We start from the raw sequence: 133293 nt of genomic DNA on the forward strand, positions 1-133293 counted from the left end.
AATCTCCAAAAATGGAGCTGTAACATCAAGTTTTTACAGAGTGCATACCAAATTGCATATGTACATACCATTCACACTTGATGGGGCACATACTTTGTACTCAAAGCCCACTCCCTTGCATGGCATCTGCTCCAATTGCTAGCACTTGTGACAGAGTTGAAGAGTGGCTTTCAACAGAGAAACAAATTCCTGGCTGCCTCCTACATGAGAATATGAACAACGAATAATTTATAGAGTGGGGCAAAACATAACTCAACTCTTTGTGCAAGTGATACATGTATAATAAATGCTTTCTACACACATACATAAAGGGTGTCAGTTAGATATAGGTAATGGTTGAATAATCAACTTGAATCCAAGGAAGATACATGTTTATTTTGATCAGGGTTGCTTTTGATCAGATGAGGAAAGTTAAATCAGAAAGCCAGTGTTCTGCCTGCTATGGCATAGATTTATGCCAACATTCAATGCCAAAATAAAAATCCAGAAGAAAAGATACCCAATATCAACAAGTTGAGTGTAAGCGTTTTTGTGTGTGTGCAGGGAAAATATGAATGTTTCAGCTGGCAAACGGTTTGAGCCTATGTTAAGTTACTATGACTCTCCAAAATTTTGAATTCAAAAACACAAAGGGCATGCTTTTTCCTGCAATTGTGCAACTTTGTCTACACTGCCATATGATCCTGGGAAAAGCCAGTTTGGTTAAAAATGTTGCAGACAAGTATAGGTTTGTGCCCTTCCTGTTCCAAAGCACATTTTTGCCATACATTCTTTATGATTTTTTTCACATATGTGTGTATGAAATAGGATACGTTCTTGGCAACATAATTCATACTAGACATTTTGAAGTATGGCAGAACTCTCATGGGACAAATTGGATAGCCAGATGCTTTCTTTAGTTAGACAGGCTCAGGAGACATGTTTTAAAAATTACACTAGAGTAGTGTCTTTATGTATTTAAAATGAGAACCTGGAAAGTAAAAATTAAAGATGCAATCAAAATTTGATCTTTTTTTACAACCAACCTATATGGGAAATAGAGAGCATTACATGATTTTGAAAACTTATTTACTACAAACATTAAAATATTCCTTGTACGATTTTGAGTAGCTATTAAAAGCAACTAATAAATGCTGCTTTCAGGGGGTTGTTTGGGAGAATCCAGTAAAATATTTCCCACAACTACATTTTCTATGTTCAACCCCCCACCCGGGAGGTGTGCCTATCATCCAGACCTCTGGTGACTGGCCAGACAATGTCTGGGACAATCCTCTTTAGCATGGAAGGAAAATGAGATTTACTCTTCCATATTATTTGCCAGACAATCCTCTGACCTATTCTCTTGCTTTCAAGAGCAAATACAAAGCCTGGAGTGCAATATTTTCACTCTCATTAATTAAAAGCCATCTCAGAAGTCCGTAATTTGACTCAGTCCACTAAATAATGCATTCCCCACATGGTTTTTATGCCAAGGGTTTCCATATGCACGTGGTACTCTGCAGGAAGAAAAACAGGAAGGTAACAGTGAACAGGAAAATAGCTTAAAAGAGAACCAACCGTTTGCACCTTTTCAGCACTTGGGTTGGCTTTTAAAAGTGCCTGATTTAAGAGGAAACATTTGACTACACAAAACCCAGCTTGAAATTAACTTGTCTTCATACATGCACTTACTGTACATTCTCTTCATACTCATCCAGGAACAAATTAAAGGTATTCATATTTAGAGGTGTGAAAATGAAAAGAGGGCAATGGACAAATGCATTTCAATGAATCAAATTCACCTTTCAACAGGTAGAGATCTAAGGCGGATGAGAAATAGCGAAATTGAAACACCTTCAGGTACAGATATCTTTCCTTAGAGAGTGGGGGTGCAGAAAAATAGGACATGATTGACATAATCTGCTGGACAGGGAAGCAATCTAGTAGCTGAATTACTTCCATGCAATTTTGATAGGACACTGGGATAGAATGGCTAGCATGTGCAGATGCGGTGCTGATTTTGCTGAGATTTCTTTTTCCAAATCAGGGAATGACAAGGGCATTCCGTGAAAAAGTTTGGGTGGCACATTGTCCATATCTTTGGATGCCTTTGGTCATCAGGTTTCCATCAACTCTGCTAAGGTAACATGCAACTGGAATAAGTATCAAGACGTCATGGTGATTCAGACTTTATTGGCAAAAGGGATGCTAAACAAATCTTGTCTGAGGCACAGGGTTGTTACTTGTAAATGACAAAAATGTCCCAGTTTCCATTAACTCCATACTCAGAAATATTCAGAACAATTATTTACAAAATAAGACAAACTTTTAAAATTTACAAATAATTAAAAGGCATTGATAAAAACAAAAACAGACAAAACAACCCCCAAAGTAGAAGTAAAAAGGAAGGGGTTCCCAATGAAAATACTAAAAACCACCCCCAAAAGGAAGTATTTACACCACAAGTTAGCAATCATTGTAAATTCCATCCCTTGCCCATCCCAATTTACAAACTCATGCAGCAAAGAGAAAGAGACTGCCTTAGAAAACCTATCCAGGCTGGGTTGTTATTGGTTAGTTACTAGTGTCTGCTTTGTGTAACGTACTTCATGTGAAAACAGGCCCAGCCTCAATCCAAAACTGTATGTGGATAACAATATTAAGAGCTAGGTGGACAATATCTTTGTTTTCCTGGAACAATAGGCGCTTGGTGAAGATGGCGCAGCCTAAGGTGTGAAAAGGTACTAGATTCCTAGTAGCAAAAGGAACACACCTTCAACTGGGCATAGATAAAGAACAAGGCCATAGGCGTGAGATTTTCATCGAACTTGCTGACCTGCCAAAGAATTTTCCTCAGCTACCTACTGTAGATATAGGAGAACATTGTTCACTGGTATTAAAGCTAATGAGGTTGAGCTGTAAGCCTGTAGCCCTCAAGAGTTGAATACCAATATACTGAATCTCATGTGATCAGAGAAATATAGGATCATGTACTTTGATGCAGTTCCCTCAGTTTTGGCTCGCTATTCCTCAATAGCTGCCCATTATTCCGGTTTTGCTGTCTAGTACTCAGTAAAAAAAAATCATCCAAGAATATCCCAAGCTATTACTGTTATAAATTAAATACAGAAAACATCACATTATTTTGCACTTGAATGCAAGTAAGGTAAAATAGGAACTGACTCTATAAGAGTGTAAGCAACTTTATGCTGGTGGTTTCCCTTTTCCTAGGGAGCGTTACATGCTTACCAGCAATTGTTTCAGCAAGCCACAATGAAAACCTTGATGCAAATTCCACTGGGATGGTGCTTGCAACCCAACTCTGATGAAAATGTGTTAGCTTGCAATGTTTACAATTTAATCCCTTGCCCTTTCTTTGACCCCCCCCTCCCCTCTCCCAAATGATGCCCGTGAGTCTCACTACTGTTTAACTGGCAATGACTTGCGGCACCCTTTGGAAATAACACTGACTTTTATTTGGAGATACCTAAGGCATTTGGCAGTGTTACTTTTATTTGGATTCCCCTTTTCTAATCTTTTGATTAATCTTATGATTAATCTTTTCTAATCTTTTGAAAGTATTTCCCATTTTGATATTAGGAATTGGTTGCCTTCCCTGAGAAAAATATGAGTTTATGCACTGACGTGCAAGATTGTGACTAGCTGTTCTACACCTGAAAATCCATAATTAAATAGTTACATTTTAGTTATCTTCTACCTGGTTCCTCAACCCTAATAATGTAAATTTAGAGTATGCCATTATTTAAAGAAACTCTTTCAGTGTTATAAGGGATTCTTCAGTGTAGTTCTGTCCAGAACATGACTTGTTCAATTAGAAAGCATGATTGAAGAGTTACTTTTAAATACCAAATAAATGTCAGGATTAATATGTTTAAAGACAGATAATGGCTGGGGGATGTGGGATGGGGATGAAACAAACTTGGTTGGTTGTAGCTTCTTTTTTTCCTTCTTCTACTTCTGTTCAAATCTGACCAAGCCATAGGCAGAGCTCTGGAATAATGAAGATATCAGCTAGAAACAGATTAACCAAGTTAATTTCACTTTTTTTGCTTGAATTCAAGATTCAAGCTGCTTGGTGTGAATTTGTCGAATTCCCTAACTTATTTTGTTTCCATCTTTCATCTTCAGGTATAATATAGTAAATTTGCTCACAAGTAAATTCCATGACATTCACTTATTTCTGAGAAAATATACACAGCTGTAGCTGCAGGTTACGCTTTCTAAAGCACCTTTCTAATTAGGAAAGCAATCTGGACCTTTGAGTCCAAATAGGAAGGTAAACTGCAGAAAGAATAGGTGGGAGTCTTGGAGTTTTCTAACTGAGAAAACTCTTTTAGATAGCCCTAATGGAGTCCCAGAGGAACAATCCCTCCCTAAATTACTTTGTGAATTGAATCTTCCTCTCTTTCAGTTAACATTTGGTGGGGGCAAGGGATTACAGAACAGATTACTGTAGAACATTCAGGAGAACCAAAGCAACTGATGTTAATCGAGAACCTAACTCACATAGAATTCCAAGTCTCAAAAATGACTTTGTAGTAGAAAAATACACAACCATTCCACTTTAGCTATTAGGGGACTGCTTCTCAGAGAAAAATGGGAAATGGGGCAAACAGCTGATGAAACAATCTCCATCGTTCTCCATATTTGGACTGTGGTCTGGTATTCCTATTAAGGCTACAGCTAAATGGATGTTCGGTGCAATAGACTTCAAGCCTTTGGGGAAGTGAAGATACGCTTGGAAGATATGGATAATGGAATGGGTGATCCTGAAAACTCTGAGGTGACAGAAGATTGGCTGGGCAGAGTTCTCCAATGGCTAAGAAAGAGGCCCTACTTTCCAATGCATAACTCTCTTTTGGCTTCTACTTGAGAATAAATTAGGTAAAATAAATAAATATGTTCAACATCATTTATATCTTGCAAAATCCAGGTTAAATTGCAAAAGAATTTAGAGTGGGTTTTTATGTCATTTCAACTGCAAACATTCACCAGGCTTGTCCCCACTCAAAAGCAACTCATTAATAACAGGATGATAGAGGCATTTAATTCCTACAGTTCTAATTATTTTGACAGTGAACTGGACTAAAAACTCCTGGATTTTCTCATGCAAATGACAAAAGCATTTGTTCACATTAGTGAAAAATAAAAATTAAAAACATAAAGTGCAAGATATAAATGAAGCAATGTATTGAAAATCATTCAAAATTTGCACAACTTCTAAAGAAGAGCATTAGAAAGTGATTTAGGACTTTGAAAGCCAACTTAGTTTTAGATTTCCCAAACCTGTATCTCAATCAGTAATGTGAAAAGCCAGAAAAAAAATGTGTTTTTTTCCTTCTCTGTAGGCTACCAATCATGGTTTGGCTACATCTCTATTCAAGAACAGTTCTGTAAGAAATGAGCAAATGTGTCCTTTTTCATGTGAAAGCAATTGGGGATTGCAGCATGTTTAGGAAACTCTTTCAAATCAAAACAGTTCCATTATTTGCAATAGCTATCAAGTCAAGAGAGAGTTTTGTTCTAAATTTGACCTACAGCTTTCTATATGCAGGATATTTGGAATACTAGAGAGAAATTATGCAAAAGTAATCAGGATTCTGTCTACACTACTATAGGATAACTCTCTGAAAATGGAACATAGTAAGGCCAACTTGGGGTGGATGGGGAGCAGGCAGAAGGGTTTGAAAATGAACTGGTTGCGCTGGTTGATGAAATTCCCCCAAAGTGTCCTGATGGGAGAGATACTTAGGGAGCAGCTTAAGTTGCTTACTTATTTAAAATGTATTTATTTAAAAGAATTGTGCGGCTTCCCACCTTCAGCCACAATAGCTTGTGTTGTCAACCCCTCCATTCTAACGCCCTGACCTCCTCCAGCCCAACAATTTGGAGCAGAACTATTAATAAAAGGGCTAGAGAGAATCCATAAAGTATGCTGTGCAGTCTTTATCCTGCCCAGATTTCTGACACTGCAAGTTTCATCCATTCACATGTTCATGATTTGTAGCCTTCCTTCCCTGCTTCCCACAAGCAACGTCAATGGGAGAGCCAGTGGGAAGCGGGAAGCTGTGATCACATGAGATCCTTGCTTAACAATGGTAATTAGGGACTGCCAGAACTGCTGTTGCACTTTACAGCACACTGCTTAGCAATAGAGATTCCAATACCAATTACAGTTGTTAACCAAGAACTACCTGTACTTAGGTCACCAAGTGATTTCCTTTTGTTTTAGGGACCCTAAAGAAGACTTACAAGAGCCTGCATTAACAGGATTGTGCTACAAATTCAGATGGAGTACTAATATTTCCCCTCTGCAGAAAAGGAATGTAAGAATCCACTAGGCTGTAGGTTGTTTAGTGAACGGAGTATTAGGTGGGACAACTGTGAGATGTCCTGTCCTAAGGTGAACAGCTGCAAACAATCTTCCCAAGAATCTGGAATGTTTTATCAGACCTGTGCTTATTCAGCTCTGCATTTTGTCATTTCATACCTACACCTTAAAAGACAGAAGTCTGTGGACCACAAAGATACTGGCATTTTTATAAGAAAAAGATTGAAATAATTTCTCTTAAGAACTATAGCACCATCTTCTGCATTAGGGAAATAAGGCAGTGTGGAGAAACGGAGGTTTCAGCATTTCACAGTTTTAAATTTCCTAGATTTACCCATGCTCTGGCCATTCAAGTACAGAAACGGTGGCCAATACTTGCTCTAAACTAAAAAGAAGATACCTACTACCTAAAGATGAAAATCCAGCTCTGTTTTCAGTTGTCACAGGAAGTCTGATACATAGGGCCAGGAAAGCAAGGTATGCCATGTTTTCCCTGGTGCTGGTGCTTACCGCAGATTGCTAGAAATGGACAATAAAATGTACTGCACACACACACACACACACACACACACACACACACCTTTTTTTTTTTTACTGAGACCTGGTGTATTGCTGGCACCGCTACAGTAATTTAAAATTGGCCAGTATCTAGCAGGCTGGATGTGAGGCTTAATAGTATTATAGGCTAATCATGCCTGAGGAAAACTATCCATCCTGATATAATGACAAAAGAGAATTGATCTGTGTTCAGCTTGCTGATTCAACCTGATATTGTAGCAGAATTCCTAAGAAAGCCTCTCTCCACTCTACTCTCTCTCTCTCTGTGTATAAACGTCTGATTTTTGAAAGCAGCACCTCTTAATCTCTGATGCCTTCTTTCCTACACTCTAAGCAGGCAGGCCAGTCAGCACAAATACACCAGCTTACAATATTCCCCAGTGCCTTTTCACATAATGCTGTTCCCAAATGAAAAAAAAAAGGCATCTCCTTGAATTGGGAAATAGAACTCACTTGCAGGCACGCAAACATTCAGCGTCATGAACCACAGCACAGCATTAAGCTCTCACTGCTCAAATGCCTGGTGTGAGTGGGCAGGTAGGGATAGAAAGGTTTCCAGAGACAAGAGCCCGTAACTCAGAGAGACTTTCATTCTCTCCCTGGCTATGTCATGTAGGTTCTGTATTGCAGATCTCCTCGGTGAGCTACAAGAAGATAGAAGATATTGCTCCAACCGTGAAAGAGCAACATTCCTTAGCTGTAGCTGGCTCAGGAACAGCCAGTCCTAGAACTGCCAAAGAGATTGGTAGCTTCATGGCAGAGTCGTTCTTCCACCATCAGTTGTAGTCCTCTCACTCACTCGAGGGCCCTATTTTCTCCTCCACCCGGCTGCCATCAGAGGGATGCAATTTGCACTTAGAAGGAGAATGTCGGACAGTTGAACGTGATGATCGAGAAAAACAGGAAGTCAACGACTGAGAGCTGCAATCACAAGCAATATCCTATAAAGAGAGGAAAAAATACTGAATGAAAAGAACAGGTTTAAATGAAGACTTAAGATGGTGGTTAAGAGCAGGAATCTTCACGTTACCCCTAACAGTACATACCCTTATGCAGGAGTCTGCGCATAAAGGCCTGTAGGACTCAACTACTTACAGCTACTTACAGTTTCCCTTTTCTTGGCAAAAGAAAGAGACAGAACTGTTCAGTGAAAAAAATTGTCAGCTATAACTAAGTATTCATTTTTCATAAAAGAATTTTTGGACAGTAGGGTGCTGCAGGAGGCTGTCCAGGATGAAAATGGGGCACGGGGGTTTCACACAGCCACCCATGGGCTGTTTTGACTGGCAGGGTGCTGCAGGAGGCTCTCCCCCACTGCCCCAGCCCCCACCCCGGCTGGCTAGCGTAGAACTACAATGCTGGTCCAGCCCCTGAAGAAATCCAGTTTGACACCCCTGGTCTAGACTATAAATGAATCCTGATCTGGAAAAAAGTGAAGTGTCAAAGGTACATATTAATACATTCCTTGGTTTCATGCAGTTAAAATACACATCTTCCATGAGCCTCCTAGGCAGATATGATTACTAGATTCACCTGAATTTTTTTAACCACTGTGCAATCCATACCAAACTATTATGAAAATCATTGACATCTTTGTGTTCTGGCCTTCACATTTTGAGTAGATGGAAAATATCCTATGTTATACTTTAATTTGTTGGGGAGGGGCTAGAAACTCATTTGCTTTTGCTATTAAGGGATATATCTCATATCTTGTAATAAATATTACCTCGTTGGCAATAGTAGCAGAAACCGCATCGGTCTCCTTTAAGGTTCTGTCCTTGCCACCTTGGCTTAGACTGGGCAGCTTTGGTTCCTCATTGCAGCTCTGCTTTACAGGTTTTTTGGAGGTGTTTTCCAAAAGTTGGAGCACTGCTGTGGAAGGTTCCGGCTTCTTATTACTGTTGTCCCCTCCAACTGGGTCTTTCTTGTCAGGAACCAAAGTGGGACTTTGAGTTCTACCACACACATTCCGGAAAAACTCTTGCACAATACCATATTTAGGTGTTTCTGGCTTGACTTTACTTTCCTGGCATCCTGGCTTCCATATCGACTCTGTGCTCCCAGAATGCTCCACAACATTGAATAAGCTAGACAAGCCATCATTAATGTTACTTAGAACTGGACTGTCTCTCGTAGTGGTGGACCGTGCCCAGGCTGAGCCATTTTGCTTGCTCTGGTGGAGGTTCCACAAGCTTCGATCCTTGGAATTATCCAGCTTAGATGATGATCTTCTTTGGAGCTTGGGAGAACCATATTTGGGAGAACAACAGGGCCGTTCAATCCTGGAATGGACTTTGTCCAGAGACGTTGAAATCTGCTTGCTGCGCACTGACACAAGGGAAGAGCTTCGTGGAGACCAGCTCTTACTACTGTGGATGCTTCCTCTGGGCATGTCTGTCTGCAAACCAATACTGACCATCTGTATAGTCTGAGTAGCAACATTGGCCAATCCCACTGTCTGGCTAGAGGTGCTCTTAACTTTTCTTTCTAGGGAACTGGAACGAATAGCTTGACGCACACAATTGGTGATTTCCTTCATGTCATCACTCATGTTGCCAGAAATTTCAAGGCCATGCAGAGATGGTGGGAATTTGGACACTGGAGCTACAGCTTTTTCACTAACAGGGCTACCATCAAGTAATTCCCGATGCTGCTTGGAGAAGTTACACAACCACCGACTATACATGTTTTCTGAGCTGTCTGACTCCTCCTTGGGCTTAGCCATTGTGAATAGGAAACCAGGCTCAACCATGATCTTCTCCTCTCTGTTGTGCACTAGAGGAGCTTCCAGCCTGCGAACAACAGGTGGGCTATAGTATATGCGGATCCCAGTCTTGTCTGGAGCTGTATAGCTCCTCTGCATTTGTTTCTGGGTCTGTTCCAATGTAGGTAAGTCATTTGTCTGAATGCATCCACAAGGAGAAGCATCCAGCTTCTCTGAGCTCAGGCTCTCAGGTGTAGGTTGCTTACTGTTCACACAAGCAAAGTTCTCAGGAGTGATCCCAGCAGGGTCTGGTAACTTCTGCGTAGTTGGAGATTCCTTTCTGTTATGGGCATTGTCTATCATCACAGTGCTGCTTTTGCCAGGAAGATAAGGAGAGCAGTCAAGCAAACTTTCAAATTCAGACATGGAGGAAACTGACTTTGTCCTAAATAGACAAGAGAAAGCAATGAGTAACAACCTAACTTTTGGACTGAGAATTTTATGGATCCTACCTAAGTGATATCTACTTTCCCTCCACCTGTCAATTCTGTCAATTTCCCTGTCATTTTTCAATTAATCTTTTAACATGTCTAAGGATGCAGCAAAAAATAAGTAATAATGAATAGAAATAGGTGGAATTTGAAGACTTGATTCAATTTCTCATGCTTTATGCTATTTTGCCAATGAGAAAACTCAGTGTTTATATTAATAATGCTGTATTTAAAAACAGTGGTACCATCAAAATGACATTTTCAGCATGGGAGTAGAATAAAACAGTAATATGCTCTGGGTTGTTGGTCTAAAAAAACAGGTAACATGCACTTGCTTTTGATCACAAAAATGATATTCTTAAACATTTTATGCTAATATACAAATCATTGACGGTATCATGATAAGACAGAGATTCTTATGTGCACAGAAAATAATGAAAATGCTACATCTTCTTTCTAAAATATGCTTTTGAATATGAAATATAAATGTCCACTGAAAATAGACTGATCATCTGCCAACAGTTATCCTACCTTTTTAAATTACTTCCTTTGATATCGATTTCAGAAGCTGTCTCTTTGTCAGTGATTTTCTCATTGAGGGTCTGAAAAAACATATTTTAGCTTTTATCAACTGTACCTTTATGATCTTGTGTCAGGTATAGAGAAACTCAGATAAAGTAAGAGTCATATCAGTTCTCTACATGAATTTAAAATTTAAATTTACTTGTTGGCCTTTAAATAGTCAAAAAGAGTTCTAAAACACAGGATGCTTACATGAGTAAGGCAAGTATAACCCAGAAATCCAGAATTGTCAAAATGTTATCTGTTTCTTAGAAAGAATCTTAAACTTTGTGTGCATGTTGGATCACACTAAGATCTATCTGGTGCTAGAAATCTAGTCAAAAGAGATTAGAAAGTTCACATCTCTGGATGTGATTATTACCTACCCTTTATTTCCAGCCTATGATTACAACTTATATCCATACCTCCCTCCCTCTCTCTCTCTCTCTCTCTCTCTCTCTCTCTCTCTCTCTCATTGAAAACTGATTGCTCTCCCAGGTCTTGGGGTTGGTTATCGAGTCCCTATATGATCTCTGTTTATTACTCATGTATGTTCTTTTCTTCTGGATGCCTATGACCTGTACTCTTATTTTAATTTTTCCTGTTTTTAAAGGGTACATTGGGCAGTCTCTAGACCATTAGAAGCCCAAAATTGCTCCTTCTTATTGATCTTGTAATTGGAATAAAATATGTTTATTTAGCTTACCTCTTTCCAGTTACCACCATGCTTCTCCATTTCAGAGGCTTTTAAGGCCCATCGGTTGGCACCTTTCTGAAGCTGAATAGTTTACAAAACAAAGTTATCAAATGCTCAGCCAGCTCATAAGCACCTATTTGTCCTCCATACTCTTATCAGCTTCAACAGTATCTGCAGAGATCAGGAACTCCGACACACACACACACACACACACACACACACACACACAGCCTTCTCTCTCTGCTATTTCTTTCACACACAGCTCACAAGCAGAAGAATGAGATAATATCTCAAACAGATTCAGAAAGAGGAAGTAAACCACTCCCAACTTTGCCCATGGAGCTGCCAACTCCAATCAAGACAACCATAGGGTTTTTACTTTAGTCATTTGATAATGTTAAAAAAAAAATCTTTAGGAAATGACATTCACTCAGCTATTTTTGAGGTAGATGGAAGATCACTCCTGGTTTCACTGTGCATCTATCATATATACTACTGGCATCTGCTGTAAAAAGTGGATTCATGAACTAGGTTAACCATGTCTTGAAAAAACAGCCATAATAACTGAAAGTGCTCCTGGCAATCTATATAGCCAATATATGTACCATTTTGGCATTCTTTTGTGTGATCTCACAGGAATTGGATAATGTGATTTACTATATTTTTAGCACAGAGCACAGAGATGCCTGCTACGATGCCTTGCCATTGTCTATTATTATTTATACAGTATTTTCATCCTGCCTTTTTTCTAATAGGGATCATGTGGTTTGTCTCCTCACAACAATCCTAACAAGTTGGATAGTGAGACAAAAAGTGGGAATCCAAAAGTTATGAATTACTACTCCAATGATAAACAGTTGTTTTAATTCAAGAAGCCATTTTGTGATATGCATATTCTTAAAGACACACGACTCTCATCCAGTAGCAGTATTAAAATCACACTTATAAAAAAAAATTGAGCTAGGAGGACAAGATAGATTTCACACGCATTCTTGGTTCCTACCTGGTTAATTTTATTCTGCAGTTCTTTCACCTGTTGCTCGGCCTGCTGCTGTTCATCCTTAAAACGGTCCAAGAGTTCCACCTTTTCCTGGTCCCAGTTCTTCTCACTGATTTGAAGTTGCTTGGTCAGGTCCATCACAGCACTATATGATTCAGCAAGGAGATGTTGATGCTCTTCCCGTTCCCTCTTCAGAGCAGTTTTCCACTCAGAAAGAGCACGTTCTGCTGGACCTTTTCCAGTCTTAGTTTCTAACTACAAGGACAAAAAATAAAACTAATTAAAACGAAGGCATCAGTAGATACAGTTTTGGAAGAGCAAGACCATTTCAGTCTTCTGGCTTATTTTCCTCTTTAAAACATTAATTATTGACCTAGTCCCCTCCAAGCAGTCATTCTAGATTAGAATGATATTGTCTGACATATGTGATGTGGCAACAGACTGGGAAAGGCCTATTAAATCCTGCAGTTAGAGTGGGAAGAGCTAAACTAAGCCAGCAATCAAGAGGTAGAACCGCTACTCCCCAATGATATTAGTAAATTATTACGATTATGCAAGTTGCGAGTTCTGAGCATTGTAATCCCACCATACTGGGATAATTTTAATTACACACAGTACAGAGAACAGTTTGGGTGCCTGGGTGACACTAGAACCGCCACTTCCTAGAGTTAATTCATTTTTTTAGCACCAGGTCACAACATGATTAGGATTGCTTTAATCACCTTTTCTCTAGTTTCCTTCTTCCAAATTCAATTTTATGCTGCAAATTTGCTCAACCACTTTTCCCCTCTTGCCAAGATGATTTCATGTCATTTCTAAAGTTTCTAAAGTTTTTGAGCTCCTGGGAATTTATGAACAGAATAAAAATCTTGTTTGTGGCCTCAATCTTCAACAGCAATATCACAATATTTTAAGTTAATATATTTTCTGTAGATTTTGAAGGAAGACTAAGCTGGGGCTGTCCTTCATGAAGTCATAAAGTCAGGCAGGAATAAAAACAGACTGATTCCATGATTTCTTGACAAAAATGACTGATTAGGATCTAGGGAGATGAAGCATTTCATGTTCTTCCTCCAAAGCAGAAAGGAACGGTAGATTAGTCAGTCAAAATGAGGTAAAACTCAAGCCTTTCAGAGGTCTCATAATCCACTGGATTGTAAGATTTTTTTCTTATGTTTAAAGTGAATGGTAAAAGCAGTCCATTTATGCATGCCCTCTTTTTTCCTTTACAATTCCTGGTTGTTCACCAAAAAGAAAGAAAAATTATATATGTATGTGTACACACACACACACACACACCATAAATTCCTTCCTTGCCCTGCCCTGCCCTGCCCTGATAGGAAACATGTGACAAGCTTGATTTTCTTGGAAATTAAGGAGAAAAAAAATACGTGCTTTTATCTCATAATAGTCAGATAATAGACAAGATTCTGATATCACATACAAACATTATCCCTGTAACAGATGGAAATAAAGATTTTATGAGGGAGTCGGTTTCCAACTCTTAATAAACTGTGAGCAAAATCCACAAATAACAGAATCACTGCCAAATCAGGAAGAAAAGTGATGAGTAACAAATAATTAGAATAGATCCATTCGAGTCCTAAATCCATATTTCTATCAAACTATAAATCTCTGCAGCTATTAAGAAAGGCTATTAAAAAGGAAGACAAAGCAAATAGTAAATGCCAAATAGTAATCCTAAACAGTAAATAGTAAATCTAAACAAATAGTAAATCTAAACAACAGTAAATAGTAATCCTAAACAGAGCATGTGATGAAGTCTTGAGAATGATGAGCTCATTAAAGCAATCAGTTCTCTTGGTGCAGGCAAATCCCCAAACTCATGACATTCACCACAAGCCATATGCCTAATGGAATGGAGACATGGTCACCCAGAAGCCAGATAAATCCATTGATGAAAAAGAGATTTCAGCCTTTGATGAAACGGGTAAGGAGTGAAGCTTAGGAATGAAACTAATTAAATACTAATGCAAAAAAATGTGCAATGATTTGTTGCTTAGGAAGATTAGCTTAAACATAGGGAGAATCCTTGGGGGGCGGGGGAATTAACAGTCTAGTCTGACCACTGCTTTCATTGTGAGAGATTAAGCAAGCTAAGAGAAGTAGTAATAAGGAATTTCCAAATCACAAATAATCCAAAGATTCTTTTCCATACTGGTGCAGCCAGAGACTAAGATGTTAAGGACACTGGGGTTGAAACACTAGCTGCAAAGGCCACAGTTCTGCATTTCTGTAGCAGCTCCAGAGAAGAGTGAATTAATTCTAAAAGACTTTTCCCTAGGCTCCCTAGCAAACTGACAGCTCAGACAGTTGAAGAGGAAATTATTATTCTACTCAGATAATAATTGGACAAGATCGTTATATTTATGAATAATAGCAGTTTAATGCAGATGCCATTCTGGGTAAGTAACTGGTAGCAGGCATCTGGGGGAATCCATGAAAAATCTAATAATGGCATCTCCAGAGTAAATTACTAAGAAGTGGGTCATTTCTTGGGGTTTCATCATTATAACCTTCATGCAGCTGTTGAAAGGGACAGAAATAATACCAGTTTACAAGAGTCTCACTATCACCTTTTTCTTTGTATGTAATCAGAAATATAATAAGTTGCAAGCAGTTACTAAGTGTGCAACAGTGCCTACATTTATCAAATACCAGCATAGAGGAAAAGGCTATACACAATTGGACAAATAAGAGCCAACTTTCAGCAGAATTACAAACACTATACAACTAACCATAGCATTTTGAAATACTTACTGGCATTTCAGTATGTTCTAGACCAGGGGCTGCAAACTGGTGGGCAGCCCCTGGTCTAGAAATTTTTGGTGGGCCACAGAAAAAATGGCCCCCAAAAGCAATTAATCTGGGCCATGCAGTTCTTGCACCTCCCAGCTCTCTGAGGGACCCCAGGGTCAGGCCCCTGAGATGCATGCGCCAACCAGCTCCTACACCTGGCGGCGGCGGCAGCAACAGCAGTCCCCTCCCACAGTGCCTGCTGTCAGCTCTTCCCCATTAGTTCTCTAGCCTTGAATTGCTCCCGGCTCTCTCTCTTTCCTCCCCACCGCCCACGTGCAGGCAAAAAGGAAAGGGAGACGGAGCCGTGCACAGCTCTCCCCTTTTCCAGCCCTTGCTGCTTCTCCCAACATCAAAGCCTCAGAAACGCAGGCAAAGCCGACACAGCGGTAGTGTCCTGAGTTGTCTTAGCATGCTCGGTTAGTTAAGAATCGCTCTACCCAGAGAAGGAAGTGGTGCTGGAGGAGGAGGAGGCAGTAGTGGAGAAGAAAGCAACTCAGGGCGCTACCACTGTGGCAGCTTTGCCTGCGCTTCTGAGGCTTCAATGTTGGGAGAGGCAGCAAGGGCTGGAAAAGGGCCATCAAAATAAAGAAACACCCCCGTAACATGAATAAATGGGATGATACCTCCCAGCTACCAGACATCTGGAAACTAGCCTTCACCAACAAATGAGTCCCAGCCATGAAAACCAACACCAGACCCAAAATAACACGGGACACCACCACCAATCCCCCTCATCAAACCCAGACCCAAACCCATCCTATAAATGAAGGACAACCACCGTCCAGAAACCAGACCACGGCTGCTTCACCAGCTGTCGCAAAACCAAACAAGCTGACACATGTCAAGAACACAGACCCAGACCCCAAACTCGAAGCCAGACCAAAGCTCAGAATGCCACATCACAGCCCCCCGCTCAGGATATCACATCAGAAAACTTATACCACAAGAACACAAGAAGTTGCAATACAGCAAATGACCCAGGAAATCACAGCACAAGACCAAGGATACCACAGCAATAAATCTCACAAGGTCATCACACAACCCATTACCCAAGCCGTTAAAACATGAGAGGCTAATGGAAAAAAGATCGCTATAAAACAAACGACCCAGGAGATTACAGCACAAGATCCAGGATATCTCCACAACAAAACTCACAAGGCCATCACACAGCCCATTATACCAACATCAACTCCATCAACCAATCAAGAGGCAGCAGCACAGCCAACCAGCCCAGCACACCAGCCCCCACTACCAGTATTTATAGAGAGACAGCAGCTCTGATCACACACTGCTTGCACTGGCACGAAGCCGAAAGCACCAGCCTGAGGATGGCGAGTGGGACCTCACCGAAATGTTGCCAAGATACTCTTAATCTGACATGGGAAAGACCCGAACACACCTAGACCTACACACACACACACACACACACACACACACACACACACGAATATATATATATATACATATACATATACATACATACATACATATATAGATATGAATATGTGTGTGTGTGTGTGTGTGTGTGTGTGTGTGTGTGTGTGTGTGTATGAATATGAATATGAATATAAATATATATATGGATCTTTGGTTATTCGGGTTTTCTCCTGTGTAAAATTGGAAGTATCTAGGTGACGTTTTGATGAAGTTTCATTCATCATCTTCAGGCTTGTGTCTTCGGCTTTGTGCTCCTCGGAGTAATGTGAGCTTGCCGCTGCTTCTTCCTTTTAACTGCTAGTGGGGGTGTGACTTGATTGGGTGGGGGCTTGGCTGTGTTCAGATTGGGTGGGGGTGTGTTCTCATTGGTTGGGGGTTTGGCTGTGTTCTGATTGATTGGGGGGTTGGCTGTGCTCTGATTGGCTGGGGGTGTGTTCTGTTCAGGTGGGGGCTTGGTTGTGCTCAGGTTAGTCTTAGTTGCTGGGGGATTTCAGCTGGTGAGCTGTGATCCTGCTGTTTGGCTTCGAATTCGTGGTCGTGCCGCATCTTCATGGTGGGTGTCAGTTTGCTTCATGTATGGGTCGGAGGGGTTTGAAGTGGGTAGTGATGCAGCTGCGGTACGGCTTCTGGTCCGTGGTGGTGTCTCATCTTCTGTGTGGGTGTGTGTCTCTATGTGGAAGTGTGGTGGTAGCATCTTCTGTGGCCCTCGTGGGTGTGGGTCTGGTGTCATTCTTCATGTTAGGTACTCGAACAAATGAGATGATTCCACCAGACTGTCAATTATTTGGAAGCCTGCACTCACAAACAAAAAAATCTCCACACCACAAGCCAGGCAAACACCTAGGCACAAACAGATCCCCCGATACCTCCAGCTCAAACACACCCCAACCAGGCACCCAGATGAAACTCAGCTTCCTAATAAATGATAGCCGTCCATTTACTCGGAGCCAAGCCTCACTAAAAGCCTCCAATACAGGAAACACAATGTTGCCAGCCAATCAAGACAAAAAAAGCCACAAAACAGACAGAAGATATTAGAAACACCAATCAAGCAGAACACAGCAAACTCCAAGACCAATAAACACAGACCAAGACTCCCAACCAATCAGGATGAAGAAAAAGCCATTCTGGCACAGCAGTAGGCTAGCCCCAAATTTAAAACAGAAACGGCTGTGAAAGTCTGACTCGCAGATGAACACAATACAGAAGCCTGATGATGGCAGATGAGATTCTGCTGAAACGTTGCTACAACTTTAAAAGCACAACTATAATGACGTGGGAAAATACCCGAGAACACACACACACACACACACACACACACACATGATGTATGTATGTATGTATGTATACATACATACATACATCATGTGTGTGTGTGTGTGTACGTACGCTTTACGTACACACACACACACACATATATATATATATTTATATTTAACATAAAAATTATATTAAATATATTAGCTTTAAAAAAATTCAGATTAGTGGTTCTCAGGATTTAAAAGTATGAGTGTGGTGGTCCTGAGATCCAAAAGGTTGGCGACCCCTGTTCTAGACTGCTCTTACTATTGTTTCACTACATTTAGAAATTACTTGTAACTTGTTTCTTTTGTAGCTTTGTCTACTACTTTACAGTATAACTCATTAGCAACTATGGTCAACTCCCATCTGAATTACAATGCAGGTTGGGCAGCACAAGGTAAATAGTTTTGGTTTAGAAAAAGAGTCCTCACCAGACACTGCAGCCTCCAAAACTTCCCCCTAAACTATGCAATATACAGTATGGTCCATGCATGCCATCACTGAAAAGAAGAAACCTTTCAAAAACCCAAGGTGGAGTTTCCTAACCGTTTTTCTCAGGCTGTTCTTATGTTCTTGCATCTGTCTTCTGTCTTCTGTAACAGCAGGCTGATATTCATTCTTTTAGTCTGGGCACTGCAGAGACACCTTATGGGTAATTTCTCAACTGAAGTGAGTAACCTTACCTGAAGCTCATTAGTGAAAAATTTATTTGCTTGCCTTAACTGAATGGAAGGAGGAAATCTCTGCTCATGGAAGTTGCTTCTTTCTCTGATTTTGTGCTTAAAACATAAAACCTGCCTATCTTTTTACAGTCTATTAGCAACTTTGATCAATTCCTATATGAGCTACAAAGCAATTTTATCCATCACCTCACGCTGGGGTGGGAGAGTGGAAGGCAATAGGCAAGGGATGTCTGCTTTTGATATCACATAAACAATTGTTCTTCTAATTTTTATTATCTGCTGCTTTATTGATATTTTGAACCATGTTTTATAGTATTTATATGGTTCCTTACAATTTTCTTATGCAATTATTCTGTTTGTTTTATCTCTGATGCTATATCTTTAATTTTTGAAAATATTCCAGTTGCTGCAATGGATCATAGCTTTTTGAATGTTCACAAATCAGGCAAGCAGACAGGTAGGCAGGTTGGTTAGTATACTTCTAGATTCAATGGCTAAAACACTGACTACGCTAAGCATTTGCAGAGGCATTGTGCATAATAACTGTTTTTGTAGTACCATATTTCCCCGAAAATAAGACCCTGTTTTATTTTTATTTTTCTGTTACCAAAAAAAGCACCAGGTCTTATTTTCAGGGAATGTCATCCACTGACTAGCCTCACTTGTGCATGTAGTCCCTGGCCTCCTATTCACTGTTAGAGGCCTTCAGGAACTTCTTCTGTGGCTGGCAGGGCTGTGGCTGTCAGATCAATCTGGAGCTTTGTTATCAGCTACAGAGGCCTTTATGAAAGCCTTGCCAGCCTTGCCGGTTGTGGAAGAAATGGGCTGGCAAGGCAGATGTCGGGATGTGCGAGGCCTGGCTACAACTATCCAAAGCTAATCCCCATCCTAGCTTAATTTTTACCCATGCACTATGGGGTGGGCGGCATCTTAATTGGGCTTATTTGGGGGGCGGGCTTATATTGGGCACAGTAAAAATCAAGCTAGGACTTATTTTCAGGGTAGGTTGTATTTTTAGGAAAACGTGGTAACAACCAAAGTTTTTTTAAAAAAAAAAATCTTTAAAATAACCAAAGAACACAGCTTTATATATTTGCAGGCCTTGAAATATATTGTATAATTCATATGTAGCATATATTTCAATGTACAAGGTGTACACAGACAACGATGATATGCGGTTTCTTGTTCCAATGCCTAGAAAAGTAAGTCACATGCTGAGATAACCATATGACAGCCTTTCTCAGTTTGCTGTGCTTCCTGTCTAATAGATTACAACTTCTGACTTGACAGTATACCTCAAGGCAGCAGGCTTAGCTGGGGGAAACAGTTAATGTCACATCCACTATTCAAGACTACTGTGGGAAAGGGGATTTCTCTTCCATCTCCTATTATGTTAATCTAAACAGCTCCCTCAGTCAACTCTATGTACATAAACTAAATGCTCTCTCTTCAAGTTACTCTTTTTGGTCTCTGGCTTTACTTGCTTTTTTTGCCCACAATTTCGCTCACCAGTTTTCTCAACAGAAAAGAATATTTTAAAACAAGGAGCATTTAAGCCTCTTCTGTGGCTACCAAAGAATCCTGGTTGCATTCCTTTTTATAGCAGAAGATTCAGATTTGTTCCTCCTGAATAAATAAGAGCAATACAATCAGGCAGAGATTTGACAGCAGAGAACCATGGTTTATTAAAATACTTATATCCAGGACCTTCAAAATTATCCATGCTGTCTTAAGACTCAATTCATGTTCCATTTTTTAATCTTTTATTTAAACAAGATTTTTCAAAGATTTTAAAAGCTACAGAAACATAGAAGAATAGAAAAAGATTATAAAAGAGTAAATAAAAAATAATCATTAACAAAAAAGCAAGAAAAGAAAAATATCTAAAGAAGCGTCTTTCAATCTTCTTTGCAGCAATTACAGACATAGCACTTGCCATTTGCAGTATCTGTTGTTACATTACAATGGAAAAACTATTTTTTATTTGATCAACTTGACACCTGGCTCTAACCATGTTTCTCGGATTCTAACCTGAGTGATAAGACTCTTGAGTTCAGTTCTCTCCATCTCCCAGGTGGCTTTGGCTTTGGCAAATTGTTGCTGCAGTTCGTTCATGCCTCTCCTCTCTTCCTGTAGTTCTGTGCATAGCTCCTTCAAGATCACCTTCATGTCTGACAAGGTCTTGGTATATTCATTGGGCTAAATATGTATATATATATAGGGAAAAAAATAGAATGTTCATGTCATATTGTGCAATATGGTGGACTAATGAAAGCGTTGTCAGTTTCAGAAAGAAAAGAATTTTGAAGGCGCAACATGCCAAAAGCAATGTTGGAAAGCAATGTGGTATGATGTTGGACTAGGATCAAAGTGCCCCCAATTCAAATTTGTTTTGACTAAATCATTCTCTCTCAACTAACCTACCCAAAGATTTACTATTCAAGGAAAAAGACACTCTTTGCCATTATAAGTTCTTTGAAGTCAGAGTGGGCTATAAATTGCAAACAGTTTTTAAACACATTAGGGAAAGCTTGCACAACATATCTTATGCAATTTGTTCATTTTTGCTTCTGATTTTCTTTACAGCAATTATAAATACCAATAAAAATTACCTTTTACTCTATGATTATAAGAAAAAAACTTTATTTTTCCTATTATCTATTCCTTCTAATCTTCTAAATCTTCTAAAACCATAATTTTAAGTTCATTTTTGTCTGTTTTATGCAAAAAAAAATCTATAAGGTGTTCCCATCATTAATAAACATATATATTCCCTCTCTTTAATTAAGGACATCAATGTAGCCATCTTTGCATGTTCCATCATCTTCACCAACCATTCCTCCATTGTGGCTAGTGTTGAATTTTCCACTTTTCTACATATAATAATATTGATAATAAACCAGTTCCATGGTTTTGTTCCAGCTATTTGTTCATTAATCCCAAAAGAAAAGTCCCCAGTTTCAATTGTATATTAATCTTTCAGATGCTCTAAATTAGTGCATGTATTTGTATCCGACTCAAAGTGGTCAAAACCATACATTATTTTGTCTACTTTAAATCTTTATAATAATTGTATGTAAGAAACCAGTTGACTAGTATATCCATCTGCTACTAAATTTCCCCTTGATTTTATTTTACAGCTCCCTTGAAAGAATTCTAATATCTTGTAATAAGTTAACTGTGTTTACTTATAATTTTTCCTCTATAAAATGCTTCTTGTATAGAAAGCCATAAAAGGGTTTGAAGAAGAAGAACTTTATTGTCATTGTACAAGTACAACGAAACTGTTGATGCACCCCAGCAACTGTTTGCTATGTATTTATATCAATATAATATAATATAATAATATAATTAATATGATATGATATAATTAATATGATATAATTAATATAATATAAATATATAGCTTTGTATTTATATCAATATGGCAAGTCTGACATTAACATTAGCTTTGTTATACTACAAATATTGCTGCCACTCAAATCTCAGATCATGTCTATTTCTAATTCCAAAGGCCTTCTATTTCTCAGCAATGGCCTCTTTCATCCAAACTAAACAACAAGATACAAAATATAATTTAAAATCAGGTAGATCGAATCCTCCTCTTTCCTTTGCATCTTGCAGCAGCTTACATTTAACTCATGGCTTTTTCCCCTTGCCATAAAAAAACACCCACCATCAAACTGTTGTTTTCTTATAAATCTGAAAACAGTCATGAATAATATGCATTCAAATTTGCAAAAAAAATGTTGAGTTTGTACTATATAGAGGCTGAGCCAGCTTGTGTTCATTTAGAGGTTCACTAAAATATGCAATGTAACCAGAAGTGCCTAAACGTTAGCATACAACTTTATATAGACCATTATCTTTTTAGCTGGAGATGTCAAGACTGAAAACTGGACTATCAGAATGTCACAAATGTGATCAATCTCTACCATCATATTGTTACCAACATCCCATGTAATTATTTTACATTTTAATTTCAGTTGTTTGAATCATATACAGTATGTTCATTGCTTCCTATGCATTTGGGTGTGAATGGAAATGAAATACATAAGATTCACTCAAAGCATGCCATAGAAATTGTGATAATTTGCAACTTGTGGAATGAAGACTTCTAAGACAACACAACAGATATTTTTCAAAACACAAAGGGGTTCCAAAAACAATGGAACTGGACCAAGTGATGGCACTCAATTACAAAGTACAAAAAAGGTATGAGAAACTAATTACTTGGAACTTGCCAAGCCTTGTTGTAACTTATAGGAATAGATGGAAATGGCCAATTACATAAGGTAATATGCATAATGGACATAGTATCTCAGTATTTCCAAGATCTGAGAACAATTCCAAAGTAATCTGCCAAGCTAAACTTTGAGTTTGTAAATATACATGAGTATTGAATGCACATGTGAATGAAGCTTTTATTTAGTTCAGAAAGAAAACAATAAAAGATAAAAACAAGGCAGATTTATATATTCCCAAATCTCTGGACAAAATAAAAAAAGCAAGTAGCAGCAGAGGGGTGAGGCAAGCCCTCTACACTTTCACCGTGTCACTCCTCAGCTGCAACTTTTCTTTCCACAAATGCTTCTGCAGATGTTTTCACCATATCCCAGTAGAGAACATTATGGGCTAGGCAGCTTTGAACACTGATTACTTCTGAATGGGTAAACTCATCAGCGAAAGCATACAATTTGTGGTGATATGAAAGTTTTTTATAGGTGCCATGAACAAAAATATTAAATCACTTCAGATAGCATATTTTTCAATCAGCTCAGCTCATACATTCAAGTTCAACTAATTGAGAAAAGTATCAAACAATAAGTATTTAACAGGGACTGTAAACGATCACAAATTCTATACAAAATGGATTCCTCGTTCCATTGGTCTCCTATTCCATCTTACCATGTTCTGAGACCAAAGATCTCCAGTGTATGTCTTATAATCTGCTTGCTGCTGTGGGCTTAGTTCTTCTTCTTCAATCAGCAAATATAGTTCTTTCATGCTATTCACCTAAAAAAAAAAGCAAACAGTGAGTAGGAGCCTATCATAACTAAATTGCCTGCTTTGTTGTCTGAAAAGAAGCTGATGGTACAGAGCTTACCAGACCCTTCAAGCAGAGGTGACAGGTTGAGAACTGTCAACAGGCCAAACCTATAACTCAAAGCGGGATGCTACAATAAGCAGCAGCCACACAGAAACGTTTCCATGCCATGTCAGAACAACTATGTTCGGTATCACCCTCTCTCTCATGTTTCTGTACCAGGCACCTTTCTAGACATTTGTGCCTGGAAAGAATCATCCTTTGGGACTTCACAGTACATTGGCATATAAAGAAGCTGTTGTTCCCAAGCCTGAAATTTTTCAGCTGCACACAAACTATGCATTCTATTTTAATTAGCATGAATATGTTGCTCTGATAATGATGAGAAACTGTTTTGTTCATCTAATGTGGCCTTGCTTCTCCTTACATCCAGAGCCAAGACAATTCATAAAACTTTATCAGTCAGATAAAATAATTCCTTGTCCATCCAGTGTTAAAAATAAAATGGAGGCGGGCAAGAATGAGGCTAACAGGATGTAAAGGAGGTCTCCACGTGCTTTTTATGTCACTTGTGATTGTTCTTCCTGCAGCAGAGCAGGAATAAGGACCCTTCCAATTTTTGAAGTATCACATCTCTTGCTACTGGCTTTGTTGATGAGCTGTAGTTTTACAGTGTGTCAAAAACATAAATTCCCAATTTTTAAAGTAAAGAGAAGAATAAATAGAATGTATGTTCTAGCCAAAGTTGACTTGCCATATACATGAAGAATTTAAACAATGCTGATTTAAGCCTTGCATCTCAATTGCTGAACTTCACCAAGATATGCTATTGAAAACATGATGCCAAAAGCTAGATAATAACTCTTGCCTTCAAAGAATGAAGGATTTGAAAAAAGATAAGAAGGAATGGATATAAGGCCCATTCCCTGCATGTTTAACAGAACCTAAATTATGACAGCACCCAACCTTGTCCTAAAATGTTAAAAGATGTTAACAAAAAAACAGAGTACACTCAAGGTAAATGGCCCAGTTATCGTTGTTAAAGACCATTGAAGAGTTTGATTACACAGGTGTAGAAGTTCATGGTCAAACATTACTATACCTCCAAGAAATCAGTGCATTCATTTTGCAAGGTTTTCCCCTGCCTCCAATGCTTCAGAAACCACTTGAGCTTCATAAAAAGAAGTAGGAAATTCTGCTTGAATTGTTGGGATTCTTGTACCAGAAGGTTCTTCTCCTGGCTCCAGAACTTCTGCTCCAACCTCCTCTGAAGGTTCAGGCTCTGCAGCTCAAATTCTCTTCTCAGGAGGGCCTTCTGATGATCATCCTTTAGCTGAGGAAACATGGGAAGAAGCTGAGAATATTATACAAAAGGTGGTACCAGCAAAGCCGGTTCACATTTAATCCAAGGAAGCAAGAGTGTGTACAAAAAAAATCTAGCGTATGGGAGGAATAAATATTTTCTTCTCCTTCACTAATGTTTTCTTTTTAAAAAATATTTGAAATGCTTGGTGTGGAAAAAAAACAATAAAGGCATATGGGAACAAAATATAAAGAGAGGAATTTCAACTATTAAAAATATTCTGGGCAATGTTGTTCAGAATAATGCTGGTTTGGGAGAAAGAAATAACCAAAGGTTTCAGACATCAGTCCACCTGTTTGGAAGCATCAAGAGTTCATTCCACAAATTCTGCTTAACACCTGAGAGTCATCAAATACTTACTAAATAGGTAAGTATCACTATACACTTACTATATACTGATTCATGGCAATACATTTCCAACATACAGAGGTACCATTTGCTTATAAGCATTTGCTTATTCTGGAGGTGGCAGAACTGAATTATTTTGTGCTTGCATCCAACTGCAAAATGGTTGAAGCAGGACAAGGAACAAGTTTGCACCTGTGCTCTCTTATATGTTTGCTGCAAGCTCTTCTTGCATCCCAGAAGATGACTCCAAACAAATCCTACTAACCTGGCAGACTTTCTGTGTGAAGTTATCTGCTTCCTCTTTCCTCAGCTGCCTTTCTTGGGAAAGTTGTTCCTGTAGGCCCCTCAAACTCTCATTAGCTTCAGAAAGAACTAGTTGCAGTTCCTTGACCTGCAAGAATGACATAACAGCCAATAGTCAGAGGAGTTATCATGACAAACCCCCAAACTGGACCATGTTGTTATTATCTATATATTCAATTTAACCCCAATAACTCTATGCTATTTGGGAGAAGATGCCAAAAAAAAAACCCTGTATATAGTGGAAGCAACATTTGTCATTTTGTGTATCTTTGTGCACAAAGACTTGTTCTTTGCAGTGAGGTGTCTTTGTGCACATGCTTTAATTTAACAATTGCTACGTATGAGAACTCTAGAAAGTAACATAAAAGGAAGAATCCTGGAAAAAATTGTAAGCAATGGCCCCATGGGCTCAGATTATTGCATATTGTAATCCTGTAACTGAAAAGTTTCAAATTGCAATTTTGCACAAGAAGCCAGCAAATCTTCCTTCAAAACCTTTCTATTTTATACTTCATTTTTCCTCAATATGGTGCTCTCCCAGCGTGTTATGCTGGCTAAAACACCATGATCTGTAGCCAACAAAGTGACGCAACCCATCAAATAGGAGGGACACCAGCTTGAATCATTTTATTGTTATTCAACTTAACATACTGCTGATTACTGAGATCTCTGACATGTTAGTATCTATGTGTTCCAATTTGGCTCTTCCCAAAGATTTAACAGAACTGAAAATGCAAAGGTGGATGAATGAGAACACTGCCTTCAGTTCCACCCCGCTCCTTATATATAATTAACTGATATTTTCCCAGCCAAGTAACTTTTCCCAGAGTCCCCAGCCAGCCATCCTCTCTTCCTTTAGGAACATCAAGCACACACCTCAGATGCATAAGAATCCTTCTCTTCTCGTTGGTATGTCTTGTAGCTCCGGTCAAGTCCCATGTTGGCTTCTGAATTGATGGTGGCAGTGTTGCTGCTGCTGCTGCGATACAGATCGGAGGGCCTGCTCTCCCCGACATCCCAGTCTGGGGCCTCCCTAAAGTCAGACTGCTGCATGCATGGGCAAGTTAATGAGAACAAACCAAAAGAATAGAAAAGAAAAGAAAGAACAAAAACAAAACAAATGGGTCTCAGGAACAATAAAGAGAGCTACAAGACAACAAAAAGGATGAAGAGGAAGAGGAGCTTCACTACTGTGGCAGAAGATAAAGTGGAAAATAAAAGGAGACACAAAATGAGCAGACACGTGGGCTGGATTGTTTGGGGAGGGGAAAAAGAGAGAGAGGGAAAAAATGTGCAAACACCAGTTATGGTGCCATGCAGTGCTAGGGGTGAGGGTGTGGCTAGCTGGAATAACGGAGGGGGCCAGTGCATGCACAAAAATAGAACTCTGAAAATTTGGAGTGTGCTTCAGGAGGTTGCAATCCAGCCATTCTCCCAAATCATTTCCCACAAGAGCCGAGGCATTTCATAACCAGCTTGGGTCACTACATTTTCTCTCGCTATGCCAGGGTCCGGAGTGTAAGAATATACCAAGGTCTGGTGTGCAAGGAATATTCCTAAGTAGGTAATTATCTTAGCCAAGACAAACACACAGTTTGCCTGCAGAGATGAAGTTTCAAGCATACTTCCATCCCTCCATTCTAAATGGGGAAAATGCATGCATCTGACAAATACTCAAATTATATTTAACATATGACAAAGTTATCTCAGTAAATCTCTCCAAAATTACTGTGTCAGACAAAAACCTTGAAAGCTAAAGTTTCCTCTTAGTGAATTGACTTTGGAGAAATACTTTAAATGGGTACTATTCCAGGGCAAATCTATCAATATGGGGAAATGATTTGGAAAGGTCATGGCACATAATCTTGATTATCTTGTAGTGTAATCCTCTTCTGGCAGGGTTATGATTTCATTTTTCTGCCCTATATATGAACTAGATTTGGGTTGGGGTTACAATATATTATGCATTTGTCGAGGTAATCTCCTGTCCCATGCACACTCTGCTAAACCAGAGTCCTATCTTGTTAGTGGCCTCAGTTCCATGCAGTGAACTAGTTGTTAGTTTGTCATTTCACTCTGAGAAAGTAGAAAAAGGAAGTTACATTAACAGGGTCAGGTTCTGGTTGGTTAAGGCAAGAAAAACAGTACTGTACAGCAAATAAAGCAATCATAACTGCAAGGGAGTCACTGTCAACAACTCAGAGAAACTCTCACCTGGAATTCAGCACCATGACTTTTTCGTAGAGCTTCTTTGGTGGAGTCCTGGGAGCTGGAACCTGGTAGGGAATCCTGCTGATCTTTCAAGCAACCACCAATGTGGTCCACTTTTTTCATAAAGGTGTTTAGCTCCTGTTGCAGGACTCCAAGACGCATCAAAATGGCATTGATCAGCTTAGAATCTGTAGTATTCTCATTGTCCATTGCCTCACTCAGAACTAACTGTGCACAGTCATTGTCCATGCAAAGTTTGAGGCTAGAGGTAAAGCCATTGGCATCCGAAATCAGGACGTCAATAGCTTTGCTGACAAGAGCAGCCTGATCTCGGATGTCAAGGAGGGTGTCGAAGTCTTTACATTTGAAAAGCTGGTTGGGGCTGCTTTCATGAGTTTTGCTGAAGCCATTGCTAGGTACTTTCTCCTTTGCATCATTTTCTCCCCCATTAGGAATTTCTTTCCAAAGCGAGGTTGGGATGCACAAGGCAGAATCACCAGCCTCAGCATCTGTCTCCAGCATGGGTCGAGTGGTATGGCAAGAGGCAAGGTCACAACGTTGCAAGTTGGAGAGTAGCACACGGTTCTCATACTGTAGCTTCTTAACTTTGCCACTAAGCTCACTGATTTGGACCTTGGCAGTGGCCAGTTCTTCTTGAGAAGTCTCACTGATCACTGAACAGCTGTCCTCAGATAAAGTGATATCCAGATCATGATCTGACTTGTATTTATTGAGCTCATTCATGAGGAGCTTATTCTGTTCCTCCAGCTCCATCAATGAACGTCTCAACAGGTCTGCCTCTTCTTCCACAAACTGCAGGTGCCGTCTGAGTTCTGCCACACTTTCCCCAGAGTCTCCATTGTTTGTCATAGAGAAAGCCAACTGGATATCTTGTCCCAAAAGGTCTTTATCTCCCTGCCCCTTCATGTCATCCATCTCTGCCCTCAGTCCTCGATTTTCAACCTCAAGCTCCACTATTCTACGGCTCAGAATATTGGCTTCTTCTTCAACGAGTTTCAAGTGGACCTTTAGTTCGGCTTCTCTAGAGTGAGGCGAGTCAGCCAACTCTTCTATGGAGAGAGAGCTTTCCAGGTCCCCATACAAGGACTGGTATTTTGTCAGCTCATCCTTCATACTGTCATTCTCTTTGGCTAACTTGGTTAGCTTTTTACACATTAGAGCAGATTCCTCCTTAGCAAAATGCAACTGACATTTGAGATCTGCACTGTCTTCCTACAATCAAAAAAGAAATAGTGCAAGCATTACTAAAAGAAATTGGTCCTTTTAACAAATCACTGTATATTAGAAAAACTATTGCTCTTTCATGGCAGTAAGATTAAAACTGACATTACTATCAATAATTTATTATATTGATATTATACTGAGAGGCCAAAGTTGGGGTTGCTGCTTGAGAACTGGAAGTTTTCATAAAACTTAAACAGATCAGTTCCTCTTGGATAACATTTTCATTTTCCCTTGAGGAATATTATCTCATTAAAAGTGACCGTTAGACCGTTATAAAATTAGTTCATTTCCTGCCTACATAACTCATGGAATGAAAGCTCTAAGAAAACCCTCAGAAGAAAAGAATGTCTCCAATAAGCATTGAAACCTTCTTTCCAGATGTCCAGTACACTACGAGCATTCAGTTACAACTGACAGCTTAATGTTGCATCAGCCAGAATTCAAAAAAAAGCATCTATTCTTCAATTCTTAAAATGTACTGCACTGTTGCATTATCGCTACAAAAAGTCTATTGCACCAGATTCAAACACAGCATAAATTGTGGGAGGGGGAATAGAAATTCACTAAAGATTAAAAAAAAAAACTCTTCCTTTTATCCTTTGAGACAAGCCAATAGTTATGTTTCTTTGGAATTATGAGCATATCCTACAAACTGTGTTCAATAAATGCCTCCATGTCAGATCAGATCTTTGCTTCTGGGTCCCGGTTGTTCAAATGCTGAATATCTCTTTAACGAATTCAAATATCAAGAGACCTCAGCAAAAAGACACAAAGCTACTCTTCTCAGTTTGTTGCTGTTCATTTATTTGAATTTATTAGCTCCAAATTCCAATGGAGTCTTTAATGCTGAAATGAAACACTGAGCTACCTTTAGGAATCAGACTAATGTAATGGAGTTAATCAGGGGAATTAGCTCCCCCCCCCCCGGGAAAATTCATTTTGATATTTTTAATGTCTGACCTCTGGGGAACATAGTTGATACTGTAATGATGTAACATCGGGTCTGGAATTTCTGTTTCCCGTCAATTTTGGGGCTTGGGGTTGTTAAAAAAATAAAATAGATGTTAACATACTCTTTGCTAAGAAAACTATATGAATATGTCAAATTTAAATGGTGCAAACTTTGGGGGCTGAATCGTATGAAACTTTCAAATACATGCAGAGCACATTGCAGTAATCAGTCTAGAGGTGACTAGAGCACAAGTGACTATAAGCAGGGCCTATTAATCCAGGAACAGGCACAACTGGCACACAAGACAAAGCTATGCAAAGGTCCTCCTAGCCACAGCTGCCCTCTCTGCTCATAGAGCAAGAAAGAGACATCAGCCTTGGAGGACCCCAAGATTGTGCACTGGGTTTGCCTGAGACTGTGCAATCCCACCCAGTACCAAAGACTTGCTGATTTTCCATAGTCCTGGAATCAGCAAGTCTCCACACACAAAGCTAGTCAACCTTGCCAGAGTTCAGCTAAAGCTGTTTTTCCCCATCCAGACATTTACAGCCTCCAGGCACTAAGACAATATGTTCATAGCATTATTTAATTCACCAGGGTTAGAAATATATAATTGGGCATCATCAGCATACTAATGATACCTTTACCCCATGTGGTGACCTCATGAAGATGTTGAAAATAAGAGAAAGCACTGATCACTGTGGCAGCACATATTGGCTACATGTGAATCCTCTCCTCTCTTTCTCAATTATTACTGTCTAGAATTGAGCCTAAAGGAAAGAAATAAACCAGTACAATACCATGCCACCTACCCGCCAACCCTCTGAGCCAATCCAGAAGGGTGCCATGGTCAGTGGCATCAAAAGCCACCGAGAGGTCAAGTAGGGTGAGGTTGGATGCACTACCCCATCCCACCCATTCCAGAATTCATCTAAAGGAAATCAATGCTATTTCTGTCCGATATCCCAGAATCCTAACTGAAAAGGCTCCAGATAATCTGCCACAATAATTTGTGGCCACATTCATGTAGTTTGTTTGGTAGCAGCATGGAAATGGCTGAATACTACCTTCTTCCAGGACATTTTTTTCCCTACTTTTTCTAGCTGCCACACCATAACTTTACAGAGTTACCCTATTTGACTTTACAGATCAACCAGGGATGGCTGTGCGCACCAAATCATGCTGAAAATCATGCAACTGGCACTTCAATCTACGTACAGTAAATTTAGATGACAACGGATTTAGCTTGGGGAATAAATCACTAGCTGACATCAGCTGTACTCAATAAGCATACTCAGTTTCCCTATAAAAGTAACACATATTCTTCTGAATATGGATCTCAATTTGAAATATGCTGTAACAGAACATTTGGAAACTCTTACCAAGGTTATTAAAAAATCAAAGACCTAGCAGTATGCAGAATCAGGCTTCAACCTTACTTGAGCTTGAAGTAAAATGTGTTTGGTGAATATATTACTTTTGACAGCATTGCTTACTTATTCCAAGTTTATATTATACTAGATAAATGTATAAACCATGGTAACTTGCGTTTTTAAAAAATCCCAAACAATAGTAAAACTATGCCGTAGAATCCAGGGAGGTGGGGCAAAAAAAGTACAATAAATCAGTTAAGGACAGTACTTCTATAAAGCATAACTTTATATTTGTTTCAATAGGTTATAATCTCCCTGTTTATATATTCATATATCTACATAATCATTCTATAGATATTCAAATGTTCAGTCCCTTGATCACTGATTTTGACTTTAAAAATAGAGTAAACACCACTTTAGAAGTTAAAGAAATTGCACAGAACATTTTAACTGAGTTCAGTTCTGCAGATTATCCAGATTTCCATTCTATATTCAAATATCATAATCTATCCTTCTGCCCATAAGAGAGGACTGCTCAAATTTAGCTCTATTATCCATGGAGGATACCTTCTAAACCACCATGCAGATGAGAATCAAGGACTCTCACCAACAAGTCTTGTATTTTCTTAAAAGAGTCATTTTAATTTCATTTAACATTCAAGAGACCAACAATGACCGAGAACACTGGAAATGCAAAACAGAATGATTCCAGTCTCGTTAGCATAATCTTGATAACTGAAGTGCAATATAGGTTATTCTAATGCCACTGCTATTCCAGTCTATTCCAGCCTTCAAAAGACACATCTGTTTTTTTCTGATTCTCTGGTCAACACATTACATAACTGCCCTAAATCATGAAGATATCTCAGTTTCAACATAAACATCTTTGTTTTTCCAGCTATTGATCAAACAAAGGATTGCAACCAGAATAGAACATCCATTTTGGCTTTAGGGAGAGAGTATAAACACAATTTAAAAATTAGTCCAGCTCAATGATACAGATAGATACAGATACAGATAATCAGAGTTGGAAGGGACTTTGTAGGTCATCTAGTGCAACCCCCCGCCCAAGCGGGAGACCCTACACCATTTCTGACAAATGGCAGTCCAATCTCTTCTTGAAAGTCTCAACTGATAGCGTTCTCACAATTTCCGAGGGCAAGCTGTTCCATTGGTTGATTGTTCTCACTGTCAGAAAGTTTCTCCTTGTTTCCAGGCTAAATCTCTCCCTGTTCAGTTTCCATCCATTATTCCTTGTCTGGCCTACAGGTGCTTTAGAAAATAGTTTGACCCCTTCCTCCCTGTGACAGCCCCTCAAATATTGGAAGACCGCTATCATGTCTCCCCTGGCCCTTCCAATGCAATGAACTGGAATCCTACTTCCTTTGTATCACTGCATCTTTCTGGTGATACAATTGTTCATGGAGGATTTGAACAATATATTCCTGATATTACAGAGCTATTCTGGGTCAGTCAATGCCATGCAGAGCATGTAAGCATTAACACTAAGAGCATCAAACCTACATTCTATTAAAAGATGTGGTTGGGTTGCTTTTAAATAGCAATGAAACAAAAGCTAAAAGCATTATTGCTCCATAGTTTCAACATAAGCTTTGTTCCTTTGCAACCTAGTATCAGCTATATATCAACAACATATAGGTGATAGTCTTTTCCCTTGTTAGCAAGTAAAAATCATTTACAGAGCATTTTGCAGTTGATAAACAGTGCATGCCATGTTAGGGCATTAGTAAGTGTGCATCTGTGCCTATATTATACAAGGGCTCTACAACAGGGGTGTCAAACTGGATTTCTTTGAGGGCCAGATCAGCATTGTAGTTCTCCGCAAGCCAGCCCGGTGGGGGGGGGAGATGGGACGGATGCCTCCTGCAGCACCCTGCCAGCCAAAATGGGGCACAGGGAAGCATTTTTGGCCTTGATGGCCTCCTGCAGCACACTGATGGCCAAAATGGGATGTAGGGGGCCCCCACACACACCCGTTTTGGCTGTCTGAGCCACTGCGGGCCAGATTTAAGCACCCCGCAGGCCAGATCTAGCCCGCAGGCCTTGAGTTTGACACCCCTGCTCTACAACATACAGTTTTTGGTTCGGCAACAACAGCTAAGTTGGCATTTAATGAAATTTCTATTCCAAATATCTGTGCATTAAGTCAACAAAATTCCTTGACTCTGCTTATCAGAGGTCAGATTTACTTCAAATGCCAGTGATTAAAAATGGGGGCTTTCTGCATGCAAAGTATATTACTCTGTCATTGAACTGCAAGATGAAGATGAAAAAAGTACATCAGAACACCATCCTAAAATACAACCCCCACTCCCAAAAAAGCAATTTTGGTTTTTTGCAAAGATAAAGAATATAGCTTTTGAGTATTTTAAGTATTCACTGGAAATTCTATTGCAGTAGCATATCAGTTATTGGAATTGTTGTACCTGGACAGATGATTTCTTGTCTGTCTTTCCTAGAGAACGTGATCCTCTTTTCTTTAAAGAATTCTGAAATAGAAGAGAGATTTTTTAAATAAAAATGGCAGCTGTACACTGCTAACACCCACCAATCATCTAATCAGTTTTATCCTGTGACAATGTATATTAGCTCTGATCACTAAAGTCCACACCTTCCAATGAGCTTCACAGAGTTGAGTTTAATTTCCTCCAAGTTTTCAAAAAAAAAAAAAAAATCCCTGAGAATCAATGCATTAACAATACATACCGATCAGTGGTGGGGCTTCAAATTTTTTTGCTACTGGGTCTGTGGGTGTGGCTTGCTGAGTGTGGCAGGAGAAGGATACTGCAAAATCTCCAGTCAGAGGTGGTATTTGTCAGTTCTCCAAACTACTCAAAATTTCCACTACTGGTTATCCAGAACTGGTCAGAACCTGCTGAATACCATCTCTGATACCAATGAGACTGACTAAATTCAGATTTGGAAGGAACTGAAGTAAAAAAGGCAGAGGTGAAACTGATTTTTTTTCTTTGTATCTTGCTGGTTGGAGACTTCTGGGAGTTGAAGTTCACATATCTTAAAGTTGCCAAGGTAGAGAAACATTGGTTTGCCTGTTTATCAGCCAGGCTTGTACCACACCTTTCCTCAAGAGCACAAGGCAGCTTACATCAGGATCGTCGCAATAGCATATAGACTTATATATTGCCCCATTGTGCTTTACAGCACTCACGGGGCAGTTTACAATGTCAGCATTATTTGCATATTGACCCCAACAATCTGCACCCTCGTTTTACTGATCTTAGAAGAACGAAAGGTTAAGTCAATCTTGAGCCCGGTCAAGATCAAACTCTTGGCTGTGGGCAGAGTTTGTCTGCAATACTGCGTTTAACCACTGTCGTCGCCACCAGGGCTCCTAATTATTCCTACATATTATCCCAACAACTACATTTTCATGAGGTAGGTTGGCTGAGACAGAATAACTGGCCCAAACCTATCCAGGTAATTTATATAGTTGAGGATGGACTAGAACCTTTCTTCGCCAAACCCCAAAAACTTTAACCTTAGACTGTCTACTATTGACCTCACCCCTTTCCTAAGAGGTCTGTAGGGGGCGTGCATAAGCGCACCAACGTGCCTACCGTCCCTGTCCTATTGTTTCTTTTATTTTTCTTATATGTACCCATTTCATGTATTCATAACTATGTATACACTTATACTTATTACCTTGTAAACAATTGACAAATAAATAAATAAATAAAATAAAATAAACCTGAGTCTCCTTACTGTTTGTCCAAACCCTTAAGTCATACCGGTTTTATACCTCTCACTATTATCAATGATATCAGATAGGATTTAATACAAAACTTATTTTAGGAAATGTAGTTCAGCATACAAAGTAGGAAACAACCTTTGCGTGAGTGACATAATGCAGGAAAGACAGAGTTATGGTCACAAGCACTGCATATTAACTCAGGGAGAAGAAATTCACCAGTAGTAATTAAAATTCTCAAGGAAATCTCTCTGTTCTAGATTGGCTCAGTTCCTGCAAAGTAGCAAAATATAGCAATGTTTTTCACTTCCTTGACAAAGGAGAAAAATAGCAACCACCTACTATAAGAATTTACAAATCTTTGTAGTTAAGGAAAATAACTGGCATTTAATGGAGCAACGGAAAGGCAACCTACACATATATTAATGCCATAGTAAACATAAGCTTTGTGGGAATAGTATGAAATCATTAGTATACTAGAGGCTAGCATTTTGTTATAAAGAATTGGAATTTTTGTAGCTTCTTCATTGAGGGATGTGCATTCAGGTTATATGCAAAAAAAAACCCTGAACAATGCCTAAAATATACCTTTATTTTAATAGTTTTGGCTGCAAACTTACTGAAGACATACATCTCTGCTTAGCTCAATACAGAGATTCCAAGCAAATTATCACATTTCTATTTTCCAAACCACTTGTGCATTGAAGTAATGTTTTCAGTTTTAATTCAAGATGTTAAGACAAACAAGCTTCTGAATGTTACATAAACCTAAGAGTGCCCCTTCTCTTTCAGCTCCTTATTAAAAACGTTTCTTTCACACAGAAATATATTTAAAAAGAACCTGCCCTGACTGACAATTGGATAAGGCAGCTTCTATTTTTTTCTCTTTTCATATATGCAAAAAAGTTAAGACTTTTTTGTGATAATACACAGTTATGAAAGCTAGTATTATCCAAAATCAAGCAAGCAACAAAGAACTTTTTGCAAACAGACACACACGCAAACACACACAGTCACTAGCCCAAAGTCATCAATGAACTCCATGGTCAAATAGCTCTTGAACTTGAATCTCCCCAAGTCCAATATCCAGTTATATTTCATTAACTTATAAAGTAATACTAACTAAAAAACCAATATAAACTTCCTTTTAAAAAATAAATTGCCAGCACAACATACAGCTATAATTGCCAGTTACCACTAACTTGAATGAAATGTTTAATATAGCGGTTTTCACCTAATGAGATCATTATGCATTATGATCATATGTTCATATAATGGCTACTAACAAGATAAAAGATAGCTAAGGAGTATATTAATGACTATAATCCATGACACTTAAGAATGTCACCTCCAGAGCAAAATGATAACCAAGTAAATATATAATCCTGTTAAATTTATACGATTCATCACCAAGATGTCAACAAGTCAATAAGAATATATAATTTAAAATTAATTTACAAATCTCCTTTTCTTGGTACACAACTTCCTTCTCAACAGCTTCATGTATTATCTTGCTACCAACGAATGTCCCACTGAACTGATGAAAAATTCAGTCCAGGGAGATTATATTTGTCTTGGCATAAGTTGGCCCGGTTTAAAGCCCAACTCAATTAGGGATTAAGTAGACCAAAATAAATATACCGCTGTCACTAAATTTCTTCATTCCTCCTAAAATAAGAAATTCACAGTTGAGCCCAAAATTTCCTTTGCTAAGTAAAACAGTTAAGTCCGTTTTGCCCCATTTTACAATTTATCTTGCCACTTGTTAAGTAAATCACTGCAGTTGTTAAGTCAGTAACCTGGTTGTTAAGTGAATCTGGCTTCATCAGTGACATTGCTTATCAGAAGGTCATAAAAGGTGATCACTGCAACTGTCATAAATATGAGCCAGTCGCCAAGTGTCTGAATTTTGATCATGTGACCAAGGGGACGTTGCAAGTGTGATAAGTTTGAAAAATGGACATAAAAATGCAGGTCCTTTATAACTTTGAATAGTCACTGAACAATTAGTTGTAACTTGAGGTCTACCTATACTCTCTATTTATTCAGTCACTATGTAAGAAGATTATTATTGAGACATCTTTTGGAGTTCAAAAGCTTGTGGGTGCTGACTAGTCATTTCTTCTTTTTAATGTATCTGTTTTTATTCTTCCTATGCCCTGCCCCCCTGTGATTTGAAACATAGCCAATATTATAAAAGACCTTCTATAAGGAAGCAGGGAAAGCTGGTTTGCCTCTTCTATGTTCCAACACATCCAGAAAGAGATTAGTAAACTTTATATATTGATGTGTGTGTGTGTGTGTGAGTGTGTGTGTGTGTGTGTGTGTGTGTGTGTGTGTGTGTAAAAACTCTTAGCACGTCAGAATGATGTCCCTTGGACTCTGTTCTGCCTATATGTACTGTGCCAAAGATATTAATAAGATGGTGTTAAAGCTTTGCAGCCAAGAATGCAGCTGTAAAATGTGAGCTGATGCCTGTGCCAAGGCATAGAGATCCAAGCCACTCCTATTAAGGACAGACTTGTTGTTCAAAAGTCCACACATCCTTAAGAATGGCTTGGAACACCCAAGCTAGCAGCAGGAGGATGCTGCCCAAGTCCTTTCCAACCCAGTGAAGACATCCTTTGGGTAGTTTAGCATTTCTAGCCCTCACAATAATTTAGCTCATACTAGCACTTACCACAGTCTTGATGTGATTATGATTGTTGGACAAAGGTTCCAAAACAATTCCAGTTTTCTTGTGCTTGCGGTTTATTGCGTGTGTGGTGATTATTAGAAAGTGAAAGATTAAAAAGGAAAAAAAAAGAATTTCTGGAGGAGTTATTGTTTATGCCCTTGAAAGTTCACATTTGTTTCTCTATAGGACTGCCAGAAGCTTTATTTATTTGATGTAGAATTATGCAAATTAAAATTAATCTGATGAATGGCAAACACACTGCAAAATAAACTTACCGTGATATACAGATCAGAACTACATAGATCCCCTATTAATTTTCATCCCAGAATTTAATAAGTTCTGGCGGCAGTAATTTAAGAAATTAATATTAATAACATTTGTAATTTGATAAGAGTAAGCTAAGGCTGTGCAAAACAAAAATGGATATTAAATCCTACCTCTTCCCTATGTTTACTGGCTGATGAAAGGGAAATCTCTATTTATGTGTCCAGGATTACACCATATGGTCAAAATCCATCCAGTTCCGACAGATTTGATTTGGATTTTTTATACTATAGGTAGTCCTCAACTTACAACTGCAACCGAGAACCAAATTTTTCATTGCTAAGCAAGGTAGTTGTTAAATGAATCGTGCTTCATTTTACAACCATTTTGCCATGGTTATTAAGTGAATCGCTGTGGTTGTTGAGTGAATGATGCAGTTCTTAAGTGAATATGGTTCCCCCATTGTCTCTGCTTGTCAGAAGCCTGCTGGGAGTGTCTCAAAAGGCAATCACATGACCTTGCAGCCATCATTAACTATTGGCCAGTGACCAAGCACCCAAATATTGATCACATGATTGTGGGAATGGTGTGACAGTTGTAAGTGTGAGGAATGGTTGTATGATACTTTTTTCGGGGCTACTGTAACTTTGAACGGTTACTAAGGGAATGATTGTAAGTTGAGGACTATCCGTATTGCTTTGTCTGTCTAGATCAGGGGTCTCCAACCTTGGCAACTTTAAGCCTGGTGGACGTCAGCTCCCAGAATTCCCCTGCCAGCTGCCCCAGCTGCTGGCTGGGGAATTCTGGGAGTTGAAGTCCACCAAGCTTAAAGTTGCCAACGTTGGGGACTCCTGGTCTAGATCTTTTCAAAATATTTATGCTGCAATTTATTCTTATCTGATAGGAAACGCTAACAAGTGTGATTTTGACTACCGTCAAATTGTTACTACCAGACATTTATACAAGATCTCTTCTGCATTAAGCCTAAACAAGTCCTTCCAAATATTTTGCTGCAAAACAAATGAAGCCGCAGGTGCAAAAGGCCATTGGTATGAAAATTAATTGACCTTTTTACCATTTGACCAATTATAAGAGACGCTTACTCCATCTGGAGAATAATCAACACATTTAATCCCTTAGCCCTTCCCCAACTGCCTCCCTCACAACCTTCAAATAACATTTTGTGTGAGTGTGTGTGTTTTGTATGTACATACCCTCCTGAGGGATTACTACCTTGATGTAGAGGAAAACTCATAACTCCAAAGACTTGGCAAGCAACTTAGCAGGAGCTTCTGTATTATACCCTTACTGTTTAGGTCAAAACAGAAGGGGTAAAACTAAGAATAATGGGTGATGAGAGCAGGTGAAGCACTGCAAATTATGCAGGAACCAACCTACCTAGGCAATGGCGCATCACTTCTCTCTCGTTGCCCAGAAAATTGTTCGGATGCAATTGTAATGTGTAGACAAGTTTGTATGCTAGGTGATAAATCCCTCCCCCACTAGATTGGAAAGTATTGTTCTAATTATGGAAAGAGTATAAAGCTTTGAGTAGGTCTAGAGGTAATGACATGGTCAACCCAAAGAAGCACTAAGTGTGGTAACTGGTGGAGCCAGTACCAAAAATGCAGCTCCTCGCTTTATAAAAATATATACATTTAGGAGAGTGTAAGACCCATGAATCACAGAAAAACCTTGCCAATCCTGCTTTAAACAATAAATACATGTACTGTAAACAATTCGAGATACACAAATGGCATCACTTCATTGCTAAATGAATTATTGATTTCATAGGCAAAATCATGTACATTACAGCTTTAAGCACATCGTCCATTTTTCTTCCAAAAGAATACAAATCTAATCTTTAAAAATACATTCTAGAGGTAGGATAGGTGGAAGAGAGGGAAAGAAATGGCAACATAAAAATATACTAATATTTTAAAAGCCTAAATACACATCTGTATGCTACATTGCAGCCCACATTATGAAAGCACACACCATGTGACTCCAATCTGGTCATACAACAGCCAACCCCTTCCTATGACCCCTAATCTCTCCCTGGCAGTCTCTCTCCACTCTCCCTTTACTATTCAGCTCATGCCCTCAGGCTGCACAGAAGCCAATCAAATGTCCACCCATACTGCTTGTTGTATGGATAAGCAGGACAGGCTGCCTAGAAAGAGAAGCAAATAAGAAACATTGCCAGTCCTATCCAACATGGATGAAGAGACCTAAGGCTTCTAAGCTGGCCACAGTCATTTGCTCTGCTTTCTCTAACACTACTAACGTTCTCCTAATACAGCCATGCAAGGAGATATGCAACTATAGAGAGAAAAACTGGTGTAGCTGAACAAGAGAGAAGAATGGATTTTATTGTCCTGAAAGAGGACAATCCACTTTGTGCAGGCCGAGAGTGCAGCCTTTTCTGGTCTCCCAAAGGTGCTTTTTCAGGAGGCAACTGAACTTTGTTGTTGTTTTTAAGACATTTTGCTTCTCATCCAAGAAGCTTCTTCAGCTCTGACTGGATTGTGGCGAATGGAAGGATTTATACTCCTTGCAGGCAGCTGGTCATTTGCATCTTTTTAAAGAGTCATTGAGGCACTTGGAGGTTTATCTGTGTCCTCAGGGTTACCTGAGTAGTGCAAATGGTTCCCATAGTCTGTATTTTTTTTCTGGAAATCTGTTCATATTCCCACACCATTCAAAGGGTGTTCATCCCAAAGTAAATAGCTAAAAATCTATAGATTCTCAGTCATCCAGGTCATGTTTGTCATGGAATTGGATGACTAAGAATCTCCATAGACTATTCTGGTCTCATTCCCTCTGAATCTGGAGCAGCAATCAGGTAAAATGGGTCTCTAGTTCCCACCCCATTATTTAGTACTAGAAAAAATATAAATACCTTAAGAGCCTACAATTGTTTTTATTTCAACAGGAAAAGTAATCCATTAATGATGCATGTATAATACTGAAATCAGTGCCCCAGATTTCAGGTTACACAGTCTTCTGATTGTAGTAATCACTGTACTACTGTCAGTATTTGCATAATTGAGCTTTGCTATTACTCTCCACATCCTTGATCTTCCTGGTGATACTATAATATTAACACAATGAATAATAGAATACACATATACACTAAATATCATCAACCTCTGTTTGGTGCTGGATCCAACAGAATATCTCTGACAGATAACTGTTAAGCCTCAGTCTGAAGACCTCTAGTAACAAAGAATTCACTCTTTCATGTGACAACCTGTTCTCCTGGCTGACAGCTCATACACTCACGAAATTCTCTGTGACGTCTTGTCTGAAACTTCTTTCTTGTAGTTTTAATCTATCGGTTCTGGTTGTGTCCTTTGGAGCAGCAGAGAGTAAGTCCATTCTCTCTTCTATGTGACAGTTCTTCAGATATTAGAAATTGTTATTATCTCAGTTGTTTTTTCTGTAGACCAGCGGTGGGATTCAAATTTTTTTACTACCGGTTCTGTGGGCGTGGCTTGGTGGGCACGGCAGGGGAAGGATACTGTAAAATCTCCAGGTAGAGATGGTATTCTCCGGACTACTCAAATTTCCTGCTACCGATTCTCCAGAACTGGTCTGAACCTGCTGAATACCATCTCTGCTGTAGACTAATCATACTGACATCCATTATTTGTTCCAAATAAGGCTTGGTTTCTAGATTTTTTACCATCTGGGGAGCCCTGTTCTGAACTTCCTTAATCGTTATGACCTTTATGAACTATGGTGCCCACAACAGGACAAAGTACAGGTAGTCCTCTAGTTATAACCATTCATTTAATGCAGGGGTGTCAAACTGGTGGCCCATGGACCAGATGCGTCACACACAGGCCATGCCCACCACAGCTCACAAAAGGGGAAAACATCACGAAACATCACGTAACGGCAACAAGATGCCGCGAGTTTGACACCCATGATTTAATGACAGCTCAAAGTGTTCTCACGTGACCACAAGGCTTCCTTCCAAGGCTGAAGTGAAGCCATTAACAAGCCCTTTTTGGCTGCAGAGATTCAGACCACTGTGAGCCCCTCTAAGGGTAGCACCATCTAGACTTTGCTGAAGCCCAACTGTGCTATGTACTATCTCCAAGTTTGGTCAAAATGAAATGGAGGGATATCATTTAGAAGTTCAAACACAGGAAATTGACATACAGCTACATTTGTATTATTATTTTCTGCAGTAAGCAATTCATTAATTATTTGTAGGAAAAATACATTAAGGAGGAAGATAAAGTAAAAATTAGTAAAATGTTTTTAAAACATATATCACATTGTTATACTGTATTTTATAAAGAAAAGGGGAGAATGACAGAAGAGAAGAATGGAAGGATGGCTAACCAAACTAACTGCAGAAAACATAAGAAATAATTAGTTAAGGAATAATGGAAACGAGAGTGAATGGAAAAATAAATAAATTATTCATTTGCAAGAGACAATACTAAAGTGCTCAGAACTTCTCAGAAACAAAGAATGGATGACGCTGAAATATAATTGTAACTCAACAAATATATGCACTACCTTTCTAGAAAGCCTACCCAGAAGACTGGAATTAGAGCCATCACAAGTATCAGTCAGAGCCAAGGAAACACCTACTGATTTGTACATCTAATTGTTGGCCTTTTCCATCACCTCCTCCTCCTCTTGATGTTTTTTGCCTGAAAAAACCTTTAAGTGTTGTTTTCAATTACTCCTTCTTGGCAAATGATATTATCCAGCATTGGTAATATTAAATAAACCGATAATCCTCATCATAGTAAGGACCAGTTGTGTAATATCTCCAGAAAAGCATACAAAATTTGCAGGATATTTATTTGCTCAAATAATTAAAAGTAAAAACAGCAATGGGTGGCAAAGGAGTTCTGCTCCAGAAAATAATAGAAGATTTGGGGGCGGAGGGTTTCCCACAAAGGTAGCTGGTAAAAAATTCTTAACACACAAGAACACTCGCACATACATACATACCCCAAATAAAACCAAACTTGGCCCACTCCCAACCAGGGCAGTAATCCAATGTTGCAGATACTAAATGTCTGCTATGACTACAGTTATACAAACCTTTGGCCTTCTGTCCCAATCTTACACATAGTTCCATTCTACAACCTCATTTTCTGGCAATGCTTGCATGCTCAGAGTATTTCAAGCCTTGAGATTCTCTAAATATACCAGTTTAAGAACTCTGTCATCATTACTTCAGCAAGCTTAAATTAATTTTGGTTTCTCTGTTGCTTTGGGACTTTATAGTGCCTAACTGCAGTGTCAATAGATCTGGACAGCATCATGATAGCAGAAGAATGTTTTGCTGACAGCTCAGAAACACAGCATGGTGCTCAGTTATTATTAGTTTGACATCCATCTGCTCTCTTCCCCCATTATACAGGAATTCAGATGTCCTAGCAAGCTGTATTGTTTTAGTTTAGTGTATTTAATATTTTTATATTAATATTTTACTTAGACCTTAACCAAACCCTTGGCTCAAAGTTTCCATTTCATCCTAGACAGGCAATGCTAGCACATTGCAATTATTTTTGTATGTGTGCTTCTGTTCTGATTAAGTTGGGAGAAAGGATTGCTCCCTCTGTTAATTAGAATGAAGGGAATTTCCTAGAATGATGCCAGTCTCTGACAATGACTCTCTGTTTGCATCCCTTCATTTTCCCAGTAAACATTTCAACTGGTTAATCCTAAAATGAGTCCAAATGGTCATTTGCCATCTGCAGAAACTAAAAAAAAAAAAAGAAGGCAGAGCACAAGACTAACCAAAGAGAAAATATTAAAGCCCATGGACCACCCATTCATCACAGTTCTTCTCTCTAGGCAGGGGTGTCAAACTGGCAGCCCATGGGCCGGATGCATCACACGCAGGCCACGCCCAAAGGCAAAAACTGTCACAATACATCACGATAGGTCATGTGACGTGATCGAGTTTGGCACCCATGCTCTAAGGAGTAACAGGTTTAGGCTAAGCAATGTATAGCTCTGGAAACAGAGTCTGGATGAACTGACATCCTGACCAAAGGGAGTATCCTGCATTATGTTTCCCAGTTGCTTTCTTGAAATACACATTAAGGGAAAAGTTAAAAGGAAGCCATAAGTTAGCCAGACCATCATACCAAGCCACAAACTAGAAAATAATCTAATAGAATAACCACTGATAGTTGTCAATTGTGAATAAAATTCTGGATTCTCATGCCTTTTTTGCAGATGTCAGAATTACACATCTTTTGCCAGTTTGAGCAACTTCTCTACATATGTTAGGAATACAGACAGAAATGGCAGAAGACTGAAAAAAACTATATTAAATACCCAAGAAATTTGCAGAAATAGATGATTCCTTTCCTAGAAATGTAGTTACTAGCATACACATTTTGTGAGAGAGGTTTACTAAACTGTCGTCTACGAAAACAATGATCTGATATTTTTACTCATATAGAGAGCCATTTAGAAATCCATCGTGCTTTCCCAATGTATTCTTGTCTGAGTTATTTCCTGAATGGATTGGGGCTTGAATCTGAAGGATATCACAATATTGAAGCTTTGTCAGAACAAACAGCAGCTGGATGGTGGTTCAGCATCTAGTCAAACCTTTGCCAATGTAATGGCATCCATAAATGTTGCACTTGAAAATATAAAGTCCAGCCTGGCATTATCTTTCAAGTGTCAAACTCATTGGACAGCCTTGAACAACTCATTCCTTCTTAGCCTAACTACTGCATGGTCTTTCCTATGTTGCTGGATCTTAAGCCCTTGGGAGAAAAATTGTAAATAAAAATGCTTAATTTCCACACACCCCCACCAAAAGAATGAACTTACCTCTCTAAGCTTGTCCATTTCATTCTGTAACACTTGCTTAGCCAAATCACTCTCAATGAGCCGTTGGCGCAAGTCTTCATTTTCCTCCTCCAGTTTAATCCGTTTTTTCTCCACTGCTTCAAGTTCATTATGGAGACGCGCAGAGACATCTTTGGCTACCTACAGACAACAGTCAAGAACAGTGCAAACTTCAGCCCTCGGTTCTCATAAACAACATGCAGGCACAAGTTAATCAACAATGTATGCACCAACACAGACTTGGAGGTTTTAGATATTTTACATATATTAATGAAAAGCAAGCACTAAAGCAGGAAGTCCACAAGTGAGTCATGTCAGTGGATAATGTGCCAAGGCTTTGTGTGTCTTACCAAGAGGAATATATGAGCTATTCTGACACTAATTTTACAGATCATGTTTGCAATTAAGAGGAAATATGGAGGGGGCAATGGAGTTATTTGCACATCCTCTTGGTGTCTCCTTCTTCTCAATAAGCAATGTGCCTCTGTATTCAATGCATTATTTTTGTTATGCCCTTCTGCACTGCCCTGCTCAAGAAAATTACAGCTTTTGTAGAGTAGACCTACCACCACAGTGGTGAATAAACAGTGCCTCTTCTGGTTGCAGGAAAGGGAATAACTGTCATATTTAAAACATGTTTATGAGCTGCATCAGAATCTTTCAGATACACACGTCAGTAGATTTTATGAACAGCTCTGAGTATGAATGATAGGGAATCTAGATGCAAATCCTTATTTCCAGTACATTAAGGCTTTCCCCAAGTTTATTTCTTCCTATGTCTTACAGTCCTCAGGCAGAATGGGAATCAAACTGATAGTGCTATAATTTTCTGAAGTTCGACTGATTCGTATATCAGAAATCTTTTTTTAAAAAAGAATAAGGCATGAAGAACATGAACTAAAGGTTCATATGTCATAGAGAAGCTACTGATTGATTCACAGTCATGGAGATGAACAGATGGCCAGGATACAGATTTTAGCAGTTTTGGCACTGAATACTCCGACTACAAGTACAAGTACAGTTCTGTTATGAACATAGAATCCAATGACCACACGTAGTAGAATAACTAGAGTCTTAATTGTGAATGGCCTGTTGGATTATTGGCTGGTTGGGGATTTTTTTTTCAATTCAGTCACTGTCTTCTCTAATGAGACCGAGATTCAGGAGAAAAGAAGTTAGGATTTTCTTTGTTCTGACTAGAGGCCCATGAAAGGAAGCAGAGAATTTAAGAAGAGATCTCATGTTAGGGTTGGACCTAAAATTTAGAAAGCCCTGTAAGAAAGAAACCAATAAGGAAAATCAACATTTAGTCAAGTATGAGTTTGTATTTATGTGTAGTGCTGCATGCTGGATCTTGAATTATGACTTTTGTGTCTGTTCCTGTCCTCTATATCTGAATTTGCTTAGACCACTTACTGATGACTACGTACCAGCTTTAAAATGCAGATCTCAGCTTTGTATAATTTGTGGCAGCTAAACTATTCTCTCAAACCTCTACTATGCTGGGGCACTCTAACTGCTTGCCTGTAAAAACAGCTACTTCAATGCCTTAGGAGGAAGGAAGAGGGATCTGACCAAGGGCAGATTGAGGAACCAAAGGAACTGGATGAAAGCTAATGTGTATGTAATGATAGTTTCCCCACATCTACCTCTTTCCTACCCTTGTTACATTACATTAAGTGGAAAAAGTCACCCTAATGCTAATAATCCTAAAGGTGGAAGGAGGGGAGGGGCGGAATACACTAATTTGAATCTGGTGATCAACTGAACAGGACCTCTGGATAGCCAATCTTCTGGAGCCTAAAATGTTGAGAAACATAGTGTGGAAGAGTTAATTCCTTGATCTAAGGTATTATAGGTTATCTCAGTAGAGGTTACCATCCCCTTAATTCTCTAGATATATCTGCTGTAGTCAAGAAGCTGAATTAGAACTGGAGAGATCCAAGTTGAAATCCACCCTTAGCCAAATTCACTAGATAACTTTAGGCCAGTCTCTTATTTTCAACCAAGCTCATATTTCTCTCATTGTAAAAGTAAAATGAAAGGACGTTCCCCTGCTCTGAGCTCTTGGGAGAAAAGATGGGATGTAAATATAATAAATAAAAATAAATAATAGATTCCTACACTCACCAAGAAGCAGCACGGAGTGTGTCATCTCTGCTGAATCATATGTTCGCAAAGATTTTTGGCACATCTCACATATTATGTTTTGGCCACTGTGGATAGCTAGTGTTTGAATTCTTCAGCGATAACATAATCATAATGCAGACTCTCTGATAATTAAGGGCATAGGTGTTATTTTTTTCACTTGGCAGGGAAAGAAAAGACACTCCTCCCTGAGAAAGAAGAAATTAACTTTATCCTCTCCACAAAAAAATCATTTTACTGAAAACAAGAGGCAGAAGGAACAGATGGTAAATTTTCAGAGTTTACTCTCGAGATCCTTAGATCATTGAAGAACACTGCCAATAAATCAGGAAACCACTAGAGGAAGCCTAGGAAACACCACTGAGTCCATAAGTCACATTGGTCGCAGCAGCCAAGGTGCCAAACAAAACTAGCATGAATTCCCATCAGCCCATGACTGCTGCCTTCTGTCCCTCCTGGTTCCCACTCCCATCTGCCTGTACAACTTCCAAAATTATTTCTGAGTTTGGATTGTCTGTGTTTTATTTTTATCCCTTTCTATGATCCTTATAGTGTCCGTATTTATTTTTCTTTTTTGAGTACCAGATTATATCACATTAAGCATTTACGTCATTTTAATGCTACAGAAACATTGAGTACTTTTCTTCAATATTGGAATAATAATGTTCAATATGCACTTTTGTTAGGAGTGACAGTAAAACACTCTTAGTGGTAGGATTATAGCTGATCAATATTATTGCAATCTTGCCAATTTACCTGATGAACACTAATGAGGGATACTGCATCCACTGCATGGATAATGTATACAGACTGTCAGTTTTATTCCATAATTAGTTGTACTTTTTATTGTTATTTTATTTATGGGATTTTCTGGGCAGCTTATAACTAGCTTATTGAAAGGAAAAATACAACAAAGCAAAGAGCAAAGTACAAAATCCAAAAAAAAAAGGAGGAGGAGGAGGAGGAGGAAGGGTTCCATGATCAACCTGTTTCCAAGGCCTGGAAGAACAAGGTAAACTTTCACCTATGTCTTGAACAATATACAGGTGGACACTATATGGGGGGAGGGTTTCCAGAGGGCAAGAATTGCAATACTGTAGAGACAATTAATTGGTCCTATGAGATGACATTCTTTAATTGGTGGGATCCAGAGCACATCCACTCTGCTGGATCAAACCAGGTGGACAGAAACAATTAGAGACAATCAGTTCCTCATTTAGCCAGGCAATTTACCATGAAGGGCTTAAAGGTGATAACCAGCACCTTGAATTGCAACCAGAAGCCTACTGGCCACTAATGAAGCTAGCAAAACAGCAAGATTATATGTACGTAATGGAGGGCTATCTAGACCAGAGGTCCCCAACACCCAGGCCATGTCCCGCTATCAGACTGTTGCCTATTTCAAGTGGTAGGCAGGCAGGCAGGCACCCACACAGCTCGACGCACACAAGCAGTGAGCACATGTATGTACACGCAGGTCATCTCACACAAGCAATGGGCCGGCACACATGCACACGCACAACTCAACTTGCAGTTGAGCTGTGTGTGCATGTGTACAGGCTTGCTGCTGGTGTGGCCTGGTTTCATCTCCCCCACCCCAGTCAGGCTGCCAAGCCACAAAGGTTGGGGACCACTGATTAGACAGCCGGGAGCAAAAAATTGGATTTCCCAATCTCAGTCTCTCCAGAAGTCATCCACAAACACCATAATGCAGTTTCTATGCTGTATCCTAGTCTAATCCCTGATTTGCAATACTCCAAATAATCTGCTTCCTTGTAGAACCCTGTACGTTTGTTGGGCTACTATTTTCTGCATAACCTTTCCAAGAGTAGGAAAATAGCATGTTTGGAATATGCATCTAGTACAGGCTTGTCCAACCTGCAGCCCACGGGCCGCATGCGGCCCAGGTCGGCTCGTAATGCGGCCCAGTGCCCACCCCAACCTTCGTGCAAGAGGACAAGCCAGAGAGGAGGAGGAGGAGAGGCAGGCGCAAGGCGGGGCGGGGCGAGGCGAGGCGAGCGCCATGCCAAGCTGCAACAGAAAAGGCGGGCGCCGTCAGAGCACTCCTTGTGCCGAGACAGCTGCAGCCCAAGAGTCCCGCTCCGCCACCTCCTGCTGTTGCCGCTGCTGCCACCGCCGCTGCCGCCAGAGCTGTTGTAGTGGCTTCTGCCCCCGCCGCCGCCACTGCTGCTGCTGGTGCACTGAGCCTCCCAGTCCTCACCTTCCAGTCCTGCCGCATCCAGCCGGGCCATTTGCAGGAGGAGAGGTAGGCGCGAGGCAGGCGAGCTTTCTCCACCACCACCCCCGTTCCTTTCTCCCTGGTTGACTATTTTTTATATCTTATGAAAAAAAAATTTCTATGGTTTTTTTTTGGATGATCAGGTATCGTTACTGTTATTTTATTTTATGTCCGGCCCAAACCAAATTTTCATCTTCTAATGTGGCCCAGGGAAGGTGAAAGGTTGGACAAGCCTGATCTAGTACAAGCACAGAGGTTAGAGAAGGCCTCTGTATTAAAAGTGCAACATCTTGTATAAGGCCCTCAGATTAAAAGCAAATATCTTTCAGTGGAGACATTAGTGAAGGATTACTACACCATAACAGGTGGGAAGAAGAAAGGATCCTGCAGTGAAGAAGAAGAGTCACCAAGAATCCATAGCTGATGGGGAAGAGATCGGCCTGTACTTCACCCTCTGCAGTTATTTGTACAAATTCCATAGTCACATCCTGACCATGGGAACCGAAAACTGAGCTAGTAGAGGGGTAAATCAAACCATAACTATTTCCATAGAATCAGCTTAGTATGAAACTCTAGCAATACCGAAGACGGGGGCTGTTCCACTTATTTCCTGTTTCTTCAAGCAGAACATTTGATCACAGTGAAAGCTGAGACAACCAAAAGGCAGCTGTTACAAGCTGTGGGCAACGGGTAGGGGGTGGGAAATGCAGCCTGATAAACATAAGACATTATCCACCCATGTCCTGCTCCGAAAAGAACCATCCCATGGATTAGCCAATATGGGCAAACCAAAAGGTTTTATGGAGAAAGCAGCACATTTTAAATCCCAGATGTTGTTTCCAAATGCAAGATATTCCGACAATCTTTCATAAATATTAAAATTTGTAATCACTAGTTGTGACCAATAAAAAATTTGACACCTCAACATTTCTAACATTTTCAAAAAAACTCAATTAGATATAAAAGAATGAGATTATAATTTGCTTTTATATCGCATTTAATAGGCATAGAATAAACGAACATATTTATATTTCAAACATCAACTAGATTTTTCTAATGTTTCTACCTTTTAACTCTGCACTCTTAATCTTGCACATTGAAATTACATTAAACATTAAATATACATTAATACCCATTAAGTAGCATTAAACACACAAACACATTAAAATAATGCATTACTTACAGTTATTACAAATAAATGTCAGCTTTTTAAATATTACCATTGTGCATTTAAAAATCACATCAAATCTAGTACTCAGAGTTTAAAATGCATGGCAGGCTATCTGAATATAGCAATATACAACTAAATTCTAAACTATGTTAGACTTTAATTCTGATGTGGTGATACAATAAACATACACACACTGTTTACAAAGAACTAGAACTGCAGAAAAGCACATACACACAGGATGAAATGGTACACTGATCTATGAATGAATAAAGAACAATGCTGTTAGGACATGAAGTATAGTTTACAAACGAAGTGACCAAATTGACCCAACATATTAAGCCATAAGCTAGTAAACCACATTATGACAGAAATGACAAATTTTGGAGAGACTTTCAAAAACATCCTTTCAGTACAAGATACTGTAAGTTAGAAATATCATCTTACATTATAAATAGGAGGTAAAGCTGGGAGATGATGACTTGTCTAAAACTATCAACCAAGCTATTAACAAGGAAGATTAGGGTGCTGGAGTCTAAAACATATGAAGAATGGTTACAGGAATTGGGAATGTCTAGTATAGTGAAAAGAAGGACTGGGAATGACATGATAGCAGTGTTTTGCAATATTTGAAGGGCTGCCGAAGCACCAGAAGGCAAAACAAGAAACAATGGATGGAAAATAACCAAAGAGAGAAGCAACCTAGAAATAAGGAGAAATTTCCTAATGGTGAGAACAATTAACCTGTAGAACGGCTTGTGAGTGCTCCATCACTGGAGGCTTTTAAGAACAGATTGGAGAACTAGTTGTCTGAAGTTGTATAGGGGAGCTTGAGCAGGGGATTGGAGTAGAAGACGTCCAAAGTCCTTTATTCCTAGGTCTTAAATATGACAAGCATTCATATGTTAATTCATGGCAGCACAAACGTTTGAACACCTGTAATATTTTTCTCTCTTTAGAGACTTAGTTTATGTTCCACATTATTCAAGCTTTGAGAAGCAATAGTCTGTTTACTGGTTTGCACATTCAATCTAGGCTTCCACATGCCGTACAAATCAGCACAAACGGGTGCAAGTTTCATTTCTAGGATCATCATTTTTGGTGCCTGGGGTACTTGGCAGCAGAGTTACTCCTCTGTGCAAAAGACAACTATGTGGTTTGGGAAGAAGGCATAACTTGGAACAGGGGTGTCAATCTCGTGTCATCACAGCGTCATCAAGTGACCTATCGGGACTTTTTTCTCCTTCGCTAAACCAGGCAGGGGCGGGGCCTCCATGGGCTGTGAGTTTGACACTCCTGACTTAAGAGGTTTCACCTGGTAAAGGTCTGAAGCTCCACACTCCTGTGTTTGTAATCCTTGAACAGGAGCTTCCAAAGACGCAAGTTTTGTCATGCCATCCACCATGAGAATGCTAAACTAATTTCTCCTACCACAGCAGTTTATATTTCATCACCTGTTGAATAACTATATCATGGGGCAAATTAGTCGTAGCCAGGATGCCAGAAAAAGAACAAGACTACTAATCAAATACAGAGAAAGCATTCCTCCTTTGGAATATGTTGCCTTCTCATGCCCTTCAACAAAATGTGCCACACCAAACAACATATGTTCCATCCAGCTGGCTTGCACAATCATCCTGAATGAAGATCTTCCAGCAAACCCTCAAAGGAGGGATTCAGCCTCTTTGGTCTGCTGCTTAGTTTTCATGATTCTAATTGAAGTTGACAAGGAATCATGTTTTAATAACCTTTCCCTAGTGTATCTATCTCCAGGACTACAGAAACTGCAAAGGGAAAGGAATTCAGAGACAGAAAGAGCAGTCCAGTTACAATTGAGCATGTTTGTGGATGAAACCTAGTATCAAAATAATGTGCAACTATGTAACTTAATGGCTTGGAAAGCATTTTCAGAATAGCCCATTCAGGATAAAAACCATTACGGATTTTTTTTCCCCCAAAAGAGAAACAGGCATTGCCTTCAGAATCAGACAGCATCATGTGCAATGCAAAATTAGCTTCATCATAATTCATGGACTGTCCAACTGAGTATCACAAAAGAAAAAACCTAAAAGTTAAAGTATTCCACTCCACAAATGCACTTCAAACTTCCAATAACTTGATTTTATTTTAATGACTCCAGTCTCAGTTTGTATATCTATACATGCTCTTATCTTTTCTCTGTGAGAATGAGGTGAACTATGTTTATTCAAAGGAAGTCAAGTCCCATGGTTTCTTGTGAGAAATGACTGAAATACTATAGCAATACAACAATTTTTCCAAGTAATCACCACCAATGAGTTTTAAAGATAATATACCATAAGATTAATTTCTCAAGATTTCCACATAAAGCTCTCTTTTTTCCTAAACTGTGAAATTAAAACTACTACAAGCACTTATTGAAGTTACTATAGCTCAGAAACAATTCCTCTTATATCAGACCAAAGGATTTCAGACATTTGAAGGAAGAAAGCCTTTGGTCTAAGATCTTGGTTAGATGCCAGCCAAATACTAGACTGGACATGCAATGGTTTAAATAGTACGAATCCATTCCTTATATAGCAAAACCAATAGTTTAACACAAGAGAAAGCAAATACTTATATCCCAGGTTCATTCAATTAACTTCTCCATTCTAATGAAGAAAAAAGTTGCAAATGCGGACTTACCTTGACATCTTGTTCAAGGCTATGGATGAGTTCTCCATCCACCTGGCCAGTCTGTGCAACACGAAGGCTGCGTCGCTCTGCTTTTCGCAAACGGTACTGTAAGATACGACAAGTCTTACTGGCTTGGTCCAGTTGTTGCCTTAGCTCCTGTAGCTGATAGACATCTTCTTCCATGTAGACATCTCTCATCTCCAGCATCTCTGCACGTAGTTCCTCAATCTCATCCTGGGAAAGACAAACACCGTGATCAAAGGAAGGACAAGACAAGTAACCATGCCTGCATCCTGAGAATATTGGGGAGTGGGAGGGACCTGTGCATGAAACAGCTACAGTGCATTTATAGATACAGATAGTCCTTGACTTACAATAGTTCATTTAGTGACCGTTACAACAGCACTGAAAAAAGAGACTTAAGACCATTTTTCACTTATGACCATTGCAGCATCCCCACAACTCACATTTATGACAGTTGCAGTGTCCCAGGGTCATGCTCACCCCTTTTGTGACCTTCTGACAAGCAAAGTCAACGGGGAAACCAGATTCACTTAACAACCATGTTACTAATTTAAGAATTGCAATGATTCGCTTAACAAATGTGGTGAGAAAAAATGTAAAATGGGGCAAAACTCACTTAACAAATTTTCTCATTCAGGAACATAAATGTTGGGCTCAATTGTGGTGATAAGTTAAAGACTACCTGTATTTATTGATTATTTATTGATACAGATTATTATATGTTGAAATGGATTAGGAGAATATAACAAGTTTAGGTTGGGGCATTAACAATAATAATGATGTTCTGCTTTGAAAGTCCTTCTCAGCTGAGTAGAAACGATCTCTGTTTTGATGGAAGAGGAATCCGGAGAACAACCTCCATAAATCTATTCTGAGATAGGACATGAACTATTAACGGATGTATGTAACACTTCAGTCTTCACATAAGGTCTCTCTGCAATACTTTATAACAAAGAAAGACACAACAACTTAAAGTGTTAAATTTGCACTCCTCCATACTCCTAAACACCATTGGAAATGAACTCTTAAGCACCGCACAATCCTTCTATTTAAACTAACTGTTCAGCCTTTTCCTCTCAAATATTCAGAGTTGCATATAAAATAGGATGTGTAGACTGTGCATAGTTAAGAATATAAATGCCATTCCACTAGTGCAAAATAAAATCTTATGTTGCCTTATTTAAAAGTAAATAGTAATATTTATCCTTTACTAGTAGCTTGGACTATTTGTTGTTGTGAGTCCTTTGCAGTGAAGTTTGCAAAGATCAAATCAAAACAGATTTTCTCAACATCTGATGTTTCTGCCTGTGAATAATTATGTTAAAGATGAAGAAATTCAGAGAACTGTTTCTCTTCTCTGGAAGGGAATGGCCTCATGAACACAGTGGTACTCTTGATGTGATTCTGGCACAGAGTGCCACAACTCCAACAATATAACATCACTCACTTGTACAGAAAAGCAAAGGACAGAAAAATAAACACTAAGAAAAACTGCTCACACTCCGGATCTCCATCTATAACATTTGAGAAAAAGGCAAAATTAATGAAAGAAAAAAAAAAAAACAGGACTGGAGAGGAGAGATCCCAAATGGAAGCCTCTGAAGCTAGCATGCACAGGAGAGCAGCCTACCTATGCCAATCCAACTAATTAGTCTTAGGAGATTAGAAGGACATAAAACTAAGGTGTGTAAAACTTGCAAAGGGTTAGGTAGATGGCACACCAAGGGAAAAAAATGACACCACCGATCAGAGGGCTCAAGAGCCCTACTTAGCTTTTGGGATCACCAAGATCAGACAATGCTGCCACCTAAAAAGGGACATACCACTCTTATTACTGTAAACTGAAATTAGATTCCAAAATGTCTTCCATGTACTGGTGCCAGAAAATCATATATTCACAAGACAGGTGATTCCACAATCCACAGGAGAATATGAAAGTCTTATTTGTGCTCTCTCCAATCCAGGTGCCTGTTGCTAGTAATATAAGCATTATTGTTAGTATCCCAATGTCTATTATTCCTGGCAGCAGTTCTCATACTAGAAGACAGAATTTTTCTAGCTATTTCCCCTATTGATTGGCTACATTCCTTGTTTCTTCTGAAGGATGTGCAATTTTTTTATACTTTTGCCCTTGGAAGGTGGGAGCAGTTAAATTACCCTCCCTCCCCCCATTTCTTTGGATTAATGGTTTATCTACTTATGATCTGTAGAAGAAAGCCAATCAGAGTAATATCCATTAGATAGCCTGTGTATTTAGCCAGTGAACAAAGGATCAAACCAGCCTCCCAGGCAGCCTGTCACATTCAATCATGACATGAGGCATTATCTCAAAGAATAAGATGAGTTCTCTGGGAGATCCCATCAAAATGCAATCACAGAAAGTATTTCTTGTTTAATATAATTTTGTACTAACTTGCCAACTTATGTAAACAACAGAAGATCTTAAAACATTTCTCAGACAGAAGCAGTTTACCCAATTTATGGGATCAATTCATGCAAATGCATGAACAAAGCACAGCACTGGTTTTGGCTTACCAAACACTGATTTCTGGATTTTAAAAAATGAAGTAAAGTGACATGGGAACAATTGTTCAATTTCTTTATGAGTCATTGACACCATTTTTGAAACAATTGTAACTCTGTAGCACTAAATGTTCAGATTTGCAATGTGCAATGCATGTGGAAACAGAGTATGAAAACAGTATGCAAAATGTCTAATTTTAAATATTTTTTGCATTAGTTCGGAAATCTATGCAGTATGCACAACTTACCAGGTAATATCAAGGCATTTAGGCTGATGCCCATTATTATCAGAGATATGGCCAGAAATTTTGGTTTGGTATGATTTGATATGGAGGCCTGCTGAAGTTAAACATGTGTTACAACTGCACAAGATAAACACTGCTCCTTATATTCTTCCAAATGATGTGGGAATGCAAAAACAAAAAGGGCAAAACTTACATTGTGATATTTTGGCATTGCCTATCATTCATCATTATGGTTAAGAATAAACATCTATGACTGAGAAAATGTTAGATTCTTCTTTTTAAACAACTGTTATGATTTTGTAGCAACTCCAGCTGCTCGTGTAATACACACTGTGGACTTTCATATGACGGGCTTTTTCTTTAAACAATCTCACTTCTTACTTGAAAGCAAAATACGCATCACACATATTAATATTGTGCATCACTAAAGTGCTTCAAAATGGAAAAGCATTGTTTTAGTTCCTATGACAGATTGACATTAAAAAAAGACATTGCTTTTTAGATGTGCCTTCAAAAGATAAAGTCTTAGATCATTATCTCTTAAAGAAACAGCTCTGATTTCTCTTTCAGAAATATTCCCTGAACAATTCAAGAAAAAAAATTCTCAATGTTCATACAGTCAGCCACAATATAGTTGGTTTTTGGTTTGATGTGATGAGCGAATCTGGATGTTATAATATTCTGTAGTATTATGTGGAAACCAAGCTATATTGGTTTGCTCAACAATCTAGAATTTAAAATCTGGGTTTGAGTTATATGAAAAAGTAATCACTGTCTAAGAATGGAGCAAAGGTGGGTTTTGCACACTCACTTATGAAGGTGACAATATTTTGGGAGCTATTCCCATGTAAAATTGAGAAAAATAATTTGTTTCTAATAGTCTGTAGCATTATTGCATGAAGTGGCAGCAATCTGTCAGCACTACAGAATACTTTTCCTCCCATCCCCAATCATGTGTTTTCCTCCCATTTTCCTCCCTCAGTAGTCCTGTGCCATAATTTGAAAATGAGACTGGCAAATTGCAGCTCTCTTATCAGGGCAGGAACAGCAGTTTCTGCTGCCGTTGCTTTCAGGAAATTAAGAGGCAGAAGCCCAGTTCTCTCCACTTGTATCATTTTATACTGGAAAACATTAGTTTCCTGTTGGATCATCTTGATCTGGCTTCAGCCTGCCTCAGAAACAAGTTGGCTCTGAAATGTAGGTGCCATGGAAGGGTATATACCCATTAAGCTCCAAATCATTTAAGTAGAAATTAACATTGTACAAAAAAAAAGTACTTAAGCATATTAAGTATATAATTAAACAAAGATCTTACTACCAGAAAATGCCTAAATTCCTGTGCAATAATATCCTGTTTATCTTGGCATCACCTTTTTGGAATCTTTGTGGTACCTGCAGGATCCAACACTTAACACATTAAAGTGTGCAGCAGCCATCAGCATTTGGTTTGCCTGACTATTTGATCCCTCTTCATCCCTTGAAAATGGACAAAATATGACGTAAATCAAAACATCCAAAAAGGTCCAATAGTTCTTAGGGATATTTCTATATGAAAGCTTTAAAATGGTCCCAGTTCATGGCTAGAAGCCAAGTAGAATTGCAATAAGCCTTACTGCTTTACATCGATTGCCCTTGAAAAGCATTTGGAAGCTTCAACTGATCCAGAATGCAATGGTAGGTATAACATCACAGCTTCATGAATTATATTAGCCCCTGGTAGGTTTCCAGATACAATTCAAGAGGTAGTTGCCACCTTTAAATCCCCACATGGCATGGGGCCAGGCTACTTGCAGAAGTGTCTTTCTCCAATGGTTTTTGCCAGTCTCACCAGACCAGGCAGAGCAGGTATACTCAATGAAACAACGGCACTTGGTGAGCCCTAGAAAACATGCCTTCTCTGTCTTATGGAATATAATCTCCCCCTGACAGGCATCAATATTTGGCTATTTCCACAAACATTGGGGCCAGGATGTTAATTGTTGGTGAATTGCTTTTGTTTTTACATTTGTTTATGACTTAGGGTTCCTTGGGTAGATAGACAACTATAAAAATAAACTATCAGAGATGTAACTTCTTTTTAAAATGTAATCCCCATTTTTAAGTTAACCAGCTACTGGGAAACTGAGCTTATTCTTCAAAGCTACCTCCTTATGCCAGTCACCTAGCCTTAAAACTCTCAACTCTGTCTTGCTTCTTACCAAAACACACTGGGGATAACAACTCATATGATGCTTTGTTTTTGTAGTTGGATACAAAATCATTCTGTTGTTCTAGTTCAGAAAAGGTGAAAGATGGTGGTACTTTCTTTCCAAATCTCTCATAGTGAACAAGATTCCTAAGAAACTGACTGCTTCTACCTGATGAAGAAGTCAATACACGCATAGAGAAGAATCTGTGTGGTTCCAAGCCTACCCATGCAACATCAAATATTGGGGAAACAGAGGTAGAGATAAACCATGAAAACCTGTGACTAGCCTGATATTATAACGTGATTGTCTAAAATATTTCAAATCCTTTCAGATTCTTTTAGTTGAAGGTGCCAGCAATTGGGAATAGGGCATTAGCAGATTGGATGGTCCTTGATGCTTCCTGAGCTTGACTGTTTTCTTGCAGACATTTCATTACCAAACTAAGTAACATAATCAGTGCTGGAAGAGAGTGGGGTTTGCTCTCATTTTATAAACTAGTTGCTTGCTCTGTGTTGGTGGGAGTGGTCTTGGTGGTTCCTTGATTAGGCTGTTGTTTATTGCTACCTTGCTTGTTTTCCTTGTTTGGGGTATTGTTTATTCTTGATTGTTGGTCTGTATATAAAATGACAGAAAACCTCTCTCCCTTCTAGCACTGATGATGTTTCCTAGTTTAGTAATGAAACATCTGCATGAAAACAACCAAGCTCAGGAAGCACCAAGGACTTCAGAGTTAACCCTGAGCTACCAATATTCTCTTCTATTAGAAGATGCCCTTTGGGTGTTTGCCACAGGAAGCTGTTTTTTTAAAAGAAAAGAATTGGTGGCAAAATCAGACTGGTGGACCTATGGTCAAATAATATCTTTCAATTTTGGTGACTCTGTCTAAAGAGCAATTGGATCAGAAAGACAGTTTTGCCATTAGTTTCCATATTTACAATTGAAAAAAAAAAAATTAGATAAAAAGCTATGGATTTCATTTTATAAAAAATGAATTAGAAATCCTATTGTATGGTAGTGATTGCTAAGGTTTATAAATTGTTATTGAAACTGAATTTGGAGAATGAGAATGCAAAATATTGATGAGCAAAGAAGTTTGGATATAATATAATGTTTAAAAAATGGGAAAACATGTGGACAAAAGGTTTAAAATTTACATTAAATTATTTTTTTCTGTTTGGCTTTCTTTATCCTACAGTTTTTTCTCTTCTTCTTTTACTCCTCTATTTTCCCATTATCTTCATTTTTCTTTGTATTTTTGTATTTTATACTTTTATAAACTAATACAAGATTTAAATGGCAAATATTCTCTTCTATCAGTACTTAATAGATTCAAAGTTTGTGTTAAGTTATATCAGAATCACATTTTTATCCTCTGTCCAATTCATTCAATTTATCTAATATTTAACATACAATACTTTTCATTCGTGTAAGGTAACGCAATTAGCAGTATTCCACTTACTGCGAAGTAGTTATTAGCAGCTTCTAGATAACCATTTTTTTCTTTAATAAATACTTAGATTGGCTTTACCAGAACTCATTTATGAATGCATACTTATAGGTTATGTAATGCATTCTGCAACTAATAAGGCAGTATTCATTTGGTTCTTGTAATTCCAAACAGCTGTTTATAACAGATCCACCCAGAAATCTCTGTGCTCCTTTCTGTGCAAGGCTGCTTTGGACTGGCATGTTGCCAAGAGGTCAATAGGAGGCTAAATTCAAAACTGACTATGGGATCAGCTTGAACTGTAAATGTTAGCAATAGATCCATCAGCCTATCTACCCCATGATCCTACACCTATAATTCCAATCTATGGATTTCTGTATTATACACAAATGGTTCAAATTTTTTGATAAATAAAAGGACATAATAAATGACATTTGCATTAGATATCTTAGGGGAAACAAAAAGGCAATATGATTAGGACAAATTATACAAACCATTATAAGATTAGAGTAAGCACATCTACTCAAAACTCCGCTGAGCTCTTAAAAGCAAACAACAATATAATCATTCAGGAATCCAAAATCTTCCAAAAGAGGAACCTATCAATGGCTAATCATTAGCACCCCAACATTCAGTATACTAATAAATCAGCACTACATAGCACTTATTTACTGTATTTATATCTCCCACATTAAATCTTTATATTTAAGTGACACAAACTGGGCTGCAAATGTGCTTGGTTCAAGACATCCATTGAGCACCTCACTGAGATGTGAACTTGAACCTGACTTCCCAGTCCAACAACTTCATCACAGTAGAGAATTGAACCTCTTCAAACTACTGAGGGAATGAAGAATACAGATTCAAGAAACAGACAGAACACAACATCATTTCAAAGTGGTCTTCAAAGGAAGAAATGGAAACCTGAGGACAGCTCTGCTAAAGCAGAGATGATAACTGTGGTGGAATGAAGACCCAGAGAGGTAGACCATTTCTTTGAAATTCCTCTCTAGACAAAGAGCAGGCTTGAGATCACCAACAAGTGCTCCATATCAGGAGTCTCCAACCTTGGCAACTTTAAGCCTGGAGGACTTCAACTCCCAGAATTCCCCAACCAGCAAAGCTGAAGTCCCTCAGGCTTAAAGTTGCCAAGGTTGGAGACCCCTGTTCCATACAGTTCTTCCTTGGAAGGAGACTGCAATGTAGCAGTCTCTGGCATGTCTAGAGCTTTGTGGAAATGAGGGAATAACCAACTGGCTACAACTGTGGTTGGCACTTTCAATAAGGACATTGGGACCCCATACTTCTTTTTCTAATCACTTTGCGATATTGCTTGTTAATTGCTTTTTAGCTTTTAGGAAGCTTTGGGTGGACAATTTTAAGCAATGGGTAAGAAATTTTAAATAGATTTACGGATTTATGGACAAAAAAATAATTTTTGAGTTAGCAGCAAAAGGGTAAGTAGAATTTTAATTTTGGAAAGTTACTAATGGACTAAAGCAACCCGTTTGATACAAAATAAGGTTTTGGAATTAATCTTAAGAATTCTTCTTATGGGAAATAAAATTTTGTTTTTAATTATATATATATATATATATATATATATATATATATATATATATATATATATATATATATATAGACAAAATGAAACTTTGAAGATTAGACACTAGACAAACCAGAAGGAACTAAAGGTCACAATTAAAGAAGAACACTTACATTTGGTTTACTAATATAGAATAAAAGTATTTTAACATTGGAATGTATTTTTTTCTTCCAATCAATCGTGTGCGATTCTTACATAGTTTTCTTGGCAAAGTGTTTGATTTGCTGTTGCCTCTTTCCTAGAACTGAGAGAAAGTGACTGACCCAAGGTCACCCAACTGGCTTTGTGCCAAAGGTGGGATTAGAACTCATGGGCCACTGGTGCTTTAACCACTATCCCAAACTGGCTCTCCATTAAGATTTAACTAACAACTACTGTCACTGGTTATCCATTCATCTTTAAAATACATCTAAAACTGATTCTTCTCTCCAATCTATCCTCCCATTTTATTTAAACCTTGAAATGCATAAAGTCAATGACTTCCATAGGTAGGAATTGATCACAGGTATCTAAGTATAATATGGCAGGCACAGTGCCTAGGCATTGTGTAGCTAATCCCAAATGCAGGGATTCAGCAAGCTCCAAATAATAACCAAACAAATTAATACTTCACAGCCACTTGAGTCAACTTGTGCTGTATCAGCAAATAAATGTGTCCCCCATGGATGTTTATACATGCTACATGGATTTCATGTCACAGTCTTCACAAGGTACAGTAGTTATGCAGGAGAAAAAACTATCCTTTCTATAGACAGACAGACAGATAATACTGTTCAGTGGTGGGCTGCAACCGGTTTAACAACTGGTTTGGTGAGTGCACATGCACAGTGTGTTCAAAAACCACCCATTTTAAACTTAAAAACTTACCTTCTATGTCAGCACTGGTGAGTAAAACAGCTGAGGCATGGCAATCCACTGTGCCGTATGAATCAGCTGAACTAAAAAACAGGGAAATATAGGATAGGAAATGGCAGGGGTGGGTGGGTGGGGCCAACTGCTCACCAGAATTACTGGTTCACTAGAACCGGTCCGAAGTGGTAGCAGCCCAACTCTGTATTCTCTTCAATCTGAAAATACTTTCCTAATGCCAAATTGCCTACGTAACACTTCTGTCACTGGAAATATACTTCAACAAAACTACAGGAAAGGAGAAAAATGCTGTGTTATGAGGCTTCAAACTGAGAAAAAGGTAAAAATATAATATTACATGAATCTGACCTTATCAGCAATAGCTCAACTTGTATATTTATGATCTCACTGCAAAAGGGAAAACGACTTCAAGAAATGACAAGGGAACATTTCCTTAGAGATTAAAGAGAACATAAGCAGCAGCTTTCAATTAACTCCAAACCACAGGATAGCAAAAGGAACATTGCTATAATTTACCAGGATAAAATAAGAAAAGATTTATAAAGAAAGTACAGCAGGGCTATCTTGATGAGTGCAGAGCTCTCAGAAACTCTAAGTCAGGTAGATTATTGCTACTCCCCAAACAGACCACTTTATTTATTCTTTATTTTTTTAAACAGTCCAAGAGCCAAGGTTTACAATAAACAACAATTGATTTGTCTGATTAGGGAAAGGACAATAATAATAATAAGTAACAATAAGTAAGTAACCATATTTATTGGTGACTTAAATCCTTTTATAATCGTTTTGTTTAAAAAATGAATTTGGGATTTAAGGGTTGGGTGACGAGAAATGGTAGATTATGGAAAGAAGGAAATTATGTTGTAGCCTTTGGGAAAGAGGGTAAAATATAAATGTACTTGTAAATGCTGTTCATTTGGAAGCCATTCCCTGATAATTTTCTTTTGTTTCTTCTCTTTCTTTCCCCCTTTTTTCACTTATTACTTTACTTCCATTACTGTTTTTGACTGTGCAGAGTTTTTATTCTCTTAATAATGTATCTCAGTCCCAATAATGTGGATACAATAGGATAACATATTAGCATTTTGTTCTATAACTATTTTAAGTGGACAACAAGATAGGCCAATAATGTGAATTCTCTAGAATGCAGCTTGTCTTGGCTATCCAATAAAATGGGCGTTGGTAGAAGTTACCCTGAACGCCCTTTCTATCTATGCTGCGAGAGAGCCCAGGATGAGTTGACTCCTTCCTATGATGTCATTTAGCTGAGTCTGTACTAAGATATAAAACCCAGCCCGCGGGAGAGACCCCAGCTTTGGCGAAGATACTTGACAGACTGAAAGGTGTCTCTGAAAGCCCAAAATAAATACAGAAATATGTCTTACCCTCTCTGGATGAATCAAGGGAGGGGCTGGGCTCTCTCGCAGCATAGATAGAAAGGGCGTTCAGGGTAACCTCTACCAACGCCCATTCTCCTCCATGCTGCATCGAGAGCCCAGGATGGGACATACCAAAGCTTGCATGTCCACAGGCGGGTCCTCGTCCGGCTCATCACACCGACTGTTGAATCACTCGTTGAAGCACCCGTCTGCCGAAGGCTGCCTAGGCAAAAGCATCCAGATGGTAGTATCTGATGAAAGGAGACGAGGATGTCCACGTGGCCGCACGGCAGATCTCCTCCAAGGGTGCTTGGGTCGCCCAGACAGCAGAAGTGGCTACACTTCTGGTAGAGTGCGGCCGTCAGACCTCGAGGAACCAGAAGGGCCGCAGCTTTGTAGGCCTGCTCAGTGCAAGATCTGACCCACCTGCTAATAGTAGGAGAAGATGCCTTGTGCCCCAAGTGAGAAGGGGAAGGAAACAAACATGGCTTCCGACTTCCTGAAGGAGGAAGTGCGCTTAATGTATATTCTAAGAGCTCTTCCTACGTCTAGCATGTGCCATTGCTGCTCTAAGTCATGGTGCGAGAGGGGGCAGAAGCCAGGCAACATAATGTCCTGGGACCTGTGAAACCAGGTGTTAACCTTTGGAATAAATGAGGGGTCCAGACAGAGGACAACCCTATCATCGTGAAAGGAACAAAGGTCCTGTCTGATGGAAAGAGCAGCGAGCTCGGATACCCGCCTAGCTGAAGGGATGGAAACGAGGAACACTACCTTCAGAGTCAGGAAATGGAGAGACAATGTTCTAAGTGGTTCAAAGGGGGGCTTTGTAAGGTCATTAAGGACCACATGAAGATCCCAGGAAGGAGACCTGTGAACCACCAGTGGGTGCAGGTTGGAAGCCCCTTTCAAAAACCTCCTGACTGAAGTGTGATGGGATAAGGAAGGAAGCAAACCCCATGAGAGAACTGAGGAGAGGGCCTCAACTTGCCTGCGTAAGGTGTTGGGGGCCAAACCTTTCTCCAGATCAGCTGAAGGAATCTAAGAACCTCTGCCAACTGGGCTGAAGCAGGAGAGAGACCCTCCCTAAGGCACCATCGGGAAAGGGCCTTCCAGGTGGCATCATAGATGTGCCTTGTAGGTTTGCAAGATTTCAGGATAGTGATGATGACCCCTTCTGGAAGATCAGCCTCTAGCCACTGCCGCTCAAGTGCCACATGGTCAGCTTGAGCCACTGGGGCTCCGGGTGGAGCAGAATCCCCTGATGAAGGGAGATTAGATGGCCTGGGATCCTCCAAGGAGAAGCCACCGATAGGTTGACCAGGTCCGCAAACCAGGGCCTCCTTGGCCAATAGGGTGCCAGGAGGAGGAGCTCCACTCATTCCTCCAACATCTTCCAAATTACTGCTGGAATGATGGGAGCGGGGGAAAGGCTTAGAGGAGACCCTTGGGCCATCTGCGCCGAAGAGCATTGGTCCCCTCCACTCCCTGGTAAGGAAACCTGGTGAAGAATCTGGTGACCTGGGCGTTTTGAGGAGTAGAGAAGAGATCCACCTCCGGCGTTCCAAATCTGAGGGAAAGGTCCCTGAACAGCATCAGAGGAATGGACCATTCTGCCTGGTCGACTAGGCTCCTGCTGAGCCAGTCGGCCTGGGAGTTGTCGATCCCAGAGAAGTGGTCCACCGAGATCAACAACAGGTGTTGCTCTGCCCATAACCCCAACCGTTGAGCCTCTTCCATGAGGGCTCTGGACCTCGTTCCCCCCTTGTCAGTTGACATGAGCCATTGCGGCCATGTTGTCCATAAGGACTAGAACATGAGAGCTGGTCACTGAGTGCCTGAAATGCTTGAGAGCTAGAAAAATGGCTCTGAGCTCTAGCCAATTTATGGGAAGGGCCTGCTCTGACCTGGACCAATGCCCTGAGCTATCTGGCCCTGCATATGGGAACCCCAACCCAGGACACTGGCATCAGTGGTTATCACTAGCCTGTCTGGGACGCTGAACAGGAGTCCCTTCCAGATTAACGGAGAATGCCACCAATTGAGAGATCTCCAGATTTGTGCGGGACCTTGATGGATGAGTGGCTGGTTCCTGCTTGTTGGTAGGGAAGCAGGAACCATTGGAGTGGATGGGAGTGGATATATCTGTGGCTCTGGAGACATGACAAGGTAATTTGCAGATCCTGATTGGTTGCAAGGATGGAAGAGGAAAGAATCAAAATGTTGTCCAAGTAGCATTGGATCCTCATTGGAACAGAAAGCAGAGATGCCATCAATGCTGCCAGAACCTTTGTGAAGACCCTTGAAGCCGATGAGAGGCCAAAGGGAAGTGCTCGGTGCTGGTAATGGGTATTCTGCTAACAGAAACAGAGAAACTGGCAATGATGAGGCCAAATGGGGATGTGGAGGAGAGCCTCCGTGAGATTAATGGAAGAGAGGCGATCGCCCTCCCGAATACTCTCTAAAATAGAATGCAGTGTCTGCATTTTAAATTGCCTGTATTTTTCAAATTGGTTGAGAAATTTTAGATCAAGGATGGTTCACCACCACCCCTGAGGCTTTGGGAATGATGAAAAGGCGAGAGTAAAGCCCACGTCCCCGTGGAGAGGGGGGAACAGGTTGAATACCTTTGATTTCAAGAAGGTGTTGAATGGCCTGATTCATGAGGGCCTGACTGGAAATGTCCCGAGAGACAGGACAGATCAAAAAGATTGGAGGGGGTGGCTTTAGGAAGTCCAATTGTAACCCTGACCTAATAGTGCTGAGCACGCAGGCATCCATCATTGACTCCTCCCATTTGGAGGCAAAGAAGGCTAGGTGACCTCCAACAGGTGGGGAGAACGAGGGATTACTTAAGAGCAGGGGTGGGCAATTAATTTCTGTCGGGGGCCACATGGAAAATCAGATCTGCGTTCAAGGGCCAATATATATATAATTTGCTTCATTTTATAATGGGCCCTTTATAAAATATACACACACACACACACACACACACACACACACACACACACACACACACACACACATAATATATATATATATATATATATATATATATATATATATATATATATATATATATATATAAAAAGAAAAAAATAACACAGCGGCTGCTCCTGCTACTACTTTCCACACTTTCCAAACGCGAGTCCCAGGAGACAACAAACAGCAAACCGCGCTCAGGGGCATCCAAGCCCACCTAAAGCTAGGCCGCTGCTGGTGGAGCCTTGCCCTGCCTTGGTGACCCATTTCCCGGCTCGGCAGTCCTGCTCGGGCAGCACTTTAAAAGCCCTCCTCCTCGCGTACGTGCCCGACGAGCCGCTCACCACGATGGCGGCTCCCAGCACCCAAGCAACTTCCCAGCAACTTGCGGCTTGCTTTTTCCTCTCGGGCGCGCGCAGCTGGCCCCGAGCTGTGCGGCAGAGGGGAAGCCCGGAGCGCCGCCAGGTCGCCTCCTACAAGCAGCCTGCCCGCCCACCAAAAAACTTATCGCCCGTGAATGGAACTGAAGCCAGCTTCCATTTTCGGCGTGACTCTGCCTGCCAATTTCTGAGCCATAGCAGTCTTCTTGTTGCTACAGAAGGTGCCATGGCCCTAGATGCAAATTTGGGAGTGGCATCTGCAGTGAATTCTGCCGCTGTAATAATCTTATTAAGGTCTTGGTGAGACCGAAGGTCAGATGTAGGCAATCTATTCTGGAGTTGGCGCAGCCACCGTATGGATGCCCTCGTGAAAAAGGATGCTGCTGTTGAAGCCTGAACAGCCCATGCAGCGCCCTGGTGATTGTGCTGGAGGGCCTGTTCGGAACGTTTATCATCCGGTTTCAGGATATCTTCTGGCTCCATGGGAGTGCCAGCTAAATGATGTCATAGGAAGGAGTCAACCCATCCTGGGCTCTCGATGCAGCATGGAGGAGAACAGGGGTGTCAAACTCATGGCCCACAGGCCAGATGTGTCATGTGCTAGACCCACCCCTGCCCAGTTTAGCGAAGGGGAGGGAAATTGTGATACGTCACGTGACGACGCTGTGACGATGCAAGTTTGACACCCCTGCAGGAAAAGGAAGAGGTTTATTTAATATGTTCACATAAATATTGAGATAGTTTGAGAAAACATAATATGTAATATCAAAATAGATAAGGTAAGCAAAAAACCAAAAAGCTTTTTCAACCAGCCTGAACCACAGCCATGGGATAAACCACAGCCAGTCAAAGGCTCAGTGTGACTGCATGGGTAAAATTGCTCTCCAGGAGGAAGTGATATAGCATAACATCAGACTTTAGAAAATGTGTTACCAATCACCTGTAGACTATGCTTAAGCTTTTAGATCAGCTAATTATGAGAAAATACTAAAGTTCATGCCAACTCTCCAACATTTTACAAACAGAAAATACATTTGTAATGACTACAGTATTCTTTTATTTTAAAAAATAAGTTAAGTACCATCACCAACCAATATTCATAACCAAGAACTTTCTTTGCATGCTACTTTTGTAGTGAGCACATTGAAGTTCACCAAGTTCAATCTGTATCCAAACATCTGGATCTCTCCCACTGATGCTGCTATCCTCTGTCCTTTACTATAATTTGTAAGAAGGTTAACAGTCCTTGTTACTTAAAAATAACACAATCATTATCCTCCATTCACAATGTTATGCTACTTTACTATTCAGGCACATGAATCTACACATTAATGTAAACCAGAAATAAAAGACAGGGTGAGTAGCAATTTGAGGGCAGTTAATCAACTCTAAATGAGGAATGATCTTTCCTAAAATGTTGAGCGTAGAACTGAGGTTGGAAGAATGAGAACGCTAAAAGAAATTGGCGGGGTGGGGGGGATAAAACAAAACCTGGCCATTTCCCAAATGCAACAAAGGTTTCCCAATGCAACAATTCTCTCCAAGATTAGACAAGAAGAAGATGAAAAGCATTAAAAATGTTTGTGTGTGTGTGTGTGTGTGTGTGTGTGTGAGGGAGAGAGAGAGAGAGAGAGAGAGAGAGACAGAGACAGAGACAGAGACAGAGACAGAGAGACTTTTTATCCATAATCCCACAAACTTTATTACTACTTTCACTAAATTATGATCAAGTCTTGTCTGGTATAGAAGTATTTTTGTATTCCTTCCTCATTTCTCAGTCTGCAATGAAATTAATTACAACTGAAAACTCTGGCTATCAAATTAAACCAAACAGGCCAGCTTCATAAAGTTCACTTAGAATTTTGGATAGCTTCAATGGGCATATTAATAACCACAGTTTCTCATTTTGGACATGGCAAGAAACTATGAAAAATTAAAACTGCCGTATACTCAAAAGAAATAATGTGAAGATAGGGCAAACACAACCTTCATTAATAACCTGGCTTACAGGTAGTCCTCACTTAACATCCTGTCGCTTGCAAAAGTTACACAGACCATTCCCAAAAGGTACTTATGACCCAGTTCCAGGGTTCCAATAGCAGCACTGCCCCCCCCCCATGGTCACATGACCACCATTCAAGTGGTTGACAATGGTCTTGTCTTTAAGACAGTTGCAGTATTCTGCAGTCCTGTGGTTTTTTTTACCCAGTTTCTGACTAAAAAACCTGCTAAAGGAATGCATTGACTCGCTTAATAATCACTGTGTTCATTTAACAACTGCCACAAAAAACATCGTAAAATCTGGTTGGTCACATGGGTGCCTTGATTTACAACTGTCATGAGTTACAATGAAAATGTCAGGTTCCATTATGGTTGCAAATAAATGATTACTTGTACTACAGAGGTAATATTCAGCAGGTTCTGACCAGTTCTGGAGAACTGGTAGTGGAAATGTTGGGTAGTTCAGAGAATCGGCAAATACCACCTCTGACTGGCCCTGCCCCCATCTAGTCTCTGCCTCCTGAGTCCCAGCTGATTGGCTGGGTCTTCTTTTGTTGCCCTGCACAGGAAAATGGAGCTGGAAAGCAGGTTAGTGGGGTGGGGAGGGAATGGGATTTTGTAGCAACCTTCCTTCTGGAGTGGGGTGGGAATGGAGATTTTACAGTATCCTTCCCCTGCCATGCCCACCAAGCCACACCCACAGAACCGGTAGTAAAAAAATTTGAATTGCAACACATTAAGATACAGGCTGTGTTCATACATCCTGAACTACACTTGACCTCATTTGTTATACACAGCCCATCATGGTGTAACATGTTGTGGAAACTCCAGCAACTGGATTAATTATATTTATTTATTTAAATATTTCTATATCACTTCTTAATTTTTTAAAAAAAATCAAAGATGTTTACAATAAAAAAGTAAACATGATTTAGCATATGAAGTGAATGCAACTGTAACTATAGATATGAACATCCCAAGCATGCCATAGGTATATTCAATTAAGTGATGGCTTTGTGTTCTATGACTGAGGCGACAATGTATAATTACTGTATCTGCACAGTATTTCCACCATGTCTTTAGAAATGCCATTATATTATTGTTTGATATCAACTATAATTAATACGCACCACTGGTGCAACATCTGTGTTTAACAATACAATTCAAGAAATCTGTTACCATTTTTTAAAAATGCAGTGCAACATAAAAACTAAACACTTTAGTGCACAACACTTTTCTTGCATGTTCCTTTTGCATACTCATCCACCAACAACTCATAAGTAATGAGGAACGGGAGAGGAGAAATGAAGGAAATAGCATCCAGCAATTTACAATTTCCTCCATTAATTAACAGTCAAATAATGAGGAGCTCTGAAGCCATACAAAAGCAAATATATTGATTCAAAATGGAAAGATATTACCCGCTATATTATCGTTGTGTATTGCACAATACAAGGTAACATATATAAATTGCATATTATTTTCTGCATGAATCAAATGATACATTGTTTACAATTATGCTGTATCAATGGTCACTTTTCTGCTCAGTGAAATGCACTGTTATCTCCTAACATACAACTGTTAGTTTATACAGAATGCAAGCGCTATGCCGAGCTTTCCAAACTAAACTAGTTACAGAAATTGTATTTCTGTAAAGGCTGTGTTCAATTGCCATTATGATATTGCTAAATAAAGAGAAAGAGAAAGCTACAAATGAAAATTAAAAACTCAGGATACATGGTATATATTCAGTGTCATAGACTTTATGTACCTACCTGTAGAAAACAAGAGTATTTACAAATACACATTTATTTTTCTGTACTATCTGTTCCACACTTGTGGAAAAGAAAAAAACAAAGCAGACTTATACCCAAGCTCTAGTTTTGTTTTGTTTTTCTAGGAAGGGGAGGACTAGGTAAAAGGCCCACAGTAGTCATTGTTCGTGCAGAAAGGGAGGGTGGATCACAGTAACAAGGAACAGCCTGACTAAAGATGAGCAGGCTACTCCTAGGCTAATGCCAGATTGAATCCCATCTATGCCTATATCTGCTATTCTGAAAAAGGATTGGCTTACAGCTATCTCCGCCCCTTTTTTCAAATAAAATTTGAGAGCCCATTCTTTGTCTTCCCTTCCCTCTGCAGCTGTTGCCGTATCACATCTCACATTTTCCATTCTGCTGAGCAGGGCCTCGGAGCTCTTGTTCCCCACACCCTGTGATGACAAGGCAGCCATCTCTATGCTATTCTCTTAAAGGCATAACAGCTCCCCAATACTACTATTCTCCTGTCAGCTTTGTTTGGTAGGTCTCTGAAGAGAAGCCAAAAAGGGAAAGCAAAGCATGGTACCGGTACTTGCTCCCTCTTGCCCCCACCCCCCGCCCTCCCCAGCAAGCCTCCTCCCTGGTAAAGTAAGATGAGGAAAGGAATTTCAAACACAAAGCCCGATCACAACTTCCACAAAGCATGCTGTGCTCCTTGGATCAATAATATAGAACCAAACAAATCCACAGAGGCATCTTGATATTCGTGCATTTTCCCAGAGGGAATATAATTATTTAACCCACAGCAACCTCAGATACATAAAAGCTGCAAATAAAGCCTAATGCAACAGCTTATAGTTCTTTGCTCATATTCTGCAAACTGGGTAGGAAAAAAAACGGAAAGAAAACACTTATTTTTTATTGTTTTCTCCTCACTGCAGTCCCAATTAAAAACTTCCTATTTCCATCTATTAGCCCAGGAAAAACAATTGTCACTGGAGCCACTAGATTGATATCCTGACCTCACAAAAGGCAAAGAGATGATACTTTGTAATCACAACAGCACCAGCAACATCAGTGAACAAACGTTTTCAAAGCTGAAGAAGGAACGTGCTTCCTATGCTGCATCCCACTGTAACATCTATAGACTGATGAGTATAATATGCTGGATAGATAAGTCAATTCTATTCTGATTTCAAAACAGAATCAGCTTTCAGAGCCAACATTGTTAGCTCATACTTGAAGTCCTTCCTTTCCTTCTCTTTGCTGGAAATAACCTGACTATTCTCCATTCTGATTTCTTCAACTACACTACTACAGAAAGCAATAACATTCTAAATGTTTCGTGTAAACTACATATTGTGAAAGTAACTGAAGTGATTTTTCTTTCTTTCTTCATTTTTATATTCTAGTACATTTGTACGGTTTATTTTAATAACATTCTTTAATATTGAGCTGTGACAAATAAATGTTGTTCTGATGTAGTAAAACACCTCTTGCAAAGTTTGTGTGTCATATTCTGTTTGTTAATGACAGCACCAAAAAAATCTCTATGGAGCAAAAAATTATTAAAAGCAAGATGATAAACAGGAGCATTCCATCAGTAGGAGGATAAATCAGCTTCTACTATAATAAACAAATAGTACAAATGCAGAATTGGCAAATCTCAGATAAAAAGCAATTCTCATTCAAAGGTGAATCACTAAGGTATAACAAGAGAATTAAAAATGCTTAATATGGAATTAATCAAGATTTGCATTTTAATTTTTCTCAAATCCATGCAAACTGTTATTACTTACACAGGAATAAATTACCTTGAACTCACTGGGACTTACTTCTACTTATATGTGAAGTGATTTGTACAATATACATATACATACAAAGTAATTACTGGAAAATAGCTCTATCAAATTCCTTGGAATTTGCTTCTACAAAAACCTGAAAATGACTGTACTGTTAAACACACCATTTTAATTTTCAATTGCTCTTAACACTGGCTGGATCATGACCAAAAAAATGTAATATAAGCACCCTTATATATTTCTAATTAGTATGAAATGTTGTCACACTGCCATGACAACTTTGAATCTCTGCAGCCGTTTTCTATCAGAATATTGAGAAAGGCCAGCCTAAATGAAATCTTGACTGCCTGCCAATTTTCCTATAGTTAGAAGGAAAGGGGAGGTATAATTCACTACTTTATTTGGCTTTATTTGGATTCTCGTAATGAGTCTTCAGCCTTGAGCCAAAAAATTCACCATCCTGAGAAACCAGGACAAACTGTGCTGATCCAATATATGCAATGGGTTTTGTACCACATCTTTGCAATCTCACACTGAATTCTGAGCATTCAAAATTCTAAACTTCAGGTCTCAAAATAAATGGTGGGCATCCATGATATAAAAACTATGCCTATAAGGGATAAGTCAAAAGAGATTTGTGGTATAATCTAGTGCTTCTTGATACCCATCAGTCGCTTCCTGTGGCATTGTCTGGTTAAGACATCCGCATTTTTTCTTGCTTGCAGCAAGACAAAGCAGATTATTAAATGATATTAGATGCTAAGTCAATTCTATAATATTTAGACTATCAAACAGTATTTTTTACAAAGCAGCTAAGTTTGATTTCAACAGAGTCAATCTTTGTCTCATAGTTTACCTGAAGGCAAAGCAGGGACCAACATTTATCTGAACATAATATCTGGAAATGTTTGTACACTGCAAAACTAGAATACAGATGTGGATATGCAGGAACACAGAAAGTTAGAAAAGGGACACTCAAGGAGGATACAACGAAGATTCAACATGGGGATGCCTCAGACGAGAAATGCCAATAGGCAAAATAGGTTTCTCTCCTTGATTAGTTTCCATCCGTTGCTTCCTGAAAGCAGGAAAAGAAGCAATGGATGGAAACTAGACAAGGAGACAAGCAACTTAGAACTAAGGAAAAATTTCCTGACAGAACAATCAATCAGTGGGAAAACTTTCCTCCAGAACTTGTGAATGCTTCAACACTGGAAGTTTTTAAAGAAGAGAGTGAACAAACTATCTGAAATAGTATAGGTTTTCTTGCCTGAGCAGAGGTTTGGACTAGAAGACCTCCAAGATCCCTTCCAACTCTGTTATTCTATATACCCTAAATAAATGTTAAAAATTCATTTGTCAATCAAACTAGACTTCTCAGTCCTCTGTGTCAATCTCCCAAGGAGTTACCTTTCATTTTTCTTTAGCAACCACTCCTATGTTCCCTAGTCAATTTCAATTGTCTGCAGCTTCATTGATAAAAACAAAACTCTTGTTTAGGTATCCGTAAGATTATTAGAAGGGGCATTGGGAGGAAGGGAGGGAGGGTGGAGAGACAGACAACAGAGCCTTCATGACATCATTCATCTGATGCAGATGCACACATCTTCGCATTGGCAGAATGGGGGTCTTTGTATGTGCAGCCATGAAGGCCTCCAGGACATCTGGCATCACAACCTTGTTTGCTGAAGGCTACATCTGACACAAACCTCATCCTCCCTGCAGAAATAAATGATACTCATGGATACCTGGAGGAGCACCTGTATTAGACAACGTTGGAAACTGAGTTCTGCTGTCTTCCTCAGCTTGTATGTTTGATTTAAGTATAATATTAATGTGGACTATGGGTAGGAGACTTCAGGTATCCACCAATTAATTTGTATTTTTATTTTAGAATTCTACTGCAGTAAGTGAGATCAAAATATTTTATTTATTTTTATTGTACTAATCTTATATCACACTCTGATTATATCTGCTTCCGAGAATCTTACAGACCTCCAAAAATAAATAACATGATATAACAATGTGAAAAAATAACTTTGGAATTAAAAAAAAAGGCTGACACTAAGGAACATTCATGAACCCTTTATCAGGAGAGACTAAAATGACTTCCTCAAGAACTTAATTGCCTTGCAAAAAGCTAACAGGGTCAGAACCTGTGTGATATTAGGGGAACACTGTTCCAAAGAGGGAATAGAACAGTGGTAAGCATATCCACCCCACCCTTAAAATGGACAAGGTATCTTTAAGAACGATTTTTTTTCAACATCCAAGAAGTATTTACATTTTTTCACACAAAAATGCATTGAGTGCATAGTGCAAAAAGGCAAAAAAAAACTGCTATGAGTATATACACATGTAATTATTTTAATTATATTATTCTACAATTATAGAATTATCTCTTTCTATTAGAAATCTGTCAGAGGCAGTAAGAATCTCTGCCTTTTCTAGGGATGTAATGGACGCTCTAAGCTGGGAGTTGCATGCAGCCATTCAGGAAATATACACTACTGTTACCATGCCAACACCATCCTGAAAAATAAAATCATCTCTGCTCAATAGTAATAGCTCAGAGAAGCAACTGAATCTGGCAACAACCCAATTACTCCCCCATTCCCTCTCTTTCACAGACTGCAGGGTTTCCTAACAAGCAATATTCTTACATTATTCAAATAGTACTCCAGCAAAGTCTGTAAACCACTCTAGAGGCACATCAGCAAAGTAGCGTTCCATACAATTAAGTAAGTAGAATGAAACATACAGTGAACAACTTTTGCAGGAACGTAGATGTCTTTCTCTACTGTGAATATGAAACACAATTTGCTATGTGCAATGTAAGGTAAGGCAATGCACCAACCTGTGTTGCCTCCAGAAATAGTATAGAAATTGCAGCTACTGAAAATTGCAATCCCAGGAAAAGATGCAGCTGCTTTAAAAAGCTGCAGAGAGGTCCTACACCCAGGTTCCTATCCACTCCAAACAGCCTTTGGAAATCAGCCCTGAAATCTTGGACACAATTATATCTTATTACTCATACTGTATACTCCATGAGAGTACCTAGGCAAGAGCACTATTCCCCCATTATATGAAGGAAACATATTTTAGAAATAGCAAAAAGAAAATTATCAATGTGAGGGAGAGAATCAATGAACATGAGATGACTAAACATCTCTATCACTTCTCCCCTGAAAATGGCCTCTCACTCCTGGCATTGTCATTACCGTGGCACATTTCAGGGATATATCTGCCAAGATCATGTATATTTCCATTTAAGGTATCTTAACTTATGTATCAGAAAGTCAGTCTGGCCCAATGGCTAAGGCATTGGACTGGGATTGGAGAAACCTGAGTTTTAATTGTAACTTAAGCACAGAAACAAACTCGGTAACCTTGGCCAGTCACTTTCTATCAGGCTTAGCAATAAGGCAAGGGCAAACAACTTCTGAAAATGTTGCTTAGAAAACTGTATGGACTAGTTTGGTCTAGTGTTTAAGGCATCGGGGTAGAAAACATGAGACTGTGAATTCTAGTCCCAGCTTAGGCATGAAAGCCATTTGGGTGACTGTGATCCAGTCAGTTTCTCAGTTTCTCTCAGCCCAACCCACCTTGCAAGCTTGCTGTTGCAGGAGAAATAGGAGAAGAAAGTATTAAGTATGTTTGCTGCTTTGGGTTATTTATAAAAAATAATAAAGGAAGAATATAAATACATACATGCATACAGTACATGCATACAGTACATGCATACAGTACATACATACATACATACATACATACATACATACATGGAATCAAACTGGACTCCAAAGGAAAAAACAAGTCTGCATTAAGATACACACATACTGAACTACAATTCTGTACAACTTCTTGCCCTTCAGTACAACTAGAGTTGCTTGTTATATGAATTACCTTTCTGTTCTACGTTAATGCCATAGTACTCTGAGAGCACCTAATCGTCCTGTAGAAAACCTCTGTCCAATCAGAACCTAATGACCTAATGACATGATGTTAGAATTGCTATAGAGAAGCAGCTTCCCATGAATAACCTTTAACAGGCTCTAATAAATTCCAAGAGATCTTTGCTTAACAGACCTGAACAGTCTCCTATTCTTGAAACATTGAAATGAAATGTGAGAAGGTAATTCTAGTTCCATAAGAAAGGGTGCCTAGATGTAAGAGTCCTTTCATTAAATATGACTAGGGACATTTTTCTTTTTGTTTCTAAGAAAGAACAGACACCTGTATCAAAATAAATCTACTAAATCTATAAATCTATTACCTAGAGAACTGTGGTTACAAAGCAATTGATCAGTATAATAATTTACTTCTAATAAGTAACACAACAAACTCAATGCCTTCTGGATATTTTTTTGGAAAAAAGTTGCAAAAAGATTCAAATTCTGGACATTGTAGTTGTTGACACATCCACAGACAGATAGCAACTCTACTGCAGAACATCTGTTTCAGTAAGCCAAAGGAGAATTAGCAGAAGAAAAAAAATCTTTTGAAACCATGCACATAGTTTAAACATGGGGTCTGAATGCTCTTGAGGCAGAAGAATGTAAATTAGGAGCTTCAGAATGTTGTTGTGTGTCTTTAGGGTTGTAAGATACATGTCCTGCGCATAACCAACATTCTACAAAGGTGAACATTTGTTTTATTATCGGTCTCTGTTCTAATAAAGCTAGACTCCCCATCAATGAAAGGGCTACAGAATTCAACATGACAACAGATCTTGCTAAAGTACATGTCATTCCTGGTCCATAGGCTTTGATGAGTACCTGCTTCAAAACAAAGAAGACCATTCCAACAATGACCCATTTTTGCTCCAGGATTGGAAGGAGGCTGCACACATTTAGCAGTAAATGTCTTAAACAATACTTACGGGCCGTGACCTCTATGAGTAGCCAAAGTGTCCTCCACAGGTACAGTCTAGAGATAGAAGGTCTTCCCTATAGAACAGCTTTTCCCCAATGTGGTTGCTCTCCAGGGTGCACCACATTGTCTCAGAATGACACAGATCACCCACAGTTGACTCACCCAGGCCAGCTCCCCGTGGGACAATTCAACGCGGGACAAATGAACACGAGGTATCTATACAATTATCCACCACTGTTTCTTTGACTATTTTCATTTTTTTCCCCATTCCCATTTCATTCTGTCCCTCCTTTAGCATCCTTTCCTTAATGATTCTATTCCACCATTTCTTAGTCTAACTCTTACATTTGTTGGTTCACTTCGTCCCAGTTATCCCATGTGGAATTGTCTAGCAGTGAACTGGCCGAGGGAGAAACGATGGTGATGAGTTGTCCTAGGCCTGCCTGCCTTCCAAGGCTGCAGGCTTGTACAGCTGCAGAAGCAGCAGCAGCTCTTGAGAGCACCACATGGGGGGGGGGGTGTCATTGTACAAGTGGTTGTCCCACATAAGAGCATGTATTAGGGGAGGCCAGCTCTCAGATTCGAGCCACGGGGCATCTTTTGAGGGAAGGGGCGGGCCTCTTTTACAAAGACTTCCTAGGTCCGAGCGGCGGCTGGGTGGCTGCAGAAGGCCTGGACGACGAAGAGGCCTTGGGGGGGCGGAGAGACAATTCGCTGCAGAATCTGCGCTGTGCAAAATCGAAGGTTTTGTTTTGTGTTTTTTGTTTTTTTTCTTCTCCCCATGCGAAAGCAGCCTCGTGCGCCTGTTCTCTCCGCCCAGCCGGCCCCCAACCCGGCCCCCCGCTCACCTTGAGATAATCGTTCTCGGAGCGCAGCTCCTCCAACTCCCGGGCGACTCCCGCGTCCAGCAGCTCCTCGGTGAGGTCGGAGAAAGCCAGCGAGGTGCTGAGAGGGAGGCGGCTGCTGGCCAGCGAGGCCCCCGTCGACAGGTCCTCGGGCAGCGGGGATACGCCATCGGCGGAGGCACTGGCCGGCTGGGCAGGGGCGCTGCTGCTGGGTGGGGATTCGGTGTCGCTGCTGCCGCCGCCGCTCAGCCCCCCCAGCTCCAGCAGCGACAGGACCTTCGCTTCCTCCGAGGCGCTGCAGTCCGACACCTCCGAGCTGCTGTCTGTCAGGCTGGAGGCGGGCGGCGGCTGGGAGCGCGCCGACGGCACCTTCCCGGCCCCGCCGGAGGCAGCTGCCCCCTCGCCAGCCCCGGGGAGACGGCTCCGCCCCTTTACTCTCGCCCCGGCTCGGCCTCCCGAGCCCTTCCCGGAGCCCCGCGACCCCATCGGCGGCGTGGCCTTGCCCTTCTTCTCGCCGCGGCCATCCTTGGCGCTCCCAGCCCGGCGCGAGTGTCCACCGGCCGCTCCTGACTTGCCCGGGAAGAAAACGGGCGAGCCCGGGTGGCTGCCGCGCCGGCTCTTGGCCAGCGACCACCCGGGCACATCCTTGGGTCTGGCCGGGGACGGCGCCCGATGCAGCTTCTTCCTCTCGGGCTGCGCGGGAGGCTGCGGCGCTGGGGCCGAGGCGAGACGCTGGCTGGGTTCCGCCTCGCACGGCGCTGCTGCTGCTGCCATCCCCGGACGGCTCCTCACTGGCCCCTCCGGAGCCGTCTGGGGCTGGGATCGCTCATGATCCGGCCGGAAAGCCGCCTCCCTCGTTTCCGCGCTGGCTCCCCTGATGGCTCAAGCTCTTTTAGCGGGATCGCCGGCAAGAGAGGCTCGCTCGGCTCGGGGGACGAAAAAGAGGTTAGGCTGGCCGTAAATCCGCCGCCACGCCGCGATGATGCTCGTCTCCGCCGCCTCACAAGCAGCAACAGTTCCTCGGTTGGCTCCCTCCTCCTCCTCCTCCTCGTCGTCCTCGGTATCCCCGCCCAGCTGCGAAGACGGTGACGCGCATGGTCTGGGAACAAAAGGCGGAGTGAGGCGCCCGAGGGGGCGCTCGGATCCTCGAGGCAACAGCGACCTCCTCCTCCGGACGGCCGAGAGGGCATATCTCGATCTTGGGTCGAGATGAATACAGAGAAATAAACACCCGAAGGACGCAGCGCCCCGAATCCGTTTTTCTCCAGGAAGCCAAGACTGGACCCACCACGTAGCATCGTCATTTTCCCTCCGAACCCCGAACAGTCCCTTTACTGAGGAGTTTCTGTCTGGCGGAGGTCGAAACGACTTTGCCTCTGGGGTTTAAAAAAGAGCGTGGCTTTTGAGCAGGCTTGTGGTCAGGCACACATCGGTATGATAAGAAATGTAGCTCAAGCAAATCCCAAAGCCACGATATTTTCTTTTTTTTTTTACTCCCAGGAGGAAAGAACACTGTTCCCTGTCTTTGAAAGAAGGCGACGGTTGAATTTTCTCCACAGAAATCAAAACAATCCGCAGCTGGAAACCGAGGCAAGGCAGGGCTCTCTAGTTGTGAGCAGTGTAGCCCCGAAGAAGGGCTAGTGCATGTAGGATGCAATAATGTCCAGCTATTTCTGCAGAGAGAAAGGGTCCAGGCAGTATGTTTTTTTTCCTGTTCCTCCTGAAAGTTTTGCTCAGAAAACTTTCAGGAGGAACAGAAAAACATATGCTTTCCATATATGTTCCCTGTTTTTTTTCTCCTAAGGATTCATGTTACTTCTATTATGCAAAATTTTCTTCAAGCCTTCCCCAAACCAAATGCCTCAAACTGAGCACGGGATTGGCGTGTTATATTAGGCATTGTATTGATTGCAGAAGTAATTATACAAATAATTAGCTCCAACTTCCAGGACCCAATATATATGGCCACAAAATGCTTTCAGATGAGCGCCTACATTTTTTTGCTTCACAATAGACCATTTTGCAAAGCGACACGTTAAAACTGTTCCCCACACTGGTATTCAGATATATTCTACTTTAACACCCATAATGTCATGGCGGAATACAGTGTGAGGGAACTAATGTCCTCCATGTGCTATATGAATAATTCCCCATGAAAATGAAAGAGAGCCAATATTCATGGCCTCTTGAATAGACTTAAGTCCTATATGATTTATTATGCACTTAGCAAGGCAGTTATTCTTTGTGTTCCCCACTAGTGATACAAAACAAAAAGTTTGGTGCATGAAGAAATCACAGTGCAGTTTCACAGTTGCTTTGCTATACATCCAAGAGTTCAGTTAAAATTGCAATACATGATTACATTTAACGTTCAGAGACCAAGGTAGACAATGGGACAATGGAACAAAACTGGAATAACATATCAACATATATAAGATGCAAATTCTGGAAGAGCAAAATTGTATAATATGAAGTCCATTTTTCTAAGAAAACATTGGAATGATTATCTTGGAAAGAAATGGTTGCTTGTATGTGTTCTCTGGCTCTCTTCTGCTATCTAACATTTGTAGCTGGGTATCTCAAAAATGTTATATTCTCAAAGTATAAATCAAAGCTGGTATTCAGCGTTTCTCAGGAAGTCATGTGATTTATACACAGCAGCTGTTGGCAAAGCACACTAAAGCAATCAATGGATCTATCTACTGTATCATTGCATTGCGTCAGAAGATCTGGCAGTAACACAATAGTAGTCTTGGAATACAGCTGCAAATTGGTTTTAAAATCACACTTTTAATCTGCCATTTTGCCACAGACTTAAATATTGACCCACTAAACATTATTAGCTAGCATTGGCTTTGAAACTAGGGGCTATCATTTTGCTACTTACAGGTACTGATTGACTTATGGCCATATATTCAGTAATTGTTTGAAATTATGACTCTTCCCAAAGTTGCAGTCGTTGCAGCATCCTGCGGTCACATGAACAAAATTTGGGCACTTGGCAATCTGCGCACCTTATGACCAATTGCAAAGATGCTGCAGCTCAATTGTGGTCATAAGTCAAGGACTACCTTTATTTACAGCTGGAAATGGACACATCTTAGTACCTGTGCCTCCCTGAAAAAGCATGAACTGTTGGGCTGAGACCTTTTGGATGCATCACTGATTCATGAAGATAAGAAAAGTGCAGAATGTCTAGCATGACCAACCTCCCACAGCAAGAATCAAATTTAAAGAAAAGGAAAAACTACTTTCTCAATTTCTCAATTTTTACTGTGCTTGAGTGAATCTAATGCATAATTGGAATGTTGCCAAAAGATGTTGCTATAAGCCAAGCTTTTCTTAATGTGATGGTCCTTATATGTTAATTGTGCTTTCATCATTTCCATGCATGTGTTTATTAACAAAGTTTTGTGGGGAAGATTGAAGTCATAGACTAACAAGCGCTGGATCAGAAGAATATATGACTCTGTTTTTAATTGATTGAATATATGAATTCAGTTAGATGTGGCATGTTCTAATGTTTGTTTATTATGTGCTGTTTGTATAACCACCCTGAATTACACCGTGGGGGAACCATGGGTTAACAGAATCAATAAATGCTTATATGAAGAGCATCACACATTTTACATCTGGATTGGAGGGTATAGTCCTCCAAATGTTAGGTACCATTCATAACATTCTGTTCTTTTTTAAATACCTTATAGATATAGACTTCATTTCTCCATGTTGTTCAGACAGCAAAACATTTAGGGACACATATTTTCCACATTGTCTTATAACTTAACAAATTAAGGCTATAAAAATACAGAAATACCATCTCATGAATCTGGAGTTGATATTTTTATTAAGTTACTTATTAAGATCATGGAAGTATTAATAATCAGAAATAAAGTATGTTCCGGTCAATTTTATCTTTTGTACCATTTCTCATCCTCCAGTCCCGATAACATGATACCCTTTTTTGCATAATCAATACTGGGGTCATTTTGATGTACAGAGAATAGCTGCCTTTTAAAATACAAGGGGGGCATGTTAACTTCAGCACTAGAGGGAGATGAGCCTGTTGATACCCAGTTTTATATCTCCACCCCAGACTGTCTGCATGATGTTGTGAAAGGCTTACATCAATCCCCTCTAACCAGGGGTGAGATTCTACCTGGTCAGATTGGTTCTATAGAACCTGTTGTTATGATTCTACCCAGTTCAGAGAACCAGTAAATAGCACCGCTGGCTAGCCCCCCCCCCTCCCCCCCCCTCCCTACCCACTCACTCCTTACCTGGCATGCGTGTCATCAAACTTGCCTGCATTTGGTAAGTTGCTATTTTTTTTTCCCAACCATCAGCTGTTCTGCTGTGCCGGGAGATTTAGATTAGCTAGAAAGTAGGAAATCATTTCTTGCTTTCTAGCTAATCTAAAAGCAGAGCTGAACCTTCCTTAGAACTGAAGCTTCTATTTTTCAGTGCAGACTCAGGTAGCATATTGCAGAATCATAGATCTCTAAGTGAATCTGTGATTCTATGAGCAACTCATTCTGCCTGCCTGCTTTGCCTAATTTTGGGTAAAAGTTGTTATTTTTTTAATAAAAACTGCAATATTTACATAAATATTTATATTATTTTCATACAAGCCACGCCCAGCCAGTCACATGACCACCAAGCCATGACCAGTCAGCAAGCCACACCCACCCAGTCACATGACCACTAAGCCACACCCATAAATTAGGCCACACTCACAGAACCAGTTGTTAAGAAATTTGAATCCCACCCTTGCCTCTAACGTGCTTGCCATGCCCCCATTCCTTCTGTGGGTAAAGCTGTCTCTTATCTGAGACAGCTTTGCCTAGCCTGCAGCTCCTCACTCCTGTTTTCTCAAGGACATTCTCACCAACTATTACAGAAACATTTTTTGGCTATGTTGAGGCCATCATATGACTCTCTGCTTGCTGTGTATTTTATTTCTTGTTCTATTTATATATATATATTTGTTTTTACTGCTTTGAGCCACCAAGAATCATGCATTTGAGGTTGTCTCTTCCTATCCTGTGTTCAGAGTTATCCACGATAATATAAAAGCTAAGATGAGACCCTAGAACCATTAGTTCCATTAGTACCATGGATTAACACAAAACAAAGTTCAGTCAAAGTACACTTGGGATGTGTTCATAGTTCATAAACTCAAGTTAACAAGCTCAGTTGTTCTGCTCACCAATCTTGCTATGCCCAGCAACATATTCCCAGTCTAATGCTTTGTGTGAACCCAGTCATGAAGAAGAACGTATTTTAATTTTCCCAAAAGCTATTCTTTGCAACAGTGAAGGATATTCTGCTATTTCTTCCACAAATTAAAAAAAAAGTTCCAAGTTACTGTAGGAAGTTAGCACCCACCTCTCTCCTAGAAAATTGAAATAGCCTAGGAAATATTTAAAAAGCAGAATATTTTCTCTAAAAAGAGTAGAAACTCAGAAGTAGAAGCTCACCCCACACCTTTGTTAATGGGTGGGCCACTATGGCCTGGGCCAGAATACTTTATATAACAAGGATCTCCAGGTAAAGCTATAGCAATTGCCAAAAGCCCCTTTTATTTATTATTTATTTATTTTCATTTGTCAAATGCTTACAAGATAATAGGTATAAGTATAAACATAGTTATGAATACATGGATACATATAAGAAACATAAAAGAAACAATAGGACAGGGACAGTAGGCACATTTGTGCACTTATGCACGCTCCCTACAGACCTCTTAGGAAAGGGGTGAGGTCAATAGTAGACAGTCTAAAGTTTTTGGGGTTTGGGGAAGAAACCACATAATCAGGTAGAGTATTCCAGACATTGACCACTCTGTTGCTGAAGTCGTATTTCCTGCAATAGAGTTTGGTGCGGTTAACCTTGAGTTTGTATCTATTGTGTACTCTTGTATTGTTATGGTTGAAGCTGAAGTATTCATTGACAGGTAGGACATTGCAATGTATGATTTTATATACTATACTTAGATCGGACCGAAGACAGCGTAGTTCTAGGTTTTCTAGGTCTAGAATTTCAAGTCTGATAGCATAAGGTATTCTCCATTGAGTAGAGGAGTGGAGAACTCTTCTTGTGAAATATTTCTGGACTTTCTCAACTGTGTTAATATCAGATACATAATGTGGGTTCCAGACTGATGAGCTGTATTCAAGTACTGGTCTAGCAAATGTTTTGTATGCTCTAGTTAGTAGTGTAATATTACCAGAGAAAAAGCTACGTAGGATTAGTTTAACAACTCTTAGTGCCTTTTTGGCTATGCAGTTACAGTGGGCTCTAGCACTTAGATCATTTGAGATGAGTACTTTTAAGGGCATAAATCATCCAGCAAGGCTCAACCAAGCCTGGAACTCTGGACAGCCTACAGAGTTGGCCCTGCATGGCCCCATGGGGGTCTGACAACCAATTAGAATACAAGATCCAATTCAAATCCCAACAGAGGGTATAAAACCCAGGCACGCTCAGCACCTCAGCCCTTTTATTGATCTCTTCCTTTTCACTCTGGAGCTCCAAGCCGTGTGGTCCTGATATTAAACCTTCCAAACAGCCTCCATGTTTCCAGTGTCTTTTTCCCTACTTGGAACTGAACCCAGAAGGATATTTCTTCCAACATTATGAAGAGGACTTTCTTCCAAATTACCTTTGAAGAAGAAATGGTTAAATTTGTTTCTATTCTTGCTCAGTTTCCACTATTTCTTTCCTTTCCATGCCTCCCTCCCAAAATCCCAATTTTTAAACCTACAAATTATCTTGTGTGTACCTTGGCTTTGATTGGTTTATGTTATGCGAATAAATGTGAATCCTATCCTCAAAATAATTTAAAATGAAGCTAGGGAATCTACTGCTTGCATATGAAAAGCACATCAAAGCTAGATAATGACCTCAGAGCAGACAAGGTTTAACTTTGAAGGTAATAAGAGGGATATATCTCAGTAAAGTGACTAAAACCTGTTTGTATGGTTACACTGAACTAAAGATTAATCATTGCCACATTATAGTCTAATGTGTAGCACAAACCCTCCTTATGTAGGTTAGTTGATAGTTCAATTAACTTGGTAAGCTCAAAAAATTGAGTTAATGTGGCTACTTGTTTTATGAAAGAACAACCTACACCTTGCTAGACATGTCACTGACTTTGAGCCACCAGGTGGATTTAAAAGACTGCACTTTACTGATAAAATTTCAGTGACTTTTTTCAAACATCCCATGTGTGCATTACAAAAAAAAAAGGCAATGGACTCCCAAATTCTATCAGTCTTCCAGCAAGTATCAATGAATTTCAGCAATCAATATTTCCAATAATTTTATCTCTCTCACTCTATCCCCAAAAAGCAAACCTAGAAGAAGCAGTACATGACTATTTGCAAGACTCTTAGTCTGTTTGTGAAACTGGCAGAAGACCGAATGCTTTGGATAAGTCCTGGGGAAATCAGGGAAAAGAATTGTTTTCTGTCGGGTAATTTCAAGAATTCTCCAGTATCCCAAGAACAGGGTCACCCAATTCAACATTGTTGGAAATTAAAACCCACCCCTCTCCTAGAAAATTGAAATATCCTAGGAAATATTAAAAAGGCAGAATATTTCCCCTAAAAAGAGTAGAAACTCAGAAGCAGAAACTCAGCCCCCCTCCACCTTTGCTAATGGGCCATTACTCTGGCTTAGGCCAGCCTATTTTACATAACAAAGATCTCCAGGTAGAGCTATAGGAATTGCCCAAAGCCTTTTCGTTACATCATCACCCAGCAAGGCTCAACCAAGCCTGGGATTCAGCACAGCCTACAGAGTTGCCCCTTCATGGCCCCATGGGAGTCTGACAACCAATCAGAATACAAGCTCAAATTCAAATCCCAACAAAGGTTCTAAAACCCAGGCACTTTCAGCATCTCAGCCCTTCCTTCTTTGGAGCTCCAAGCCATGTGGTCCTGTCCACCATTAAACCATCTTTCCAAACAGCCTCCATGTTTCCAGTGTCCTTTTCCCCACTTGGAAGCTAGCCCAGAAGGATAATTCTTCCAACAACGTAACATATGCTTTTGCTTCAGGATACTTCAGTTCAGCCTTTTATTTTTGGGGTGGAGATGTTTATTTTGTAGTCAAACTTCCAACCTGCAACTGTAATAAATTCAGGATCAACTGATTCAAATTCTTGATATGCAGGCCAGAGCAAGTAATAAAAACAAGAATCTAAAAGTGAGGAGTTGCAGTTGAAAGAAAGTATGTTCACCTGCTTGACCCTCTAACCCAGGGTTTCTCCACCTTGGCAAATTTAAGATATATGGACTTTGACTCCCAGAATTCCTCAGCCATCATGGAGAATGCTGCAGATACCAAGTATGGTGGCTGGGAGATTCTGGAAGCTGAGGTTCTACATATCTTAAACCCACCAGGGTTAAGAAACATTGTTCAGACAGATGGCAATGCTGTTAGGGAAGAAATGAGTAATAACAAGTACTACATCTGTATTATGCAATTATGCAACCAATTACTTTCTCCATACAAAATAATTGAAGGGGTCAGAAAAATTTTGGCAGCCTCTAAAATTACAGCTGCCTGTGAACAAACTGAAATGACTACCTCAGGTAGAAGATGGAGAGAATGAAGAAAAGTACAAGGTGATGGATAACAGGGTTGTGAATTATTCTGCTATAGCCTGCTGGTGATATGGAGAATATTATTCTGATTATTATTTAAAATAATACTCAACGGTCCAGTCATTCAGCTTTTATACATGTGCAGAATGGAGGCGTGAAATAGGAAAGTACAATCTTCTCTTTTGCTTTATATTCCTAAATATTTTGAACAAGATCTGTAAAGGAGCTATTTATCTCTTCAAACTTGCTTATTTCAGAGGAAAGAATGTTTGGCAATCATGGGTGCATGTAGCTTTGGCCAGAAAAGAGGGGTGAGGGAGGTATGGTGATTATAAATAGAACGAAGTGTTTGCTGTTGAAGCACAAAGTGCTTCAAACACTTTCATTTTCTTATATATCAACCATCTGCTTATTCTGAGAAAGATTTTTGATATTTTAGGACTGCTCTGGCAAAATGCACTTTCACAGAATACTTGCTCAATTAGCACTATTCTTGTCACCGAACAGGGGTGCATCAGTGGGAAAAACAGGCATCATATTTTTAGAGCAACAGTAGTGTGGCTTACATGTAAATATCTGGCCTTCACTGTACGTAAAACAAATATATTTTATTTTCTAGAATAAAAGTTATCTTTATATGTTCAAGTTGAAATGAGTGAAGCTCAAATTTTGTAGATGTTGTAGCAGCTAACAGCTGTAAGGTCATTAAATCATGGTCCCTGTTTGATTACCTCAAATAATTTGGCAAGAAAATTGACAAAATGAAGACTAAGTATATACTTAAACAAATGTACCTGTTTTATTAAAAATATGTGCAATCCATTTAGTGTATGCATGAAAGTATATGACTGATAACTGATCCAGTATTCCATTTTCTGGAATGACAATGTATGAACAAAATTGCAACATCAGGGTCAAGAACTGAAAGTGTCCACTCTTAAGCACCCTTGTATTGCAATAAAGGCTGCAATAAAATGTCAAATCAGCACTTCACAAACTAGCAGGAGTTCCAAAGTACTTCTTAGTGCTAGATATGTTATGCATACACAGTACCACCCCATGTGAATGGCTGAGAGCTATCCTGCTGAGTAGCATCTTAATCATCTTTGATGTAATCATATTTGTGCAGAATTCACCAGCCACTCAAAAAGTATTAACCTTTGAACTCTTCTACCATATCATCTTAAGCAGCTCTTCTATCACTTTTCAGAGTGATGGTATGTCCCTTTTCCTAATAATATCAACTATCCTTCCATTCACATATTAAAACGGGGCCCAGAAACAGCTACCTTGGCTTGATACATTCAAAGACAAAAGATAATCAGAGAAGTAGAAAAATCCAGAATTTAGCCAGACATTGAGTTCTACCATAATAGAAGTTGAAGCTAGTGCATTTGGAATAACCAGCTTTAATAACAGAGAACACCATTTTGTAAATAAGGGGCAGATGGCATTAACCTTAAAGCCCTGTAAAGGAGTAGCTGTACATCTGTTGACTCAAAAAGGAATGAGGAGGAAGTCCAAGGTTTAATTCTAGGGTTGAGCATAAAAGGGGGGGATGATTTAGAGATACTGTTAATGGAGAACTTCATATGTTTGACTTCCTTATTCTCCAAAATAATATTAGTTGTCTGACATTTCAGTGTTTGTTTGGGAATGTGTGGCAAGGAAGTTTGAGCAATGTGCAGTTACATCCAATCTTTGAAGACCAAAAGACAGTACCTGGAATAAGTCATTTTCAAATCTGCTCATGTAGCAAATGGGGTCACAGGCCAATTAGCCAATAGTAGAATGAATCTGGAACCTGAAAATATGAAAGCACCACATCCAATGACACTTCTGACTTATAAGAAGCAACTCAATTGTCTATGTACATAAATCTGAAGTATTGTCTGAAATTGCTTTCAGATTCAAGATCAGAAATAGATCTGGATGCATTAGATCTTTCTTATTCCCCATTTTAAACATATATATTTCTAGCCTGATGAAGAATTTTGGAGACAATTCTCATTTGTGAATTTAATATTTTCTCCCTTGATGCTTTAATACAGTTATTCATTGTGGATGCATACCATCACAGACCTTCTCTTGGTGCTTATATAGTTCTTTAATGTCAGCCTTCCTTATTCATGGCTGTTTAAATGTAATATATACAATCATCTGTACTTCTAAAGTTATGGAAAAAGTGAAAGGTTCAGGAAAAGATACTCCTAAAGCAATTCCCAAATGCAGGTATTTATTTTTACCTGTGAATTTAGTTGTTTCTAACTTTCAGTTTGAGTTTTATTGAGAAGAGATTGTGGAAGAAAATAGCTTGAGACGGCAAAAATATCTGAGACGGATATCAGATATACTGCAGGGTATGCCACAGTGTAGGCTTAAGTGGACTTTAGAAGTCCCAGGAGATGGAACTTCCAGTTTGCTGGGCTTCGGCGGCAGCAGGAATTCACAATTGTGCATGGTTTCTGCTTGTGCTTGCCACTGGTGCCCCGAGCCAGCCGGCTTCAGGGCTAAAGTCACCCCGTAGAGGTGGCTGAAGACAAGGGAGACCCAGCAGGGTTTTGAGGGGAGTCCGCACCTCCCCTCCTCAGGTGGCTTAACTCCCTTTTCCGAAGGTGGTAGAGCAGCAGTCAGAAATGGCCGCCTCAAAGAAGCACTCATCCGGAAAACAATGTGCAGGAGGAAGCCAAGAAGTGAAAGTTTTGGCTGACTGGGATAAGAAGCAACATTCAAAATATCCTGGAATTTAAACCTCAAAAAACATTCATCGTTCCCAAGGAAGATCCGGAAGCAGTGAATGAAAGTGAAAAGAGAAAGTTTGTTTTTTCTCACTCTCCTTCCTTACGGTGACAGCAGATGAATGAGAAATCGGAAAAACCCGCTTTGGCATCAGCAGGTAATTAAACTGAAAATCAAAGCCAAGGGGATAATAAAGATTTCTGAACATTGAAAAAACTTTTTTTTTCACTGCAAGTGGGAAGGGAGAGGAAAAGTATAAAGAGTAAGATTTGGCTGGAGGAGATTGCTTGGAATTTAAAAGAATCGAAAGTTAAATTGTAACAAGACTTCTAAAAGATACATTTTAATTGGAACTCTGTAACTGAATTGTAACCCCAGGAAGAGAAAGTGAAAAAAAGAGAAAAGTGTTAAGTGTGTATTTGGACTGCTTGGTGACTTTGGGACTTTTGGAAATTATATTTTAATGATTAAAAATACTTGGGTGGTTGTTTAAAAATCTTTTTTATAATGGCATCACTTGTGGATGAACTGAAAATTGAATTTAAAAAATATGAAGAGGAACAAGAAGGGAAGGGCTCTTTTGGCTGTTTTCAACTTTTTAGAAATGGCAATTTCTACCTATGAAAAACTACAAGAACAAGAAGATTGGGACAAAGAAGAAGCCATCTTTAATGAACAAGTAACTTTATCTGGGGAAGAAAAGGGAAAGAGGGGAAAGAGAATGGAGAATTTAAGACCTAAAAGAACAACCAAAAAAGGGAAAAATAAGGTGAAAAGTGGATATAATGTCAGAAAGCAACAGAAAAGAGGAATACAGAAGAGGGAAATGGAGATGGAGAGACAAGGGGGTAAAAAGGGCGTGAAGAAGCAAGGGAGGAAGGAAGGGAAGAGAAGCTACAAGGGTTTGAAACAAGATGTAAAGAAACAGGATTTATTTAGAGATAAGGGGTAAAAATATAACTGAAAAAGAGATTCTGCAAAGGTACATATAGACTGTATTGTTGTATTTGTATTAGAAATAATGTTAGAAAATTGGAACAACATATGATTATAAAATGGGATAAAATATTCAATGTAATTTAATGAAACTTTTTCTTTTTTGAACAAAATAAATGAAATGAAATATGAGAGAATTGAATTAAAAAGGAATGGGAACATTTTAATTACATAATGTTTTAAAATATAAGTGAAATGGGAGGGAAGTAATTACGCAAAATTTATAAGGGTTCCCATAGAAGCATGATACTTATTTGAAAAGGAATGTGTAAAATGTTTAAGATTTAAATGAATATTAATTTTAACGACAGAGTTTAACTGGTATGGATTGTAGTTTTAATTATATTATATATTTATAATTTTTTCTCTTTTTAAAATATAGTGTGTAGCTTTAGAATGTACTAAGCAGAATCCAAATGAAAGTTATGTATTATATTAAGTGTTAAATTTAGGGGAAAGATATAAAGGCGTCGTACTCCAATCAGTGATTACGGGAGAAATTTTGTGTTAATGAGAAAAGAGATAGTTGCAACAGGACAGACAAAGGATATAAGTATAATGATTTAAATTGAGATGAAATAAATAAAATAGAATTAAGAGAGTGAAAAGAGGGGAGAAGCTATATAGAAAATCTAGAATGGTAATAAGATATGGAATGGTATATAAAAGTGAGCATGAATTTTAATCTGTCTGTACGAGGAGATGTAACCCGGGATCAAGCTGCTTTCGAAAAGGTGTTTTATGTTTTTATGTTTTGTGTTTGGTCTGTATGTTTGTTTTTAAAAAATTAATAAAATTTTTTGGGAAAAAAAAAGAAGTCCCAGGAGCTAGTTTTCCACATAATATTTAGTACCAAGACAACTGGAGAGAATTGTAAGATGGAGAAAAAGTATGCTCCAGTCTAAGCTCACAGATCAATAGGAACAGCCTATGCTTTGCACAATACTTCCTGCCCATGTAAGCAGACAAATATTTGATACAATGTGAGGCAAAATGCTCTACCTTTTGGTCTTCAAAAATTGGATATAACTGCACATTGTTTATTGCAGTCCTTTGTCAATAGGCACCATTAATCAGAGAAAAATCCCCCCTCCCCCAAAAAAGAAGCAGAAAATTGAGTAATCCTGCAGTCTGACTTAAGTATTTTGGTGGCAGTTTTTCAATTTTGTACTGTGTCCTCACAGGAGTAAAAGAGCAGCTGGGAATAGCTTTTGTATCAGCTATTTCAGCAACAAATCCCTATCTTGCTTATTTCCATTTCAGGCCATTAGGGTAGGAAGGAGAAAAATGATTTAAGTTTATTCCATACCCCCTCAGAAGGGCAAGGCGAGTGCCATGTTTTTCCTTGAGTTCTTTTTTGCAATTCTCTTCAGGCCTAACTGCATGGAGGAACCTGCCTCTTTTCATTGTTGGTTTAACGTGTCATCAGAAATGGAAAGTGTTATGCCTGAGGTCATTTGCCTACCATTTACCTACATCTGCCGTGCAGATGTGAATAACAGGGATCAAAGTATATGGACATGCACTCTCTAAAGAAAGCATCTTTGCCAACAGACCCTTACATCTGTAGTAATTAATTAGGGGCATTGGTTATAGAAAACAATAAAGTACAAACATATGCTCTTTTAGAGGGGATCATCCTATTTAACAAGCCATATTTCTCTCTTTCCGAGCTCTCTCATTCAAAGCTTGACTTAAATAACAGGGCTCCCTCTCATCTAGTCCTGCATAGTGTCAGAAACACATAAGATAAACATAGCTCAGGGTTGAACTGTGAAGTCCTTGGTACTTTAGAAGCTTGACTGTTTACTTGCAAATGTTTCATTCACTGAGTGACTAGGTAACATCATTGGCACTAGTGAGTGTGGATTCCAAATTGTTTATATATCATAGTTTATTCTACCAATGTTGGTGGGATGTGGTTTCTCCTTACTTGTTCCTTGATTGGGGTATTGTTTTCTTTTTGATTGTTTCTCTGCATGATTGTTTGTCTCCTTGGTATTTTCTTGATTAGGGCACTGTTTTCTAGATGATTGTTTGTCTAATGGTTACTTGCTTACTTGGGTGTTGGCTACTGAGGAGGATAAATTCTGGTCTTTTTGTTTCCTTCTTAGCTTTAATAAGGCAGCCAACAAGAAAGCAAATTGGAATATTGTTGTTCTCCCATTCTGCAAAGAATTAAGAATAAGGTCTACTTGGGCATTACACCAGATGTTTTAGCACTGTGTATAAACATAGGTCAGAATCCAAATTCTCAGAACAAGATGCCAGGTCACTTATTCTAAAGTAAAATGAATGCAAACAGGATAATGGAAATAAAGCAACCAAAAATAACTTATTCTGCATTTAATTAAGGTTGCTAATACTTTTAAAGAAGGCAGGACACTCATGTTTTAGTCTTATTTATTTCCACCTAATTGGGAATCATCTCCATCAAAGGCAAAGAAGATTCATATAAAGCAACCCTTTTTCAAAAGATGTACTTCAGTCTGTCTGAACTACAGTCCACAATAAATCCCCAAGCATTAGAAGCAATTATTTGGCCCCATCAATAGCTTCTAAAACCTTGTTTTCACAGCCCTTTAAAATCTTTATCCATTTCTATTTTTCTTAAGATTTGGTCTGGTCTTACCTGAACTCCATGTCACTATTTTCTCAAGTCTTGATTCTATAGAGCTGGCACAATTATGTTCTATCCTGGGAAATACAGTATTTAGTAACATTAGAATTATGAAGTAGATGGAGGCCATTTATGTCACTGACCCTTCTTCAGTGTGCGGATCTAAATAAAAGTAAATTGAGATTGAGATCTTTCTAAAGATAGCTCAATGAAGAGTCAGGGCTTATTGGAAGATTTCAAGATTCTTCAGAGACTACAAGAGAAAATCATATCCTGGTGGTGGGGGAAAGTTGAGGAGAGAAGATTGTCTCGCAATGATCTTTAAGAGACCTAGCATCTATATATTTTACAAAGCCTCACCAGATACTGATTAGAAATCAGTTCTGCTTGAAACATACACTGGAATGAGAATGAGAAACAAGTCTAGCAACAAATAGACAAGCAAACTTTCTAACCTCTCTGTTCCCTCATTTCTACCTCATTTGAAGGTCCAGTTTCAAAAAAGATACTCCTTGCTCTATTCAAAATCTACACTAAGAAAACGCCTTTATAAGCCACAATAAGGTTACAGAATAATATACAAGGATTCAAATTCTTCATAATTCTTCCTCAACCACGATGCTATACAAAGTGGAGCTGGAAGGAAGGAGGGATGAGAAGAAGGAAAGCGGGTGCTGTTCCAAATACAAGATGTATGTTATGTTAAAGTCTTATCCTGGAATGTCATCGTATACCACGTACATTCAAATTAGGTTCTATTAATTTAGGTTGGTTTATTATTGAATCGCAGTCAAAAGCTGAAAACCACAGTAATAAACCCCCCAACAACATTTTAAAAATATACAATCCAGCTCCTTCACTATTTGGCCAATCACCCAATTTAATTGTAAACAGAGTTTGTTCTCAGAATCCATGTGGATTCATAAAACTCATTAAAAACAATAAACAAATCTTCCTCATCTAACCTCAAAGTTATCAAGAATCCTGTTTAGGTTTGTATCAGGATATTACTACATAAACTGTTCTATTTCAGCTCCAACCTTATTGATTCCAAGCATGGATATATGCTATTTACTTATTTACTTATGTGTTTATTTAAACCATAATGTTAATGAAAATATCCAGATTGTAAGGTGCTAAGTTTTCTTTGAGTTCTTTGTTGGCTTATTTTCATCTACACAAAGTGTCCTTAGATTGCAATATTGTAGACACATACTGTAGCATTCAATAATTTTTCATATTTACTGGTAATCCTTATTCAGTCTCTCCTACCATTAGGCAGGCGGAGAAGTTGGATAGTGTTAAAGATTCAAGTACTTGATGGTATATGCAGTTGGAGGGAAGAATATCTCCTTTCCCTTAGGTTAAAAAAAATGCCTTCGATCAGCTGTGCTGACCACCCAGGTATGTTTCTAAAGATAAAAACACTCTCAAGTCAAAATTGATTCCTAGTGACTACCTAGAGCAGAATTGTCAAACTTGCTGCGTCACGTTGCCATCAAGTGACATTTTGCGATATTTTTCCCATTTGTGGCGCTGGGGTGGGCGTGGCCTGGGCATGAGGCATCTGGCCTGTGGGCCGCCAGTTTGACACCCCTGAAGAGAGATCCATGATGTTTTCTTGTTAAGAATTACAGAAGTAATTGAACATTACTATTTTTAAGTCTACCACAGCCTTGGGATTTCTTCATAAACCTGTACCCAAACATTAACCAATTCTGAATCGACCAAATCTTTCAGATCTTTAACAAGCTAAGTTTTAAAAGGCTGCATTTTACTTTATATGAAAAACATAAGTGTCTTGCTATGCGTTTGGTGCCTTCCATATGTTTTCCATCATTAAAAGATAAAAATAGGAAATTAGGTCATATTTTGGCCAGCACAGAGTTTGTATTCACACTGCACCTAATGTTAAGACTACTCAATCTAATATACGTATATGCTCAGTATATGCTCAGAAGCAAGCTTCACTAAATTCAATATGGTTTAGTCCCGGGTAAGTGGAGTAGAATTCTTCAGTTCCTTGAATTCCTAACCTAATTAAAGAAGTCAAGTGATTAATGGTGACAATATGCCAGGAACCAACATAACAGAAGACACAGTAAGTGATGGGATTCTAAAAGTCCCTCATCACAGCCTGTGAAGAGCTTTCACTTAAGGGTCAAGTGTTGTGTTATGCAACTCTGGTCTCACTTGTCATTTGTAAGAGGCTGAATTAACATCCTTGCAAATGTTTGCAGCAAAAAAGGATTCCAAACTTTTGTCAAGTGAACAAGTGCTGGAATTATGTGCAGTTGCCTATATGCACAAATGCATCCAGTTATTATATGCATTTGTTTGTGTTGGAACCACTACAGGTATGCAGTTTAGTCTCAGAAAATAGGCAAATATTCATAGGTCACCTACAAAACTGCTTGTTCTTTGTCTTATGCAAATATGTGCAATACAGTCAGGTAAAATACAGTATCATTAAGGAATTTCATTCATTGGGTAGGGTTGTTTTTTGGGCAGAAACTCTGTGCATATTCCTTAACAAAAATTCCAAATGAATAAGCTGGTTCTTTAAATTAAATTAACTTTAATTAAAATAATTTGTATTTGACATTTGTTAGGGATAGTGTTGAAAGGCTGGAAAATGCCTTTCTTTTGAGGATTCGGTTTTTCTGCTGGGAGGGCTCCGGTGCAAGGACACAGACAGAGACAACTGCTTGGAAGCGGGTTCCTTTTATTTTTCAGGAAGGCAAGAGATAGCAAGAAGTCTGCGTTCCTGGGGCTAGCTAGCTAACCTTGAATGGTGAATTCCTGGTTCTTTATACCTTTTTTCCTCCCTTTGTGTGTGAATGTTTGTTTAGTATTTAATTTTTAATGTTTAGATATTAAAAAATCCTGTCAGAGTTTAATTTTCGCCAGAAGGCATACTTAGCGAGGTGTGGAAAAAAACTCTGCGGGGTGGCTTGATTGCCCTATCGGTTCTTTCTTAAACTCTTACCTTTATAATGGTTTTTTCTATTTGTTTCCTGGCAATCTCCTGTCTGTTTCCTATGTAATTTAGTCTTGTGTCTTTTGTTTGTTTGTCTTGCTGATTGGGCCTGTTTTCTTTTCCTAGCTTTCTTAATTACTTGGCTTTTGTCTAGGGGGCTCCTTTCAATACTTTTTTATTAAATTTCTTTTCCTATGCAAGTTTGTTTTTATGGCTAGCCTGATGTTCCCCTCGCATTTTTCCTGCTTGGGTGTCACCACTGTCCTGGTGAAGTTCCCTTTCCACAATAGTAAGGTTGTATATGTAAACATTGTGTTTAAAAGTCTTTTCTTACTCCTACATTTCTTGGGAATGATCCTTCAGAATCAAATCAAAAAAATTTAGACAGTTCTGAGTGAACTAAGATGAAGAAGCTCTGATTTTGTTGTTGTGGGTTTGGTTTGGTTCGGTTCAATTTGGTCTGGTTTGGTTTGAACTCATTTGTCTCAAGACCAGAAATTAATCATTTTTGTCTGTCATTTTCATCTAAACATTTTGTTACAGAAAGTCATCTATTAATGCAATATAAAACTCTCCCTTGCTTTCCATGTTATTCAATATATATGAAATCACTTGGAGTAAAGATAATGAAGCCTGGAAGTGCAATTTTATTTAATTATTTATCCCCCTTTTCAAACCCTAGTAAAGCACTGTAGGAAGTTAGCACCCATCCCTCTCCTAGAAAAATGAAATATCCTGGGAAATATTAAAAAGGCAGAATATTTTCCCTAAAAAGAGTAAAGTAGAAACTCAGAGAAGCAGAAACTCAGCCCCCCCCACCTTTGCTAATGGGCCATTAAGGCCTAGGTCAGAGTACTCTACATAATAAAGGCCTCTACCCATCTCACCACCTGGCCTGGGAAGATTGTATCAGCCAATGCTAATGTGAAGCCAAGTGGTCCAGACAAATCCTACAAAGTTAGCTAAGACCCCCGCCCCTGGGAGTCTGACAGCCAATGGGATACATTTCTTACACAGGAACAGGAAACTCTAACGTGGGGCCCAACAGATCTCTCAGCATTTTGGTCTTTCTTCTTGATGTTCACTTTTTACCTTGGAGCATGCGATCATCCTTTTCACTTTGGAGCTCCAAGCCATGTGGTCCTGTCCACCATTAAACCTTCCAAACAGCCTCCATGTTTCCAGTGTCTTTTCCCCCCCTTGGAACTGAACCCAGGAGGATGTTTCTTCCAACACCACCAAACTCTTTGAAAAATTATCAGGACTCAGATAAAAAGCAATGGGATTGTACTGATCACATCCCACCCCGAGATTCCATTTCTATATTAAGGCAACTATCCTTATTAGTCCAAAACAGCTTGCAGTTTAAATATTTTTTTCCAGGAAAAAAAAGATGAAGAGGGTTAAGCTTAATAAGCCAGGGTTAGTAAAGTAGCTAATGTATTGGGGTAGCACTTTGAGGGACTGAGGTTTCAGCTCATCTTCAACCACAAAAATGTAATGGGTCATTTGGGGACAGTCAGCGTCAGTATGATCTACCTTATTGGATATTCGGGTCAGACAATGAAGGGAAACATCTATGTAAGCTGCACTGAGCTCCTGGAGAAAAGGCAGGACATAAACCTAATAAATAAAAATAACTGGGGTAATTGGGGACAGTAAGAATTGGGAATTTTGCAGCCCTCCCCAACATGGAGCACACAAACGTTCCAGAGCTAGACAGATGTTCAAGATAGCACTTTATTTTAAACTGTGAAGAAAGCAGCATCTCTTTAAAAACCTCCACAACCTCTGTGAGTACATTTTTTTTTCTTTTTATAACCCTGTAATCTCTTAATTCAGGGTAGAGTTGGGGCAACTGAATGAAGCTGAGTGTTTACTGGCCAGATGCCATTCCTGATGCCTGTGTGAGTTTGTAGCAAATGTTTTCTCTTTGTACCCTGAGAGAGAAACTTCTGTAACTGCCTCGGATTGAACTTTCAACCCTCCAAATGGGAGGCAAGCGTCTTCACCATTAGGCCACCATGCCGCTCTAACTCTGGGAGTACAGTATTGGAAGATTTTCAATGTGTAACAAAAACAGAACATTGTCTACTTCCCTCCCACTCTCCATCCACTGACCATTCATCCAGTAGACACAATAAATGATAAATTTCTCTCTGCGTTATCATGGAAGAACTGAAAACCATAGTAGAGTGAAATTCAGGCCCCCAAACTGAATAGTGACCTATCCTGACCTAAAACCAACTATGATTGATGAATCTTAAAAAGTGCTTCATTCTATTTCCTTTTCTCATTAACCACTAAGATTATCGAGGGAACTTTCCTTCTGACCCTTTATCTAAAATATCCAAATAGTTTTATCACTAACGGGGAGGAGCTAATTGATGATGTTGCCTTTATAATGGAACACTCATTTGGGGCAAAAAGCTTATCCATTTTCCCTTTTATTCTAACAAAGTGTCTGCAAAAGCTTTTCTTATTGGTAAAGATAGCATGGTTACTTGATCTGAACCTGTTATTACTGCTGAGGATAGTAACTGTTGTCTTGTTATTGTGGTGTATTTTTAGTTCTGTCTGCCATATATATATATATATATATATATATATATATATATATATATATATATATATATATGTTTTCTGAGGTTCTCATGGTATTTGTATGTGGATCTTTGGTTGTTCGAGTTTTACGCGGGAGAAAACCCGAACAACCAAAGATCCATATATATATATATATATATATATATATATATATATATATATAATCATCTTTATTGCATTTATAATCCTTTGCCAAAATTGTTGCATTAGTTAGCAATGTCTAAAGTGCTAGAAATATAGATCCGTTTTTTCTTGTTTCTTCTTACCAAGTTCCATTGTTATTGTCTATCTTACGGAGACTATTTACGTCTATTACGGAGAATATTTCCATCTTCCAATTTTATTATTACCCTATAGTGACAGAATGACTCCACCGTGGGTATACTAAATTCCCTTCCTTCTATCAGAATGCTTATTACCAGCCTAGTCTGCTTTTCCATGTAAGAGCTATTGCCATGGAAACTGTCGGAGGCTCTGGGCTGACTGATTCAGGCAATACATAATTTAACCATTGCACTACGGTATATGAGGCTGGGACAATAGTAAGGAAAGTTTCATTCTTTATAGGAGAATTACTGGAAAGACTTGCCTTATACGATCTCTTCTAAGAAACAGTTTCTTGATAAGTATTTATTATTTATTTATTTATTCAATTTCTATAGCTGCCCAACTCAGCCAAACGACTTTGGGCAGTTCATCCAGAGTTTGTTATGGCTTACTGTAATGATGATATGCAATACCTACATGTGAGATTAGCTGCCATTTTGAAATAACATTTGGATCTCATCTCAGATACACAGATTACCCATATCAGCAGACCTAGCTATCATTAAACAAAAAGTAGCAGTTTGCATTGAGACAACATGCAGTGAGATTATGGTGCCCATGTTTGAGGGCATTGCATATCATAGCAATTAGTACAGAGATTATTAGTCATCATACAGCCCCTTTCCAAGCCTTCTCAGTATGATGATCCTGATGTGAGTTAGCCATGCCTCACTGCAACTTGAACCCATCCAGTCTCAAATAATGCAGCTTTGGTGTACAGAAGAATCCATCTTCACATCTTGTTAACTTTGTCTTGTCAGTTGATAAGTAAACCGGGAATAATTTAAGAAATGGATGGGCAGCTGAGTCTTATTTCATTACTAGTGATAAGATACTGTACCATCCTCAACTTCATATGAAAACATCAAGTCTTCCTTCCCTAACTCCCATCTCTAACTCCAACAGGTATCTGAAGAAGTTCTCATTTTATTTAGCAGATTTCATTCATTCCTCAGTAGGGTTATGCATACCAAGCACAAGTTCTTTTTTCCCACCTGTAGAACTTGGAACATAATGTAGTATGTAACACAATAATGTTCAACTTCTTCAGATCAGAATTTCATTTTAACCAAAAAGAAACCCATCTTTTCTAACACTTCCAGACTGCCCCCATTTCCACTTCCTAAATCATTAAAATAGGGGACTCTGTATGGATGTGTGTCAAGAAGCCAAGAAGATGGCTTAAATTATGCAATCACAACTACCAACTTGGCTTTTTGGATCCCTCCACCCCAGGCAGATTACCTTGCATGCTCCACGATTATCTACACTCTTGCCAGCTTGAAATGGTCATGAAGAAAGAGCTAAAAGCACTGCCCTGGCCTGAATAGCTATAGCCCTTGCAACAACACAAACCTTCTTATCTTTGCTTTGCAGAAAAGTAAATGAAGGAAAAGTTTTCAAAAATAGCAGCCTGGTGGCTTGGCTGCTGGTTCCCCCATATCCAAGAGAAGGGGAAAGAAGACAAAGCATTATCAATTTCACCCCTCCTTATTTTGCTTAATTTGCAAAAGCCTAATCTAATAAAGGGTAAGGCAAGAGTTCCCTCCAATGCAGAAGTGAAGCCATGATTGCTCAAGATAAGACAAAACAATAAACTCAATAAAACAAACTTTCCCTGCCCCACAAACCCAGTTTCCTTGTGGTTTCAGCTACACTGCAGTTGAACCAGAAATATGTTGGCTGAATTCCATTATTATTGTCATGAGAATATGAAGGTCCAAATCCACTTTCAAACTGATGCAAAGTCTTTGTGTGGAACTGCACAATTCTGCACAGAATGAGAGTACAATGACAGCTACCCATTTGATGTCAGCTTGAAGACTGGATTATTTATAGCTGGATTCATATCGTATTTCTTTTTTCAGGAATTTTCTCCATCATAACACACCTCTGCAGGAAGTTTGGCTGAAATATTATGACTGGCCGAAAATCACCCAATAAGCTCTGTGTGTGTGTGTGTCTCTCTGTGGGAGTGGATATGTGTGTGTATTGGCAGGCACACACACAGGCACAAGAATTATGGAAGCACATTACAAGCACTATTATAAAATCCCTGTCCTGGGGGAATATGGCCCATCACAAATAATTTACGCCTCCCCCCCCCAAAAAAAAATACCTGCAGAACTTCCTATCTTCAACTTGATATATTTCCATAGAATGCTTGTTATCCTTCCATTTTATATTCACGGTTTTCTTTTTCTTTTTTCTGGGAAGATTGGCACATTCCTAAAAACAAGGATTGTTTGTAACAATCCACCATTTTTAAGGTCTGATACCTCAGGGATCCATTTATGTATTTATTTATTTGTCAAAAGCTTACAATATAACAGAAACAAGAATAAACATAAGTTTAAATACAAGAAATAGGAACTAATAATTGGGGACAATAGGACAGGGACGGTAGGCACGATTGCATGCTTATGCACGCCCCTTACAGACCTCTTATGAATGGGGTGAGGTCAATAGAGGTTAGTTTGAGGGTAACGGAGTGGGGGCTTGAGCAGGTGACAACATTGACCACTCTGTTGCTGAAATCATACTTCCTGAAATTGAGTTTGGAGTGGTTTACATTTAGTTTATATTTGTTGTGCGCTCTAATGTTGTTGTTGTTAAAGCTGAAATATTCATTAACTGGTAAGATGTTGTAACATATGATTTTATGTACTATGCTTAAGTCTAATCTTAGTTGGCATAGTTCAAGGTTGTCTAAGCCAAGAATGACAAATCTGGTGCTAATTTTGCATCCAGCTGAATAGAAATGACACTAAAGTCTGATGATTTACATGGCTGCCTTCTTATTTATTTTAATTTAAAAACAATTGGTTTTTTTTAAACATTCAGAATGGACAGGAAACCTGGTGGATATCCACAGTCAGTTCCCGTATTGTATAACCCATGTAGATATATAAATCTAATAAAATTTAAATGTCTGTGCTTGGTGGGTATGGAACCATGATTTTATATAATACAGAGTCAAAATAAGGCAGCTTGTTAATTAAAGTTAGAAGCAGCACAAAACCTCATATTTGGTAGAGCATTGTTCAGTACTTACTAACACTTTTCCATTTGCCTAACAAATATGTCACACAATAGATGTGCACAGAAATGTATAGTTAATATATTCTGCAATGAAAATTAGTTTTCATTCAACAGACACTTTTGTTCTGTCTATCCTTTCTGTACAAATGTATATGTTATTACCAGCAGTCAACAGAGTCTCTTGGATTCACCTTCTCCAAGTGGGAATTGTCAGAGGTTATGTATTTCTCCCCAGAACAGGAAACAAGCAGTTTGTTTAACAATCAATTTGTACCTCTTTAATGGGTATCACTTGGGAATCACTCACCGTGTGACAATTACAAACTGATAAAACTTTTGCTGTAATGAAGCTTTAGTGAGGAAGTAAACATGGTCTGCTTTGGGGGGATTAGAACACCAAGGAAATTCAAAGCTTTTATTAGCACTAATGAATAAAGAAAACGGATCATTATAAACTGTGGACACAGTTTGTTCAGCTGAACGATAAAGCTGATTTACTGAAAAAGTTTATAGTGATATAATAATCAATCATAAACTGCTAAATAAACAAGTAAAGTATGTAATTCAAATTGGGCTAAATGAATCCCAGACATTTCAAAAGTCTTGCTCAATAGCCCAGAGGCATTAAAGAACCTTTTGAAGAGCTAATTTCTCCAGAAGAATCATCAAATACAGTCACTCCTTGTATTTGTTTCTTTCATTGGTCTTTGATCCATTCCTTTTTCTTGACAACAGTAATTATCCTCATTCAAGAAAGGCCTCATGAATTGAGTTTAGACTGAGACAGCATAAATACATTAAGCCGATATACCATATAAACTGTAGATATACCATATATAAATATATATATGGTATATACACCATATATCATATATCATTAAGCCGATACACTATATATATAGCCTCAACCCCTCACAGCTTCAACCTCAAACTGTCTACCATGGACCACACCCCGATTCCTAAGAGGACATTAAAGGGGGTGCGCTTAAGCGCACCAGCGTACCTACCGTCCCTGTCTTACTGTCCCAATTTATCTGTATTTACTCCCTTTGTTCTTGTTTATGTTCATACCTATACTTGTTATCTTGTACATGTTTGACAAATAAATATATATATTCTACTTCCTTATATTTCTGTTTAGAGATAGCTAATCTCAGCCCCTTATCCTCATCTCACCTTCCATTTTTGCCCCCCTCTTACTAAAAAAATAACTAAAGAAATAGAGTATTTCCATAAAATGTCAAATAAAAACTCATTTGTGTTTGTGCGTGTGTGTGTGTGTGTGTGTGTTTATTTCACTCATTGGCTAGTACAATAGCAAACAAACGACTATGGAGATTCTCAGTCCTCCAGATCATGGTTGTCCCAAAGGTGCTTTTTCAAGAGGCAACTGGACTTTCTGGTTTTTCTTTGAAGACATTTCACTTCTCATCCAAGAAGCTTCTTGGAAAAGCACCTTTGGGACAATATCAAACAAACACAATCAACAATTACCATAATGCTTCTGTATTTATTCTTAGTTTTTACATATTGTTTGTTGATCATTTTTTGGATTATTATTACTTTTTTCCTTTGTTAACTGTTTTTATTTCAATGTAAGTTTAGAAAGATAGGAACTAGATGCTGCTGAAAGTTAGCTTCAATTGGAGCAACTGATACACTGTGGAAAATAAATAAATAACCGAGTCTGGAACCATGAACCTTTTCTATTTATTTGTTTCCATGATTCAGCAAGGCAGTGAACAGGAACATCCAAAAGAAAAATATGGAAAAAAGCCTAATAACAAACAAACAACAAACAGTTATAACCTTGAAATCAATCCAATGAAGGCAATAAAAATCTCAAAAGGGAAACAGAAACAGGTTTAGGCACTAGGAAGACAAACAATTTAGTCACACGAAAGGAGAATCAGAGCCAATATTACAATTACTCAAACAAATTGTCCATAATATATTTCTAATAGTTTAAATAGTCCGTGTTGACTCTGAAAGATTTTGGCTTTGGGGGGAGGGCACAAGATGAGCCATACAGAGCCACCCTGTAGTGGAGATGGGTGACATAAAAAATAATAAATAAATAAAAATGATATTTGTAAGAATGAGATACAGGTAGTCCTCGACTTACAACCACAACTGAGCTCAACATTTATGTTGCAAAGCAAGACAATTATTAAGTGAGTTTTGTCCCATTGTACAGCCTTTCTTGCAACAGTTCGTTAACCGAACCACTGCAGTTAACGTTAGTAACATTTTTGTTGGTGAATCTGGCTTCCCCATTAATGTTGCTTGTCAGAAGTTTGAAAAAGGTAATCACATGACCCCGAAACACTGCAACCATCATAACTGTGAGTCAATTGCCGAGCGTCCACATTTTGATAATGTGACTCTAGGATGTTGCAACAGTCATCAGTGTGAAAAATGGTCATAAGTCACTTTTTTCAGTGTCATTGTAACTTCAGACACTCACTAAACAAATGGTTGTATGTTGAGGACTATCTGAATGTACCTTTACTATACTGGACAACATTTAAAGTACCATTGTGCCCCTTATACTGCTTTTTAAATAAGAAAAAATGAGCGGATAGTTTTCTCCTGGCTTCTATACTCCTGCCCATGAGGATAGCTTTAAGACCTGACGGCTGTTGTGACCTACAGAATTCACTCTTTCCGCATCCCTGCTATCACAGCTAAAATATTCTTCCAGCTGTACTAAATTATTAGTCCCTGAATTCCCCCACAGCATCATTGAGGCACTTCCTATCCGTTTCTTCTCCCAGCCCATTCTAAATACCCCTTGTCTTGAGGATGGGTTTCATTCAGTGGTGGGATTCAAATTTTTTTACTACTAGTTCTGTGGGCGTGGCTTGGTGGGCGTGGCTTGGTGGGCGTAGCAGGGGAAGGATACTGCAAAATCCCCATTCTCTCCCCACCCCACTAACCTGCTTTCCAGCTCTATTCTCCTGTGCAGGGCAACAAAAGGAGACCCAGTCAATCAGCTGGGACTCAGGAGGCAGAGAATAGATGGGGGCAGGGCCAGGCAGAAGCGGTATTCCAAACTACTCAAAATTTCTGCTACTGGTTCTCCGAACTACTCAAAATTTCTGGTACTGCAGAACTGGTCAGAACCTGCTGAATACCACCTCTGGCCTCATTGTTTATGGAATACTGCTTCATCACTCAGTTTGGAATTACAGATTGCTAGGAATTGTTCTGCAATAATCCTCCTTAACTTGGCAGCCAGCTTTCTCCTTGTCTCTGACTTTTTAGATGCACTAGTGGAGTCCTAACCCAACAGCAAGACAGAAAGCTAGGAAGATTGTTCTCCATACTATGAATTCATGGCTGTATACATTCACTGACATTTGCTGAGGCCCTTTGCTTTTTTCCGTTGTTTCTAAATGAATGTAAGAGACATGGGACTTGGGGAGGATCATCCAACCTGTAAAAGCTCCACTGGGAAATATTGATATATTGAGGTGGGGGATGTACTAAAAAGGGGCCTATTATCTACTGCTTAGAAGTCTCTGAAGAAGTTCATGGAAAGAATAAAAAACTTCCTGGCTTTCTCACAGAAGGAAGGGGAAGTACAGACTATATTCCCCACTTGAAGTCCAATAATAGCAAGGAATTGGTTCCATCAGGAAATCAACTGCAACTTTGGGGAGGCACAAAGATGTCCCCCAAGGAGTGCATTGCCTGAATAGGATGATTGTCCTTTGTACCAAATTATTTCCATCTAGCTAGGTCCTTCCATAAATCAGAAACCAGGAAAGAATCAGTTGTGGTGTCAGTTTTATTTCATTTATTTTATTTTGTCAAGAGATTATAAGATAACAGGTATAAGTATAAACATAGTTATGAATACATGAAATGGATACATATGAGAAAAAAAGAAAAAAGAAACAATAGGACAGGGATGGTAGGCACGTTGGTGCACTTATGCATGCTTTAAAGTTGTTGCAACATCTGTTCCAGCCTTTGAACTCTTTGGGGGATTGGATTTTACTTACTTACTTACTTACTTACTTACTTACTTACTTACTTACTTACTAAACGTCTGTGCTGCCCATCTTGCCAAAGTGACTCTAGGGGGCTTACAGCCATATAATGTCATTCAGCCATAGAGATTTCCACTTGGGCCTTTTAGCAAAACTTCCTCATCCTTTGAAGAGGGCCAGCCATAGCTCAGTTGGAAAGTTAAAAACAAACAAATAAACCTATCTACAGGGGCTTCCTTAGCTGACGTTAACATTTGAGACTTGCCTCTTTGAAGAGGGAGACCAAAAGGACTGGACTCCACAGCTGGTTCATCTTTTTTTTTTCTTGATGGTATAGTTTGATTTATAGTTTGACAGACAGAAACTTCAAAGGGAGGCCCTTTTTTTTTTAAAGCTGCGGCTCTGAGAGCTGAAAGGGATGGTGTGAACAAAGTGTCACTGGCATCTCTTGGATTTGTCTTCCTACTCTTGGACCTGCTTGACTGCTTCCTGCTTCTCAACTAAGGAGATGTCTCTGCCACATGGCTTTTCATGTGTTGTGTGAACTTACCCATCTGTGGTTTAAGTAAGCCAGAATTAATCAAATTGTTGCCTACCATGTGTGATTCTGCCTAAAATGAGATAGCTTCTTAAATATCTACCAGTCCATCAATTGATCTATAAATCTATTGATCTATTCTTGATTGGTGTACTATTGGTGCTCTGGTACCTTGCATAATCTATCAGCAACTTCACAACCAACTGGCATCTATTTAGTAAAATATATATTTTTATTACTATATATTAACTTTAACATATTTTTTGGGACTTGGCATCTTCTATTACCAGTTGTTATTATAGTATATCACAACAAAAAATAAATGTACTGAGTGTTGATAGTTTCCAAGATGATATCTTGTGATTTGAACAATGATACTGTGTAAATGTGTATTCTGTGTCTTGCTTACTACTTGCATGAAATGTGTGAAACAACTGAGTTGCTTATATCCCAATTTTATGTCCATATAGTAGCTTTTGGATATAATGGATGCACTAACTATTGTTTTTATTGTTATCATTTCACAGAAAATTTGCTGACAATATTTCAGCAATTATGTATGTCTCTTGAAACAAAATTGATTCTGTCTGAATGGTGATTTGAATGATCTAACATTGTTAAAATAAATTGTTAACAGAACTTAAGAGACTTAATCAAAAGCAGCTCCCGAGTTCTTCCGTATGTAGCATTGAAAACCACAAAAACAATGAAAAGAATAAAATAGTTGTCAGAATTAGAAATAACAAGGAAGAGTCATGTCAGTTACTTGTTATTTTTATAGTTGTGGCTTTTTTTTTTCACTAGGATCTCTCCAAACTGCTTCCCAAGAAGAATTACTTTAGGAATTGATTATCTTAAGAATGTTCAATTGATATGTCCAGAATCCTAGATCGCTACTACTAATCTATCCCAGAATTGCATAGATCAGTTATTCTAATTCATGACTAATACCAGTTTCAACCAAGTGAAAAGAATTAACTTCACTTGTGAACAGGTGTGGAATTCAATTTTTTTAACAACCAGTTCTGTGGGCGTGGCTTAGTTGGTGGGAGTGGCCAACTCAATATCACTCACATTGAGGCACACATCTCCTCGCCTGGCCTCTCATGACTGTGGGGATGCTGCAACAGTCGTAAGTGTGAAAAAGGGTCATAAGTCACTTTTTTCAGTGCCATTGTAACTTTGAATGGTCACTCCACATAAGCAAAGTACCAGCAAAGGAGTGGGAAAAAACTCCAGAGAAGTACCTGAGACAAGAAGTCTAGTCCTGCCAAGAATGTAATAAGGGTTAATGGAGAGGCAGTTTCTGTAAGCAACACCAGAATGTTTCCTTCCTGCCTTCCTTATAGGATTAGTCCAGTAATTTATTCTAACAACCAGTTCTCTGAACTGCTTAGAATGTTAACAACCAGTTCTAGCGAATAGATGCGAACTGGTAGAATCCCACCCCTGCTTGTGAACCACCCCTCCCTCCATCCCTCTCTTCTGAAAGATCCTTTTTTAGACAGAATGAGCTTTACTTTTATTTACTTTAATTTATGTGATAAACCATTCCTTTTCCATCCACCTGAGTTAGCCCAGGAATTTGAGCTAAACTATGCTGTGATGGTACCACTGCTCTTTCACCATTAAAGCCCATTAAACACCTAACCCAAGTTCACTAAATGGCTGGAGGCAAATCATGTGACTCCTGCATTTACTCCAATATTTCGGTCAAAAAACTCTGAATGTAAACATGCTTATTTTTTTTCTGTGATTGTTGCATATCATGTCACTATTTGGAAGAAATACTGTAACAGGACTGGGTACTATTTTCATTTTCAACTGCGGTAGTAGCAACTGTTTTCCCAAAGCTTGAAATGTCATTTAAAAGCTGTCATTTCTGTTGTAATCTACTTATCTATGCATCTTTTTTTAGCCAATGGGATGTGGATTTCTGAAAGAGAAACCTGTCTTTAAAAAAAAACCTTCCAGTGCTGTCAACAATAGCAGCCCCAACAAGATCTTGATAGGTGTCAAGATATTTATTCAAAATGCATAATCAGACAGCTGTAACCCCCATATAAAAAATGTTTCAGAACATTTAAGTCACTCAGCAAATGAATATGAATTTTAGACTACTCCAGTTACTATGCTTTTCCCATTTGTCTTGCCCTAGTAACATTTATGCCTAGCAACAAGACGGGATGTGTTACTACCACAGATTCTGCACACTCTTCATTCTTATCATAGCAACATCTGTGCCTAGCAACAAGGTTCCACATTTTTCAAGGGTCTCTTAAACGATGTGGCGGTTTTCAGCCAACCCAATGTTTCAGAATTCTGAGCTTTAAAGTTAGTCTATCGCATTCTGTCGTTTACCCTATGACCCCTCACCCCCCTGCATAGTTTCTTTTGTGATATATAATTCAAAAATCCAGTCTTAGCTTTAACTATATATCAGCTGATGACATTTTCTTCTTAAAGCATTCCATGAAAAAGCAATAAGCTCTTCCTTAATAAACACTTGTGGTAGGGTTCAAGCGAATACTGCAATACAAAACAAGGTACACACCAGGTTAAAAGCAAGCAACCCACACAATGTCTTTGTATTATAAAGAAATTCATAGAGTCACAATGACCCTGTTTAACTGAGGTAACTTGTAGTAGAAACAGGAAAAATGAAATGGTAGATTAATTATCTATGAGGGAATTAGGTTTCAGCAGTTCCTTCCAGTCAGCAATGTAATCCCAGTTGATGATGAGTTAACTACCAATGCACTCTGTTTCTATTACTATTCTAATTTTTATATGTTATGTTGCTTGTGTGAAAAGAAATTGATGGAGAATTTGTAAATTCCCACAATCTTGTTTATATGATGCCGGTCCAAATTCTACCATCATGAATTCCCCTCTCCCTCTACTGCCTCATAGTTTCTCTACTCACTTGCTTTGAAAAGGAGATTCTATCCAGAATGAGTTGTCCTGCTGATATTCTGATGTCAAGCTGTCAGGACTTTGTAAACCATCTTGATTGCATTGAAAACAGACAATGCAGCTCCCAGAATTCTGGTGAAGAAGTATATCATGACTATCACAATATAAAGTAGCCTGAATTTGGATGCACATTCATGTCCAATCAGATGTATTCTTCATCTTTGCCTTGTGTAGTATCTTAGTAAACCAAGGTGCTCTCTTAGATTGGGCATAAGGAGAAGCCACTGGGAAACAATCCTGGTAAGAGGCCCTATCACTTCCTTCTCCTAGGAGAAGGAACTGATAGGGCCTCTTACCAGGATTCTGACTAAGCTCTCAACAGACTTGCCCTCTAGATTACTTAGAAATTTCTCAAGGGCTTTGGAAACTTATTTGGGTCCATCTAAAAGCTGAGGCAGAATATTTGCATGAATCCAATTTTCATTTAGGAAGTTGTGGTACTGGGCATCAGAAAAGAAGCAGTCCTTACAAGGAAGTAGATCTTCTATCTCCATTACCATCAGCTCACCACCAGAGGATCTGCTTCAATGTATAGAACAAGAGTCTCCAAACTTGACAGCTTTAAGACTTATGGACTTCAACTCTCAGAATTCTTCCTCCAGTCATGTTAGCTCAGGAATTCTGGGAGTTGAAGTCCACAAGTCTTAAACTTGCCAAGTTTGAAAACCCTTGGTATAGAACAGGGGTTGCCAACCTTTTGGACCTCAGGGACCACCAAACTCATAATTTTAAATCCCAGGGACCACTAACTGGTTCTGTGGGCATGGCCTAATTTGTGGATGTGGCTTGGTGGTCATGTGACTGGCTGGGCATGGCTTGTATGTAAATATTATAAATATTTATATAAATATTGATTTTTTTTATTAAAAAGCAACTTTTATCCAAAGCAGGCAGGCAGATTGAGTTGCTCACAGAATCACAGATTCATTCAGAGATCTATCTGCCATTGGCTAGCTCAGTCTGTCACATAAAATTTGCTTGCAAGCAAACTCACAAAATTAACTCACAACACACCATGTATGTAAATATTGGTTTTTTTTATAATAAAAAAGAGCAACTTTTATCCAAAAGCAGGCAAAGCAGGCAGGCAGATTGAGTTGCTCACAGAATCATTCAGTGATCTATCTATCTGCCATCAGCTAGTTCAGTCTCTCAAATTTGTTTGCCATCAGTTTGCACTGAATAATAAAACCTTCAGTCCTAAGGGAGGTTCGGCTGTGCTTAAAAGCAGAGTGAAAGATCTAAAGACTAGCTAGAAAGCAAGAAATCCAACCATTTCCTGCTTCCTAGCTCATCTAAATCTCCCAGCACAGCAGAATGGATGATGGTCGGAAAAAGGAAAAATAGCAATTGAGCAGACAAGTTTGCTGGGTAAGGAGTAAGTGGGCAGGGAGGGTTCCCGTGGGCCATGTGAGCAGCGCAGCCTTGTGTTTCTGTGCAGAAATTGTTTTGGGGGTGTTCTCTGGGGATGAGATTTCTCTGCGGCCCACCAAAATTTTCTCATGGCCCACCAGTTGGTGACTGCTGGTATAGAACATTATAATTCTAGAATTCTAATATTTTAAATTACTTTTGTCATGAATCTAGTAAATGAGCAAACTGATCTGAATTGCTACTCACATAAATAACAAACAGCTGACCAGCTATAGTTAGCTTACCACATGTTTTCAGCTTGATGTTGTCTTATTTAAGTTGGTGATATGTTGTTTTTCTTTAATAAAAGTTCAAATAATTGAGCTAGCATAAAGCCTACACTAAGCCTTCTCCATCTGAGAGCCTTCCGGATGTATTGGGGTATTCTATAAATTCCAAACAGCAAGTTAGTGGTTATGGTAGGAGGGGTATTATGGGAGTTAGTCAACCACATGTAAAAAGTCCAGATCCTGAAGATTATTATATCTGCTCTGTCTACTAAGATTCAAACCTCAGTGATACAGTTTTGGCCTCCATGAATCCTTCGGTGACTAGTGTTATTAAGAACAATCCCCAAAGTGCTAAGGTTTGTTTTTCTGTGGTTAGAGGTGAACAAGTATTTAGATGCTTAAAACAGGTCTAATTTTAAGTAGGCTGGAAGGGAATTTTTATGCCTCAAACAAACAATGGAAAAAACGGAATACTGTATAAGCGTGTAATTAGAGATGTTATCATGCCTATTCAGTACAACAGGCAATCAAGACACTAATACATATTCAACTGAAACACATTTAGTCACATATTCTATAATTTGATTTAAATTATCTTTGCCATGGAAGTTGTTAGCGATCATTCTATTCACACATGAAAACACACACACACACACACACACACAAACACACACACATACAAGAACCAGCTGAGTAGTTACTACCAAATTACTACATGTGTTTCTCCAGGTATTTTAGGATATAAATATAATTTTTCCTTAGACTTTTGATAGTAGTTTAAACCAGAAGAAAAACATTGAACAGAAGCCAAGTTTGAATTAGCCACCCTAACCCTTAGCCTCTTCCAGATTTTGTGGGATTGCAGCTCCCTGAAATTTTAGCCAGCATGGTGCAACTCACATAGAAGGGCATCATGTTGGAGAAGGTTGATCTAAGAAACCATTTAAGGCTAGGCTTTCTCCAGAATTTTGCCATAACTGAGGAAACAGTGTTATTTACATTAAAAGGGGAAAAGTATAAGACTGTTCACTGCTAAACAATAAGCTATGTTACTTTAAATGCAGATATGCAGCCTTATCCCATGTATGTTAATTGGAAAAAGATGCCATACAGGAGAGTTGCTTGGAAAATGCAATAGAAGAGCAAGACATTTCAATTACTAGAAGACACAAATCTACAATGATACGTCTTAGAAAAAAAAAGATTGCTTGAAACGTGGAAAACTGGGATAAAAGGTGAGGAGGCCTCTAGTGGATGAGATGAAGTACAGATAGTCCTTGACTTACAACCATTGTTCAAGGACCATTCAAGGTTGCATAAAGTTAAGTAAAGTAATGCCAAAAAAATGACTGATGACCAGTCCTCGCACTTATAACCATCACAGCATCCCCATAGTCACATGATCAAAATTCCAGCATTCGGCAACTGGCATGTACTTACAACAGTTGCAGAATCACAAGATCATGTGATGTTCCCAGTCAGCTTCTAACAAGCAAAGTCAATAGGGGGAGCTAGATTTGCTTAAGGACCGCAAGATTCACCTAAATGCAATGATTCACTTAAAAACCATGGCAAAAAAAGGGTCTTAAAATTAGGCATGACTCACGTAACAACTGCTTTGCTTAGCAACAGAAATTCTAGTCCCAATTGTGGTTGGAAATCAAGGACTACCTGCATATATACTGTTGAACAATATAAAAGCAGGGTTAGGAAAGCAGTCAGTTTGAGAGTTTGAAGAAGAGAGATATAAATTTAAAAGGTAAGACAGAAAGAATGGAGATTATTCATTTTTAATCATATTAATGCTCATTGTTCCTCATAAAAATAGTATCTTGTTCACCCTGCCTAATTGTCAGTAAAACTCACACTAAAACTGGTTACATTTCTGGCTCAAAATGCTGAACATAGAGTGCCATGCTTAGACAATTGTGCCTTTCAAAAGTGCTGGATTTCAGCACCCACAATCTCTAAGCAAGACCACCAAACATAGAGACATCAAATTGGAGATGGCTGTCTGTCTTTCACAGGGCTGTTTGCAGAGTAAGGCTATTTTCTTTCAGGACCAGAATGCCCTTGTTTCTCCAGGGCTGTCTTTTATCCCATAAAATTTGTCTGCCCCCCCATGTTATCCTACTCTCTTTGAGGAAAAATAACTAATTTTTGTTTTCTGCCTTCGCCACGCCACAGCTATGGTGTGATAACTTTACTGCGTTTCCCTTCCCCACTTTCAAGGTGACTCAGTCAGACTTAATAAGTCAATGAGAATTCCCAAGGAAGTATCTTTATTTTAGAAGGGATGGAAGACTGAATGTACAATTGGCTATTTATCAGTCAATCATATTCTTCATATAGTGTTGCTCAGTGGTGGGATTCAGATATTTTTACTACCAGTTCTGTGGGTGTGGCTTGGTGGACGTGGTTTGGCTTGGTGGGCATGGCAGGGGAAAGATACTGCAAAATCTCAATTCCCTCCCAACTCCAGGAGAAGGTTACTGTAAAATCCCATTCCTTCCCCACCCCACTAGCCTGCTTTCCAGCTCCATTCTCCTGTGTAGGTTAACCAAAGAAGACCCAGCCGATCAGCTAGGACTCGGGAAGCAGAGAATAGATGGGGTTGGTGGGGCCAATCAGAAGTGGTATTTGCTGGTTCTCAGAACTACTCAAAATTTCCGGTACCAGTTTTCCAGAACTGGTCAGAACCTGCTGAATACCACCTCTGGTGTTGTTCCCACACCAGGGAGGACAATACATTTTGGGAGGGCAGTTCTAATTTAAGAATCCATGACAAAAAATGAACATGAATGAATCCTAGCATTAAAATGTTAAAATAATTCGTCCTGTTACCTGACTATAAGGCAGCTCCATTAGTTTAGTAGGTAAGTAACAATAGCACTTAGCAATAGCACTTAGACTTATATACCATGTTACAGCCTTCTCTAAGCGGTAAACATATAGCCCCCAACAATCTGGGTCCTCATTTTACCGACCTCAGAAGGATGGAAGGCGGAGTCTACCTTGAACCAATCAGGACCCTAGTAATGAACTGAATTAGGTTGCAGTACTGCATTCTAACCACTGTGCCACCACGGCTAAATACAAATCTGAACACTGGAGAACTGGAACTTAGAAACTAACCATAATGGGGCTCCTGGGATACTTCTGGGATACTGGAATACTCTACCTGACTCTGTGGTTTCTTCCCCAAACCCCCAAAACTTTAACCTTCAACTGTCTACTATTGACCTCACCCCCTTCCTAAGAGGCCTGTAGGGGGCATGCATAAGTGCACCAATCGTGCCTACCGTCCCTGTCCTATTATTTTTTATTTTTCTTATAAGTATCTATCTCATGTATTGAAAACTATATTTATTCTTATACCTGTATCTTGTCAGCGATTGACAAATCAAATAAATACTAAATACTAAAAATACTTCATACTCCCCCTTTCTTTCCTTTCTGCACTTAATGAGTCATCCTTTCAGAGCAGGGGTCTCCAACCTTAGCAACTTTAAGACTTGTGGACTTCAATTCTCAGAATTCCTCAGCCAGCAAGCCCTGTTTCAGAGCATAGTCCTTCCTATGCATTAAATGAAACAAGGATGCAGGCTCAGGTTATATGCAATATGACACAAGATATTGGAACGATAGGAACTATGGGCAACGAGTTAGGCAGTCATTTGGATTTTGCATTGCATTCTAAGAATAAATTAACCTTCATGTCACGCAATGAATAAGCTTCCAAAATTGTCTGGAAGAGATTAGTCGCTTTAATGTCCTAAAACTTATTGGAAAACTGAAGTTTCACAACAAGAAGACCTACATCCTTCCCCTAGCTTAGAATTCAGAGATCCTTAGTCATGCCAGGGCAGAGATGCCAATCAATATTTATTTTTTCTAGGATATTTTCTGTGTTAAGTATTGTCTTATATGGCCAGCCAAGTGGAGTCTGATGTCAGACTCCACCGATTGGTCCAGACACTGGTGGGAAGGATAAAGTCCTGTCAGTGGCTGAAGCGTTGGACAGCGCTGGCTACATAAACCGGCGCCAGCCGCGATTTCGCGGCTTGTGTTTTAAGCACAAATAAAAAAGTTACCTGTTATTCTTGTGTCTGCCTTTTCACTCTGTGCCCACTTAACACTCCACCTTCTTCCACCGCCTTTAGTGGATTGCTTCAGTACCAGCCCAGAAGAGCTGTAACATCCTGTTCCTATTTCCTTTTTATATCTGCTCTGACTGACTGCCCACTTCCAAAATATAATTAAGGATCATGGATATTTGTTGCCAAGACATCTTTCCCATAATACTTCATAAAAACCCACAACAACTGTTTCAAAACATGTTTCAAAACTGTTTCAATGACATTTCTGAATAACTCTGGGATACGTAATGAAACAAGGAAGCAAACCAGGAGGGCAAGATGCAGGAATCTACACTTTTACCAGATGGCAGTGTAGCCCCGAGGGAGCCTTTTTGAAAGATAAAACAGCTAGCTCAGCGCTTTGCTTGTGAACTGTTGCAGGACCAGCCTTACCATCTGAGTGAGTGAGTGAGTGAGTGAGTGAGTGAGTGAATGAGTGAGTGAGTGAGTGAGCTGGCTACCTTATGCTTCTGATTTGGGGTGTGCTGAGTGGCTAGTAATTTCAATTTCTATTGATTACTATTGATTAAAGAGTCCTTTCTGTCCCAGCTGCCTGAATACTTGGCTAGCCTTGAATTTTATGGTGGCCCATTGACTGTTTCCAGCTGCTGTTTGTGAGGTTTGAAAGATTACCTTCTCTGCCTCAGTTCTGCCAGCTCAGCTCTTTCTTCCATAGCAGCATATTATCTACACAAATCAACAGCAAGATCAACACTCTCTCCTGCTGTTCCCATTGCATGTCGCAGGAGCAACAATGAAGGGAATAGCAAACTTATAGCAATCTTGCAATTAATCTTCATAGCAATCTGTCAACAAAAGGAGGACACCTGAGTATGAAGCCAAAGGGAGGAAGTTTAGCGGACTCTTGTTATGCTCCCTCCTGCTTCATCCTGTGCCCTTTGCGGAGCCACCAGCCTATCAAACAGGTGAGTGGGGTTCGGACATATATCTAAAGCTCTATTGGAATGGCGGTAGATACTTGTTTAGAACAAGGACGGCCCATGCGCAGAGCAATTCTATGCCTATTACATAAGTGATTTGAAAGATGGCAGAGGATATTTATTTTGCTCTGAATATGGTCATTAAACTATGAACAGTGTATAATAGCTTCTAGTACAGGAACAGTGCCAAGTCTCTGATGCCCAGGTTTATGTCTCATGTACACATACACACACCCAGATGACAACACTAAGAATGAAAGTGATTTTTCCCACCCGCAAAGTGGAATTGCAAATACTGGTGAGAAAGGAAATGCAGCAACTGATCGCTGCCCTTATTTACCTTGCTTACATTAAAATTGAACGAACAGCACCATTTTCTGACTTTGTAACAGAAGGCACCCATTTGATAAGGGTCCTCTTTTCTCCCTGGGTGCCAGCCCCAATTTAGCCTACACAGTTTAAAGAGGCCTATTTAAACACAGGATTGTTCTAGGATTGCCACTGTGGTCTTTTATGTACATGCCAAAGGTTTCTTTTTATTTTCTTAAACAAGTGGTCAAAATCTCATGCAGCTACTCAACCTCACAAGATGATGTGGGGGCGGGGTTTCATCTAGACTTTTGCAAAATTTCAGGAGATAACTAAAACGTCAAAATATTCATATTTAAATCAATTCTTTTTTTATTTTCTGCAAGAATCATATGGGTTACATTGTAGTGGCTGCATTGTTGAGATGTTGTGGTGGTGGTGGGGGAACTATACAATGTCACAGAGGAAGCCTGGACCTTTTCCAGATAGTGTTCATACTTGGCAGCATTGGTATTCCACTAGGCCAGGGAAGTATCCCTGGTCTTCAGTACCACTGACATAGTGTCCTTCTGGGCTCCCTGTGAAAATTGGGCATTGGAGGCCCTATTGTGCTGTGATTCTGTTTCTTTCTTAATGGGTAGTTCCAGTTGGTGCTTTTAAGGAGGGAAGAGTCAAATCAGTGCATATGCCTTTGTGAGATGCCCCAAGGTTCAGTCTTGTCCTTATTATTTTTTTAACATGTACATGAAACCACTGAAAAATATAACCCATCAATAAGCTAATGATACCCAATTTTATCTTGTCTATTGGCTTAAGAATCTGGATCAGAATTGTACAACTGCCCTGGTTTGAGAATGCAATTAGAAACATCTTGTTGCCTTTGCTGCCATCTAGTGAACATTTGAAAGATAGATCTACAGTACTGAGTTTATTCAGCTGAAGGATGTATTTACCGCTCTCAAATGTTAAGATTAAATGTTCTTGTGATGGAAATGAAACATCACACTTGCAATATTTTCTAAAAGCAAAGTACCTTGAATCACATCTACAAGCCAACTGGCAATCAATGCATCTCCCAAAGCATTTTGTACCAGCTGTAGCTTCCAAATTCTCTTCAAAGTCAATCCCATGGAAGGAGTCCAAATGGGAGGCGATTATGCCAGACGTGACTGTGGGCAGGACTTACTGAATTCTCCAGGTGTGAATAATGGAAGTCAATATTTATGGCTCCATCAGGTACGATTTTTCTTCTCTTCACTTGCCTTTAACTTGTGCTCGCTAAGCACTCTTTTTCAGTGCTTAACATAAAGTTACTTATGGAAGAGAACTATGGGCATGTACATATGTGCATATCAGACAAGAGTTTGTGAATTCTTATTTTAAAAATTCACTTGAAAGGCATCAAATTACCTATCCCTGAAGATATGAGGATTAAAAAAAAAAGATTAAACAGGTACAGTACCATCAATTTTAAATATAGTCTGCACAAACTATGGCAGACACGTTCTATTTATAGTTCTGTACATTGTAAATATTTACACTTGTCACAAAGAACAAATGATGCACTAAAGCAGACACATGTAAATACTCTATGCTTGTTATATAGAAAGGTATTCTACTGCCTGTTTGAAAAAGTGACAATTTTAAAAAATAGTACACTATTAAAATGAATAAAATATCATTTTTAAAATGAACTTTTCCACCAAAACCAAGATCAAAACCCACAATAAATATAAAAGATTTCTTTAAGCAGTCTTTTGAAAAGCAGAGTAGGGACAATCTATGAATCATTGCTCAGGTATTTGCTGAAACAAGAGGAACCCTCAGTCTCCTTAGCTTGCAAGTCTTAATATCCAGATAGGTAAACATTAGAATTATGGTATCCAAGCCATTTATTGCTTAATTTTTCAAAATTTACCTAGTTGCATAAATTTAACTTTTTTTGGTATATAATTTGGGCTAAGGCTACAAGCTAATCTTGTGAAGGCTAGTTGGCATGGCAATCAAGTGGATGAATGCCTGGCTCAAAAACCATGTCTAAAGAGTGCGTGTTAATGGTTCCTTATCGTACTGCAGAAAGAGGATCCTGGGCTCTGTAATCTTTAATATTTTTACAATGCCTTAGAGGGGAAGTGAATGACTATCGGATTTTCAGATAATACAAAACTTGGTAGTGTTGGAAGTTAATACCCACCCCACTCCTAGGAAAATGAAATATTTTAGGATATACTAAAAAGACAGAATATTTCCCCTAAAGAGAAAAGTAGAAACTCGGAGGCAGAAACTCACCCACCCCACACCTTTGCTAATGGACCATTACTCTGGCCTGGGCCAGTCTATTTTACATAACAAAGATCTACTCCAGGTAGAGCTATAATAGGAATTGCCCAAAGCTCTTTCATTACATCATCATCCAGCAAGGCTCAACCAAGCCTGGGACTCAGGACAGCCTACAGAGTTGCCCCTGCATGGCCCCATGGGAGTCTGACAACCAATCAGAATACAAGCTCAAATTCAAATCCCAACAGAGGGCATAAAACCAAGGAACTCTCGGCATTTCTTCCCTTTTCACCCAGGAGCTCCAAGGCATGTGATCCTGTTCATCAATAAACTTTCTTTCCAAGTAACTTCCATGATTCCAGTGTCTTTTTCCCCACTTGGAACTGAACCCAGAAGGATATTTCTTCCAACATTTCAAAAACAAAAAAACAAGGTGCAGGTATAGAACAGGTAGTAGTAGATATGAAAACAATTTTGGAGTTGTAAATAGATTGGAAATGGAATTAGCAATGTGATGGGACTGCAAAAAAAGGCAGTTATCAGAATTGAAATTTTCAAATCATGGAATATAATAATTCTTCTTTATTCTACTTTGGTAAGATCCACCCTGAGTATAGTGTCCAGTTCTTGGCCCTACCCTTTAAGAAGGATTTGGAGAAATTAGACCAGTTTTAAAGAAGATCAATGAAGATGATTAGAAAATCCAAAATAAAGTCCTTTGAAGACATACTGAACATACAGAGTATGTAATACCATGCTTTAGCTATCTGAAAGGATATCTTAACTTTCTCCTTAACAGTAAGAGCAGTTTGTCAGTAGAACCGATTGCTAAGATAGGCGGTGGATTCTCCTTCACCAAATGTGTTCAAGCAAAGACTAGGCAGCTGTCTGTTACTTTACATGGCCACCTAGACTGTGTTTGAACACATTTGGTGAAGGTGTTAGATGGAATGCTTTAATTTGGATTTTGACCCTAGGCAAGTACTTGATGGGCTAAATAACCCTTTCCAGTTCTGTGCTGCCTTTCTATACAGCTTTCATATATTTATATAGCCCAGTTTTGTACCCATGAGTACAATTAAAGAGAATGCCTTCTTTGTTTTGAATATGTCCTTGAAATGTTCCACTGTAATGCAGTTTGTTATGCGGAAGCAAATGGTTGCTGCTGTCCCTATGGATTCTTTCCCAACAGAGTTCTAGGCTCACCTCAGAAACAATGGCTACACGCCTATGAGGGAAATAATAGAAAGTTCCTGAACTCTTAAGTAAAACCACTACTGAGGCTTTGCAGGTGATCCAAGCCTGCATGCTCTTTTTTTCCTAAAAATTAGTCCATTCTTGTCATCTCTTTCCTCATATAATCTTAGACCTTTGTGCTTCCACTGGTGTCGGTTACTCATGTATTGTGATATCACAGTGCATCTGCACTTTGCTTTTGTTGGAGTCACAGGCTGCTTATTTCTGTGCTGGGTTTTTCCAACTGGGAGCTTACTTAATCAACTGCACAGTTGTGCCAATCAGTGTTTCCACAATGCTTGTGGAAGAAATCAGGAAGGCTTCTCTATACTTTCTAACCAAAGAATGGATTCGGAGGATGTTAATGGAAACCTAAAATATTCTGATCCATTAGCTGCTACTACTATGACAGTAGTTTGTCCTTGCTCTGTGATTATGAAACTACAGAAGGTGGTGATGGCACAGATAATGAATTGTGGCCTTAAAGAATCCACCACAACTGTAAAGTCCTGGGATGAGGAAGATTATTTGGCATTTGAGATGGCACCACTGAACACCTTTGAGAAGTGAAAACTCCTTGCCTATAGCAAAGAATGGCAAATGAAAACATTGGCTCATCTAGCAAAATGTCTTCAAGATCTTAATCAGACACTTCTTCTGCCTCTGCTCCCATGAATTACACCTTGCAAGGACATAGTAAACAAAAGATATGGGAGGGTTGGCATATTTTGCAACTTCCTTATCTGAAATGAAATGGTAAATAATATGTTTTAAAGTAGTTAATTCCATACCCAAAACAAGTCATATCAGTTATATTATGCATATGGATTCACTAATATTTTTCCAAAGACTCAAGGAAGGTCACAACATACTTAAAACCAAAACAGAATAATAAACTATAAAAGTGCACAAGTACATACAAACATAAGAACAGAGAGGTAATATCTTCATTATCCTTCATAACATTATCCTTCACAACCAAATGTAGTGTAGAAAATCCTTTCCTACATATCACTTGCTCATTCCAGTGACAGTTCTTCCATATGTTGTTCCTATATCTAAAAATAGCTGCAAGCTATAACTAAAATTACAACATTGTGAATCCAGGTTGTTAGTTATGCTTTCATTATTTTGACTTCAAGAAGGACTTAAATTACTCATGACCAACTTTTTCACTGATTTCAACTGTTAGGATTCTTTCAGTGTGAACCAATTTCCCCTCCCAAAGCTCTTAAACTATTTTTTAATGTAATAATATATTTTTGCAAGAGTCATTTTCTATGTAAAATCTGTGATTTTTGCATATCGGCTGGGCAGTATATGTTAATTTCAACCAGTACCTGAGAAAATATACCTAGAGAAGTAAAAACTGCTATACTCTACTCTTAAGTTCTATCTGTCTTTTTGTCTACTCACTTCATCTTTCCGATGCACAGAAAGAATAAACATTCCTAGTAAAGCAACAGACATGGGTGGCTGGGAAGAAGATGGACAGAAGAACAGATCGAGGTACAAAAGCAGAAATCACCCCTGTTCTTGCATTTCTTATGCCTCAAAACCTTTAAGTATATAGATACAATTTTGATTGAAAGCCTGGCACCATTAACAATCAATGGAAGTGATTGTGTGGCTTTGATAGTTTGTTTCTTCTAAACTTTGAATATCCCTGATCTGTGACCAAACTAATCAACAGGATTTCAATTGTATTAACCCCATTGAAGCAACATATTCTAATGACTTGCTTTTAGACTTACAAAGAAAATATGGAAGTTGTCATCCAGGGACAAGCAAATAACTGACTATAGTTCAGTGAGGCTGGAGAGGAAGAGGAAAAAATGTGACAGTCTTCAGCCTTATCATCACTGGAGGTTTACAGACAATACATGGCTTGCAACATCATTGTTACAAATAGCAACACCTGCATCAACCTTACTATTGATCCCAAAATAATGAGATCAGACCAGAATGACCAGGGGGCAAGCAGTCAGCCTGTTGACCCAGATGACGAATTGGACGGGATGGGATGGGCAGGGCTAGATATAAATTCACAATCCCTCTGAATGTTGCAAGATTCAGAAACAACATTTTTCCATTGTTGGTAAGGCAACAATCTTTGATGATCCCTCAACTTTACTGCATTAAATAAGCAAAAGGAGACAGGCCTTTGAATGGGCTCTCTCACACTTGCTTAGGAGATATATCTCTCATGGAAACCTGTTTATCCTAATGTAAGTATGCTACTAGTAATAACTAAATGTATGTGCCTACGGTTTTAATATTTTTGCACTATGTGACTAGTTCTTTAAGTGGGAAAATAAAAGGTGAAAGTGAGAACAAAATTAGATTTTTTTGAAATTAAGTTGTATAGGAGGGGGCTATATTTAAGATGCTGATTATCCTTTGTATAATTAGCTTGGGAGAAAAAAGTATGCTGTTAATTTAAATAAATTCCAGTTCATACTTTACCTATTATCTAGCAGGACACTGTACATACACAGAAGTAAATACTACTGAGTTTACTTCCAGATGGGTACTTTAAGACTAAAGTGTCATCTTAGAATCAATGGGACTCCAAAATTAGGAGGTTAACTACAAATCAGTAAGATGAAGAGAAGCCCCCTAAATAGATTCATGGTTACTATGGAAGCCATGAAGTCCAACACTACTGTAAAAACAATATCATATTGAAACATTCTATTCCCCTGACCATGTTTTCATTCCATAAAACATGATTCATAAAGCAAATTAATTTGCATGTTTCCATGGTATCCTTTGCATGACTTTTTCTTACATATAATGGCTGCTCATCTTTGAATTATTTAAGCTACATGCCCCCTGCTCATAGGGTAGAAGTCCATTCTGGAATGCAGCCTACCAAATATTTCTGGGGTAAATATTAATATGAGATTCAGCTTTAAAAAAAAAACAGAGGATTTCTATCATAAGAAAGATTGTGAATCAGTTTAGGAAATTCTCTTTTCATACCATTATTCTCAATTATTCCTAAGTGCCACAATCACTTTTCACACATAAACTTTATTGCAAAAGGGCTCACAATGGCTGAAATGTTAATCTAAAGAGCTTGGAGCTGAGACAATCACTCTGAAAGCCATGGTTTCTCTCGTGCTAAATTTCGGTAATCTTGTCCTTAAATTGCTTATCATTTATGCCACTTCTGTTGCTGCTACATATTTTAGGATGCCGCAGAGATGAAGAGCATTTCAGATGTTATGTCTGAAGGATAAATAAAGAGGAATATGATGGGTGGCCCACACATAATAGACCCCATTCATGTTCATCAAAAATTCAGAAGGGCTTCTGTTTATATTGTTTGAAAAGAAATAGATGGTTCCATACAATTGAAATATGGTGTTCTTCCACTGCATTCTTAGTATGTACAGTGAATGTCTTCTCAAGAACCAAATGGCCACCATGCTACCTGTTAACAAGACTGTGGACATACTGTCATGAACCTACCTGTGTTGTGGCAATTCATGTAGCATGAGGCCAGTAGATCTAATTAGTCTTGGAATTGATTGGGAGATGGTAATGAAATGTTTGGAAACCAACCTACAAGTTTGGAAGATGAACCTTTGCCCTCATTTTAGAAAGATTTTTAATATTTCAGATCTACTAATCCAAACTGTTGGCTTTCGACATTTCTGAATAAATTTCTGCAAGATTCTCTGCTTATTTCTCCTTTACAAAATCAGCTTTGGAACAATTTTGAACTTTTGTAATTTATTCCACCTATATTGGCAATTCCGGCCAATCGATCCACTTCCATGCTCTTCTAAAGCTACAGATTGGAAATAAAAGAACTGAAAAGATTTTTAAGATATTTGTTTTGTATTATCTTAGAGGACAGCATCTGTGAAACAGGAAACTTAACTTCTTAAGAGAAGGGATAAAGTACACAGTGTTTACCACAGGTGTTCTCCACAGGTTATCGGCAGGCACCTGCTCTCCATTCATGCTCTGTCAGTGAAAGACACTCCTGTCCAGGGCTCTGGTCTGGATAATCACAGAAAGAATGAAAACTCCACGCTACCGTTACATTCTTTTGGTACGTACTGTTGTGCATGCTTTAGGGCACAGATGGAAAAGGGAAGAGCAGAGTGAAGCTTCCACCTAACTCAATGGCACTAGCCATTTTCCCATCACTTGAATCTTTCTCACACCAAATATATTGCCACTCTGCATAAAGATGTGTACTCCCAAGTAATATAATCCCTAATGGAAAAAAGGGGGAGGCTTCTTCAAAGTGAAGCAGTCATTTTGTTTTGGAATTTTTTTGGCTAAAAAGTATTGCAGAATCAACTTAAGACTAGAACCTAGGGCTTAATAATCAATAGTTAAATGTGAAGAATTAACTGTTGGACAAATGAATTCTGTGTTACGTAGTCACTTGTGACTTTGAGTGTAAGAACTTGTAGCAGCTTAAGTGGCATTTGCTATAAGTAAAGGCTTTCCCTCCAAGTGTCTTGGATTTTCACTTCAAAATACACTCTACTATTCTGATTGAGGGATGATGGCAATTCCTGATGAAATCACATTGTATTGAAGCTGGAGATGGATGGAGCGTTAGTATCAGTTTTTCTTTGTAGGAATCTTGATTCCCCCCTCTTCCTACTGTTTTAATTACAGAGTATCATGTCCTCTACTGATGTTGAGATTGTGTCATTGTTAGTAAAAATGACATGAAAAAAGAGAAATAATAAGCAGCTGGGAAAATGATCAAAACAGCTCAGTGAGGAATGCACATGCTTGTTACCTATACAAAGCTGAGGGGTGTATGTATGTACGTGTGTGTGTATGTGTGTGTGTGTGAGATGGAATGTTGTTAGAGGGAACCAGAAAACTGGGGGAAAGAATATATGGGATCACATAATAGAACTTATGCAAGTTTCCTTTATTTGCCATAAGATAAAAATAAACTATATTTTATATCAAGTATTAACTCAATCTTGCTATATCATAGAATTCTTAAATGATTCAGTCAGGAAATACAGATGGTTACCGTATTCATCAAACAAGGGAAAAGTGAACTGGAATTTTTATTCCACAAAGAACAAATAATGTCCAATGCCAATTCATGACTGATGATACTTTTGACATATATATCAATCCAGTATAGTATAGAGACCAATTGACCTATGGAACATTCAGCAGAAAAAGGAGATAAGAATTTCAGAAGGAGAGCTAATAGAATTAGATATTAACAATCCATAGAAGGAGTGTTACAATTCACTGTCTTCCAACATCAAGTATTAAAGTCCTGGTCCATCCTACCAATGGAAGTTAACCATAGGAGAGGGGGAAAATAAATATGGTGAGGAGGTCCAGGCTGTGTGAAGCCCCATGTAGATATTTTGTAAGTGCCTGACTGGGTTCTGACTTACAAAACAAAGGGTGGAACCCAATAGCTGTGTGGGTTTGAATGGCTGACCCCCCACTTTTCGGCCAAGATAACAGCTTTTGCATTCACAAACATACACACGAACCTTAATAATATTTGTAATGTCTTTCCAAATGAATGGCATGTTTCTAAGGTTGGGGAAAAGTTTTAGTCATCCTGTATAGTACTCATCTCAAATGACCTAAGTGCTAGAGCCCACTGTAACTACACAGCCAAAAAGGCTTTAAGAGTTGTTAACCTAATCTTACATAGCTTTTTCTCTGGTAATAATACACTAATAACTAGAGCATACAAAACATTTGCTAGACCAATACTCGAATACAGCTCATCAGTTTGGAACCCACATTACGTATCTGATATTAACACAGTAGGGAAAGTCCAGAAATATTTCACAAGAAGAGTTCTCCACTCCTCTACTCATTGCAGACTCCACCAGACTCGAAATTCTAGACTAGAAAACCTAGAACTACGCCGCCTTCGGTCTGATCTAAGTATAGTATATAATATATAGTATAGTATAAGTATAGTATATAGTATATAAAATCATACATTGCAATGTCCTACCTGTCAATGAATACTTCAGCTTCAACCATAACAACACAAGAGTACACAATAGATACAAACTCAAGGTTAACTGCACCAAACTTGATTGCAGGAAATACAACTTCAGCAACAGAGTGGTCAATGTCTGGAACACTCTACCTGACTCTGTGGTTTTTGTCCCCAAACCCCAAAAACTTTAACCTTAGACTGCCTACTACTGACCTCAACCCTTTCCTAAGAGGTCTGTAGGGGGTGTGCATAAGCGCACCAATGTACCTACCATCCCTGTCCTATTGTTTCTTTTATATATTTTTTATTTTTCTTATATGTATCTATGTATTCATAACTATGTTTTTACTTATAACTATTATCTTGTAAGCAATTGAGAAATAAAAATAAATAAATAAAAAATAAAAAAGTAGAAATCTCATTGCAATATTGAATAGATGAGGGAAAATGAATACGTAGCAGCTATTACTGCAAATCTTTTCAATCCTAAAGAATTTGCATGCAATGCAAATTTTAGGTTGGCTTTGGAAACATTCTGGCTACAGAAATAGATCCATAGGAAAGATGAACTAATGCAATGTTACATGAATCATTATCAATCCCTCTTTCACTCTTATGAGATTATTAAAGGCTTAATGGGAAAAGGACAGCTTGTTGAATTGAGATTCCACCATTTTCTAAAATTGCTTGTTATGGACAAATTACTAATTTCACTAACTTCATGTACATGTCATTGCCTTATTGGAATTATTTTTGTAATTATAGGCTGATTTAACCAGCTATTTAATGGGAAATACCCTACAGGCCAGGTAGGAAAAAATAATTCTCACCTTATTTAATGTTGTGCTTTTTGCCAGCCCAATCTGGGCGATGAAACTTTGTCTCTAGAACCTGAAGAGGAAGCTGATGGGCTAGACTCAGTCAGGACAAATGCAGATGTTCCATCCCAAATTGCAGAAGAATTGAATGAGCCTATACTGAATGCTCAAAGTAGCATCTTGCACACAGAAGAAATCCAACAGGTAAATAAATTTTCTCTGTATATCTTGGAATTTTATACTTTTCATGGGGATAGCTGGATATTATAGCTTAGCTTCTTTGCTGTTGTTCCTGGGAATTGCATAGAAAAAGCCCACTTTTAAAGACAATGCATTTAGCTGATGTATATTTTATTGACACATTAACTGGGTTCAAACATCATGCAAAGCCACAATGTAGCTTGTCAAAAGCACATTGTGTGACTCCAGCCATTGTACTTTGTAAACCATTGTTTTGATTTAGGTGCTGATGGCTTAGGGTGTAAATTGAGATTTATTCAATAAACTGTGGTTAAACAATCATTTAGCATGGTGTGTAAATCCAACCATTTTGTTCTTTAATACCAAGTATATGGTAGGACGGAAATAGTTTCTGGCAAAGATTGAATATTCACTTTGCTTAGGCAGCATCCATGAGCTGGATGAGGGAATCTTGTTTTCAGTTATGTGTTTCATAATTTCCAGTCAGCAAAGAAGATGCTGATTCTAGTCCAATGTTTCCAAAGATGAACAAACTGAGAAGGAAAAGATAATCAAAGGAAAAGATAGCTTGTTACAAGGCGAGATGAGAAAAATTGATCTTGTTTATATGGTCCCCATCAGCTAACTCCACATCTCCCTCTGCGAGTGACTGCCTATCCTTGGAACCTTGTCTACTGTACAGCAAGGGACGGATTTAGTCTGAAGACCATGTATAGAAGCATGAACAACTTGGCCTCTCCTGTGTTATTGGTTATCAGGGATACTGATGGACAGGTAACGTAGATAGATCTAAATCACAACTTTACATATGTAAGACTGATGATATGAAAAAGAAGAATGTTAATTAACTGGGTTTAACTCAGCTTTAAATAATCATTCTTCTCCATTCACAACATTTAGAAGCGGTCAACAATATTCAGTAGATCCTCCTGATCCATTGGAAAGGATTTGAAAAGGGAAGATGCATCAGAAACGGAAATATCCATTTTACTATGGATATAATAACTGCACACCCAGTTTGGTCTAGTGGTTAAGGCACCGGGCTAGAAATCAGGAGACCGTGAGCTCAAGTCCAGTCTTGCCATGAAAGCCAGCTGGGTGACCTTGGACCAAGTCACTCTCTCTTAGCCCAACTCACCTCACAGTTATTTGTAAAAATAATAAAGAGGAAAATAAATAAACAGCTCATTATGTGTAAGTTGGAGGTAATGCAAGTCATCTTGATGGATACAAAAAAAAGTACTGGCTTCATCATCCAAGGCGTGATCTGGCCCCTGAGCTACTATTTTAAAAGATTGTTAGAAAGCTGAGTTCCACTTTAGAAATGTAAGTTCACATTTATTAAAAAAAAATCTATTCATGTTAATGCTAAACGAACTGTTGCTGTCTCATTATTATTTGACAACAATTATTTGGAATCCTAGGCTGTTCTGTAAACAACATTGCAATAATAGAAAGGATACTGGATTTAAAATGGAAAAATGGCTTAGAAATATAATTCAGTAATTCCTAGGTTGAATTGATCTGTGTTTTAGCACATTTAATAAATACAGTCAATGTTGGTTCATTCAATATAATAAGCTAAGCAGACCTTGACATCATGATGAGTAATGTGCAGAAAGATAGACATGATTAAACTCCTGAAAGCTGAAATATATTCTCTCCTCTGTATCTTTTTCAGATATTTGGAGCTTTTTCTTCTATGGCTATTCATGTGAGCAGTTGTTTTTATGGCAATGGAGAAACATTTCTGTTCTCTTTTACTCCACAACTCAAGGTGATTGAAACACCATGTTAATCCCTATGTTGAGTGTGTTGTTTTTGTATTTACAGCTTCAGGAGCCAATAGTTACACAAATTTTGCCAGGCACTAAATTGCTATGGCTATAAAGGGCGCACTTTAAAACATTCTGTGATATTGCTGTGTTCCAGAATATAACTTGGCAATAATTGCTTTAATGCCAACACTGAAAACATTTTTCACAGATTAAAGAGTGGGCCAGGGGCAGTAGTGGGGTTCAGCCAGTTTGCACCAGTTCAGGAGAACTGATTGTTAACTTTCTGAGCAGTTTGGTGAATTGGTTGTTGGAAGAAAGCATTAGGGCAGAGAACCAGTTGTTAGATTATTTGAATTCCACCACTGGCTGGGGGAAAATGAAATTTAACAAAAACATGTGAATTTCTTCTTGTGATGAAGAAGAAAGAAAAAGAAAACATAAATGATGAAACAAAAAGCATGTGGAAATGTATGGGATGGAATATAACCAGTCTAGTAATTTATTTAATTTATATCCCATCTTTATTATTTGTGAAAAGCATATTGGACAGATAGTTGGAATAACAGTTCAGATTAATTGAGAGTCAGTATTTTGTTATCATTGGGAAAAGACTAATGTAATTTTAGGCTGCATCAATATAAATAATGTTCAAAAGAAAGTTCAAGTTTCAAGTTCGAAAAAAAAAGAGCTCCACTTTATTCTGTATGATTCAGCCTCTAACTTTGGTATTGTGTTTGTTTCTGGCATGACACATTAAGAAAGATTCAGCAAACCTGAGATTTAAGGAGCAACAGGATGAGAAACTATCTCTTATGAAGAGTGGCTGGAAGAACTGGGATATTTAGCTTAGAGAAAATAATATTACAGAGTACCATAGCACTCTTCAACATGAAAAGATGTATCCAAAGAGTCAATGGAAACTATTCAATGACATGTCAGAAAAAAGTTTGCTCATGGCAAAAGGACTTTGACAATGGGTTCTTCCTCTTTGGATATCTTCAGATGAAGGTTAGACAGTTTTCTGTTGGGAGGGTTAATATGGATTCATACACTAAGCAGAGAATTGCATCAGCACCATAAATCAGGATGCTTTCAGGAATTGTCCAGCCAGCATGCTACCTCTCTATGATATTTTATTTCTATTTTTTATTTCTTCGAGATCATGAACAGGAGAATAGCTGGACATACAATTAGATTTGATCCATTAAATCACACTATGAAAAGATTCAAGCTATCACTAGAAATAATATGTGTGGGATTTATTTTTTTGTACAGGAAGCTTATATGGTTTCATTCCTAAACTGCTTAATGATATTTTTTTGATTCCTTTGCCAGGTATTTAAATGGACAGGCAAAAATACCTTCTTCATGAAAGGAGATGCAGACTCTTTAGCCATTGGTGGAGGCAGGTATGTAGCTTTGAAAGATAGCTGGCTTATAAGGAAATTAATTTGTCAGTTCAGCATGCCTGCTGCAGTGCAATCTTTGTGGATAATCTTTAGCTCTTTTGCATGGCTAAGGAACAGAGGTGGTATTCAGCAGGTTCTCACCAGTTCTGGAGAACTGGTAATGGAGTACTTCAAAGAACCGCAAATACCACTTCTGACTGGAGATTTTACAGCATCCTTCCCCTGCCACACCCACCAGCCACACCCACAGAACTGGTAGTAAAAAAATTTGAATCCCACCACTGCTAAGGAAGATTATGAATTGGAAAAGTGTTTCCACCATTTTCCCCCTCACCAACAGTACATGTTCTTTTATCATCCTATTTTTGATGTTCGTAGCTCACAAATGACAGTCATTACAGCAACTAGACAAGTATTTTTTTTAAAAAAACATTTGATCTAGAACATAAAATTCCCCTAAAATGTGGTTTTTACTCAATGCAAGTCATCACTAATCCTTTCCTTAGTTCTTTGTTCTGCTATATCATGTTGAACATGTCATTTTATCCCCTACTTCCTCTCTTCATACCCTTGTTATTTCAGTAATGCCAGCTGTTGAGTTTTCATGCATGTCATTTTATTGGACATTGGAATAACTGCCAAGTTGTGAATATTATTACTTGCCAAAGTTCCCTGCTGGCACATTTCCTCTTCCTTTTATTTTTCATGCATCAGCAAATGTTGGAAGAATGCCAAGAGATGCAATTGAAACTATCTCCAAAATCTCCAGGGTTCCCAAGAGTATGAAAGAATTCTGCATTTGATTTTCTTAATAGTGTTAAAGTGATAGGTATGTCACAATTCTGCCAGAGCAAAATGAGCTATTGGAGTAAAAAACAAAACGCTATATATTTTGTACAGATTCTATCACCTAATAGGACCATGCAGCACCCCAACAAATGCAAAGCTTATATTCTAAGTGTACTACAGCAAATGAGTCAGTATCATTGTTCCATTGAATAGGTTTTGTGCTATGGAAGTTATTCTATATGCTATCTCTTGCCTTGTATGCAGTGGTAAATTTGGACTTTGGCTAGATGGGGATTTGAATCATGGAGGAAGCCACCCCTGTGAAACCTTCAACAACGAGGCATTATCACCCAAAGAGGAATTCCTCATCCAAGACTTGGAAGTTTGGACACTGTCTTAACTGGAAGAAAAATCAAGGCATCTCTTCATGCACTTTCTAAGCACTTAAGGGGATTTGGCCAGTAGTCCTGCATCAGTTTGCCAACCCCCCCCCCCCCAAATGAGGATAGACCTCTTGTGGATTCCCTGTCTTTATAGATTGCTGGAGAACCTTACCAATATCCTAATATTTATATCCCTCAATTACCAGCCTCTTCTCAAGTTAGCTGCACCTAAAAGTAGTTTGTCCTTTGGATGTATCCAGGTTAGTGGTAGACATAGGTAGTTCAGATAGGAGGTGATGTCTGGGTAGCAATCTTATAAGGAATTGGTAAGCAATAAATGTATTTGCCACTATTGCTTGCTCGGGAAGTAACAGAAAACATATTTTTTACTTTAACAGATACCTGACTATGTATTGTATGGGTCAAGCTACTTTCGTAATAGAAGCAAACATATTGCTGTTAGGCTTCACCTAAGACATTTTTATTTGCTTGTAAAATATTAAGTAAATAAGGAGGAATTTCCCAACAATGAGTTATTAAAGCAGTAGCACAAGCTGCCTCCTGGAGTTGTGGGTGTTCCATCACTAAAGCATTTCAAGCAAAAGGTTGGAAAGCCATTTATCTGGGAAGCCAGAAGATCCTGAGCCTGAGCCAAAGACCTCCAAGATCCCTTCCAACCCCAATTCAACTTTATGCTTCAAAATGTGAAATCTCTGGAGACTTTCATAGGAATTCTTATGACTTAATTGTGATACTTAGGAATAGTTGAGTATTTATATCACAACACATTTCTATTGTTATTTTGTTTTGTTCACATGCCCAAATTCTACAGACATATTTCTCTAAACGTGTTAGTGCCTACAAACAATGGCTCCATACATAAAGAAGAGAATATTCATAGCTCAGAGTTGAACTGTGATGTCCTTGGTGCTCTCTGAGCTTGGTAGTTCATGACAATCATTTTTTTGAATTGAACTCTGATGATGTCAGATGGACAGGTCCATTCGGTATTCACGGCTTCATATATATGGAAGTGTGTTACTATTGGCTTCTTGCAGGGAAGTATTGTTTTTGCATCTCAGGACCTGATGGGTTGTTGTTTTTGCCTGCAAAAGTAGCTTTGTAAATGATAGCTCTTCTTTAATACAAGGCATGCATCACAGGATTTACATCAAACTTTTTAGCCTTTTCCTTTCTAACATAGAAAGCTCAATTTATTAGCAGTGTGTTTGCAACATTTTGTCTTCAGAAAACTGCCATGTCTTCAGTAATGTAACATGGACAATTTTCACTATTGTATTTCTGGCATCATTTTATAAACATTTCAATATTCTATAATATTTATAAATGAATAAGAAGTTGGTCATTGTGGCTGTCCAGCATAGGAATACTGGCAGAATACTTTTTACAATAAATTGATTATATTTTGAAAGGAGTCCATTACAGTCATGGTTTGCAATTCGATGAATTTTCTAATTTTTGTGAAACTCCTCTTTTAACAAGCATTGTTCTTTGACCTGGCTGAGCACCCTTTGAGAATTGCATTGGCCCAAAGAAGGGAAAAAAAAGATAATTTCAGGAAAAAATATTTGCTCCCAGTCCATTCAATATTTCTCTTGATTTGTCTTCATTCTCTCAGTTCTATTGTTACCAAATTATCTAGTGAAATTCATAAAAAATTTTTAAAGCTGATTAAATTGTGCAATGTAGCTTTGCTCCTATTAATAGTCTCCTTTTGCCTGACCTTCTAATTTGAACTGTATTAAAAAGCTAGAAATATATTTAGCTTGACATAAAATAACATGGAATATGGGAAGGACCCAGTACACAATATAGATCCTAACGGCAACCCAAGTCAAGAATGGTCTTTTCAGATTAAA

The 133293-nt window shown here is 39.0% G+C and overlaps 2 protein-coding genes and 1 long non-coding RNA gene across 6 annotated transcripts; 2 read left to right on the forward strand and 1 right to left on the reverse strand.

Moving 5' to 3' along the window:
* Positions 1-2152: 2152 nt before the first annotated feature.
* MTCL2 (microtubule crosslinking factor 2) lies at positions 2153-79810 on the reverse strand. Of its 4 annotated transcripts, none has more exons than XM_026697664.2 (15): positions 78085-79810; positions 53163-53387; positions 44926-45084; positions 33874-33936; positions 27860-29089; positions 26522-26689; positions 25608-25733; positions 24734-24964; positions 23493-23600; positions 20616-20783; positions 12346-12597; positions 11352-11423; positions 10616-10686; positions 8616-10038; positions 2153-7830 (listed from the first exon to the last, which is right to left on the reverse strand). In XM_026697664.2, exons 1-15 carry the CDS (start codon positions 78853-78855, stop codon positions 7681-7683), a joined length of 5217 nt encoding a protein of 1738 aa, XP_026553449.1. In that variant the 5' UTR covers positions 78856-79810; the 3' UTR covers positions 2153-7680. The 4 variants fall into 4 exon arrangements, with proteins under 4 accessions (XP_026553449.1, XP_026553448.1, XP_087785306.1 ...); XM_026697663.2 differs by having other exon boundaries at positions 26522-26692; XM_087929180.1 differs by lacking the exon at positions 78085-79810 and adding an exon at positions 62055-62158 and having other exon boundaries at positions 26522-26692.
* On the forward strand, positions 62245-72189 carry LOC148126062 (uncharacterized). Its single transcript, XR_015742730.1, has 3 exons — positions 62245-62376; positions 69201-69387; positions 71535-72189. It is a non-coding gene; the product is annotated as an uncharacterized LOC148126062 (long non-coding RNA).
* Positions 79811-86413: 6603 nt separating the features above from the next.
* Positions 86414-131430, forward strand: TLDC2 (TBC/LysM-associated domain containing 2). The gene is made up of 6 exons (XM_087928758.1): positions 86414-86684; positions 126885-127057; positions 127676-127828; positions 128736-128831; positions 130168-130241; positions 131295-131430. Exons 1-6 carry the CDS (start codon positions 86414-86416, stop codon positions 131428-131430), a joined length of 903 nt encoding a protein of 300 aa, XP_087784884.1.
* Positions 131431-133293: the final 1863 nt, after the last annotated feature.

The sequence above is a fragment of the Pseudonaja textilis genome, chromosome 3 (assembly GCF_049901715.1).
Source record: "Pseudonaja textilis isolate UNSWEBS1 chromosome 3, rPseTex1.2, whole genome shotgun sequence".
Classification (NCBI taxonomy): Eukaryota; Metazoa; Chordata; class Lepidosauria; order Squamata; family Elapidae; genus Pseudonaja; species Pseudonaja textilis.

Bases quoted from the DNA above. Each gene is read 5' to 3' on its own strand.
- MTCL2 (XM_026697663.2), bottom strand. From the start codon at position 78,855: ATGGCAGCAGCAGCAGCGCCGTGCGAGGCGGAACCCAGCCAGCGTCTC. The intron at 45,085-53,162 runs GTAAGTCCGCAT...TGTTGTCTGTAG, and splicing joins GCCTTGAACAAGATGTCAAG to GTAGCCAAAGATGTCTCTGC. The intron at 10,687-11,351 runs GTAAGCTAAATA...ATGTTTTTTCAG, and splicing joins ATGGTGGTAACTGGAAAGAG to ACCCTCAATGAGAAAATCAC.
- TLDC2 (XM_087928758.1), top strand. From the start codon at position 86,414: ATGGAGAATGCTGCAGATACCAAGTATGGTGGCTGGGAGATTCTGGAA. The intron at 127,829-128,735 runs GTAACGTAGATA...TATCTTTTTCAG, and splicing joins TCAGGGATACTGATGGACAG to ATATTTGGAGCTTTTTCTTC. The intron at 130,242-131,294 runs GTATGTAGCTTT...CCTTGTATGCAG, and splicing joins TTAGCCATTGGTGGAGGCAG to TGGTAAATTTGGACTTTGGC.